This window comes from Podarcis gaigeae, assembly GCF_964106915.1.
Source record: "Podarcis gaigeae genome assembly, chromosome: 15".
Classification (NCBI taxonomy): Eukaryota; Metazoa; Chordata; class Lepidosauria; order Squamata; family Lacertidae; genus Podarcis; species Podarcis gaigeae.
Window position 1 is genome coordinate 33,016,302 of NC_139692.1, and position 127,255 is coordinate 33,143,556.

General features: G+C 46.0%; 2 protein-coding genes and 1 long non-coding RNA gene across 6 annotated transcripts; 2 read left to right on the forward strand and 1 right to left on the reverse strand.

Annotated features, from left to right (window-relative positions):
- The first annotated feature begins 320 nt into the window (after nt 1-320).
- COL26A1 (collagen type XXVI alpha 1 chain) lies at nt 321-97,879 on the forward strand. Of its 4 annotated transcripts, none has more exons than XM_083714706.1 (14): nt 321-872; nt 19,845-19,967; nt 23,345-23,448; nt 78,149-78,210; nt 80,652-80,805; nt 82,062-82,151; nt 84,243-84,395; nt 87,877-87,969; nt 89,910-89,971; nt 90,364-90,426; nt 91,858-91,902; nt 93,185-93,269; nt 94,190-94,330; nt 95,177-97,879. In XM_083714706.1, exons 1-13 carry the CDS (start codon nt 715-717, stop codon nt 94,321-94,323), a joined length of 1,326 nt encoding a protein of 441 aa, XP_083570832.1. In that variant the 5' UTR covers nt 321-714; the 3' UTR covers nt 94,324-94,330; nt 95,177-97,879. The 4 variants fall into 4 exon arrangements, with proteins under 4 accessions (XP_083570832.1, XP_083570830.1, XP_083570833.1 ...); XM_083714704.1 differs by having other exon boundaries at nt 322-872; nt 94,166-94,330; XM_083714707.1 differs by having other exon boundaries at nt 323-872; nt 23,351-23,448.
- PFN4 (profilin family member 4) lies at nt 28,160-28,829 on the reverse strand. Its single transcript, XM_083714901.1, has one exon. The coding sequence runs from the start codon at nt 28,812-28,814 to the stop codon at nt 28,335-28,337; it is 480 nt and encodes a 159-aa protein (XP_083571027.1). The 5' UTR covers nt 28,815-28,829; the 3' UTR covers nt 28,160-28,334.
- A 1,042-nt stretch (nt 97,880-98,921) lies between the features above and the next one.
- Nucleotides 98,922-99,728, forward strand: LOC310832772. Its single transcript, XR_014558426.1, has 2 exons — nt 98,922-99,075; nt 99,359-99,728. It is a non-coding gene; the product is annotated as an uncharacterized lncRNA (long non-coding RNA).
- Nucleotides 99,729-127,255: the final 27,527 nt, after the last annotated feature.

Below are 127,255 nucleotides of genomic sequence, written 5' to 3' on the forward strand. Positions count from 1 at the left end.
AATCATATAAAAAGGTTCTGCTCCTTGTGGACATCTCAAAATATGTGCAATTTCAAGGCACTATATTAACGGATCTGTTTTGCACTTGGGGGACATATTATTAATGATTGACTGTCAGCTACTTTGAGGTTACTGAGTGGCAGAAGAACAGCATTTACATACAGGCGAGAGGGGGAAAGGCCACCCTCCCCTAAAGGAGCAAGAGACTTGACTTGCGCCTTCAGGCAAGGTTCATTCCAAAGTTTCCCGGAGCTGCTGTGCCGCCTCGCCACTCCTGGCTTGTTCCAAGACAGCTGCTGCTGGAGCAGCCGCGACGACGACGCCCTTGAAGGGTTAATCCGAAGCCCCCCCACTCACGTCCCCACCTCCCGCCCCTTTCGGAGAGAGCCGCTGCGAAGCAACCTCGCTCTGGTTTGAAAACGCACCCGCAGGCTGCTTGTGCGCCCAGGGCGCACGGAGCTCGCGCTTTGGCCACTGGGAAGCCTCCGTCTCTTCTCCGGCTGCTCCCCCAAACAACCAAGAGCCCCCGACGGCAAATCCCTCTCCTGTCTCTGGTCTCTTTCTCTCTCAGCCCAGTTCCCGCGCGGGGCCCTCCGCAGCCTGGGGACGATGCGCCTCTGAGTGGCTCGGTTTTGGGAGACCCCCTCGCCACTTTTGCGCGCCCAGGTTGCAGCCGTCCAAAGCGCTTCTCCAAGCCGAGAGGTCCTTCCCAAAATGCCGCTGGCGTTCTTTTGGTGCTGCTTCTGCTTCTCCTTTTGGGGATGTACCCTCGGGACGGGATTCCTCTACCAGTTCCCAGCGTCGGCCTTGCAGCACAACTACCCGGAGCCGAGTTCCGGAGGGCCGTCGGGCAATGGCTTTGCCAATCGCCGGTGAGTGACTCAAACTTCCCTTCCCAGCAAATCCCAGGGTGGTCTGTAGGAGCGAGGAAAGGCGAAGTTCAGGAGCACCGCTGGGGATGGGAGGCTGCTATTCTAGTTTACCGAGGAGTAAGCTCCAGAACTCCATTGAAGTGCGACTTTCTTCTGAGCAGACACACACACACACACACACACACACACACACACATATATATATATATATATATATATATTCTCATGGTGACTTTTCTTTTGATGATGAAGAGACAGCCTGGGGGGGGCGCGTTGTTTTGAAAACTAGCAAAACCATGAGAATAAAAACTTTTGCAGAAAAAACCCATGTATATGGTCAGTTGGACAAGCCTGCAGTAGATAAACTGAGCTGCATTGTTGTTGTTAATTATCCAGCGGTTCTCTCCATTTTAATTCTTGCAACAACCCTTTGAGGTAGACTGGACTGAGAGGCACTGATAGGCCCAAGATCACCCAGTGAGCTTTCTGGCTTTGAGAGAAAGCAGGATACGAATTCTCCTCTCCCAGCGTTCCTAGTCTGTCTGGCACTCTAACCACTACACCACGCTGTCTCTCAATAAACCTGAAGGGGGTTGTGTTGTGAATCTTATCCTCAATTCAAATAGATCATAAAGAAGGCTTTGCTCCTAAACTGCTCAATCCAGGATGGGGATGCTGTTGTTGCTTTGTGAGTCTCTGTATTGAACCACCACCAGTGTCCATCTTTGTCAAGAGCAAAGGCGTCCAGGTCTTACCTACATGATAATTTGACCCCCTCCACTCATTCATTTCAATTCCTGGAGGAAATAGTGGGGAGTTCCAGGCACAGGGAGTGACAAAGGAGAATGGGCGGGGTTTTTATAGGAGCAGGTGACCTTCGATTGGCTGAGAGCAGTAGAGGTGGAGTTATTTTTGTGCTGTAAAAAGTGTGAATGAAGCCATGTTTTAAGGGTCTGGTCATTATTTATTAGGGATGGGTGGCTATGTCTATTTTTGATTATCTCAGTTTCTCTGTTTCCCAGTCCTAAATTCAAGTCCTTTCCATTTCTGCATCAGTCTGTGATTATTATTTTTGAAGTCCTCATAAAGAATTCATCAGTGTGTTAGTATTAATTTCTCCCAACACACACATTTTTAGATACAATTTTGCCTAAAATGTGAGTATTTTCACAGAACAATTTCCCCTTATATAATCACAGAATCATAGCACTGTAGAGTTGGAAGGGACCTCAAGGGACATCTAGTCCAACCCCCCTGCAATGCAGGAATCCAATGGATTTTAAAATGTTATTTACACAAATGTATGTACAGTGGTACCTCGGGTTACATATGCTTCAGGTTACATATACTTCAGGTTACAGACTCCGCTAACCCAGAAATATTACCTCGGGTTAAGAACCTTGCTTCAGGATGAGGACAGAAATCGTGCTCCAGAGGAGCGGCGGCAGCAGGAGGCCCCATTAGCTAAAGTGATGCTTCAGGTTAAGAACAGTTTCAGGTTAAGAATGGACCTCCAGAACAAATTAAGTACTTAAACCGAGGTACCAATGTACAGTATTTTTGTACACACTGTTTCATGGTATATACATGTTTGACTGGAGAAGCATGAATTTTGGAGGATGGCTGGGTTTTGGTTCGCATAACCTTTTGGAAATGGCAGATTAAATAGATTCTCCTTGAAATCTTGAGATGGGTCAAGTTTCTCCTCCATCCCTATCCCCATTTTGGAAAGTGGTCTGTCTGCTCATCTGCTCTCTGTGCAGTTCAAGGCCTCTTGAAATATCACCCCCAAACTTGGCCCAACAGTGCTTGAGATGGGGGAGCCAGTTTTTGTCTTAACTTTGGATTTCATTGGGCACCATTTTGAATCAAGATGGTGGACCATACCATTCCAAATTGTGCTGCTCAGGAGGTTTCTGAAAATAGATAGAGGAGTGGGTTTTGTCCTATGTTTGGATATCATCGGGTGCTGTGCTAGATCAATATGGTGGACGAAACTGTTCCAACCTGTGCGGTTTGGGACACCTCTGAAGATACTGCTACTCAGTTTGGCGTGACAGTTCCTGAGACAGAGGAGCAGGTTGTGGGCTAGGATACCGTCAAACACCATTTTGATTTTAAGCAGATATGGCAGCAAATGAAAAGGGTTGTGCACTGGATTCAGCCCAAGCCTGATTCCCAAAACAAAATGGGTCAAGTGGATCCAGGCTCTGACCAAGTGGGGTCAAGACAGCCCCAGATTATTCCTGGTCAGGTGCCAAGAGGACTTTCAAACAACCCTGCACTGTACTTTGGCTGTGCATGCCTGTTCCCAGCAGGGAAACACATGTGCACAGTCAAACTGAGCAGGATGGAATCTTGCTGGTTGCAGACATATGCTTTGTCTGTGCATTGTCTCAGTCCAGTATACCTGAAGGAGCGTCTCCACCCCCATCGTTCTGCCCGGACACTGAGGTCCACCTCCGAGAGCCTTCTGGTGGTTCCCTCACTGCAAGAAGTGAGGTTACAGGGAACCAGGCAGAGGGCCTTCTCGGTAGTGGTGCCCGCCCTGTGGAATGCCCTCCCATCAGATGTCAAGGAAATAAACAACTATCTGACTTTTAGAAGACATCTGAAGGCAGTCCTGTTTAAGGAGGTTTTTAATGTTTGATGTTTTATCGTGTTTTTAATATTCTGTTGGGAGCTGCCCAGAGTAGCTGGGGAAACCCAGCCAGATGGGTGGGGTATGTATAAATAAATAAATAAATAAATACATACATACATATAATAATAGTTATCCACGTGTTTGTTTGCTATGCATTTGAACACTTTGTGGTGCCTATTTTGGTGTGGCATTTCCCGAGTTGGAGGAACTGGTTTTCATCTATGTTTGGTTACCAATGGGGGCCCTTCTGAATCAAAATGGCTTACTGAACCATTTCAAACAGCACTAATTTGGACACCTCTGAAGGTATGGTTGCCCAATTGGGCATGATGGTCCCCAAGATCACGTGATTCTTGCCCTACATTTGGAAACCATTGGAGGCCATTTTGAATCAAGATGGGGCACCAAATTGTGCTGGCTTGGACACCTGAATAGACCACCCCCAAATTTGGCATGGTGGTTTCTGAGGTTGAAGATGAGGGATATGTTTTTTATTTGAATATACTGTAATTGGTTGTTCGGGGTAGTGGCAGCAGGCAGAAAAACTAATAATTATGTTATCTGTTTACAAATACTGTATCAGTATCTTTTGACTTCCTAGCTACATCAAGAACTGCCAGCCAAGTGCCTTATATATACCCGGCTGGGTCACTGTGTTCTGCAGGCAAGTTTCTCCTTCCAAGTCCCTAAAATGCGTGAAGAAACTCTTGGCCACAGGCTATTTTTGGCCTTCTGACATCCCCCCACTCTGCTCCTTCTTCTCCCTCTGACCACTCATTGTTGTCCCACCACCAGTTCCTTTGGGGGTTCCCCAGCTGCCCCCCCCTGCATCCAGCCGCTCCATGACACCTTATGAAGGATGGTTGAGGGAGCCAGGTATGTTTAGCCTGGTGAAAAGAAGACTGATAGGTTATATGAGATAGGGTTGCCAAATTTCAAAAAGTAAAAACCAGGACACCCCAAAAGTTGTTGAGCTTTTTAAAGGAAGACCACAAAATTGTTCAGCTTTTTAAAGGGAAACCCAAAAGTTGTTGAGTTGTTGTTGTTTTTTAACAAATATGCCTGAACCACTGAATTCAGGTTACAAGGATATTCCGACTAAACATTATGAAGAATTTTCTGATGCTAAGAAGAAGAGGAGAAGAAGTGTTTGGATTTGATATCCCGTTTTATCACTACCCTGAGGAGTCTCAAAGCGGCTCACAATCTCCTTTCCCTTCCTCCCCCACAACAAACACTCTGTGAGGTGAGTGGGGCTGAGAGACTTCAAAGAAGTGTGACTGGCCCAAGGTCACCCAGCAGCTGCATGTGGAGGAGCGGAGACACGAACCCAGTTCCCCAGATTAGGAGACTACCGCTCTTAACCACTATACCACACTGGCTCTCAATGGCTCCCAATGGCAGAACAGACTCCCTCGGAAGGTAGTGGGTTCTCCTTCATTGTAGGTTTTTAAGCAGAGGTTAAAAGCATTGGGGTCCATTCCAAATCTATGATTCTATGATTTTATGATTAAGGCAACAGACCAATAAAAGTTGATACACACAGTAGGGTATGTTGAGTTTTTGAGCTTGCAGCTTCCAAAAATGAGGGGTGCTAAGAAGTTGTAACATGACTTAGGAATTCAAAAGATATTTTGGTTATAGTTTTCCTTGGTAAGTAAAACATCTGTAAAATTACATAGAAATCATTAAAAATGATTGCCAAGTACTTACAGTTATATATTAATATTATTTTTATTGTTTATTATTATTATTTAGCATTACCTGACATTTTCAGAAGGTAAAATTCTTTGGTTTTCCAAAAGCAGTCTATGTGCATCTTCATGAAATGTAGTCTTACCAAGCTAAATGTTGTCCCAAGCTAACTGTTGTCCATTCACAAAAAATAATAGCATATTTGAAATCCTCACACCCAAAAAAACAAATTATTAAGACCCCTCATCAAAGAAATTTGCAAAAATGAAATTTCACCCACTAAAATAACATGCCCTAATGCACAGGGTCATTAATTTAATAAATATACACAGTGGTACCTCGGGTTACAGATGCTTCAGGTTACATACGCTTCAGGTTACAGACTCTGCTAACCCAGAAATAGTGCTTCAGGTTAAGAACTTTGCTTCAGGGTAAGAACAGAAATAGTGCTTTGGCAACGTGGCGGCAGCAGGAGGCCCCATTAGCTAAAGTGGTGCTTCAGGTTAAGATCAGTTTCAGGTTAAGAACGGACCCCCAGAACGAATTAAGTACTTAACCCGAGGTACCACTGTATATATAAATTGATATGAAATACATTTGTGTCACCACCTGCTTTTTAAAGGAGAATAAAAATGTAAAAAAACGAACTTTAAAACTCTCAGCTAGGAGGGACAGAGGAGGTTAGTAATGGCATTGTTCCTGGCCTATTAGTGCCAAGCATGGGGGCAGCTTCTGTTTTAAAACACAGGGAATCAATCAGCCAGACCCACCGATAACAGTTCTGCATACAGGTTCTTTCCTTTAGATCAGTGACTTTCAATCTGTTAGGGCAGCCTTTGCCAAGCTGGTGCCCTCCAGGTATTTTGGGACTGATGGGAGTTGTAGTCCAAAACAGCTGAAGGGCAACACATTGACGAAGACTGTCATTTATATATTTATAAGTATTATATTTATACAGATTTATATACTACTCACACATTTGGGTCCCTTCCAACTCCACAATTATATATGATTGATTACTCAGTCACTCACTCAAATATTTCTTTCTATGTTTCCCAGTGTGCCATTGTCCCAAGGCATTATGGGAATTTTAAAATGGTGGCTTATAGCCATCTGCTGGATGGTGGGCATTTTCAATACTGATGGGCCTTTGTGAGGTGCATTCGGGGGTGCTGGGTGTTGTCACCGGCCTGAATGTGAGCTAGAAAGAGTTTCTCCAAGGTGGAAAATGTGGACCTCGCTGTAGTGGAAGTCACAAGCCTGGAATATAATTTCTTCCAGTAGAGGGAGCACCTCTAATTTCCAGAACAAGCATTACCAACATTTTGGAGAACAGCTGTGAATCTGGACCCCATACTTTGCTTCTGAAGAGATCTAAGTTCCCCAGCCTAAATGAACCAGCCTAAAGTTGTCAATGACCTGGAGCTGAGGAAGCCCCGTAGAAATCAGTCCTAAGGCTGACCCACGTTGGGAGGAAAAGACGAGAATCGAAAGTACAGACTGGTTGTACAAACGTATGAATTTTCCACCTTTAAATCTTTAAATGCAAATGTGGCCTGTATCACCGGAGGGAAGGGAGAAGCTGGCGAGCGCATGCCAAGGATTTTGTGCCATTGTCCACATCAGAACCACACATTTACATCACTCTTCCACCCACTTTAAACAGTCATGGCTTCCCCCAAAGAATTCTGGGAGCTGTCGTTTGTCGAGGGTGCTGAGAGTTGCGCAGAGACCCCCTATTCCCCTCCCAAAGCTATCATTCCTGGAGCAGTTTAAGCAGTCAATCCCTCTTCACAGGGAATTCTGGGAATTGGAACCCTATGAGGAGAATAGGGTTTTTTCCTAAGAACTCCCCTAAAAATAAAGAAAACCACTTGACTATCCCGGTGGGGGAAATGGTCCCTGCCAGAAATCTCATAACCAAAAGGTCTAGAAACATTATACTTTTTGACAAAAAGTTAGCGTGTGTCTGTGTGTGAGAGACCCACTTACCCAATTCAGAGCTCTTATTATATGCTGGCACAGGACGGCTTGGCTCCTGTTCAGGTCTGGCTCCAGAATAAATAAACGTAAAGCTCGCCTTGTTTCCTTCTCCCCCCATCTGCGCCTGCCAGACTTGAAGGCTTGCGGGGTGGTGGGCCTGGGGGAGAGACCTGCTGTTTCTTTTCTTTTCTCCCCCCCTCCCCGCCTTCCCTCCTTTCCTTCCCAGTTCCTTGATGTGGTTTCTCCCTTCTGGGAGTCAGTCTTTGCATTTGACCTTTCCACAGTTGGCTTGAGTTAGTGGGTCAAGCTGAGCATGTCAGGAGATGGAGAGGGAGGTCGGGGCGGGGGCAGCGAGGGAAACATTAGGAGCTGCCGCTTTGGGGGGCGGCTCTGTCTGAACGGGCGCGGTGGCTGCGCGGACCTGATGGAAAGCAGTGGCCCGGCTTCCTGGGCGGCTTTATCCTGGGAATTTGTCGTGTCGGGGTTCTGCCAATCTGCTGATTTTCCTGCATCCCTCTCAAGTCATTAACGCAATAGGAAAACACTATAAAATGCAAACTCTCCAAATATCTCTATTTTCAGGGGACAGTCCCGGATTTACGAAGGCCACCCCAGTTTCTGAATTGATCCCAGAATGTCTTGCTTTCCCTTAGGTAAAGGTAAAGGTACCCCTGCCCGTACGGGCGAGTCTTGCCAGACTCTGGGGTTGTGCGCCCATCTCACTCAAGAGGCCAGGGGCCAGCGCTGTCCGAAGACACTTCCGGGTCACATGGCCAGCGTGACATCGCTGCTCTGGCGAGCCAGAGCTGCACACGGAAACGCCGTTTACCTTCCCGCTAGAAAGCGGTCCCTATTTATCTACTTGCACCCGAGGGTGCTTTCGAACTGCTAGGTTGGCAGGCGCTGGGACCGAGCAACGGGAGCGCACCCCGCCGTGGGGATTCGAACCGCCGACCTTTCGATCGGCAAGCCCTAAGCGCTGAGGCTTTTACCCACAGCGCCACCCGCGTCCCTGCTTTCCCTTAGGATGCCCCTATTTTCATCAGAGAAATGTTGGAGGGTATGGAAGATGAGCCCTGCTGGATCAGGCCCATTTTAGCCCAGTGTCCTGTTCTCCAAGTGGCCAACCCACAAGTGGGAGAGCCCTCTACTTTCCCATGGTTTCCTGCAAGAAGTGTTTCTGCCTCTGGGGTTGCCAGGTCAGGAACATACCAGACCCTCAGATTTCAGGGCCCAAACCTGAGATGAGCCCTGATGATGCCACAGGGGTGGCCCCTGTGATTCTTCCCCTTCCCAGCCCCTGAGCCTTGGAGATGGGGGTTAATTGGGAGGAGGGAGCAGAGGAAAGCAGACCTTCTAAGGAGCCTATGCAAAAGTCTGCAGCCAGCTTCTGCCGGGCTGAAGCTTGCAAGCTGCACGTATAGTCTCCTTCATTAAAATGTGAATTAATTAAAGGCATTCTTGCTCACCTGGAGAGTCAAGCCCTCCCCCTGCCACCTGGAGGGGGCCAGGCGATGCTGGATATTTCAGCTCAGTCCTGCTGGTTTGGCAACCCTAACTGCCTCCAGGCACACAACATTCTGTATTAAAAGTAAATTACGTTAAATTAAAAGTAAAGTATATTTTTAAAAAATATATAAAGAGATCCAGTGTGGTGTAATGGTTGAGGTGTTGGACTAAGACCTGAGAAACCAGGGTTCTAGTTCCCCTTAAATTATGCAGCTCACTCAGTGTCCTTGGACCCCCCCCCCCCCCGCTGTCTCTCATCCCAGCATACAACACCTCACAAGGTTGTTGTGATGACAAAATGGGAAGGGGAGAACCATGTAGATTGCTTTAAGCTTCTTGGAGGAAATCTGAGATATAAATGCACCAAACAAACAAACAAACAAACAAACAAACAATGCATTCAATATTAAATGCCCCATTAGTAATACAGCCGTGTCCTAAAGAGGGTGAAAACATAGCCTTTAGATAATGCTTTTGAGCATCCAGAACTCTTTTCAAGTACAGCTTTGTTTTCACTTTTACAAACGCTGTTCAAGATAGACTAGTATTGCCATCTCCATATTTCAGAGACCTATGTGTAGCTGAGGCATAAGGAGAGCATAAGATGTGGGCCATAAGGTGTGGACCACACTCTGCCCAACTTTTTTTGGGCAGTGTGCGCGTGTGATGTCATGCGCACGGCACACACATTTGATGTCCTGCATTAGGAGGAGGTCTGGCAGGGCCTGCCACAGCTACGGGTAGGCCCGGCAAGGCCTGGCACACCTGCGGGGCAGCCTGCCGCAGGCCACAGAATATGGAGGAGGCCTGGCCCTCTCCTTGAATTTTGTTGGGGGGTCTTTAGCTCCTCCCCCCCAATGGCACCCCTGGTGTAGGCCTTTTATTCTGTTAACTGGGAGTTTTTCTTTTAAGAAGTTTGTCCTGAGTGGGACTCAGTAGATGGGAGAAGCAGAGCAGAATAGGCAGATGCGGTTTTAACCCAAGCGCTTAACCTCAGAGATGCCATGAACTTGTGAACCAAATCACCTCATAACTCAGCAGCATGAAGAAATACAGGATGGGAACTTGCTTTTACACAAGCCAGTGCCTCTCACTTCACATTTACAGAGATAAGCTGCTCTTGATTGCCCGTAAGCTCCAAGCAAACCTTTCTTTCTTTTTCTTTAAAAAATGCATTTATTACATAGTGCAGAAATGTGGGCTGGACAGCATTTGAGTAAGCCAGGCCAAGAAGAAAAAGCGAGGGGAGCAACTGTTTGAAGAAATACAGCACCTTCCCTGCGACACCCTGGGATTCATTTATTATTATTTTTTACAAAAAAGAGCTGCATGGAAACACACTTTCAACCGGACCGTGAGCCAAGTTAAATGGATCAGTTGCTCAGGCTGAGCCAAAAAGCAAATTATCGGAAGGGCAGCATACAAACGAACTTGGCTTCTGAATCCGTCCAGCTTTAGGAGTTGGGAACTCCTGGGCACTGTGAAGGAATGCTGTTTCCTGGTTCTGTATAAAATGTCCTGAAAAACAGAAATCACTGTGGAATCCTATACATTCCTGCTTAGAAGTCCTTGCTTAGAGTTTGGTGGTGCTTACTCCCAGCTAAGCAGGCATCAGAGCCAGATGGCAGGGTCTTCACCAAATAGAGAACCAGGAATATAAAATAGCACTTTAACAAAAAGTCTCATCGTATTTGATCCAAACATCTCTTATGTTTTGCAGTCCATTCCTGGTAAAATCACAGTCTCCTTCAGAAAGTGCTGTATCTCCTCTTTTTTCCTTTACAACTATAAACAGCTGCTAGGAGACCCTGATTTTTGTCAGGACTGCAGGGAATGGGAAAGAGGTTTCCCTCCACAAGAAACCTGGGGGATGATTTTGGTGCTCCCCTGCTGTTGCTATGCAGCACACAGTATTCAGAGGTACAGTGCCTCAGACTATGGAGGTTTCATTTCACTACTGGTGCTGGCTTGATAGATCTGTCCTCTCCCACGAACATGTCAAATCCTCTTTGAAAGCCAGTATTATCTGCTTGTTTGATTTCTGTCCCACCTTCCTAACAATGAACTCACCTCAAAAAGGGTATTGAAGAATTGGAAAAAGTTTCAAAAAAGGGCAACCAAAATTGTCAAGGGGACGGAGCCACTCCCCCTGGAGGAAAAGTTGCAGATTTGGGGGCTTTTTAGCTTAGTGAGTAAGAAGTGATATGATAGAAGCTTATCCAGTTTTGCATGGCACGGAGGAAGTGGGCAGATAAAAGTTTCTCTTTCTTCCTCTTAATACTAAGAACACGTGGACGTCTCATGAAGCTGAATGTTGGAAGATTCAGGACAGAGAAATGAAAGTACTTCTTCACGCAGCGTATAACTAAACTATGGAACTCCCTCCCACAGGAAGCAGCAATGGCCATCAGTTTGGATGGCTTTGAAAGAGGATTGGGCAAATTTATGGAGGGCAAGGTTTCCCAATGGCTACTATTAGCCACAATGGTGACAGTCTTTCTCTGGTGTTGGACCGGAGGCAGAATTGTTTCTGAATGGCTTTCCTCTCTGGCCCTATTTCATGCTCGTCACAGGTGTCTACGGCCATACTGTTCTGAATGCTCCTGCTCTTGTCAGATCTCGGAAGCTAAGCAGAGTCACGCTTGGTTAGTACTTGGATGGGAGACCGCCTGGGAATATGGGGCTTGCAACAACCCTGTGAGATATTTCCATCTGATAAATTGTGATTGGCTGCAACGTCACAGGGTGTGTTTCATGGCTGAGCAAGGATTTCAAACTGGGTCTCCCCACTCTGAGTCGGACACTCTAACCACTACACCACATCTAGTCTGGGTAGTAAAAAGAACTCCCAGAGCTTTCCCCTTGCCTCTCTTAAATCTACTTCTAATGGATTTAAGTGCATGATCCCAAGTTCTTGGAGACAGATAGGCAATATTGTACCCCCCCTCCCAGATGTTGTTGGTCTCCCAGCTCCAGCCAGCCTCTGCCAACACGACCAGCATTCAAGCATGATGGGAGTTGGAATCCATAAGTCCCTAAGATGAGTCTGCTGGATCAGGCTAATGGCCCACCTAGTCCAGCATCCTGTTCTCACTTTAGCTAACCAAATGCCTGGAGGAAACCCATAAGCATCATTTAAGCTCCTGAGGTTTCCAGCAACTGGTATTCAGAAGCTTTGCTGCCTCCAATTCAGCGATATCTGGGAGCATCCACCCTGGCTATGCCTGGCTTAGTGTTTGGAAAGGGAAGGCGAAAATATCCCTCTTCCCCACAATGCCTGATTATTATTTTTTTGGACTAAACAAATTTGGCAGATTTTTCTTCCTAAACTAAAACAGGTATCCACTCCCCCTGCCCACCTGATATTTTTGATTGCCTCTTTCTGCCCTTTTTCCCAGCTCTAAGATCTTTTCTTTATTATTATTATTACCTTTCTCCAGCTCTAGGGCCTTTTTGAGAGGCTGTAACTTCTCCCATACACTCACACACACCTTCACTAGCACTCGGTGTCTGAAATAAAACACTTGCTTTTAGCACAAGTGCTGCATTCCCTGGTGTGTCTCGGATATTGCGAGAAACAATTGTGGGGCCTGCCATCCCTCCCTCCTCACTTTGGCAAGAACCGCTGCTTTTTGGCAAGGGTTCTTCTTCCTATGATGCCTGTCTGTATGTGTGTTTGTGGGTGCATTCCAGTGTGTTGTGCTAGTGTGTGGCATGCTTTTCCATTCGGCCTTATTCCTCTTTGTTACCTTGTGGTGAGTGTGAAGGGGAGTGTGGTCATGCCTTGTGACCAGGGATTTTAAAAGAATAATGGGCTCTCTTGGTTGTTTCAGCAGGATAGCAATAGCCACTGGCTTAGATGGTTTGTTTGTTTATTTAAAGTAGTGGTCCCCAAACTTTTCTGGGCCACTGCTCCTTTGGTTCCATAAACTCATATCCAATGTCTCTGCATTCTCTAGCAATATCTACCCTATCCTATGAAAAGCATTATCCAGGAAGCGATTTGCACCACCCATTTTAAGGAAGATAGTAATAAAATTCAGAACAGGAACAATTAATTGCACATTTATATAAAGTCCGATTCAATTTGTTTGAATTAATTCAACAAAATCAATGAATGTGATCCGGTGATACCAGTTTTCAATGCTTTTTTTTCTGGGGAGACGCAGGGGCACGCATACCCCTAAACATGTTGTGAATCTCAGTTTGGCCAGCGTGGTGTAGTGGTTAAGAGCGGTGGACTCGTAACCTGGTGAACCGGGTTCGCGTCTCCGCTCCTCCACATGCAGCTGCTGGGTGACCTTGGGCTAGTCACACTTCTCTGAAGTCTCTCAGCCTCACTCACCTCACAGGGTGTTTGTTGTGGGGGAGGAAGGGTGCTTGTTGTGGGGGAGGAAGGGATTGTTAGCCACTTTGAGACTCCTTAGGGTAGTGATAAAGCGGGATATCAAATCCAAACTACTACTACTCTCCTCCTTCTCCTCCTCCTCCTCCTCCTCCTCCTCCTCTTCTTCTTCTTCTGGCAGTATTTCAATATGAGTAGGAAAATGGGAGTACTCCTAGACAAAAAAAGCACTGCCAGTTTTTCAAAGTCTGATAGTCACCTAAACCTCCAGCGCCACCTAGGTAATCCCACCATTCCCAGGAGGCAGTACCACTCACTGAGAACCACTGCTGGGGAAATATACAAGTTGTGGGGAGGGAGGGGGGTCACAACTCGGCAGAGTCAAAGGGAATGTATGGTGTTATTACAATTTGTTGGAAAAGAATATGTAAGGAAAACAATAAAAATTTACTTTTTTTAAAAAAGAGAACTACTGCTAGGTGTGTGTGTGTGGTTTGCACAGATTTTTCGTCCAGCAAGATAGTTCAAGTGCAATATCACTGCAAGAGCTCTCATCTTTTACACCAATCTGTATCCTCCTATCTATCTGCACACCCAACTACTGCCACAATTTAAGAAAGGGCGAAAAGACTGCTGTACTTAACTTTCTTGCATTTAAAGGACCAAGGATATTAAGCTGGGTGTAGTGCAAGCCTGTTGAGCTGCACAATCTGTGATCCCACCACTAGCTCCATATTCCCATTCCCCCCCCCCCTGCATTTTTAAAGCAAAAGTTCAAAACGTCTTTGTTGAATTCAGCCAGCCCCCTTTCCCCTCTCAGAAGCAATGACCTTTGAGTTTTTATTGAAATTCCTCTCCCCTCTTGAAGAGAAATGAGATCTCTCTGGAATGAAACACTATGGAGAAGCTTGGGTGTGGTTGGGGGGGGGGAGACCCTCTCCTTATCAAAACACTCCCACTATTTTCTGTGCCCTCAGAGCTGATCTCCATTAAATATCGCACAGAGACCTTTCCTTCTTAGGAAAACAAGGAGATAATTCGGTGCAGTTGTTTGAGCTGATAACAAAAGCTTTAAAGGCAGCCCACAGCTCTGAGATCCATTCCAGCCATGCAGAGGCACAGAACTGTATTTCTTTGAGCAACAGATCCTGATATTATTTGTCTTTCCATTTATTTCAAGGATCTTTACCTTGCTTGGATGGAGTGGTCCTGCATCCCCATCACTCTATCTGCTTGATGGAACAGACCTGTTCTCATTGTACCGTTTACAGACCCAATTCTGGACCCAACGCGCTCTGCAACTGAGGCCCAGAATCTCTGTGTGCCCCCTCCACGGGAGGTCTGGAGGGTGGCAATATGAGAACAGGCCTTTTCGGTGGTGGCCCCCTGCTTGTGGTATGCTGTCCCCCATCCCCATCACTCCATACCTTTAACTGGCCAGCTAAGGCCATTACTTAACAAAGGAATTGGTCTGACTGATTCACCAGCTTCCTCTTGTAGATCCTATCCTGTGTTACAGGGTCACAGGTTTGGAAGGGACACACGATATCATCCAGACGACCTCCCACCATCCCTATAACAGTATATCACTCTTGTTCTGAATTGCTTTGGGTCTTTTCCTTTTGCAGGAAGTGGCTCATATGTCTGCTTCTCACACAAATGCTCTCTACCAGTGATTTACCACATGATTTAACAATAAAAACAGCAATAACAATGCATTTAATTGTAATAATGCTTTACCCTAGTGTAAGCATTTCAGTGCACATTGCTTGATCGGAGAACTGCATTGTAAAATTTGGAAAAGGGGTGAATTTTGGCCATGCTTTGGTTGGTGAATTGTTTCTGGAAAAGTAAATGAGGCAGATTCTCCTTTAAATGTGAACTGGACTGAATTCCTTCCCCTGCTCCTGCAGTGGCCCAGGTGAAGCAGAGAACCCCCAGGGGGGTATGGTACTGAGAACCCCCCCCAAAAAAAACCCTGGCAGCCCTCCTACTTATACTAAAGTAGCCCAGTCCATAAATATAAACACTGAGCAGAGAGTGAACCCTGTAAGGCATTTTTTTGTAAAGCTTTTGTTAAATCAGTTGCTGATGGACATAGTTTTGAAAGACACAGCAGGCTTGTGCACTTGGGGAGTTGAAATCTGAGCTGTTACATTTTGCTCAGCGTATCTGTTGCTATCCTGGGCTGGGGCCAGCTGCGTTCCTAACTTTCTTGCACCAGTACATCTGTATGCAATAGAGTTGACGGGGGTGGGGGGGCATCTATAATCTCTAAAACCTAAGATGGAGGTCTTTTCATTACCGTTTCGTCTTAGGGCTTTGGAACGCTTTTGCACATCAGTGGGGCTGTTTTAAGATATTGGTTTAAAGGAAAGGAGAATTCCCGCCCCCCCCCCCAACTCACAGACGTCAACCAGTATCTTGCCTGTACCACTTCAGACTGTGTAGCTCATGTGGTTGTGAACTGCACCATTCCTCCCACTCCAGAAAAAAAAAAGATTCCTTGCATATAGAAAGCTAGCTGCCACTGAGAACTCGAACCCTTCTCCCTTCCCTTACAACTAGGTATCTTTCGGATGGGCTGTAAGCAGGATTATTCAGATGTATAGCTGCATCATCTTGACCCGAAGTCCATTACAGTGGTACCTCAGGTTAAGTACTTAATTCGTTCCGGAGGTCCGTTCTTAACCTGAAACTGTTCTTAACCTGAAGCACCACTTTAGCTAATGGGGCCTCCTGCTGCCGCCGCACCTCTGGAGCATGATTTCTGTTCTCATCCTGAAGCAAAGTTCTTAACCTGAAGCACTATTTCTGGGTTAGTGGAGTCTGTAACCTGAAGCGTATGTAACCTGAAGCGTATGTAACCTGAGGTACCACTGTATAAGAACATAGGAAGAGCCTGCTAGGTCAGGCCAGTGGTCCATATCGTCCGCCATTCTGTTCTCACAGATGCCTGTGGGAAACATGCAAGCAGGATTCAAGCTAAAGAGCACTCTCTGGCCCCCCGTGGTTTCCAGCTGCTGGTATTCAGAAGCATTATTGCCTCCAACTGTGGAGGTTAGAGCATAGCCATCAGGGCTAAGAGCCGCCAGTAGCCTTATCCTCCATGAATCTGTCTAATCTGGCTTTTAAAACCATTCAAGTTGGTGACCATCCCTGTCTCCTGTGGGAGGGAGTTCCATAGTTTAACTATGTGCTGCATGAAGAAATCCTTTTTTTTTTTTTAAACTTGTCCCGAATCATTCTAACTTCTTTGGATGTCCACAAGTCCTTGTGATGACCTGGGACTTGGGCTCGGACTCGGAACCAGAGGAGACGCAGACCGCGTCAGGCATCATCTGAACCAAGTCTGGGGCCTGATCCTGAAGAGTCCCTGTCTGCACAGGTTCCCCTGCAACAAATGCCAGTTGGGCCAAGTTAGGGTCCTGAGCCTGCCCTGGCTCCAGATGTGGGGATTACCTTGTGGCCTTCAGCTTGGCCACCTCTTACACCTGCTCCACTACAGGTTGGGTCAGGGGAGGCTAAGTGGCCCCTAGGTCTAGTAACCCACCGAATTCTCCTGAGCTGCAGAGACTAAGGTCTGAGAGAAGGAGAGACCTGAGTACTCACAGAAGGAGTGCTTGCCTTCGGGCGAAACAGGGAGGTGAGTCACTGGGGGATCAGGACAGGACACTACTCCGACAAAGATAGAAGGCTGTAGGACCCCACCCCAGGGAACAACATTGCTGTATGCTAGATCCTGCCTGAGATCCTATCCTTGCCTGGTTTCCTGCCTCGTGTCCTGCCTTGGCCCTGTCGGACTGACTCCCAGTGGAACCTTCGGATTCTGGACTGGACCTGGACCATGTTTCATGGGTTACCTCCGGGCCCAGCACAGTCCTAGTGTTATGAGAGAAGGAGAAACATTTTCTCTATCCACTTTCTCCATGCCATACATCATTTTATAAACTTTTATCATGTCATCTCTTTCTTGTCTTTTCTCTAAACTAAGAAGTCGTCGACACCTGCAATCTTTCCTCATAGGACTGTCACTTCATTCCCTTTATCTTTTGAGCTGCTCTTTTCTCAACCTTTTTGAACTCTTCAATATCCTTTTTGAGGTGAGGTGACACAACAAAGATTTGAGTAGCTCTTAGCTGAATTAAACAGTCTCATTTTCTCTACCCAGTGCCAGTCTCCCTGTTGTTGTTTTGTCGGGTATGCCAGAATCACGAGTGCATGAAGAATACTTGCTTATAATGCGTTAAGTCTACACTGCTCATGATAGTACGACTGTGAGTTGTGTCCTACTATGCAAAGGACAAATTCTCTCTGTGAAGGGGATTTCTGTAAGGCTGTCTGGTTTAAAGAACCCCAAGAAGGTATGCCAAGCACACTCCAGATATTGAAAAACAATACAGGTCCAAAATTGGATGGGCTGCATGTTGAGACTCCACTGTGGAATCCCGCTCTTTCCCTCTTACTTACCAGGATGCAAAAATCAGGCCATAGGTAGGTAGGGAACCATGGTATCATGCACAGACCCTGAGAGTCATGGGAACTTACATATCCATAGCTCCTTGGAATCCTGGACATTGATTAGGGGTGCCTGAACTCCAGGTCTGACCGGAAGCATCCAGGTTTGCGAGTGTGCCTAGATAGGACTCTCAGAATCACACAGGAACATCTGGGGCACACAAAAATCTAACATAAAGGACGCTTCTTCTATGTGTTTTGTGAAAATTCAGCCGACTCCATTATTTACTTGAAAGTTGTTGTTGTTAAAAAAAAAAAAGCCTCTCTCTTAGTCTTAAAATTACAGCTCTGTCTGGTCAAAGCCATGTTACTCCCATAAAGATTAGAGGGTGCATCTGACAGACTGAGAAGAGCTTTTTAATTAGGTGGCTTGCTTTATTGCTAGGAAATCCTTTATCCTGGGATGCAGGCTTTGAAGTGCATTGGGCAATGTAAACAATGCTTGAGTGCTGTCCCCTCCAGCGGTAAATCTTTTCATGGAGTTTAATTCTGCTTAGATGACGTTCCACCTTATTTCCTTTCCTCCAGGTTCATTGGCACAAAAATGATAGCTACCCTCTCAGTAGAGGTAGTGCTAGACGTCGGTTCTGTGGTTTCCTCCCAGTAGCTCTGCGCATTCTCTAGCATCTGAAACAGGGGCTGGCCAACATTATATTTATTTGGATGCTCATCCTGTTTCCAGGGAGAGCTGAAACAAGCTTGTTTCCCAAATGCAGTCTTTGTGGGGCTGCCCTTTGTCCTGGTTCAGAAGCTCCAGCTGGTGCAGAATGTGGCAGCCAGATTGCTGAGGGGGGCTTCAGGATGAGAACATGTGACACCTTTAATAACAACAACAACAGCAACAACAATATTATTTTATTATTTGTACCTGACCCATCTGACTGGGTTGCCCCAGCCACTCTGGGTGGCTTCCAACAGAACACAGTAAAACACCATACATTAAAAACTTCCTGATACAGGGCTCCCTTCAGGTGTCTACAGAAGGTTGTGTAATTTATCTCTTTGATGGGAGGGCATTCCACAGGGTGGGTGCCACTACTGAGAAGGCCCTCTGCCTGGAAAAAGGGAAAAAAAGACCCGCAGTGAGGTAGATGGAAGTCACCTTTAAAAAGTAGAAGACTATCTAATCATGATGTAAAATCCTGGAGACATATGGTGTTGAACCATTAACTATGGGTGTTTCTTCATTATCTCTTTTTTTTTGTATTTTGTGTACCTTGTGTTGTTTTGAAGATGAATGGAATACTTGTAATATCTAATGCGGCAGCTAGACTGGTGACTGGGAGCGGCCCCCAACACCATATAACACTGGTCTTGAAAGACCTGCACTGGCTCCCAGTACGTTTCCGAGCACAATTCAAAGAGTTGGTGCTGACCTTTAAAGCCCTAAACGGCCTCAAAGGCCCAGTATACCTGAAGGAGCATCTCCACCTCCATCGTTCTGCCCGGACACTGAGGTCCAGCGCCGAGGGCCTTCTGGCGGTTCCTTCACTGTGAGAAGCCAAGTTACAGGGAACCAGGCAGAGGGCCTTCTTGATAGTGGCGCCCGCCCTGTGGAACGCCCTCCCACCAGATGTCAAAGAGAAAAATAACTACCAAACTTTTAGAAGACATCTAAAGGCAGCCCTGCTTAGGGAAGCTTTTAATGTTTAATAGGTTATTGTATTTTAGTGTTTTGTTGGAAGCTGCCCAGAGTGACTGGGGGGACCCAGCCAGATGGGCGGGGTATAAATAATAAATTATTATTAGTAGTAGTAGTATGAAACTAATAAAAAGCATTGCAGAGAGAGAAAGAGAGAGAAAGAATGCCCTCTGCTTGCTTCCCCATAACTTCACTTCTTGCAGTGAAAAGCATGGTAAGGTAGCACCTTGGACAGCCCCAAGGGGAACCTACACTGGCCGTGAGACAAGGCAGGCTTGAATGTCATTCTAACAACCAGAAAACCTAGGCAGAGCCTTAAATTGGACCTCCAGCTTCCTTTGAGCACCTAGCTCCTCCCTAATGGGCGGAGCCTCTGCTCTTAAAGGGGCCCAGACTATTTCAGGATCCATGCGTTCTGGCAGTGTGAGGATGGCTGTGGCTTAGCTATGGCCTCTGCGCTGGACTCCTTGGGAGGGCTCTGTCCCAGCAGCAGCCCTAGTGGACCAGCCAGTACTGGAATTTTTAATAATATCTAGTCCCCCTCTGTTCTGTGCTTGTTGTCCCACCTTCTTGATTTGCAGCAGTCAGTGATTTGGCCTTAATCACATCGAGTTTGCCTTCTGTTCCTCTCCGCAGGCACTGGTGTCAACACACGGTCACCCGGACTGTTTCCTGCCAGGTGCAGAATGGCTCAGAGACTGTGATCCAGAGGGTTTATCAAAGCTGCCGGTGGCCGGGACCTTGTGCCAACTTAGTGAGGTAACTGTTGTCTGAATAACTTCTCCTGGCTTGTTTGGAATGCTGGATTTTCTGCTCAGGGTTGTAGGGACAGGCTGCTCGCCGTCAAAGAGAAGGACCCAAGTAGTTGAGAGACTGCCTTGTACGCCCACCAGATCACTGCAGTCTGTGGGAGAGTTTCTCCTGCAAAGATCTCAGAAGCCCTCTCTGCAGGAGCTCAGAGCAGGGCCTTCAGGGTGGCTGCCCCTGTCCTGTGGAATCGCATCCCTGTCGAGATATGGTAGTCGTTCCCTAGCTGCACGTTCTGGAAACGGTTGGAGACTTTGTTGTTTTGACGGTCTTTCCCAACTGGATAAAGGCATCTTTACTACAAGTGTCCACTTGTTAAGGTTTTAGTTTTTGTTTTCAATGTATTGGTTGACCCCCCCCCCCTATTTTTGATTATCTTATACGCAAATTGCCTTGAGATGGTGGTTTGGAAGGCAATTAATAAATTAATTATAGTAGTAATAAAAAAAAAGTGGTTCTGAAGGGAGTGAAGAAGTTAAGAGTGTATAAAAACACCTAGGGCTTGCCAATCAGAAGGTCAGCACTTCGAATCCCCGCGACAGGGTGAGCTCCCATTGCTCGGTCCCTGCTCCTGCCAACCTAGCAATTTGAAAGTAGATAAATAGGTACCACTCTGGCAGGAAGGTAAACGGTGTTTCTGTGCGCTGCTCTGGTTCGCCAGAAGCAGCTTAGTCATGCTGGCCACATGACCCGGAAGCTGTTTGTGGACAAACGCCGGCTACCTCGGCCCGTAAAGCGAGATGAGTGCCGCAACCCCAGAGGCGCCCACAACTGGACCTAACTGTCAGGGGTACCTTTACCTTTAGTTCAGACCAAGGGCCATTCTCACACTGGAAGCCCACAAGTAGCAGCGCTCTCTCCATTTATGAAACCCGGCAGAATACAGAGTTAACTGCACTGACAACGGAGCCCCACGTCTTTCATTCTGACCAGTGTCTGACTCCAGCCCTGACGGTACCCACTGACAGGCACAGATTTGTCTGATCTTTTAAAGCCATTCAAGATGGTGGGTGGGTCCTCGCCCCATCCTGTGGGAATGAATGCCGCAGTTTACCTGTGCGCTGTGGAAGTGGATAAGAAAGCAGGCCCGACATGGCATGTTGAGTGCACATGCCGCATCATAGAATCACAGAACTGTAGAGTTGGAAAGGACCTCAGGAGTCATCTAGTCTTAATGCCCTGCAATGCAGGGATTGCAGCTAAAGATTGAGATTCAGGGATGGTGGGAGGAGGCATCCGAAACATCTGGAGGCAGCAGGCAAGGAAAGAATGACACAGAGTTAAAAAGGAGAAGGTGCAGGCAGGGCAAACACAATGGGTCAAGCAGAGGAAATGATCAAGAGGCCACACAATGGCCACCTTTAAATATCCTGAGGGGCTGTCAAATAGACGATGGAGCAAATTTTCTTTCTTTTCCTCCAGAATCCAAATTGCAAGGAAGGGCATTTCAGTTGGGCATTTGGAAGAGCTTTTAAGGACGGTGCACGATCTTGAATAGGCTGTATCGGAAGTGGGCGGGCTTAGGCTAGATGACTTTTGAGGCCACTTCAAACTCTCATGAGTCTATGATTTTTTAAAAAATATATATTAAGGAACTGATCCATCTTTCTGATAAAGGGAGGATGAAACACTTGGGGCTTTTTTGTCGTGAAACAGAAGACGACTTAAAGGGAAGGATAAAGGATAAACTCTGTTTCACCCAGTGGAACTGTTTGGCAATCGGTTTACTGGACTGACAGAAGGAAGTGCTTTTTCAGGCAACAGATAATTAACTCTGCAAATTTCACTGGCCACACAATGCGGGGATGACGGGTTTAGATGACTTTATAAGAGGGTATTAGGCAAGCTAGTGTCAGGATCAGCCTCCAGCTTTTACCAAGGTGTGCCAAAGTGGTTGTTGGGGATGGTATGTGCAAGCTTGGATCAGATTATGATTTCTTCTTTTTCTGTGAGGGGGGGGCAGTGTTCTTTTCTGTCTGCCCTCCCAACATGTTAAAAAGCAGAATCATAGAATTGGAAGAGACCCAAAGGGTCATCTAGTACAACCCTTTGCAATGCAGGAATCACAGCTAAAATCCATTTTCCAGTTCTCATAGAGGCTAACCAGATAGCTATAGGTTAGCATCTAGCAACTCATACTGATTTTAACAAGGCATTTTAACAAGGCAAAGGTAAGGGCAAGGAATCACCAGGGACCAAGAAATCGAAACTGTCACTGGTAAATAGTCACGGCTGGAATGTTTGAACTTCACTTTTTTGGGGGCGGGGAGAGTTGTTTGTTTTAAGAGGATTTCAAGCATGCAACGATTCCAAATGCAGAACATCAGATTCCACATTTGGCACCAAAGGCTAATTCTTCAGAAACAAGTACACTTTCAAGACCGGAAACTGGTCAGGACAATATTTTTTTTGGGGGGGGGGATTGGGGAGGGGTAGAGATATGGCTTATAGCATCCTGGGACCCAAATGGAGTACACAGGAAATGTCTTCCTCCTGTGTGTTTAAAGCATTTGCCCTGCAATGCATATCAGTTTTGCAAAGAAGCCATTTGAGTACACAATTGGCTTGTAGACTGGGATCCAACTTGCAAGTCTCCTTTCTCGATTGTGCCGGCAGAAAGTTGACAGGCTCATCTGGGGCGCTTTTGAGTCCATTTGTGTGTGTTGACAGTTGAGGGAATTAGGCAGGTTTAGCTTGGAGGAGAGAAGACTGAGAGGCGATAGGATAGCCATCTTCAAATATCTAGAGGGCTGTCACATGGAAGAGGGAGCAAGCAGGGCCTTGTACAATAGGAGGGTCTTATGTTCCCATGAAACTGCAGTGAGGCTGCACCTGTACTCGCTTACCTGGGAGTCTGTACCCTTCTTAGAGTTCACCCACACTTCCTCTTGTCCCAAACTTCCACTTTCCCCTTGGGGAAAACTGTTTTTTAGCACACAGTCTGTCAGAATAAACAGCAGTGGTGTGCAGTCGGTGGATTAGACTGTCCACTAAATGTTCAGAGTATTATTAAGTACTAATACTCTGAACAATATTAAGAGTATTGAAGCCTGACCCTCCTCCCCAAAGCCTGGGAAGCTTCTGCTCTTATTTAGCACTAAAGAGTGGATTTTCCCTGGGAAAGGAGCAGGACAAGTAGGAAACTGCATGGACCCATGCTTCCTAGGCCCAGGACCAGTGGGAAGTGTGGGTGAGTGTTTTGTGTTTTGTGCTGTGTCAGCCTTGCATTAAAGCATACCTGAGCTTACTTGCAAACGTGCAGCTTTTGATATTTGCAAGGTTGGCAGGTTTGGGGCAGAGCCGTCTGCGTGACCTCTTGCTTGTGTTAGTTACAGGACTCTCATCAGACCCATGTACAAGATCTCCTACAGAACACTGACTGCCCTGGAATGGCGATGCTGTCCTGGCTTCACGGGAAGGAACTGCGAGGAAGGTAAGCATCTGTGAATGAAAGTGTGTAGAGCTTCCTTCCCGTCCCCCCCATACCCTGAGTTTACAGGATCTTCCAGTTGCACTGTTCAAATATGGAAATACAGATCTGTGGGAGTTCCTTTCCCAACCTTCTCTTGAAATGAAATCTTCTCTCTCTCCCCATCCCTGGAAGACTCTTGCATTCTACGAGAGGGTTTCAACCATTGTTGAAACTTGCTACGGAGTATAACAGAACGTCTTGACCCTTTGCTAATAGGTTCAGGTTTCTGGAAGAGAAAAAAAAAGGAACCACTTAACCATCACCAGCTGGCGGGCACCTCCTTAGTGCTGATGGCTACAGATTGTTTAAATTAGAATTATCTGAGGAATTTTAACTCTTAACCAGGCAGCCGACGAGGAAGGTCTCCAGCCTGCGAGGAAGTCTTGCTGGCAGCTAGCTAAACTCCGCTGTGCAATATTGCGGGCTTTAAATCTTCGCTTTTAGATTTTATCTTTTGGAAGAAAACGGCTTGCCTTCTTCACGGGCTGCCTGTCATTTGATATGCACCATGGCTGTGTTTACGTGGGGAATTTGGAGACCGTTTGTGCTCCCCGGGAAGCACCCTCTGGGATCCTCGCATCCGAACTGCAGGCTTCCCTGCACGAGATGTAATGCTTCTGCTATGTTCTGAGTGGAATTATTTATGATTTATTATTGGGTCCCAGGGCAGGTTATGACATTAAAGCACAACCATGCAACTAAATATTAAAAACAGTTTAAAACGTCTTTCAATTAGAGAAATAGGGCAAGTCCTAAAAATACACACCTCAAGCGTTGAAAGGGTAGGGCGAACTGAGGCGTCTCTTCAGAATTTGCCAGAAGCTGTATAATGAAGGTGGCATGGGAGTTTCACAACTGAGGGGCTGCCACAGAGAAGGCCCTTTCCCAGGCCACCCTCACCAGGCCCTGCTTCACACCTTCCTTGGCTGGAATGTGTCCTTGAACTTTGAACACTTGCTCACCTGATATGGTCCAACATCAAGGGTTGGCCCTGAACTCCCTAAGCTGGGCTGCAACTCTCAGGTGCAGCAGAGGGCTCTATGCCATCACCAGAGTTGCTGCAAGATTCAGTTGCCAGTGCAGCCGCTCTCTGGTGGGGACACCATCTTCATCCCGGGCAGCAGAATGTCTTGTGCAGGCCCCAAGCAGTGATTAAATCACTAATTTGGGTCTGGCTACTGCAAACTTCCAAGTGTTCCTATTTTCTGGGGACAGTCCCAGAATTACAGAAGCTGTACTGGTTTCTGATTTGATCCTGGAATGTCCTTAGAACGTCCCCATTTCCATCAGAGAAATGTTGGAGCGTATGTAGTTATGCGACCCCTGAGCCAAGGATGTAAGTAACTCCACAACCTTTAGAAGACATCTGAAGGCAGGCCTGAACAGGGAAGTTTTTTTAAATGTGTAATGTTTTGTTATGTTTTTATATATGTTGGAAGTAGCCCAGAATGACTGGGGCAACCCAGTCAGATGGGCAGGGTGATACTAATGCTAATACAGTCATACCTTGGATTACAGATGCTTCAGGTTGTATTTTTTTGGGTTACAGACCCACCGAAACCCGGAAGGACCGGAACAGGTTAGTTCCAGGTTTTGGCGGTTGTACATGTGCAGAAGGCGCATGCGCAGAAGCACTGAATCTCAACCCCCGCATGCGTAGACGTGCCGCTGCGGGTTGCAAACACTTCGGGTTGCGAACATGCATCCTGCACGGATCACGTTCACAACCCGAGTGTCCACTGTACTAATACTAATAATACTAATACTAATAGAATCGGTTGTCACTGTTTTCATTGGAGAGGAGAAATGTTGGAGGGTATGCTTCTGTTCTGAGGCCTCCAGTGCTTTCTGGTTTTATTCCTATGTCTCCCTAGGCCCAAAGAAGTCTCAGGTAAACCCCAAGTGATGGAACATGTCAGATTCCCTGACATTTGGAGTGAGTCTTAAGTTAATTCCTGCCTTGTTTGGGCTTCTCTCTGCATCTAGCTAAGTTGATAAGATAACAAAGAACTTAATCGGAGCTGTTGCTTCAGCTTTGGAGGGACTTTAGTCAAACAGTTCTGCTGGACGATCAGTCTCGCTTTGCTTTGTTTTCTTTCTCTCTTTTTGGAGCGAGGGGGATTTTTTTAGCTGCAGCAGGAAATGAGCCACCCAGCCTGCGGAATCATGATATAAAGACCATATGGAAAGGGGCAGCGCAGAGGTGATGTGGGCTAGTTATTGCAATCATGCATCAGTCTGATTGATTTCAATCCAAGATGATGCTGGCACCTCCAACTAGCCTCTTTCCCCTCCTCTCATACGCTTCAAAGTTCAAAGCCCAGGGACCCTCTCCTGGGAGGCAAATGTGTGTCCCCCACCAACCCGGGAAACTTGGCGCCAATTTGAGGGCAGCCAGAAAATGACAACCTTGTTTTACTTTTGCTAATATCAGACGTCATCTCTCTCTTCTCCCGTCTTTAGACCCAAGTTTTCTTTTCTTCAGATGGAACAGTGCAAATCCAGGAAACAAAACTACCCCCTCCGCCTGGCTGATAACAGGAAGGGCAGTTTGCATGCTGTGATTCTGTGGCAGTGTAGAAACTCTGTTCCTACGACTCACATTGTTTTAAAAAAAGTGTCTCGTGTCCTTATGGTTGTGTAATGCATTCTGTTTTAGGCACATAGGAATCGTCCTTAGACCAAGGCAGACCACTGAGCTTTCCATCTCAGTATTGTTAACACTGGCTGGCTGGCAGCAGCTTTCTAGGGTTGTAGGCAGTGGCATGCAATGAATTTTTTTTTGTAGGGGAACTGTTAGCGCCTGGGGTGACAGGTGGGCTTCTGGACCCATCAGAGCATCGTGCCAGCTGATTGAATCCAGCTGACTGAGTTGTGTTTTCCCTAACTTCCGATAAGTTCTGAATTTCATCTACAGTGGTACCTCGGGTTAAGTACTTAATTCGTTCCGGAGGTCTGTTCTTAACCTGAAACTGTTCTTAACCTGAAGCACCACTTTAGCTAATGGGGCCTCCTGCTGCCGCTGTGCCACCGGAGCATGATTTCTTTTCTCATCCTGAAGTAAAGTTCTTAACCTGAAGCACTATTTCTGGGTTAGTGGAGTCTGTAACCTGAAGCGTATGTAACCCGAGGTACCACTGTATCTCTTTTTTTAAACACCATACACATGCACAGCTGTACATTTTGGAGAAATAAGCCATATGGGTACAAGGAAGGAAAAGTGGTGAAATGCTTCTTTTCCAGAGAGATGATCGCTAGATGACCTATTTATGACATAAGATAGAACCCTTAAAAAACTACAGATTTGTCCCAGTCATTGTTGCCAGAAGCACCAAGCCCATCATCATTATTGACGGACTTCCATCATTATTACTTTTTATTTTGATGTTTTGATCTGTTTTGTAATCCGCTTAGAGTTTTGGTTTTTAAAAAAAAATATAAGCAGTATATAAATTGTAGAAATAATAAATAACAGTAAGTATAAATTAGATCAGCTTGCTTTTAAAGGAGAGCTGAATCAAATTATATATACCTTGCCATTGCAGCAATCTCTTACACAGAATGTTTTAGAACAGAGGGGTAAATATTTAGCCCTGAGGGCCACAATCCCTTATGGGGAATCTTTTGGGGTTCACATGCCAGTGGTGGGCATCAGAGTCAAAAGTGGGTGGGCTCAGAGATAAAGATTGGTGGAGCAATGGATATGATGACTCTTACCTTTGTTCTGTAGTACACCTTCCAGTCTACCCCAAATTTCTGTGCCCACACCAGTGTCAGAAACTCGGATATATGAGCTAATCATCAAATGGTACCTTAAACCTGGGTTACGGTTGCCACAATGGGAATGTCTAGGTGCCATTCCCCCCCCCCCCCATCCGATGAAATTGATGGTGATGATTTTCATTTCTATACCTCTTTATCTTTTAAAGGGGAAAAAAATCTCAAAGCGGTTTACAACACATTAAAACATCAAATTAAACAACCCAGAATAAATCACATTCAGGCTTCAAGGGAAATAGTTCAGATTCTTCTCCAAGTAACATTTTGCTTTCCGCATATTTATTTACCTGCTTAATTTATAGAGCTGCCCCATAGCAGAAGGACTCTAGGAAGTGTGGTGTAGTGGTTAGAGTGCTGGACTAGGACCTGGGAGATCAGGGTTCAAATCCCCACTCAGTCAGGAAGCTCACTTGGTGACCTTGGAATCACTCACAGCCTCCTAACCTACCTCACAGGGTCATTGTAGGATTTAACCGAGGAGTGAACCATGTACTCCTTGAAGAAAAAGGTTGGATATAAGCTCTTTTGCTTACCTACTTAAGAAAGCTGGAGGCCATCCAGTTGTCAGTCGCCAACACATTGAGAGAGCTCCATGTGGTCACAACTAGACTCCCGCCAGTCACAAAATGTACCTGGCACCTGGGGAATTTCTAACACTGTCTACACCCCTCCACCCAGGAAAGCAAGAACCACTATCCCAACACTTGAGAGAGGGTCGGGAGCAGGGCTGCTGGTGGTTGTGTCCTGGGGTGAAGGCATGGCCTGGAGTGTGGAAAGTCTTGAGGGCCAGGCAGAGAGGGCCACAACTTCCCCAGCCAGGAATTGCAGCCAATCAAGGCTTCAGGCCAGGGAGAACCTGAAACTATACACATATATTAATCAAGCATCAAGATTTTACTTCTCGTGCATTTAATTTTTCTCCCCTCCAACCCCACAAGTAGGATGTTTGTGAAAAGGATTTGTGGTCCTTGCATCAGCTGCCCTCTCTTGCCGATAGCGATCCGTTCTCTTGCTGGGCTGGGCTGCGCTGGGTCTCCGAGTAAAATGGCTCCATCTCCACAGCCTTTTCAGTTTCCCTTTGCTCTGAAGTAGTCTGCCAGCTTCTCCACGGCTTCCACACACACGCTGGGGTACATGCCTTGGGCGTAAGTGCCGACCACGATGAAGGTCCCAGTTTTGGCTAGAATCACCCCGTTGTCTTTCCCTTTGAGGTAGATGGAGTGGTCATCTGCTCTGACACACTTGTAGTACCGGTCTTTGAAGTAAAGCCCGTCCCTTCTGACTTGGAGCAGCTCCTTAAAAAAGGCTTGGAGGAAGACCAGGGCTTGGCTTTGGATGTTGAAGCCCGGAGTCGTTGCCAGGATGTTGCCGTCCACTATTCTGATGAGAGCGGCGTTGGCAACATGCTTGGTCTGAGTGAGGCCGTCTATCAGCATACTTTGTGTCTGGTTCATTTTTGTCTCTCCCCGGCTCTCTGCTGTGAAGGATTTGTCTGCTTCCTTGGTTACACAAAACAGCTTCAACTGCCGTGGCTTCTCCCAAAGCATTCTGGGAATTGTAGTTTGTTTGGTTCCCCACCAAAGGAGGTGAGATGAGACTCCTGGCTCCTGAAACGAACTAGGCCTTCTCTCTGAATTTTTCAGCTCTTCTTTCTTTTTAGAAAGCCTTATTTAAAAAACAACACCACAGAGATACAAGTCAAAGGGTGCAAGCTATATGGGAAAGGGAGCTGGTTCTGGTCTGGGATCAAGTAGCCCCTTGCTGACCATGCCGATTCTCACATTCATTCATTTCCTTTCTTTTTCATTACTTTGTCAGTAATGACAAGCTGAGAATGTGCATTTGGCAGGAATTCCAAGGAGGTTTACCTCATTTTTTTTCCTTGTTCCCCCTTTGTTTGTTTCTTTAAGGCATTTAAATCCCACCATTTAGGCAAAAGGGCTCTCAGAATGCCTTCAGAAATTCAGTATTTCTGTGTACAATTGGGAGGGGAGGGAGTTTTCTCAGGTGTAGGGGGAGCGGTGCTAAAGTTAGGGTAGCCGCTTATCTTTATTTATCTTGTTTAGCGTATATATGACCTGCTTTTCACCAAAAGTCCCAGGGCAGTTTACCTCATTATAAACAACAAAAAATAAAATTGATAATAAACAATGAAAACAACTATCAACCCTTTGTGTCGAAGACACAGATTTGCATGTGATTTTCATATTTTAATGTGTTAATGCAAATTTAGAAAAAAGAATGGCGGATTTGAATAGAAGCTCAATCCATCACATCATAGTGAGAACATGGGAACAGAGGTAGCTGCTTTATACTGAGTTAGGCTATTGGTGTTGGTTTGTTTCATTAGTTTGAAATGGACTTGGATCATTGCTGGTCAAACAGGCCTTGCAGGTTTTGCGATGTTTCAAAAAACCTGAAGAACCCGTTTGATTTCGAGGCAAAGAAAATGCCTTAAAGAAAGCAATACATCTGAAAAAGCCACTTCAAAAATCTCCTATAGCTTTACTATAATTTCTTTTAATGTTTCCTTTTACTGGTTCTTAAAGGCATCGTCTATCAAATGGACCATTCTCTGCGTTTTGCTCTTAAATAAAACCATTTACATCTCCAGGCTACCCCTGGCATTCCCCCTCCCCTCCTCAAACCCACAAAGAGCAGTCCGCTTGGGAAGACTGAGCTGAACAACACCAGATTTATTTCTGCAAGAGGCCCTGAATGCATTTGGTAATCCAGCTCCCCAAGAGATGGGCTTCCTTTGTCTGTACAACTTCCAAAAATGATCCAGGAGTTTTCCCTTTATATTGGAGCAAGATCTGGTTTCTCAAATGCTGTGTTTTTAGCCAAAAGCACACAATTGCTCTCTGCTTAGGACTACCAAGAGATTGGTGTGGGGGTGGGGCAGGGACTGTAGGAAGAAGAGAAATACGCTGTATTTCTCAAGCTCAAAAAAAGAAGCAGCATTTTATGGGGGTGAAATCTTAAGAAACGGCAGCATCTCATAGGTTTATCCAGGTGTCCCTACTCCAGGCTAAATTTACTTTTGTTATATGCACATCATACATTTAAAGCAGAATGCTACTCTCCCCACAAAAGAATACTGGACAATGTAGTTTATTCCACACAAAACTACAATTCCCAGCACTCTTAGAAAACTACAGTGCACAGGATTATTGGGGTGGGGAGAGCCATCTGTTTTAAACATATGGTATGGATATCTAAGTTAGTCGCAGTAGGAAGTATTTGTTCTTGTAAGTTATTATAGCAGAATCATAGCATAGCACTGTAGGGTTGGAAGGGACCCTGAGGATCATCTAGTCCAACCCCCTGCAATCCAGGAATATGCAGCTGGTCCATACAGGGATTGAACCTGCAACCTTGGCATTGTCAGCACCATGGTCTAACCAACTGAGCTATCCAGGCTCAAGTTAATGGCAGTGGGAAATGTTTGTTTGTTTGTTTGTTTCCCATCCTCTACCCTAAGGTCCCAGGGTGTGTTACAACATTAAAGCGCAATGTTAAAAGCAGCTTAAAACAATTTAAAATTATCAAAATAAGATGGTTCCTATAGAATTGCACTGCATGTGCCAGAAACTGAGGTAAAGGGGTGAGTCTTCAGCATTTTCCAGAAGCTGTGCAATGAAGGTGCCAGGCATACCTCTGTGGGGAGGGAGCTGCACAACTTAGGGGCAACCACAGGCAAGGCCCTGTCTGTGCCCCCCCCCAGCCTCTGAAGGCCAGTTCTGCCAATTTCAGCACCCAAAAGAGTCTGTAGGGAAGGAAGGAGGTGGCTTTTCAGGTATTCAAATATCAAAATGTGGCACTGGAAGAATGGGGATGGAGGTGTAAGACACCTTAGGTGTATATGTTTAAAAAGGCAGATAGTGTCACAAATTATACAGGCCTTATTCAAGATCTACCATCTAACAACTTTCTGACTTTTAGAAGATACCTGAAGGCAGCCCCGTTTAGGGAAGTTTTTAATGTTTGATGTTTTAGTGTGTTTTTAATTTTTTGTTGGGAGCTTCCCAGAGTGGCTGGGGAAACCCAGCCAGATGGGTGGGCTATAAATAAATGATGATGATGATGGCTGAAGGGCATTACGATATAAGTGCAAAACACTAATGTGTAAACAAACAAACAAACAAACAAACAAACAAGGGGGGGAGCTAAAGGATCATCAAACCAATAAGTTGGGAATAAAAAGGTAAATGTAAAGGGACCCCTGACCATTAGATCCAGTCATGGCCGACTCTGGGGTTGCGGCGCTCATCTCGCTTTATTGGCCGAGGGAGCCGGCGTACAGCTTCCAGGTCATGTGGCTAGCATGACTAAGCCACTTCTGGTGAACCAGAGCAGCTCACAGAAACGCCATTTACCTTCCCACCAGAATTTACCTATTTATCTACTTGCACTTTGACATGCTTTTGAACTGCTAGGTTGGCAGGAGCAGGGACCAAGCAACGGGAGCTCACCTCGTCACGGGGATTCGAACCGCCGACCTTCTGATCGGCAAGTCCTAGGCTCTGTGGTTTGACCCACCACGTCCCTTGCGCCACCCACGTCCCTTAAGTGAATTCAAATCAACAGGATTTAAAATATTCAAGCTACCCTAACTTTTAGCACTTGCACAGTTCAGAAAGGCTTATCCTACCTTTTCTGCAGGAAACACATGACGCTACCCTATGGCTGATATACTTACCTGCATCATCCAGCAGCTACATGATCTTAAAATCATCTGGTTGGCCTGGTGAGGAAGGGCTGAAAGGGAAGGTTAAACTCTATCTTAACTGCAGGTTTCTCGGGATTAGCTTACAGGGACAGGAAACCATTGGCCATGCTGGCTAGAGCCGATGGGATTTGGAGTCTGTCAACATCTGGAGGAGAGCTACAGATCTTCCCACCTCTGGCTTACAGTCATGTGCTTTACTAAAGAGAACGTGTCCTCGCTCCCATCATACATTGAGGAGCAAGCAGTACATTATATTAACTCCCCCCCCCCCACACTTTTAAAGCCACCTAACTACTCTTATTTTGAATGAAATGCAGCTGTGTGGGCCCCTGATTTCCTGCCCACCTCCCAACTGCTATTTGACCCCTAAATATGCTTTCTACTGCGCCTTTGGGGGCAGCGGGGGGTGATTTTTTGGCAGGAAACCCAACGCTGGACCCTGCTCTTGATTGGAAGGCTGATATAGAGCCTGGCCAGCTGTTTTTCCTTCAAAATAAAAATGGCCTGCATAATCATGCATGCGCATCTCACCCATGTACACATGTTTCCTGTAGCACGTAGTTTGCGCCTGAGATTTAACTTCTGCAAACCCTCTGAGGTTAGGAACTGAACCTGGAAGGCTATCAGCTGGTATGACTCAATTTTTAAAAGTTTGAAATCCTTCAAAGGTAACAGTGGGCACAAATTAGATACAGTATGGGTGCATCGTACATGCATTTCGCTTGCACGATTTCAACCATATGAGCTTGGAGGCCACTGGTTGAAATCCTGCAAGTTAATTGCAAGTAAGGCAAAGAGTTCAAAAGATTTTTTTTCGTGCTGGGAATGCACAGCAGAAAAAGAGTCTTTAAGCTCTTTCCCTTGCTGAGGGTGGCGAGTTGGGGCAAGAAAACCTCTGCATTCCGCCTCCAGAAGCCTTGAGATGTTTGTGGAGAGGTGACTCCAAGAGTTTTGAGTATATCCAAGGTTTTCCCCCCCAGCCAGAACTCGCTGGAACTCAGTTCTGGCACCTCTCAGGTGGGCATCATTGCAATTAAAGGAGAACAAGGGAGGCGTTGAAGGTGAGTTCTGGCACCTCTTTTTCTAGAAAAACAGCACTGAGCAAATGCATTTTTGTGTATACAGTCGTACCTTGGGAGTTGAACAGAATCTGTTCCAGAAGTCCGTCCGACTTCCAAAACGTTCGGAAACCAAAGCGCAGCTTCTGATTGGCTGCAGGAAGCTCCTGCAGCCAATCGGAAGCTGCGGAAGCCCTGCTGGGCGTTTGGCTTCCAAAAGAACATTCGAAAACTGAAACAGTCACTTCCGGGTTTCAATCGTTCGGGAGCCAAAATGTTCAAGAACTAGGCTCTTCAAAAACCAAGGTACGACTATATGTGGAATCCTTGGAACCGACCCCACGCACAAGATGTGATTGAACTTTTATAGCAGTTGTCCTTTATAAGAGGGTTGTGCATTTAATAGAAGGAGCCTTTTGCTCAAGTCCCACAGCAGCTCCACAAACTGTTTTGCAAAGGAATCAAGAGTCTTGCCTTTCAGCCTTCACCCATGCGAGTAGATCCTGGCTGCCAACCAGGCATACACCACAGCTGGTTTCCCTTCATGGCTTTAATAGGAACTGTTCACACCGAAACCATTTGCGAATCAGAGATTATCTGCGGTATGTGTCGTTCTCCCGCACTCTCCCTTTTGCTTCCCTGCAAGGGATAGAGGTTCAGTGTGGAGTCTTGAGCATTGTTAGGGCTCCGTCTCCTTGGCAGAAAACAACAGGCTATAAAAACCGCTCTCCAGAACAGCTGCGGAGAGAAAGGCCTTTGTGATATTCCTCCTCTGCTCCTCCACCACCGCCACTGCCCCCCTCCGCTTCCCAGCCCACTAATCGCCCCTTTTGCTGACCTGAACGAAGGCAATTATACATCCTGGTTATTGTAAATGGACCACAGAACACCAGGCATACCTTAAAATGATGTCATGTCTAGACGAGCCATTCAGGTATAAATTATTGAGAGAGAAGGGAGGGGAGTAGCTTGTTCAGTGGTTAGAATTGTAAAAAAAAAAGTTAACGAGATATTTTTGTGTTTCTCTTGTGTGTCGTCTCTCGAACGCCGTACCGTGCCTTTGGACTGGGAGAATTCTCAGCTGCCTCTTGGTTTGACAATGAGGGTTGACTTTGTGAAATTGGAGAGTTCTTCCTCCGTTTTTTTTCCTCCTCCCTGCCGAAAGAACCCTGTCTCATTTCCTGTTAGTACAGAGTTTTGGTGTGGGGTGGGGGCATGAGACACCTGTGTATATGAAGGTGGGCTGAATCTTCTTTAAGCCGGAAGGAAGTGGCCTAATAATAATAATAATAATAATTTTTTATTTGTACCCCGCCCATCTGGCTGGGTCTCCCCAGCCACTCTGGTCGGCTTCCAACAAAGATTAAAAATACAATAAAATGTCACAAATTAAAAACTTCCCTAAACAGGGCTGCCTTCAGATGTCTTCTAATTGTCAGATAGTTGTTTATCTCTTTGACATCTGATGGGAGGGTGTTCCACAGGGCGGGTGCCACCACCAAGAAGGCCCTCTGCCTGGTTCCCTGTTGCTTTACTTCAGAAGACAGTCCTCTACCAGCACTTCCCTTTGGGGCAGGGCACTGCCCCTTTGGTTTCATAAACTCACCCCCAGTGCCCCCCCTACCCTATAAAAAACATCACCCACTGCATAATCCACTAAGGAAGATAACAACACAATAAAATCCAAAGTGATAACAATTGCACATATATTCAAAATCCAGTTACAGCTCTTTAGTTTAATTATTTCAACAAAATCTGTGAACTCGATCCAGTGATACCAGCTTTCCAAAGTCTGATCTTCATTTTCAGATCCAGTGTCTTCCTGCTGCCCCCCCCCCCCCGCCCCAGGGATGGTACCACCCACCTTGAGAAATACTGCCCTAAACAATTTAGATCCCCGAGCAACAACATCACCCTCGCAGCCTCCTCAGCTTTTATTGGCGCTCTTATTTGGGTATTATTACTATTACAATTATTATTATTATTATTACCATCTTAAATGCACTTGCTGCAAAAGGGACCTAGTCAGTTCTACCACCACAGTTCATCCTCCAGTTTCCTACATACATTTTTAGCTATCTGCTGGTATCCTTCTAGGAGAACTCTGAGGAAAGGAGTGTGGGAAGGAGATTGCATTGCAGGATGGACCAGTGGCCCCCAAGAAGGAATTTAATACCTTTTCCATCTGTGTTTTCATTTTTATTTTTAGAGCTTTTGTGCTTTAGGGACTAATGCTTCTGTTTCCAGATGCAAAATAAGCGCTGGTTGTTTTTAAAGCATGGGTCGGCAAACTAAGGCCCGGGGGCCGGATCCAGCCCAATTGCCTTCTGGATCCAGCCCGCAGACAGTCTGAAAATCGCTGCATGGATTGGCGTGGGGATTCTGATGGTTTGGGCTGTGCCATTTCCCCCCTCTCCCTCCCTGACACACACCGCGTCGGCGCCTCCTCCCTCCCTCCCTCCCTCCCTCCTCCTGGCTTCTCCCTGCCATGCCTAGAGGAGGAAGGGGGCTGGGCTTTGTTGAGCCACAGTTGGCTGAGCACCATTTTAGGCAGCCCCTGTCTGGAGCCAGCCCTTTCACGACGCTCATCATCCCACCACTGCCACCAGCCCCAGCTGCTCTCAAGGCACAGGTAAGCAGCCACTGGGGCTCGTCCTGTGCTGTGGAGAAGGGAGAGGAAAGTTGGGGGGATTCCCCCCCCCCAAAAAAATATAGTCCAGCCCCCCACAAGGTCTGAGGGACAATGGACCGGCCCCCTGCGGAAAAAGTTTGTTGACCCCTGTTCTAAAGCCTGATTCGTTAACTCTGTCAGAGAGTCTGAAGGGTACTTGGGGGGTACAGATGGACTATTTGCCTTGGGATGCTCTGCACAGGGGATTCTGCCAATTTGCTGTGTATGTCCCATCCCCAAAAGTTGTCGGGAGAAGGCATAGAATGAGGCAACTGAATTGAAAAGAGTTGAGGCACCAGCACAGGAAAGCTACAAGTTTTGCCCTGTGGCCTATCAGTTTAGACGCCAGAAGGGCACTCAATCTCCTGCGCTTTCACAGCGTTTGGTTTCCTTGGAATAAAAAAAAAAAAAAAAGAGGAGACTACGGTTATGATACATGGTTTTGTTTACCCATATATACAACATCAGTATAAGATAGAGGTGCTCACCTCTAGCTTTAACACCCCAATAGATCTTGCTTCCCCGTTGGGTTTCCAGGGAAGCTGTAAACCACAGCTCTTGGTTTCAGCACAGAGGAAGCCATGTCTCTGTGTCTCCAGCTTCTAGCATCCAGCAATACTCACCCCTTCTTGGTCTGTTGGTCTCCATCCTCCAGCCAACCGGGTAAGGTGGGAAAAGGCCCACCCATTTAACTCTGTGGCAACCTCTTTGGACATGTAAATGACAGTATTTCAGAAAAGCATGGCTGCCCTGAAATAGGTTATCAACTGAAATATATATATATACATACATATACATATATATATATATGTATATTCAGTTGATATATATATGTATATATATCCCCAGCTGAAGTGTTGGTAGATAGATACTAGATAGATAGATGATAGATAGATAGATGATAGATCAGCAGTTGTGGCGCCTTAGGGTTCAAGTACCTGCATTTTCACACTAAATATATGTTGACTTGCCCATTCTAACATTTCATTTCAGTGCAAAATATGTCTCACCAGCTGCAAAATATACAGTAAACACACACAGAATTGGCAAGCTGTGTACCTTGTGTTCATGCACACACATTTGCATTTATGTGTACTAAAGATGTGTAGACTCACTCACACTGAGATTTAATTTGAGTTTTATATATCTATATACACCCTCTATGAGGTCTACTTTCTAAAAACTAAAATTCTAAAATTCCCAGAGTGGTTTAACAACCAATTTCTTTTCCCAGGAAACTATGAGAATTATAGCTTTGTGAAAAGAATGGATTTCCTAACAATTCTCAGCACCTACATGTTCCAGGGTTCTTTGAGGGACGCCATGACTGGTTAAAGGGGCATGACACTGCTTTAAATGTATAATGCAGATGGTTTCTAAGTCTGAGCAAAGGTCCATCACCCTAGCACCCTGTTTCCCATCATAGCTGCCTGTTAAGCTTTAGAATTTTACCTCCACATTTTGCTTTCTAACTTTCTTTGTCTGATTGACACTTAAGGTTCCTAGAAACTGGCATTCAGAGATGTACTGTCTCTGACGGTGGAGGCAGAGCATAGCCATCATGGCTCAGTGAGGGAAATAGGGGTCTCCCAACAACTCTCAGCACCCTTTACAAATCATACTTCCCAGGATTATGAGAAGCCACGATTGCTTAACGTGGTGTGCTTTAAATCTATAGTGCAGATGGGGCCGTATTAGAGCTCTTCTTAAGATTTTGCTGCTTAAGAGGGACAGTGGTTTTCCTAACAATCCTTTCCCAGGAAGACTGAAATGGGTGACAGGCAGGCAAAATGCCTTGGACTACAATCTTAGACTTGATTGCTTCTCCCTCTCCTAATTTTCCCCTCGCAACCTCCCTGGTGCTTAACAGCTAACAAGTAAGGGTAGCACAAGAGAATCAGCTCACTGTCAGAAAATTTCAGAATTAATGGGATAGTGTCCGATTCCAAAAAGCCCGCATAAATTACATCCTGGAATCCATTATGTCTTGCTCTTGTTCGACAGGAGGAAACACGGTCTATATAGTGAAATAAAAGACATCCTGGAACCTATTATACTCTCTGAGAAAAAGACAAAAGGAACACAGGGAAGGATGTTATAGGATCGACGGGTCTAATAAATGAAGTGTTGGCATCCTTCTTCCACCAAGACGTGGATTAACAACAGATGTATTACACTAATGTCTATTTATACGTTAATCTAAAACAACTGCATTGCTGTTACGGACAAGAATTCTGTATATTCAACTCCCTCCAACTTCACTCCTCACCCCCCCCAATATTGATTCTGCTTCTAGGACAGCCTTCCACAACATTGTACCCCCACATATGTTCTGGACTACAACTCCCATCATCCACGGCTATGCAAGCAGTGGCTGATGGGCATTGTAGTCCATAATGCCCAAATGGACTGGGCATTATGTTGGGGGAGGTTGCCAAAGTTGGGGACATGAAGTCAGATGGAGGGTGGGGATGGAAGGATTGATCAATTTAATCCTCTCCATTTCTCCTTTTTCCAGTCTTAAATTCAGGTCTCCACATTTCTGCAACCATTTTGCATTAAAAAAAATCCTCATGGAAATTCTCCAGCATTGAATTTATCCTAATAAACACATTTTTGTATGCAGTTTTGAGGAATGTACATACTTTTCTCAAGCAGTATCTCCTAACATAACACAGTTGTGTATGTTATTTTCTCTAATGTATTAATTTATATGCAAGCTTTCCCCTAATATATGCATTTCTGCAAACATTGTTCGGTTGAAGAAATGTAGAATTCAGACTATAACCTTTAAAGGATGGCTGTGATTCGGTTTTCCTATGTTTTTGGAAACCGCAGGTTTTTAGAGTTCCCTTCAAATGCAAACCAAATCCAATTCTGCCCATCCCCAGTTGCGGCAGAGGACATAAGGCACCCCAAAGTTAGATGCATAAGAGGAGAATTATGAATTTGTACCTGTCATTTAACCAGCACTGTTGCTTCAACACTTCGTTTCATAACTGAGAGTCAGACGATGTTCCCTGAGTCAACAACACATATCACCAATAGCTTAGACAGCCCACACCTAGTTCAGTGGTGTATTCCGATTTCAAGAGATGTCAAATAAATCTGGAAATACCTGGTAGTTTCTCTGGGTCTAGCCCATTGAGGACATCCACCTGAACACTTGTAATAAGAGCAATTATAACATATCTGGACTGTGTTGGACTCCTCTGAAGGAATAGGTATGCCATCTAGGGATGCCATTGGCATCCGTCCATCTTGGGAGACAATGGGGGAGTGTGCCTTTGAGGTTGAAGTCAAACTGTTGGATGGTTGCAGCGCCTGCAGTGACTATAGAGACCGAATTGGGAGAGACATGTTTTGCTGCAGCTGAGCAGATGAAGGTGTCCTGTTGTGCTTCTTCCAGCAGTCATCTCTCCTCCGGTCACTGCTGTGAATGCACAGATTGACTGTCTGTCTCCAGGCACTGCGGTTGTCTGTAAGGGATTCCCACATGGGAAGGGTCAATGTTGCCAACCTTCATGTCACGTCTTACAAACAGCAGTACAGTGGTACCTCAGGTTAAGTACTTAATTCGTTCCAGAGGTCTGTTCTTAACCTGAAACTGTTCTTAATCTGAAGCACCACCCCAGCTAATGGGGCCTCCTGCTGCCGTTGCGCCGCCGCTGCACGATTTCTGTTCTCATCCTGAAGCAAAGTTCTTAACCTGAGGTACTATTTCTGGGTTAGTGGAGTCTGTAACCTGAAGCGTATGTAACCCGAGGTACCACTGTACTAGGGGCTGCCACCCCTGTTCACTGTGGGAATGTTCAGGGTGGCAGGAGAGGATATATTGTTTATTCATATCCTTCCTAACTTGCACTAGCAAGTTCCTTTACTTAGCAGAGTGCATTCCCCTTTACACAGCAGAAAATTAGTTGCCAACCCGTGTGAGTTTCTTAATACAATACGCAATTCAACCTGGCTTGTCCAGATTGAAATGTGTTCTAATATTTTCCTGGTAAGACCCCTTGAATCCCCCCTAAAAGAATAAAGACACCACAGTCTTAGTCATAAGTAATAAAAAGAAAGTTTACTCACAATCAAGCAGAGTGCAGTGTGATCCCTGAAGGCAGGCTTTTAGGCTTAAAGTTACAAACTTGTACTAACAGGTTTACCCTATAAGGGAGATGACCTCAGGGACCGCTTGGCTGGCAACCAGCAGTTCATTCCAGGAAGTTTGCAGGACGAAAAGAAGATGGAGAAGAGAAGAGTGGCAGCATGCCTTGTCCTTTTACCAGGTCTGGAAAGGTCATGCCCACCTACTAGTCACATGCAAGGAAGGATGTTCCAGACCAGGAGGAACAGGAAGTTTCGACTGGCTGGAATCAAACATTCCCTTGCATGTCCACTCTAGGAAAACAAGGAATGTTGTATTTGACTGCTCCCAGTGGATTACACCCCACATTCACTCCATGCACCAAACCTGCCTACCTGACAACTTCTTTGGTGGCTCCCTGTCCTTCACACCTAGCTAACTGCTCCTCTCTTTACATCTGACCAGACCCTCCACACGCTTTACAGCTGCCCCATGCCCTTGCCTATCCTTTCACAGTTGTCTCCAAGCTTGTTCCCCTTTTAAAGGAGGTTGGGAGGAGCTTTGGAGAGCACTTTGACAAACTGCTTTCTATAGCACCTCCTCTCCATCGTTAAACATCTTGCCTGGGCTGCCTGCCACCCGCGCTGCTTGCTCGCTTGCCTGCCTGCCTGCCATTCTGTCATCGGTCCTGACCATTGCCCATGATGGCTGCCACGCATAGAGGGAGACAGCCAGTGTGGTGTAGTGGTTAGAGTGTTGGACTAGAACTTGGGAGACCGGGGTTCGCATCCCCACCAAGCCATGAAGCTCACTTTGTGTGACCCTGGGCCAGTTGCTGCTTCTCAGTTTAACCTACCTCACAGGGTTGTGGTGGGAAGTCAGTGAGGAGAGGGACAACCATGTATGCTAGGGGTCAGCAAACGTTTTCAGCAGGGGGCTGGTCCACTGTCCCTCAGAACTTGTGGGGAGCCGGACTACATTTTGAAGGGGGGGGGGAATGAACAAATTCCTATGCTCCACAAATAACCCAGAGATGCATTTTAAATAAAAGCACACATTCTACTCATGTAAAAACACCAGGCAAGCCCACAAATAACCCAGAGATACATTTTAAATAAAAGGACACATTCTACTCATGTAAAAACACGCTGATTCCCGGACCGTCCACAGGCCAGATTTGAAGGCAATTGGGCTGGATCCGGCCCCCGGGTCTTAGTTTGCTTACCCATGATGTATGCCCATCTTGAACTCCTTGGAGAAACAAGGTAGGATGTGAATTTAATAAATAAATAGTTCGACAACATCTGGAAGGTACTACACTGTCTACCTCCCTCTCCCCGTTTTAAAGAAAAAAAATATAAATGTATCATGTAAAGGGGCCCAACAGTTTATTGATTCTGTTCTAGAAACATCTGACAGATTTATAGCCGTCTCGCCTCTTCCTCCCGATTTGTACAACCTTTATTCCTTTTGCTTCCCCTGCCTTTTCATCTTGAAGGGAGCTGCATAATGCAACTTAATTTACCTCACGCTGTTACTCTTCCTTCTCCACCTGCTGGGTGTGGGTTCAAGCCATCGGGGAGTACTGAGGGGCAGGCAGGAAGAAAAGAACTGATGGGAAAACAGGGTTGGATGTTAAGCAACCCCCTCCACCCCATTTTGCGGCTTTTTATTTGTTAATAAGAGTTTAAAGCCTCAACCCCACCCACTCCCTCTGTTCCTCCTCTTTAAAGTTGCAACTTCAGCCGACAACCCGAAAAACTTTTTACATTTGATCTCTCAATGGAGTTCGTGAACTGGTTGCTAACGGTTACTATGATGTTAGACATCTGGGAATAGCCCTAATCAAATAAACTGCTGACTCAGGCTGGATAAACCCAGACTAGTGAATTATTAGGTTTGACATAATGTTATATTTATTTTTTCCTTGTGTTCAGATGTCTCTGGCGAACAGGCCCTGTCTGAAAGAAGGATATACAGGGTTTTTTAGTTGTTGGGTTGTTGTTTTTTAGTTGAGGCAGATAACGGCGCTATATCCCTGACATAAAAGGCTTCTGCTCGATCAGTGCGTGTTCATCTGGCCAGCGTTTTGGAGAATTTGCCAACTAAAGAAGCCACAGAGACTTTTCGTTGCTAAGTTAACTATGAAGACATATGTGTCTGCATACGAGAGAGAGAGAAGGGTGTCTGGTGTTGCTTGGGAAATCTAAGAAACAAGTGCAGTCTTATAATCAGTACAGTTCTGAACGCTTTGGTCCGCCATCTTGATTCCAAATGGCTTCTGATGGTCTGAAAACATAGAAGAAACCCTTTTCTTCCATCCTCAGGCACTGTCATGCCAAATTAGGCGATGATATCCCAAGAGTCATCCAAATGCATAGAGAACAGATGGACAGACAAACCACTTTCCTAAACGCGCGCACGCACATACACACACACAGTGCTCATGCTTTCGCCATCATTTTATGGGGATTAGGGGTGCAATGTAAAAACACCCCCCCCCCCGTTCAGATCAGGAGCAGCCATCTTCCCCCCCTTAAGATGTAGCATTTTAAAAAAATTAAAAAGGTGAGGGGAAACCCTAGCAACCTCATGTTAAGATAAGAAGACATAGGAACATAGGAAACTGCCTTACAAAATGTCATACAGTTGGCCCACCGAGTTCTGCTTACACTGGCTGGCAGTGGGCTTTGATGGCCCCTCAGAAATAATTTTAGGATGCAATCCAAACTTCCTATGTGCAAGGCAGGTGGGGGGGGGATTGTTGGTTAGAATGGCAAAGCTGCCCCTTCACCCAGCCCTGGTGGCCTCTGCCTGCTCATTTACTCAGATGCTGCCTGCCTGTGTCTGGTGTGTGTGTGTGTGTGTGTGTGTGTGTGTGTGTGTAATGTAGCTAGAAAGCAAACAGAAGAATGAATCACACCGTTCTGTGTAATGTATAGTTTGAACCTCAGACAGAAGACCTTTTCCACGCATGCCAAATTTGTTTCCCATCATCTGCCATTGAGTGTGCAAAACTTTGCTCGGCAATTAAAAGGATTTAAAGACTCAGAACTAGGAGACTGGTGTGACGCATTGCCCTGGCACCAGTTTGTTACTTGGCTTAATAGTTTAGAAGTGAGTTAATCTCTGAGCTTAATTGAATTGAAGGTGTCATGTCAAAAGATAAACAGTGTACGCACAACCTCGGTTAAAGGCTCTGGCACCAGTTCTTCTGTAGAAATGGAAATGTTTCCTTTTGCGGAGGGGAGCCTGTATATAAAATGGGAGGCTGAGTAGCGTAATTAGATCACAGGGTGGTTTAATTTTTTGTTTATTGTTTCGTGAGGAATTGATTGTGGTTTCTATTTACCTTGACTTCTTGGGCAGGTGGTGCTTGATGGTCGTTTCTGACAATAAAATAAAAATATGTTCAGGGACAGCCAAAATGATCAGGGGCCTGGAAACCAAGCTTTCTAAGGAACAGTTGAGGGAGCTGGGTATGTTCAACCTAGAGAAGAGAAGAATGAGAGGTGGAATGAGAACCAGCTTCAAATATCTGAAGGTCTGCTGCATGGAAGATGGAGCAAGGAAGCTTCTCAGCTGCTCCAGATTGCAGAACCTGAACCAATGGATTGATAGAATCATAGAGTCAGAAGGGACCCCATGGTTCATCTACCATGCAGGAGCGATGCACCCATACAGGGATCAAGCCTTGGCCTTATCAGCACCATGCTGTAACCACCTGAGCTGATGCAAATAACAATAAAGGAGATTTTGACTGAACCTTAGGGAGAACATTCAGGCAGTTAGCAGCCGCTCAATGATGGAACAGGCTGCCTCAGAAGACTCTTGCGTTGGAGGTTTTTAGAAGGCCACCTGTCCAGGATTCTTTTGATGTGAATTTGAGAGGATGGGCTGTGGCAGGGAGTACCAAGATTTGAGGTGAAGCTGGCACAAAAAAAAGATGTGGGAAAGTGGATGCAGCACCTCTGGGTGACACGAGGAGGATCTGGCGCAGTGTACCCACATCAAGATTTGGCTCCTCTCCTGTAACACCCTCCTCCCCCAGTGCCCCAACATAGCGTATTCCTCCCCAGAGTTGTCAATGGGCAGTTCCTCCAGTCCCCTGCCAGACTGCCAGACTTCCCCAATGTGGTGCTTTCCTAATAATAATAATAATAATAATAATAATAATAATAATAATAAATATAATTTGGACCCCGCCCATCAAACATTAAAAACTTCCCTAAACAGGGCTGCCTTCAGATGTCTTCTAAAAGTCAGATAGTGATTTATTTCCTTGGCAACTGATTGGAGGGCATTCCACAGGGTGGGTGCCACTAACAGGAAGGCCTTTGTTCCCTGTAACATTAGTTGTTGCAGTGAGGGAACCACCAGAAGGCCCTTGGAGCTGGACCTCAGTGTCCAGGCAGAACGATAGGGGTGGAGACGCTTCTTCAGGTATACTGGGCCGAGGCCATTTTAGGGCTTTAAAAGTTAGCACCAACACATTGAATTGTGCTCGGAAACGTACTGGGAGCCAATGTAGGTCTTTCAGGACCGGTGTTATATGGTCTCAGCAGCCACTCCAAGTCACCAGTCTAGCTGCTGCGTTCTGGATTAGTTGTAGTTTCCGAGTCACCTTCAAAGGTAGAGCGTATTGCAGTAATCCAAGCGGGAGATAACCAGAGCATGCACCACTATGGCAAGACAGTCTGCAGCCACAGGGCTGGCCATAGTATTGGGAAAAGCAAGGTGATGGTCTCACGCCTTTGCCTCTGACCAGTGGCTGCTCTCCAAGGTCTCTCAGGCTGCAATCCAACTGGAGTTGCTAAGGATTGAGCCTAGGACCTTTTATTATTTTTTGCATGTGGGGCACATTCTCTATCTGGCAAGCTATAACTTCCCCACTGGCTTTGCTCTTCCATCAGACATCATTAGCTGTGCTCATGGACCCTATGACTGTCTATATGCCCAGGCACCTTGTGATGGGGTTGAGTTAATTGGCTTAAACATTAATGTTTAGCTTTTTGGTATGTAACCTGTTGGCAGCTGGTGCTGGTGCCAAAACGCAGCGGAGAGTGAAATTCGAATAATACCTTTTATTTCCATTTGACTGCGCAGTGGTAAAAATAGGTTGGCGGGGGCAGAAAGTGAAAGGTAGCTGGCAATTGCTATCCTTCCTTTTTGATTAAAATGGATGGCTTGTTAGATATTGAGCACAACAATGTCTTTCTACAGGACCTCTGTGCTTCTGTTACAGCAATAAAGCCTATTCTGCTTTTGTGCAGCTACAACAACCACCTTTTAGTGCAGCAGCACCCAAACTATGGAACTGCATGCCTTTTTAAAATTTCAAACTATTTATATTTATTTTTATTTTCTGTACTAAAAAAGAAACCTATTCACATAGAGGAACGCGCTTGTTCAGTAAAAGCAACAGGTACGCTTTCGTTAGGTAAAGGTAAAGGTCCAGTCGTGACTGACTCTGGGGTTGCGGCGCTCATCTCGCTTTATTGGCCGAGGGAGCCGGCGTACAGCTTCTGGGTCATGTGGCCAGCATGACTAAGTCGCTTCTGGCGAACCAGAGCAGCGCACGGAAATGCCATTTACCTTCCCGCCAGAGCGGTACCTATTTATCTACTTGCACTTTGATGTGCTTTCGAACTGCTAGGTTGGCAAGAGCTGAGACCGAGCAACGGGAGCTCACCCCGTCGTGGGGATTCGAACCGCCGACCTTCTGATCGGCAAGTTCCAGGCTCTGTGGTTTAACCCGCAGCACCACCCTCTTCCCTTCCACGTTTTCTTTACAGTAACTTAATTCCGCCGTTGAAAATTTAAAAGACAACAGCAAATAGGCAACTGCTCCCCACCTCCAGAAACTAATAATCTTGATGGTTCCAAGTATTATAGTCTTTGTCATATTACACAGCAGCAGAAAAACAGGCCAAGGAAGTAGTTAACAGTTAATAGAATTAATTTATAAATAATCCAATACAATACAATACAATCCAGTACAATACAATACAATACAATACAATACAATACAATACAATACAATACAATACAACACAACACAACACAACAATACAATACAATACAATACAATACAATACAATACAATACAATACAATACAATACAGGAGAAGGAAAACTCCAGTCCTAAAGCTCCGCTGCCTTGCAGGATATCTTCAAGAGAAGAAAAGGCTAAGGAGTAAACCCTAGGCAGTGTTACCTCGGGTTAAGAACTTAATTCGTTCCAGAGGTCCATTCGTAACCTAAAACTGTTCCTAACCTGAGGTACCACATTAGCTAATGGGGCCTCCTGCTGCTGCCGCGTGATTTCTGTTCTCATCCTGAAGCAAAGTTCTTAACCTGAGGTACTATTTTTGGGTTAGCGGAGTCTGAAGCGTCTGTAACCTGAGCATCTGTAACCCGAGGTACCACTGTACAAATCCGGAGTAGAGTCCCTAAGACGGTTGGAAGGCGCTTTGTACGCCTCCTTCTGGCAACTTCTTCAACCAAGCTGGTGCCAAACGTATTGCTCTGCTTTCCTTTAGACCACATCCACAAGGCCAAGGGGGGCGGTTGTGGTCTGAGCAGCCCTGGACCTCCTTACACCATCCCACCTTTGCTTGGAAACCTCCATGGAAGGAGAGTCCACCACCTCCTGAGGGAGTCCGTTCTGCTGTTGAACAGCTCTTCCTGTCAGAAAGTTCTTCCCGATGTTTAGCCAGAATCTCCTTTTTTAATAGTTTGAATCCATTGGTTCGAGTCCTCCCTGCTGGAGCAGCAGAAAGCAAGCTTCCTCCCTCTTCCATTTTTGCAGCCCTTCAGGTATGTGAAGCCTAGAATTGCATTCAGAATGGGCAACAGGCCTGTTCCTTAAAATGCAAATTCTGCGCTCTCTCTCTTTCTTTCTCTAGCCTTTTTATAGTGTAAAGCTTCGTTAAGTTCTCCAGAAAGCCTCTTTGGTAATTTAAGCCCTCCCTGGGAGTAATTCAATGTGTGGTTTAATCATCGTTACTAACGGTAGATTAAATAGTCATAGGAAAACAGAAAAATACTTGCAGTGCCATAGCAACTGCTGCGTGACTCAGGACACAGGCAATTGCGACCCCTTTCCTCGCTTCCAAAGCAACTCTCTTGGCTCCCTGTGATATCAGAAACGTAGCAGCAGCTGTGGAAATATGTCAGGATGATCCTCAGTTTGCAGGACAGGGCAATTTGCCCTCCGTCAAATGGCAAATAAAATGGTGGGCAGGGACATATTTCACTTGGATACAAACAGGGAATTTACTCATCCTACAACCAGGCTCTTGAGAGTCCCATGGACTGCAAGAAGATCAAACCTCTCCATTCTGAAGGAAATCAGCCCTGAGTGCTCACTGGAAGGACAGATCCTGAAGCTGAGACTCCAATACTTTGGCCACCTCATGAGAAGAGAAGACTCCCTGGAAAAGACTCTGATGTTGGGAAAGATGGAGGGCACAAGGAGAAGGGGACGAAAGAGGACGAGATGGTTGGACAGTGTTCTGGAAGCTACGAACATGAGTTTGACCAAACTGTGGGAGGCAGTGGAAGACAGGAGTACCTGGCATGCTCTGGTCCATGGGGTCACGAAGAGTCGGACACGACTAAACAACAACAACACAACCAGGCTCAGACAGGGTTGCCATTTTTTTCTCCCTCTTTCTCAGCCAAAGTTAGGAGAAATTTCTGATCTGTTTGTGAGTCGGACTGCCTGCTGCCTCACCCTTGCTGGAGGTGTTTAAGGAAGGACTAGGTGTGCCATTTGTCAAGAATGCTGTAGGGTCATGCTAAAGTCCATAAGACTTCATGATAATCACAGCCACCCTGCATCCCCTAAGATTATACCACCTTCCTTGATTAGACAACAATTTTATAATTTGCACTCTTACAGGTGCCACCTAATATCCATTCCGTGTTTGCAAGAAAGTGACCTTTTGGTGTGGCAGCACATATCCTTTGGAACTCCCTGCTGATGGATAGTAGGCCGGTGCCTTCACTGCGGTCTTTCCGGCACCTGTTTAAAACCCAGATGTTTAGAAAGCTGACGCAAGTTTTAATCTGTTTTTAGCCTTTTGTTAATTCAGCTTTTTGAAAGGCTTAGATTATTTCTCTTAGTGCTAATTTTACTCTTTTATCTTTTTTGTAAACCACTTTGAGGGTTGTTTTGTTTTGGTTTGCAACCGAGTGGTGTATAAATGTTACGAAATAAATAAATGAAATAATTATACAATAATAATGACGATGATAATAATTAGGAATGCATTTCAACAATGAAGGCAGATCTGCACGTGTTGCATGCCATTCTCTTGAAACAGAAGCTTCTTGTGTTTTCAGTGCTCCCAAATTATTTATTGCCATTATTATTATTATTATTATTATTATTATTATTATTTGTACACTGCCCTTCAGCTGAAGATCCCAGGGCAGTTCATAACAGAAAAAAAATACAAAATGAAAGTACAGAATACGTAATAAAAGAAAAAGCAAAACAAACCAATAACCCCCCTCCCACAAGCACATTTAATTGCTTACCTTTGGAACAAACAGATGTTCTTCCCGTGTGCCTTCTTCAGAGTGACCCTGGAAGCCACTCATCAGTGGCTGATTCACACCCTTACACTCTGCTTGGCTCCAATCAGCACAAAGGATGTGAAGACCTTCTTAGTAGCTACATTGGTGTGTGTGTGTGTGTGCATGTGCATGCTGTTGCGCACTGTTACATGCTTGATGTGCGACACCCGCTTCTGACGATGCACAACGTGTGCGTGACTGTGGCATTGGGAGATTGATAGCGAGAGGAGGTCATTCCCCACCGCATGGCACGGCATGGCGTTGAGCTCAGCTCCTGGCTCGCCAGCCCTGCAGAGGAAGTGAGTTTGGTGAAGGGTGTGGAGGCATGATGGGACACATAGTCCCTACTCACCCTGCCCTGGAGGCTGGGCTGGGAAGCGCAGCAGAGACGGCGGCCCATTGGGAGACAGCGCAACGGCTTGGCCGTGAAGTCCTTTTGCCGCTACTCCAGATGACCTTGTGGGACCCCCACAGTGAAATGCCCCCGGGACCCTCCAGACCAGTGGCTCTCAACCTGTGGGTCCCCAGATGTTGTTGGACTACAACTCCCATCATCCCTGAGCTCTGGCCTTGCTAGCTAGGGGTGATGGGAGTTGTGTTGTTGTTTAGTTGTTTAGTCGTGTCCGACTCTTTGTGACCTCATGGACCAGAGCACGCCAGGCACTCCTGTCTTCCCCTGCCTCCCGCAGTTTGGTCAAACTCATGCTGGTAGCTTTGAGAACACTGTCCAACCATCTCGTCCTCTGTCGTCCCTTCTCCTTGTGCCCTCCATCTTTCCCAACATCAGGGTCTTTTCCAGGGAGTCTTCTCTTCTCATGAGGTGGCCAAAGTATTGGAGCCTCAGCTTCAGGATCTGTCCAGTGAGAGCTGGACGATAAAGAAGGTTCATCGCCGAAGAATTGATGCTTTTGAATTCTGGTGCTGGAGGAGACTCTTGAGAGTCCCATGGACTGCAAGAAGATCAAACCTATCCATTCTTAAGGAAATCAGCCCTGAGTGCTCACTGGAAGCAACATCTGGGGACCCACAGGTTGAGAAAGGCTGCTCCAGACAGTCCTGGTCACTCCATCGTGAGAACAGCATTGGTTGAAGGAGGCCGACCATCTGGCTCCGTGTTTGGTCTCCTCTGCCCCCTCAATATTGGGTGGTTCAGCCCCATCCCAACAGACATTGTGGGGGCTGGAGACACTGTAGCCCTATAGAGTTGGCAGTGATGCTTCCATTTCCATGTTCATGGGGCAACTCCAGGACTCTGGAGACAGGAAGCCCTTTGAGACCCTGCTGCAGAAATATTAATGGGCCTTCAATCGGCCGCTGCTCTGAAACACTACACCATTGATCACATCCTGTACTGCAGAACCTAGAGTGGGCAGATCACCTTCCAGGTGTGACCGTGGCGATTCTATGTGGCTCCATCCTAACTCACCTGCAAACGACCAGCCTTCATGTCCTTTGCTTGGGAACTGTTCCTCTCACCCCCGCTTCCCGCACCTGGAAGGACAAAGGCACTTTTGTGCAATCTGAAGTGTCAGCTTGGCCAGAGATCAGTGGAAACGAGATTCTGATCCTGTGTCAACTCGGTGGCCAAGGAAGGGAGCCCACTTCCCCTCCAGCTACACCCTGGCTGATTCATGGGGTGTTTCCCCTTCTGATCCTCTCTGGCAGCTCATGAATTTATCGCCAAACCAGAATAATAAAAACATCAGCAAAGTTGTATCTGTTCCATGGCTCTGCTGATGTGGGAGAGGTGTGAGGAAAGGGCGTTTTGTTCCATGCTCCTGACACTCCATAGCTTTGGGTGGGTAGACAGTGGACCTGTTCTTCTCGAGGTGAACAGGTCCAGAGCTTTGACATGTGTTGCTGAGCTACTCAGATCCACCCACAGAACTGGGGCTGCAGTGTTCAGTTCATTCGTGGGTTAGGTTTTTAATGAGGAATTATTTTCAATAAATCTGATTATATATACGAGGGGCTGCTGCCCCTGCTTGCACAGCTGGCCAACCCCACCCCCTCCCAACCCTTCCCCTATCTTGACAACCCTTTACAACTCACCCACCCCCTCATCCCCTCGCAACTCTGTCAAGCCCCTCATATCTTCACAGCTCTATTGAGCCCCCATATCTGTACAGCTCATCCCTGCTTCGTTCAAATCTTTGCTGTTGTTAAGAGCTGCTTTCTGACATCATTAAAATCCAGGATTGTTATGTAGCACTACAAACGTTCAAATGTGGACTGTGTGATGACAGACTTGTGTTTTTATGTGTATACGAAGATATATAACCGAGCCAAAATTTCTCAAAGACATGCCCTTCCAGAAACATCTTCTCACCTTTTTTTTGGAGGCGGGGGCACCTGCTATCTCCCCTGATATAAATGCTAACTTCTCTGCTAATAAGCTTTAACACAAGCTATGAAAAAGTTTGATGAGTTTCAGATGTCCATTCTATCTATTATCTTTGATAATTTTTCTCAATTTCTGAGGTTTCCCTTTCTTTTCTGCTTTTTTAAATCCTTTGCTAACTTATCTGAAAATCGATAAAAAATACTTTAAAAAAAAAGAATTACAAGACCATAAATGATCTGACCTTCTTAGAAGTTATATTCCTGTCTTAGAAGAGACGTTCCCCCTTCACTCCCACAAAGGGTCACATCATTGGAAGTACAGTCGTAGCTTAGTTCTTTAACGCCTTGGTACTCATACGTTTTGGCTCCCAAATGCTGAAAACCTGGAACTAAGTGTTCTGGTTTTCGAACGTTCTTTGGAACTCGATGTCCAACGCGGCTTCCGATTGAGTGCAGGAAGTTCCTGCAGCCAATCGGAAGCCGTGCTTTGGTTTTCGAACATTTTCGGAAGTCAAACGGCCTTCCGGAACGGATTATGTTCGAGAACCAAGGTACCACTGTTTTACCTGCAGCGACATCTGCATGTGTTAAGAATTCTCCCCTGCCCCCCGGGTTAAGTAGCATTGCTGAATTGCCAACATACGCAGATGTAATTGGACAACTTAAACAGGTACGACTGATCCACTCGACTATAAAAATATAAAACAGGTACGGTTGATCAACTGACTATAAAAAGAAAGCAAGCTGAGAATTTTATGCAGTAGCTGTGTCATGGAGTGGGGGGGGGTTCTTGAGAGCAGTAAAGGAGAAAGGTGACAATATATTTTCATGTGACATTTCTTGTTCTTTTATGGGCATCATTCACCAAAGTGGTTGCACATGGAACTTTTGGCCCAGGTACCATTTGACGTAATGCTTCCTCCATGCTTCATGCTTGAGGTGGGTCAAGCACGCTGGCTGAGGGCACCCATGGATCTCATGTCCTTTTTCGGCCTGTTTGTATTTTTATTTTTGCTGCTGAAACGTTGCAAACATATTGCAAGCACATGTTCTTGGCAGGGGTATTTTTAACACCCTCCACCCCTAAATTCCAAATCCTGCTATGCATAACAAGGAAACCTAAAAGCTGAAAACCACATTAGAAAATGATGTGTGGGGCGAGATTGTGTGTGTGTGTGAGGTTACTCTTTCGCTAATGGTTCAGAGCTTTCATTGTTGTTGTTTTGTTTAAAGAGGTGGAAGAAGGCATTCTGGCCACTAGCCAGAGAACAGGCATGCTCTTAATAACACAAATGTATAACTTTTTCCAGCACCCTCAGAGCAATGCAATTCAACCCAGGGACATAGGAAAATGGCTTGAGTTAGACCATTAGTCCACCTAGCTCATTATTGGCTGCACTCAGTGTTTCTCAAACTATCTGATGTGGCCGTTCCACCCGCTCCCCCATTTGCCAGGAGTTTTGCTCTGCCCCCACAGTCGCCGGAAACCACAGGAGAGGAGAGGTCTCCTGTCCTCAAATCTTGCCTGCGTGCTTTATTATTTATTGTGATTATTTTTAAAATTTCGAGAGCGCCCTTCATCTAAAGATCGCAGGAAGGTTTACAGTGTAAAAGCACAAAAATACACACCAAAATAACAAACAAAAACAACTCCCTGGCCGCAGTTTTGAAAGGTCATAGGTGATTTAATGAGCCAAAAGCCTGGGTGAAGAGGACTGTTTTTGCCTGGTGCCTAAAGATGTGCAGGGAAGGCGCCAGGCGAGTCTCCCTGGGGAGAGCATTCCACAAGCGGGGAAGCCACCACAGAAAAGGCCTGTTCTCAAGGAGGAGTCACATGACGAAGGGCCTCACATGATGATTGCAGGGTTCAGGTCAGTTCATGTGGGGAGAGGCTGTCCTTCAGGTATTGCAGTCCTGACAGTGGAACAGCCTCCCTTGGGAGGTGGTGGACTCTCCTTCCTTGGAGGTTTTTAAGCAGAGGTTGGACGGCCATCTGCCATGGATGCTTTGGTTGAGATGCCTGCATTGGAGGTGGTTGGACTAGATGACCCTCAGGGTCCCTTCCAACTCTACAATTCTGTGATTCTAAGCATGAACTCTGCCACTGAGCAGTAGCTCCTTCCCATAAATCTTCAGGTCCCTTATTTTTGCACCATTCTTGGGGAATCCCTCCCATGGGTTAATGAATGCCAACCAACTAGACCTAGAACCACGATCATTCCTCACTACGCTTCAAATAACTCTCTTCCACCAGCGTCTGTTTCTTCTGTCCACTTTGAGGTTTACATCTCACGGCCTCTGAATTGTTTAGCAGTCTTGATTTAACGGGGTTGGCTTTTCAGCTCTCTGCTGTGACGGACCTCAGCAAACAATATTTTACAGAAAGGAGACGAATGCTGGATCCGGCAGTTTGGAGGGCCTTCCTCCTCCCTAAATCAAAGCTCTTTTATTGGGATATGCTGGAAGGAGTGTGGGACTTATGGAAGCCTGGCTGGCCTGTGTTCATGCTCTCATCTGGATCTGATTCTCTCTGCTTTGGGTAAATGAAAAGTGGTTTCTCTGCCGTTTGGCATGGCGTTCTATGCAGAGAAGTCAAGATGAACCAGAATGCTAAGGAGAGAGAACTGTGTGTTATGTAGCAAAGAACAAGCCATGGCTGTATCGCCTGCATAGGAGGCAACTCCTAGGGCCTGAGGTCCTTTCTGGCCCCCCAATAAAATTTTGAGGGGGCCAGACTCCCCCAAAGTTAGCCAGGTAAGCCCCGACCTCCATAACCGATCACATGGCATGGTGCATGCACACCATTTGAATGGTAATACCCATCATCTTTGTGGGGGTCCCTCAAATATTTTATTGGGGGGGTCTGAAGACTCCTCGGCCCCTGGGAGTTGGCTCCTATGAAACAGTCCAAGCAAATGTCAGCCTAATTGCATTCGGGGGAGAAGAATCACACCCAGAGGAGCATATGTAGCTCTTTGCAAACAAAACAAAAAATGTGCACTGTGACTAGTACGGTCAGCTTCAGAGCATGGAATAAGGGTCTTCTCTTTCGCCTCAGGCGGCAAAATATCTTGGGCAGGCCCTGCTTCACAAAATCCTGGAGCGAAAGACTGAATGCACTTAAAGAATATCCAGCTGCCTCTTCCTGATGGTTCCCTCCCATCCCCTTGCTTCCCACCCCACACCCCCCTCTGGAGCGCTCTTGACATGTCTCCAGAATGCAGAGCCCTGGATCCAGGTGTCTGAAATGAATGCAGACTTTGTGCAAGTCGGACCAGGGAGGAGGGTTATGGTATTGCTGTTTCCCCCTTTCCTTAATGCTTTCAAGACAAGAGAATGCGGATGGCAGATCACCCCAGATGTCTGGACAGTATATCAACCCCGGGTTCACGCTTGACGTTGACTCAGCGTGTTTGAGAGGAATCTTTGACCTCTGTCTGGTTCAGAAGGAAGAAGCCATAACTTTCCAATCCCAGCTGCTTCGGGAAGGGACGTCACTTTCGAATGGCCATCCCAGCTGTGTGCAAGGATACATCTGCACCTGGGGATAGACAAATCTGTCAATTTGGGTTTCTCATTTTTCCAGTCTCGAGCTGATTTCCGTATCAGTTTGCAGTTTTGTTTTGTTTTTTTAAGGTCCACGGAGAAAATTCCCCAGAATTTTAGTCTCCATTTCTCTGAATATACACCTTCTTTTTGCAGTTACAGATAGGTAGCCGTGTTGGTCTGCCATAGTCAAAACAAAAAAGGTATCTGAAGAAGTGTGCATGCACACGAAAGCTCATACCAAGAACTAACTTAGTTGGTCTTTAAGGTGCTAGTGGAAGGAATTTTTTTGGTTTCTTCTTTTTGCATGCAGTGTTGCCTGATAGACACATTTTTCAAGCAAGCTTCCTCCATGTTGTGCATTAATGTACATTATTTTCGTGAACAAATGCATTCTTCTATACACTTCCTCCTAATGTGCACACACATTGGAAAATTGCACGTGAAGAAGTGCAAATATCCCTGCATTGCAGGGGGTTTGACTAGATGACCCTTGAGGTCCCTTCCAAACAGAGCTGTCAACTTTCCCCTTTTCTTGTGAGGAATCCTATTTAGAATAAGGGAATTTCCCTTAAAAAATGGAAGAGTTGACAGCTATGCTTCCAACTCTAGGACTATGATTCTAAGATGCAATTGCACTGAATAATCAAATGAGGAGAAGAGGCACCTGACCAAAAAAAGAGAAAAGAACCTTTTATTTTTTAACTCTATTTTATTTATTTTTTAAGAAAAGAAGCCATTGGTTTCAAAATAGCATCTGATTCCCTCTCCGATGACCCCCAGAAACCATTGCCATCATTACAACAATTTGCTGAATCAAGCTCTTTGCATTGGGATAATATGCTACTAAGTGCTTCTCACATGTATTGCTTTTGGGATGGAAACTGGAGCGAGCTCCCAGAGGTCTGTTTAGAATTTGCTCTTCTGTAATTTCCATGTTATGTTTCCTTGTTCGGCGGTCAGACTTGGAAATGTTTGTTGGCATTCCGTGTGTGTCGAGATTTGGTGTGTTGCATGTAGGAGAGGTTCTGCTCCAAGCCAGCGCACCATGGGAACCACCATGCCAAAATCAATTCACTACATATTTTTTATGGCCTGCTGGGGGTCGATCGACTCCTTTTGCTTTTTTTCAGCCCCGGGCAGATAGCAAAGGAACAAGTTCATTAAAGTCCTGGGTGGGCCAAGAGATGCCCGATTAGCCAAGAGCATGAACTCCCATCTCTAAACCTGGAAGGGAGCCTTAGAAGACACTGCTTTAGAACCTGGTGGTACAACCCGACATCTTTTAAGAGCATAATAACACAGGAGAAGCCTGTTGGATCAGACCAATGGCCTATCTTGCCCAGCATCCTGTTCTCACAGTGGCCAAGCAGATGCCTGAGGGAAACCAACAGCAGGATTCAAGCGCAAGGAGCCCTCTCCCCTCCACGTTGGTGCTCATAGTTTTAACTATGCACTGTGTGAAGAAGCTCCTTTATCCCGAACCTTCCAACATTCAGCTTCATTGGAGGGATACAAGTTCTACTAGCATCATATTGGTTCCCATCACAGCCTCCTGTGGCAGTGAGTTCCACAGTTTAACTATGCCCTGTGTGAAGAAACTCCTTTATCCTGAATCTTCCAACATTCAGCTTTGTCGGATGGCCACAAGTTCTAGCATCCCAAGAGAGGGAGAAAACCCTTTCTCTCTCCACGCCAAGCATACCGTATTTTGCGTTCCATTAGACGCACTTTTTTCCTCCTAAAAAGTAAGGGGAAATGTGAGTGTGTCTTATGGAGTGAATGGCGCTGCGCAGAGAGGTAGAGCTGCGCAGTGCCCCTTCAGTGAAGCGGGAGGAGGAAGGGAAGGGTCTCCTTCTGTTCCTGTTAAGTTGTGGGCGAACATATCAGACGACACAGCAATTCTTCCAAAGCAGCTCTTTATTTGTAAGCTGGAACAGAACTGAACTGAGGAGCTCAGCCAGCCTGCTTATATAGAGCTCCAGAACAATGTAACTGTTGCCATTTTCTAAAACTATCCAATCACTGAACGTCACTTTCGATCCTTCATTTGCATAACTATCTACTGTATCCCCCTGCTGGCCCAGGGTGAGAACTTCAGTACATAACACCTCCTTCTCCAGCTTCACTGAAGGGGTGCTTCGCCTTCTCCCTCTCTGCGCAGCGCCTCTCCTGTGAAGGAGAGGGGCTGCGCAGAGAGGGAGAACTGCGCAGCGCTCCTTCAGCGACACGCCGTCCTGGCTTTTGCCTTAGCCGTGCACAGCCTCTTCGGGCAGGGGGAGCCTTCATTTCACTGCCCTGAAGAGGCTTGGCGCGGTTATCCCAGAAGCCAGAACAGCCACATGGTATCCCAGAAGCCAGATCTCTCTTGCTGTTCTGGCTTCTGGGATTCAGAATAATTTTTTCTTGTTTTCCTCCTCCCAAAACTAAGTGCGCCTTATGGTCTGGTGCATCTTTTGGAGTGAAAAATATGGTAATTTTATCAATTTCTATCACATTGTCTCTCACGCGCCATTTCTCTAAGCTGATAAACTCCACAAACGCTGCAACTTTTCCTCAGAGGGAAGTTGTGCCATTCCCTCAATCATTTTGGTTGCTCCTCTCTGAGAGAGACTGAAATGGACAGGCTTTCCTATCTCTATCCACAGTCCTACAAGGTTGTCTGCATCCACAATGGAAACTTGGTCGAGATTTCCACAGTAACCGCAGGTAACCTTAGCCATAACGGCCCCTCCCGGCTTTGCTGCCCTCAACATTTGGTCATCACCCAGCTCACCCGCTAACCATGACATAAGTCCAAAACATCTCAGCTGACACCCATGGATTCTTGGGTTTTGCCGCATTTCTCATGACTTTGAGAAACATGTACAGTGGTACCTCGGGTTAAGTACTTAATTCGTTCCAGAGGTCCGTACTTAACCTGAAACCGTTCTTAACCTGAAGCACCACTCTAGCTAATGGGGCCTCCAGCTCCTGATGCACCGCTGAAGCATGGTTTCTGTTCTCATCCTGAAGCAAAGTTCTTAACCTGAAGCACCATTTCTGGGTTAGCGGAGTCTGTAACCTGAAACGCATGTAACCTGAAGCGTATGTAACCCGAGGTACCGCTGTATCTGCTGTCATGAGAGATGGATGTCTAGCTGGATTCCTTGAAATATGTAGAACGGTTATGTCTTGAACATGCTATCAGGAGTGCAAAATATCAGGATGGGAGCATGCACAGCCTTGCTTACAGCCTGCATGCAGAATTTTGTTTGCCTGCATCCTGCAAAGGGCCACCTCTGCCTCCCACTTCCTCTTCCCAGAGGTGAAGAAATTTATCCGTACTCAAGGACAAGAAAATGTATTTTTCAAGTGTGCTTGAGGCCATTGTACATCTACTCTTAGAATGCACTGAATGCATTCTACAGGAATCCACAGGTATAATAGGGGGGTATTTTAGGGACGCGGGTGGCGCTGTGGGTTAAACCACAGAGCCTAGGACTTGCTGATCAGAAGGTCAGCAGTTCGAATCCCCGTGACGGGGTGAGCTCCCATTGCTCAGTCCCTGCTCCTGCCAACCTAGCAGTTCGAAAGCACTTCAAAGTGCAAGTAGATAAATAGGTACCACTCCGGTGGGAAGGTAAATGGCATTTCCGTGCGCTGCTCTGGTTTGCCAGAAGCGGCTTAGTCCTGCTGGCCACATGACCCGGAAGCTGTACGCCAGCTCCCTCGGCAAATAAAGCGAGATGAGCGCCGCAACCCCAGAGTCAGCCACGACTGGACCTAATGGCCAGAAGTCCCTTTACCTTTACCTATTTTTAGTTAGGGGATGGAATTGGGAAACGGGATTGGAAGAAGTGGAAGTACAGCAGAGAGGATTCATAGAAGTGGAGGAGAGGGATGGGGAAATAGGGGTTTGAGAGAGGCAGCAGGGTGTAGTGGTTAGAGTTTTGGGAGGTGCTTTGTGATAAAACTGCATCATCCCAGATTTATGGGGAAACGAGGCAGAATGGCACTTTGGAAAGACACAGATAGGAAATATTTATTCATTCATTCCTTCTATTTATAGACCACCTTTTCCTACAAAGAAGCTCAAGGTGACGTTAGTGGTTCTCTCCCTAATCCCCACAACAACCCATTGAGGTAGGTTAGGCTGAGAGGCAGTGACAGGCCCTCTAAGGTCACCCAGTGAGTTTTGTGGCTGACTGGGGATTTGAACCTTGGTTTCCCAGGTCGTAGTTTGACACTCTAACCACTAAACCACACTGCCTCTGACCTGATCTGTCTATCCCTAAAAGACGAGACATCTTACAGTGGATGATGAGAGGTCGAATGGTTATTGTTCCATTGTTATTCTTACCATATACTTCAAATGTGTTGGGATACAACATGAGTCCGGGAGGGGGAGAGGGGGCATTCACTGAGACAAAACAGATACACCCAGATGGTTCATAAGGTCTAGTTCATGGCCCAAGTCATAAACATCTGCTTAAAATAATGTTCTACGGTGGGGAGCATAAAAAGGGAATTAAATCTTTACTTCCTCTTCCATGGCTATATGTTTGTCAGCTGGAAATCCGATACACCAGGCAAATATTATTCCTTGCAGTTGCTGGCTAGAGTATGATTTTGTGTGTTTGAGGTCCGGTGGGTGGGAAAACAATTGGAGTGTGTGTGTGTGTTTTCCCAGATTTTGAAATGGAAAATGTTTCATTAAAATAAAAACCAACCCAGAGGGCACCATCTGTAAAGACAGAGTCTGTCATTTACTGATATTCCTTTAGTGTTATGCCTTGAGTCACATGACCTGGGCAGTTTCTTAGGCTTTTAGATTTGAGTTTTAGCAGAGGGCCTTAGAGTCTCCTCTGAATAAAGCTCTGAATAAACTATTCCTCATTCTTGGTACCTGCTATTGGACCCAGAAACGTTACATGGTGTCAGAAGTGGGGAATGAGGAGCACGGCGCATTAACTGGCTGACCCATTCATTGGGGATGCCAAACATCGGCTTGAAGGTGCATAACGATGCCCTGGATTTTAAACAGCTGTTCAGTTTTTCATTGCTGCCTGGCTTTGCTTGGGTATTCTAAGAAACAAAACAAAACCAGTTTTTGAAAGTAGTGTTTAAAACCAGTGCAGTTGTGAAAGGTTCAATCCACAATCTTGATCCAAAATGGTATTCAATTGTTTCCAAACTTGGGGTGGGGGGTGGGACTGCTCCTTGATCTCAGGAAGTACCATGAGAAATTCAGTTGAAGCCAGTGCAGTTTTGAAAAATATCAGTCTGAATCAAGATGGCATCTATCGAATCACAGATGAAAACCATAATGTAAAATTTGGCTATGATATCTGAAGTGGTGTTCAAATAATATATAGCAGATTGTGCTCCCCCCTATTTTTAACTCCTTTATATTTGGCCGGAAAAGCCAACAGTTTTTAAATGAGCCATGCCCAGTAGATTTAAACACTTAAAGAATATTGAGCCTGCTATGGCAGGGTGAAGTGACTTCCTTCTGACAGGTGTCGGTGGTAGGTAGGAGCAAGAATTTATTTTATTTTATTTTTTTATTTCACAACATTCATATAGTGCTTGATTGTTATAAAACCTCAACATTGTGTGCACACAAAAAGATGCTTGAGACGTTTGTTGGGGCACCATTTGGGCGACTGTTTCAAAGCAAAGGGTAACATTCAACTCTAGTCCTGCTCATAGTAGACCTATTGGAAGTGATGGACATGACTAGGTTAGCTTCATTGATTTTGGTGGGCCTACTCTGAGCAGGATTAGCGTCTGGGGTTATCACTGGCTGTGTTGTGTTCAGATCTGATTCTGTCTCCCATGGGGATCCAGGGTGCTAGTAGTGGTCAGGACCATGGATAGCTCCAAGTGAGCAACTCTAATGAAGGCAGAGAGCCAACTGAGCCTTTGAAAAGTCTCTGCTTGCAGATTACCTTTCCCAGGCTCTGCCCTCTTGTGGATAACTTTAGAGTCCTAAAAGCCCAACCCTGTGGCCTGAAGACAGGCACTCCTCTTCTATCCCATAGCCTGGTATGCTCCCTGTACCACCGGGTGCCTTGGGCGGCATTGGGTTCCCCAGGCTTCAAGGAAGGTGTGTGTTAGGGAAGAACAAGCCTTGCTGACACTGAGTCAGCATGGCTTCAGCGAAGGTGAGCTCTGTCTCACCGACCTATCAAATTTATTTGAGAGTGTCAACAACCAAACAGATAAAGGTGATCCCAGCTCTGCCCCTACAGGCCTGGCGGTATAGGAGATTGCTCTATGGGCTCCTGTCAGCCTTGAGCTCAGGGACCTCTCAAATTCAGCCCCTGAACTTTGTGTGTGTGTGTCTCCTGTTATTCTTTTTTTAAATAACTTTTTTATTCAAAATTAAAACAAAACATATTACGCAGAAACATATCATCCTTATTTCCCTCCCTTTTTCCTCCCTCCCCCCATAGAACCCACCCACCCTCAACTTCCCTCAGTTCCAGTCTTTGATTTCTCTAAAAATGCTGTTTTCTGCAGGTTACACAGTTGTATAGATTCTCAAACTATTTAGCTGATTATTATCAATAAAAAGTTTGTGAATGATTATTCAAAGCCAGCCAAGGTGTCCAGTTTGCTTTGTTGTGTCTTCAAATACTTTGTAAAGGGTTCCCATTCATCTTTAAAGTCACAGTTATCCTTGTCCCGTAGCTTGAATGTCAGTTTTGCCAGTTCTGCATAGTCCATCAATTTTTCTTGCCACGATTCTTTAGTTGGGGTTTCTTCAGTCTTCCATCCTTGTGCTATTAAAACTCTCGCGGCCGTTGTCGCATACATGAAGATGTTTTTCAACTTTTTTGGCAGATCTTTCCCTACAATCCCTAATAAAAATGCTTCAGGTTTTTTAACAAATGTTAAATGGAACATTTTCTTTTTTTAAAAAAATAATATTTATTAAAGTTGTAAGGGTTACAAAAAGCAAAAGTAAAAACACCATATTAAACAAAAGCAAGTCAACTCATCACAATAAGTAGAAAAGAAAAGAAAAAAAGAAGGAAAAAGAGAAGAACAGAAAAATACAAACAATTAAAAAACACAGCAACTCTTCCCATAACTTATCTTTCATTAGCTTGTTTCCTTGACCTCCTCACACTTCCCTTTTTTGTATTCTAGTTCGGTTAGCTATTTCAGCAAATCCTTCCCATCTTTTCCATTTTTTGTCCTGTAATTTATCTTAATATTAATGTAACTTTACTTTCCCTCCTTTCACCAATTAACAGTCTGTTTTTTCCTAAACCTTTATAACATTTCTGCTAAAACCACATAAATTTGTTCCAACATCATTCTAACATTCATTAATTTTACAATGTTTCTGTAAATAGTCTTTAAATTTCTTCCAATCTTCCTCCACCGACTCTTCTCCCTGGTCTCGGATTCTGCCAGTCATTTCCGCCAGTTCCTTAAATGGAACATTTTCTTCAATTTGTTGTATATTCAGCACCAGAACTTGATCTGGATTTATAGCTGGGGATTCTGCTATCTCTCATGCTGAATCTTGGTTGCTGCTAGACTCTGGGGTCGTGACAGGCTGTTTGCCCTCCCAGCGACTGACACGTGAAGAAACAAGGATTATAGACATATAGAGCAGAGATCTTGCACCCACAGGCTGCCAGTTTGTTTCCAGACCTGTTCCAAGTTGCTCACGTTAATGTTTAAAGTCTGAAGCAATTTGGGCCCAAATACCTGAAAGACTGCCTCCTTTCCTACAGGCCTTCTTGGGTGCTAAGATATGCCCGGGGGGTGGCTCTTGGTTGTCCCAGCACCCTTAAAAGCTCCTAAATTGTGGAACTCCCTCCTTGCAAAGGTGTGTCTTGCATCTTCAGCTGTCAGCGAATCCTGAAGATGCACCTCTTTATGTTCTAGCAAAACAACAAATGCAGTAAGTTTATTTTGCCCTTGACAAGCAAAGACACCAGCAGGGAAAACCATTTCTGGGCAACTTGCAAAGTTGAGTTAAAACAGTATCCTGTTGAAAACTGTTCCCGGGGATGGTTCTGCTGCCACAGCTGAGATGTGGAAGTTCAGTCGAAGGAAAATGTGTAACCGTTTTAGCTCCGCTTAAGGGATTGCCATCCTCCCAGAGTTAGCCAGTGGGAATTCTGGGGAATTTTGGCAGAGGAGAAAGATGGCACCCCCTTTCAGATGCCGCCATTGCGGGTGGGAGAGGGGCAGTGGGAGGGAGAAAGGAGATTAACTTCACATATGTTACTCCACTTGGGCTGGTGGTTCTTGTTTCATGCTATTAATCTTCAGTTATCATTTGATACACTGTTCTGATCACGACTGAGACAAAATCACCTGCTGCTCACTGGGAACATTTTCAGCCGTGTCTAAAATCCGCCCCAAGGTTTTCAACGATTGTTTGCTTTCCAGAAGCATTTGCCAGCCTATTTGCATTTCTCTCCCTTCCTTCCTTCCTTCCTTCCTTCCTTCCTTCCTTCCTTCCTTCCTTCCTTTCTCTTTCTCTGTTGACAAAATTCACCTTCATTTATTGGCTATCTAGCACTCACTTGTCGTCCCTGGTTAGCTGGGATCATCCACATAACTAATGAGGAGGCTTTGGATTAATAATAATAATAATAATAATAATAATAATAATAATAAAAATTTACCCCCACCCATCTGGCTGGGTTTCCCCAGCCACTCTGGGCAGCTTCCAACAAAATATTAAAAATATGTTAAAACATCAGTCATTAAAAACTTCCCTAAACAGGGCTGCCTTCAGATGTCTTCTAACCGTTGAAATCTCGGCCGAATTAACTTGCCTTCTGTGATCTCAACCTCCTCACTGTGCCCAACCGCTGCCCCACAAAGAATCACCTCCAGCATTTTTCACCAAGCTGGATTTGAGAAGCACATATAACCTAGGTATGCCAGGGATTCTTTGGGGGTGAGTCCATCATCGCAGGGGGTTGGACTAGATGACCACTGGGGGTCCCATCCTACATTGTGATTCTGTGATTAGAGTGCCGGGCTCTGCGTCGGAGAGAAGGGTTGAACGTGGGCGGAAATGCAGTTGTCCTTCCAAAAACAATGGGAGAGGGGAGTGGGATTTGGGAGCGGGTAGCATCCAGAGCAAATTACAGAGCACATCTTGCGTGTGTTGTTCTTTCCTAGGGTTCACCGACTTTGGAGTTTCCTGTTTGAAGGCTGAGCAATAACACAAAGGTTGTAATTTATCTTAGTCACTCAACGTCAAGGCAGCCCCTCCGCTCCCAAGTCTGCGGCGCGATCCTCCTGAGTGCACTTCCATCCTTTCCTTTTCCTTTCTTGTTGCAAAGGGCAGGCACCTCCTGAGAGAATGTGGCTGTGTGTACTTTGAGCCGAGAGCCACCAGCTCCTCCCGGGATGACATAGTTAAGTGCAAAGCACTTCAGTAACTCCAGCTTGCCCGTAAAAAAGATTATAGGCCCTGGGAAGGGAAGTGGGGGACTCGGGCATCCGTAAAAGTTTAAAGCAAACGGCGGGTTGTGCTGTGGAAGCCCTAGACAGTCTTTCGTTTTATTTTTAGAAAGCAATCTTGGCTACTTTCCCCTGGGGACAATGTGAAACCTAAGAGCTCTACTTTTGCAGATACAGTACAGTGGTACCAGGGGTTACATACGCTTCAGGTTACATACGCTTCGGGTTACATACGCTTCAGGTTACAGACTCCGCTAACCCAGAAATAGTACTTCAGTTTAAGAACTTTGCTTCAGGATGAGAACAGAAATCGTGCTCCGGCGGTGCAGTGGTAACGGGAGGCCCCATTAGCTAAAGTGGTGCTTCAGGTTAAGAACAGTTTCAGGTTAAGAATGGACCTCCGGAATGAATTAAGTACTTAACCCAAAGTACTATTGTACTCACCATTGCCTACATTCAATGGCAGTGGCTTTCCAGGGCTTCAGATAAAGAATTTCACCCAGCCCTATGTGGAAACATCAGGGATTTAATCTAGGACCGTCTACATCAGGCTTCCTCAACCTCGGCCCCCCCAAATGTTTTGAGACTACAATTCCCATCATCCCTGACCACTGGTCCTGCTAGCTAGTGATCATGGGAGTTGTAGTCCAAAAACATCTGGAGGGCCGAGTTTGCCTATGCCTGGTATAGCCAACACTGAGCTAGAAGACCAATGATCTGAGGGGTAAGGCAGATTTCTGCCTCCTATTTAAAGGTAACACCCTCCTCCTTTATTTCTTTAATCCAGTTCACCATTTTACACTCTCGTAATTTTCTGCTGATGTGTTTTGGCTGCAGGCCAGGACCCGAGACTCTGTGCTCATATGGTTTCAATAAAACAACAACAACCCCCGAAAGCAGACAATACGTCTTCTTGAACATGGCTTCCTGTAAGATTGGAGGGTGATAGCGAGCAGCTAATATTTTATCAGAAGCAGATAGACATCTGATGCTGTGGATCTGCATTAGCTAGGAAAGCATCATGGGCACAGCAGTTTGTGGAACAAGCCCATCAGTCTTTCGGACAAAGAAGCGAGCGGACAACGTTTTATTTTGCAGAGATTCTTAGATTTAGCCGCGTTACTTAAGAAGATAATAATAATAATAATTTAAGAAGATAAGAAGAGGTGTTTGGCAATGGGAGATTAGATTAGACAGCATCCGGCTGGCATTTGATTCCTATCTTTGTGCATCTTTTCTCAAGGATTTGGCTAAGGCTTATCTAGCTGCCTCTTGCAGGCTTGTTAGCCTGCTAGGAGTGATGCAGGCTGACAGCAGGATCCGAACTGGCAGCCGCACAGAAGCAAAAAGAGAGATAAGTTGTCTGAGTGAAGATTATAAGGCAACTCCCAATGACTAAAGCGGAGGAAGGCGATATTCTGGTTTTGTTTTGTTTTTTAAATTAGAAAACCCACTTGTGCTAGCATTGCATCTCACCTCTGTGCGTAGCTGCCAACTTTTCCCTTTTCTTGCGAGGAATCCTATTCGGAATAAGGGAATTTCCCTTAAAAAAAAGAGGAAAGTTGATAGCTATGCGTCTGTGTGCTTAGTAGCAAGAGGAGCCCATTAAGAACCGCCTGGCCAGATCAAACTGAATCTCTAGTCTAGTATTCTGTTTCCAGCAATAGACGGGATAATCCATGGGGTGCAAAAAAGTTCAGGGTTTTTTTTAATAGAATATTTATTAAGGTTTTTTAAAGTATTACAATAAAAATGAAAACAAAAAATAACAAAAATACAAAATAAAAATAGTTAAAAACACACAGATTTTCCATTGCTAATTTTCCTTTAGCTTATTTCCCAGACCTCCTCATACCTCCCTTTTTTGTATTCCACTTCAAATTGTTGGTTCAGCAAATCCTTACCATTAAATTTTTACCTGTTTATATCCCTTTTTTTCATATTCTCTTAAAGCATTACAGCTGGAAACCACTTAATTTCTATCCAACATCATTCTAACATTCATTAATTTTACAATATTTCTGTAGATAGTCTTTAAATTTCTTCCAATCTTCTTCCACCGACTCTTCTCCCTGGTCTCGGATTCTGCCAGTCATTTCTGCCAATCCCATATAGGCCATCACCTTCGTCTGCCATTCTTCCAAAGTGGGTAGATCTTGTGTCTTCCAATACTTTGCAACGAGTATTCTTGCTGCTGTTGTAGCATACATAAAAAAAGTTCTGTCTGGTTTCTCTTCAGATCGTATAAATCTTTCGCCTTTTACAAAAAAAGTTCAGGTTTGTTCCAAACATAGGAGCCAATTGCTAGAGGGTTCTACCAGAGCGGGCAGGTTGAACAGGCAGCAACAAGGAGAAATAGGAGAGGCTGCAGAAAGGCCAGCAGGCAGCAAGGTTTGGCCAAACCAGGGGCCCCAGCAGGAACCCAATGGAGCCAACCTCTCATAGACCTGAAGATGCAACCTATATGGCTACATAGAACTGAATTTTCATTTTATTTATTTGCACTTGTTTTGGAGTTGTTGTTTTTTTGCAAATGCCTCCAGACTCGAGTAAGGGGTTGCAAATGTGGAATTGGGTTTGGGAACCTGCATCTATGCTGGGGAAGGGTTTGGGTTTTTAAATATATATATATATATATATAAAATCTACGAAAGCAAATATATATATATATATATATATATATATATTTCATTGCAGCGAATCAAACAAATTGATGCAATAAAAATAAGGGAGGTACAAAAAAGCAGTGCAGTATATCCAGAAAAAAACCTTAATATTAGGTTGGTAGAGAACTTAAGACCACGAGGAACGCCAAATGTCATGTTCTGCTGTACAGAGGGAGTCCTGTGGGTCTGCATTTGTTGTATATAAAACAAAACCCTACCAAAAAAGCGTATAATTTTTCAGGGTATTCCAAACTTTAGGCAACACATAATTTACAAGTTGTTGTCCCTCCCCCCCCCCCCAGCCAATGCTAAACTCCACATTAAAAAAAAATACAAAAGTGAAAGTTTGAAGTTCTGTAAGGTTTTCCATTTTGGGGCAATTTTGAGGTTCTGGCAACCACCGCCGTCCCCGTCAAGAGTTCCCGAGAGCTGAAACCTTTCAGCTGATTGTCCCATAGATTTAGTAAACAAAGCTGTTGTGAAATTGGAACAGGATGTTTGGGTAATCTCTTGACAAATCATTGTTCAGAATGGAAGGATCTATACTCAGAAGGTGCTCTGGCTGCCAGTGTGGTACAGTGGTTACTGTTTTGGACTAGGACTGGGAGACCAGGTTTCAAATCTCGCACTCAGCCATGAGGCTCACTGGGTGATCTTGGAGGCCCATCACTGCCTCTCAGCCCAAACTCACAAGATGGCTGTTCTGGGGGTTATATGAAGAGGGGGAGAACTATGTCCGCCACCTTGAGCTCCTTGGGGTGGGGTGTAAATGCAAGAAACAAGCAAGAAGGCACAGACTGTGGTGTCATCAATTCAGTCCTTATAATGAGTGGAAACCTCTATTAACCACTGTGGTGTAGAGTTTTAGTGGATGGAGCATTGGGCTAAGACTTTGTTCTGCCACGAAACTTACTGGGTGAGAGTGGGCCATAGCTGTCCACTTTTCCCTTTTCCTGCAAGGAATCCTAATCGGAATAAGGGAATTTCCTTTTAAAAAAGGGAAACATTGACAGGTATGGACTGAGCCAGTTACAAACTCTCAACCCTAACCCACCTCACAGGGTTGCACACCCTCTAACATTTATCCATTTAAAATAGGGACGTCCTTTTTAATAATAATAATGATAATAATGATAATAATGATAATAATGATAATAATAATAATAATAATAATAATAATAATAATAATAATACCTCACCAATCTGACTGGATTGCCATGGCCAATCTTGGCAACTTCCAACATATATAAAAACATAATAAACCATTTAACATTTTTTTAAAAAAACCTTTCCTATACGGGGCTGCCTTCAGATGTATTCTAAAGCTTGGCTTGGGGAAGATACCCTCCAACATTTATCTGATGAAAATAGGGGTGTCCTAAGGGAAAGAGTGGCAGGTGGCGCTGTGGGTTAAACCACAGAGCCTAGGACTTGCCAATCAGAAGGTCGGTGGTTTGAATCCCCACGACGGGGTGAGCTCCCGTTGCTCAGTCCCTGCTCCTGCCAACCCAGCAGTTCGAAAGCATGTCAGAGTGCAAGTAGATAAATAGGTACCACTCTGGTGGGAAGGTAAACGGCATTTCCGTGTGCTGCTCTGGTTCGCCAGAAGCAGCTTAGTCATGCTGGCCACATGACCCGGAAGCTGTATGCCGTCTCCCTTGGCCAATAAAGCGAGATGAGCGCCGCAACCCCAGAGTCGGTCACGACTGGACCTAATGGTCAGGGGTCCCTTTACTAAGGAAAAGTGGAACATTCTGGGATCAAATCAGAAACCAGGATAGCTCCTGTAAATCCAGAAAATAGGGACCTTTGGAAGTTCTGGGGGTTGTTGTGTGGATTAAACGAGGAGAGGGAGAATTGTGCACCCCACCTTGAGCTCCTTAGCCAGGAGGAAGATGGCTAGAAATGCAGTCGCAAAATAAATAAATGAACTGCCTGCCTAACAGGGCAGCTGTGAGCGGATACGGGAACAGAGCCATGTACCCCACCTTGAATTCCTTGGAGGGAATAGTGGGGTCATTTGCGAGGTTAAAATGGGGATAACGCCCAATATGTTACCCCTGAGCAACATGGACAGATAGAAAAATAAACGGATAAATATTGCTATCCTTCTCCGGCCCCGAGATCTACTCCCTGGAAGCAGCTCTGCATGAATCCTTCAGGTTAAATTAGATCAACCTGCATTAATTGTCTGCCTCTAAATATATTGTATTTGGCCCAGAAAGTCATATAAATCAAGGATTTAAAAAGTCCTCGTCCCAAGCAGGTGGAACCTCTGTTTCCATGTAAAAACATATTTCTACTTTGGCACTCGCCCTACAGGATTCTCTCATAATCCAAGGCTCTTTCTTTTTCTTTTTTTTAAAAAGGAAATATTTATGAAACGTATAAAACATAAGTCCTTATTTCCAACCAGCTTTCTAGATTCCTTGCCAAGCGTAGTTTTCTCTGAGCCATAGGAAGCTGGACAGAGAGGGTTTTTTGGTTTTTTTACAGGAATCTTTGCAGAAATGTCCTCCTTGCGGAATACACATTGCTTACATTACAGCACAGTCCCCAATGGGGAGAGTAAGAACTCTTTGCTGCTCTTTTTCAGCTCAGGGGCCATGTTCCCTTCTGGGCAGGCTTACAGGGGCCACATGAGAAAAGTAAAAATGTCAATGTAAAAAAAAAGGGAAGGGAGCCAATGGCAGAGGAGTATATTCCAGAACAAGTCATCACAATTAAAATACAGTGGTATCTCGGGTTAAGTACTTGTTCCGGAGGTCCATTCTTGACCTGAAACTGTTCTTAACCTGAAGCATCACTTTAGCTAATGGGGCCTCCTGCTGCCGCCACGCCGCCGGAGCACGTTTCTGTTCTCATCCTGAAGCAAAGTTCTTAACCCGAGGTACTATTTCTGGGTTAGCGGAGTCTGTAACCTGAAGCGTATGTAACCCGAGGTACCACTGTAACTTGGGACCAGTTTAACAACTTGGGACCAGTTTTCCTGCAAGAAAACAGCAGAGGAGGGCAACCAAGATGATCAAGGATCGGGAAACTAAGCCTTAGGAGGAGCGCTTGAAGGAGCTGAGTCTGTTTAGCCTGGAAAAGAGAAGACTGAGAGGAGATATGAGAGCCTTCCTCAAATATCTCAAGGTCTGTCACATGGAAGAGGGAACATGCTTGTTTTCTCCTTCTCTGGATGGGAGAACTTGAACCAATGGCTTCAAGTTACAAGAAAGGAGATTCTGACTAAACATTTGGTAAAAACATTCTGACAGTGAGAGCTGTTTGGCAACGGAGAAGTCTCCCTCCAGAGGTTGTGGACTCTCCTTCCTTGGAGGCTTTTAAGCAGAGGTTGGGTGGTCATCTGTCATGGATGCTTCAGCTGAGATTCCTGCATTGCAGGGGGTTGGACTAGAGGACCCTGGGGTCCCTTCCAACTCTATGGTTCTATGATTCTATGATCACCTTACCCTAGATAAGCACACTCGGTCGCTTTCATCTGTAGAACTGGCACAGTTAACAGGCGCCACATAATACCCACAATACCCATTTAATCTGTCAGAACACACACTTTGAAACTCCCTGCCTATTGACAACACTGCACTCTTTTTGCTGCCTGCTGAAAATACAGTGATACCTCTGGTTGCGAACGGAATCCGTTCCGGAGGCCCGTTCGCAACATGAAAAGAGTGCAACCCACACCGGCGCGTCTGCGATTCGGCGCTTCTGCGCATGCGTGTGACATCATTTTGCACTTCTGCACATGCGCAAGCGGCAAAACCCGGAAGTAATCTGAAATAACATAACATGAAGCAAACGTAACATGAGGTATGACTGTATTTCTGTTTCAAGCCTACCTAGATAGGTAGAACGTTGGCACGTTGTCAGGAGTGGGCCAGCAATAAATCACAAGGAGTAAGTCAAGTTAACTGTTTATTAGAAGAAACCAGGCCTGCTCAGGAGTTGCAGGCCTATTGAGCACAGCAACTCTTAATCACGGTAGATCTGCCCTCTATGGGGCAGCTGTGGAGACTGAGGGTCCCTGACTTCCTACAGCTGCCCCACTGGCACTGGCTGTCGTTCTCCTTCCTAGCAGCTACAGTGGTACCTTGGTTCTCAAATGTTTTGGTACTCAAACAACTTGGAACCCAAACACTGCAAACCTAGAAGTAAGTGTTCCGGTTTGTGAATTTTTTTGGAAGCCGAATGTGCTCCGTTTTGAGTGTTACACTTCCATTTCGAGTTCCATACTTCCGTTTTGAGTGTTACCCTGAGGTCTGTCTGTTTTTGCTATTTATTTTGCGTTTTTGTTTTTGCGGCACTTTTTGTTTTTGCGACTGTTTGGAACCCTGTTCAGCTACTGCTTGGTTGATTGTGTGACTGCAGTACATTGTTTACTGCTTTTATTTTATATCAATGGTCTCATTAGATAGTAAAATTCATGTTAAATTGCTGCTTTAGGGGTTGTTTTTAAAAGCCTGGAACAGATTAATCCATTTTGCATTACTTTCTATGGGAAAGCGCACCTTGGTTTTGGAACGCTTTGGTTTTGGAACGGACTTCCAGAACGGATGAAGTTTGAGAACCTGTATCACTGTACATTAGGAAAGACCTACCAGCTAAGGTCATTCTCTCACAAAGAAACATGTCTGGCTAGATCAGCAGCCTCTTCCTCCTCCCTTAGAATCTAACTCCAGGACACCAAGAATTGAAAGGGACTCTGTTACAAAATCTGCTTTTTTCCCTTAGCAGGCTTCCTCAACCTCGGCCCTCCAGATGTTTCTGGCCTACCACTCCCATGATCCCTAGCTAGCAGGACCAGTGGTCAGGGATGATGGGAACTGCAGTCTCAAAACATCTGGAGGGCTGAGGTTGAGGAAGCCTGCCTTATCGGGTATCCAAGAGCCCGTATAGAGTCCTTAAGTCGGTTCCCTATTGGTAGGAGAAAATAACCAGAGGCCAACCAGAGAATATTGAGAAGCAACACAGCTCGTAAGTCTAATCTATATTGTTGTTGAATCACCTTGTTGGGCAGAGTGAGCTATTTGAAGATTCTGTGTTTAGTGAGATAGGCAGTTCTAGTATTTTTTTCTAAATTTGCACCCGTACCTACAAATTTGTTGTTGCTTAGTCGTTTAGTCATGTCCGACTCTTCATGACCCCACGGACCAGAGCACGCCAGGCACTTCTGTCTTCCACTGCCTCCCGCAGTTTGGTCAAACTCATGCTGGTAGCTTCGCGAACACTATCCAACCATCTCGTCCTCTGTCGTCCCCTTCTCCTTGTGCCCTCCATCCTTCCCAACATCAGGGTCTTTTCCAGGGAGTCTTCATTTCTCATGAGGTGGCCAAAGTCTTGGAGTCTCAGCTTCAGGATCTGTCCTTCCAGTGAGCACTCAGAGCTGATTTCCTTCAGAATACATAGGTTTGATCTTCTTGCAGTCCATGGGACTCTCAAGAGTCTCCTCCAGCACCATAATTCAAAAGCATCAATTCTTTGGCGATCAGCCTTCTTTATGGTCCAACTCTCACATACATCACTACTGGGAAAACCATAGCTTTAACTATACAAACCTTTGTTGGCAAGGTGATGTCTCTGCTTTTTATATTTGAGACCTTTAATCATGAGTAGGCAAACTAAGGACCGGGGGCCAGATCCGGCCCACGCCTTCTAAATCCGGCCCGCGGACGGTCCTGGAATCAGCCTGTTTTTACATGAGTAGAATGTGTGCTTTTATTTAAAATGCATCTCTGGGTTATTTGTGGGGCATAGTAATTCGTTCATATATTTCCCCCCCCAAAATATAGTCCGGCCCCCCATAAGGTCTGAGGGACAGTGGACCGGCCCCCTGCTGAAAAAGTTTGCTGACCCCTGCCTTAAATTCTCATAACACCGCCAACCCATATTACCAAAGCCGTAGCATTCTGTTCCTCCTCCTTCTGGACTGTGAAACACTTGCTTTTCCCAGGCTGGTAAATGCATGCAGCTGGAAATTGCTTTGGTGTGTGCACACTAAAAAAAAGAAAGAAAAAAGAGAAGAATCTGAGCTCAGATTTGAAAATAGATTTCAGGTCTCCTGCGAAGGCTAATCAGGAACCTCCGGGGATTTCCAGAGGAGGTAAAAGGTTGCTTAGGAAGCAGCTTTGTGCCTCGATTAACATCTGCAGATTTGTTGTAAGGGAAAGCCTTGGGAGCTCTGGGAGCCGCACATCTGCTCAGCAGATGAGCTACCTAAAAGCGCACAACAAGAGGGGCTTTTGTGATGGCAGCAAGGCACATCTGGGGAGAGGGAACTTTGGATGCCTGCCTTTTGCCACCCTTGAAAAAAAAAAGCAGGGAAAGGGGATAAAGCAGGTTTGGAAGGAACTGAAGTCCCCCTGTGGTGTGCACACATGCCATTTACTCCAGAGGAGTCCCACAGCAGCAGATGGGATGCAGTGCTGAAGGAAAGTGGAGGTTCAAGGCCTGGGCTCCTTAGGATGGACCTGCCTCCACAACGAAGATACAGTGGTACCTTGAATCTCAAACGCCTTGGTACTCAAATGCCTTGGTTCTCAAACACCGAAAACCCAGGAGTAAGTGTTCCGGTTTTTGAATGCTTTTCAGAATCTGAATGTCTGATGCGGCAGTCAGCTATTGTTTCTGGGGTGCCTGCACCATTCGGAAGCTGTGCCTTGATTTTCAAACATTTCGGAAGTCAAGCGGACTTCCGGAACGGATTAGGTTTGGCGCTTTTGTTTTTGCTGTTGCGTTTTTGTTTCTGAGGCTTTTTCGGTTAATTTGTTTTTGTGACTGTGTAGAACCCAGTTCAGCTACTGATAGATTGATTGTGTGACTGCAAAAAAATTTAAAATTTTGATTTTTATCATCTACAATACTGTCTTATTTATTTTATAGTACAGTACATTGATTATTGCTTTTGTTTTATGGATCGATGGTCTCGTTAGAAAGTAAAATTCATGTTAAATTGCTGTTTTAGGGGTTGTTTTTAAAAGTCTGGAACAGATCAATCCATTTTGCATTACTTTCTATGGGAAAGCGCACCTTGGTTTTGGAACACTTTGGTTTTGGGACTGATTTCTGGAATGGATTAAGTTTGAGAACCAAGGTACCACTGTATTTATCTTGAAATGGTAAGCTTATGTGGCTGGGCCTCCTGCAAAATGAGGCCTCTGGGGTCCCATGTGGAAATGGCAACAATGATAGCCGTCACAAAGGAATGGGTAGGCAGAAAGAAACCGTTAATGCTAGATCCTCTAGTTGCTAGATGAACTCCTTGAGGGATGCTGTTGGGGTTTTTGCAAAGGCTGTTAAAGAAAGCACAAAAGGGGAACTCTCTGGTAAGTTCTCTGTCCTGAAATCTGGGCAACACAGATGTAAGAATCAAAGGCACATTGGAATGCCTCCTTTTTTTAAATCCCTGCAAGTAGAAAACCAGTCAAATGACTGGATGAGAAGTTCTCTCCCTGAAGATCGGGTTTTCTACTTGCAGGGAGTCTCTCAGAATCTTTCTGAAATTTGCAATGAAGAGAATTTTGGAAGAACTGTTTTTAAACGTGTAGGGTTGTTGTTTTTTTGGTTTTTTTGAGGGGGTATATGGAATTACCTGACTTTCCAGAGTGAAACCAATGCCTTAGAAACCCTCCATTGGCCCATATTTCTTCAGTTTGCAGTCATAGAAGGTGCTGCGTGGAGGTTTGCCACAGCTTACAGTTCATTCACGTTTTCCTCCCACTGAAGTCCTGATGGGCATGAAACACACCTTGATAAAACACTACAGTAAAAAGAAACTTGGTGTAAAAACACAGCTTGATATCATACAGCCGCTAGCACAGTGTGTTACGATGGCTGCAGCGTTCAGAGAAATCATTAAGTGGTCTGCCAAGACACCAAACAATTTTCAAGTAGTCTGGGGGTTTGGGAGGGTTCTCCTGGTCCTGTGTTACATGACTGATTGCTAGTGAAAAGCCCTGGAAACGAGGGACTTTCAGTCTTGGCAACTGATTTTCGTGAAGTAAGACCACTGGAAATAAGCTGCTCTGCTCATTAGGCCTGACACTCAACCAAATCTGTGGGGTTCGTGCTTTTGCTAATACAGTGGACGCTTAGGTTGCGAACGTGATCCGTGCAGGATGCATGTTCGCAACCCGCAGCAGCGCATCTGCGCACGCACGGATTGTGATCCGGCGCTTCTGCGCATGTGCAAAGCGCAATTTAGCGCTTCCGTACATGCGCGACCGCCGAAACCTGGAAATAACCCGTTCCAGTACTTTTGGGTTTCGGCAGGTAGGTAACCCAAAAAAACACAACCTGAAGCAGCTGTAACCCGAGGTATGACTGTAAAGAGTTCAACTTCGAACAGTGTGGTTACTGACCAGCATGCTCTGGCAACAGTGACAATCCTGTGGGAGGGAGTTCCGTAGATTAACCATGCCCTGCCCTGAAGGAATTCTTTGTTCTAGGTTTGCTGAACCTTCCTCCATTCCTTTTCATTGAATGACCATGAGTTTGGGCATTAATGAGAGAGAACGATTTGTTGCTGCCGTTTAAAATATTGCTGCCATAGGAGGCTCACCTTAACCCCGTCCTCTTTTTCTTTTCTGGTAAATTCTCCTCCAACCTCTTGTCCTACCCCCACCCCTTTGCACTACAATTCCCATCAGCCTCAAGCCAGCACAGGGTGGAGAAGGATGGCCTACACTGTGGCCATAGCTTTGCCAATGCTGCCATCTAGTGGCTTGATATATAGCATCGTTGCTATTGCCTTGGTCCAAGCGGCTAATTTCATGAAATGTGTGAGTCCACAAGCAGTGGCCCTTACTGTGGGATGGATGAAACTTTGTGCAGTCGGTATTTATTTGTGTTCATGCATAATTCCGTTCCATCCTGTTTCTCCCTTTGTCTGCAAATGATTTTTTAAAAACAACTTTGCATGAAAATTCATATTTGAACGCAAATTTAATTGCATATCAAAAATGTCCTTAAAACACACTCTTATATCCAGTATGATTCTTAGATAGAGAACTGCACTGCTAAATTTGGAGAAGTGTGAAAACAGAAGGATTATCAGTCGATAAGAGCATGAGACGCTTAATCTTAGGGTCGTGAATTTGAGCCCCATGTTGCGCAAAATATTCCTGCATTTCATTGGGTTGAACTAGATGACCCTTGGGGTCCCTTCCGACTCTGCAATTCCATGATTCTATGATCCATGCATGAGCCCAGGAGCTGCAGATCAGAGAAGTTGGCATTGGGATTCACAGAAATAAAACCCCTCTAGCATCCCTGCTCACATGGCTACCGGTGTCTGAGAAGCATCCAGAGCCCAACTAGAAACCCCTTGAATAACAAAATTGGTGTCAGCTTGGAAACAAAAGTGGGGCTGTCATGAGAAAGATGAGAAGTTGTTGCATACCTGGGGGAATCCCAAGAAGATACAGAAGTACATTCCTATTACATTCCTAGGGGACTTCTGGGGGGAAATTGTTTTCTCTCCCGCTGCCCTGGCCTGTTTGCTAGCAAGTGCCACCAGCTTCACTAGCAGGTTTGGCCCAATTTTGCCCCCCTCCCCTCCTGAAAATGTTAAATTTGCTAAACTTTTTTTTTACAAATAGATGCCTTTTCTTCTACAGGTGCAATCACGAATTCTCCATGAATTTGCCCAATCCTCTCTCTTTTTTTCTTCATATAATTTTTTATTAAATGTTCTGTTTTACAATTTAAAGTACTCATTTTTACATCCTTAAGATACCAATGACTTCCCTTCTTCTCTTTCCATGGTTCATTTTACATATCATAAATCCCTGCGTGTTTTACAAAAGCCATACCATTCAGTATTCCGTTATTACATCCGTCAAAACTTATTTACACTGTCGAACAATACTCTGCGAGCGTTTTCAGCTGTACACAGTTATTTCCCATATTTTCAATAAACGTTTCCCAATCTTCTCTAAACGTATGTTCTTCTTGTTCTCTTATTCTATATGTTAAGTCTGCAAGCTGCACATGCTCTGTCAACTTAAGTTGCCATTTTTCTTTGGTTGGGACCTTGCTCGTTTTCCATTTTTGGGCTAACAGAACACAGACCACAGTAGTGGCATACATAAATCACCTTTTTGGACACCTGGGAATTTCAGTCTGAATTATCCTCAACAGGAAGGACTCTGGTTTGTCCTATCCTCTTTTAAAGCCATCCAAGTTAGTGACCATCACTGCCTCTTGAGGAGTGAGTTCAATAGTTTCAATTATGTCCTGAATCTCCCAAAATTCAGTTTCATTGGATGTGTCCACGAATTCTAGTGTTTTGAAAGAGGGAGACAAACTTTATCCAGCTACTTTCTCCATGCCATGCATCATTTTCATAGACTTCTCTCGTGTCACCTCTTACTGGCCTTTTTATGAATGAAAAGGTCCCCATCACAGCAAGCTTTCCTCATAAGAGAGTCCCATAATGGATGCCCATTACTGAACCTGGAGGGCGGCAGGCTGCTCTCAGTCGGTCCTGCAATTTACAAGAATGGCCACTAGCAACAAATGTCACTAAGAGAATTCTGCTCCACATTTCCAAGCTATGCTCTTGGGTATTGATTGATTGATTGATTGATTGATTGATTGATTGATTGACTGATCGATAGATCAATCAATCTGAGAGAGAGATCTGTGCACCGACTTATTAATAAATGATCCAACTTTACAGAAGGTCAGAAAAATTAGCTTTCTTGCCTGATTGCTGCAAATGTGTTTGAAAAGAGTTATTTGCTAAAACTGCTGAGAATCTTGCGAATCATCTGTAATGAAAGAAAACGATGTTCCTTGGTTTGGAGATCAATATGCACCATGAAGGATCATGTTGTGTATTTTTTGCTTCTTTATATAAATATTTGTCCCTAGAGGAGATTTCATTAATCTATAGTTGATCTAATAAAATAGTTCACTGAATGATGGGAATTGGGAGTGGAGATGTTTCCCCCCCAAAATGACTTTCTTCTTAACCAATACCTGCTGAAAAAGTATGGCTGACAGACCCCAGATACACTGGTGGTTCTTTGCAACTCTCATTGTGATTTGACAACCAACCTCCTAACAAGTCTCAGCATCCTTAACAAACTACAGCTCCCAGAATTCTTTGGGGGAAGTCATGCCTGTTTAAAGTTGTGTCATAGTGCTTTAAATTTATGGTGCAAATGTAGCCTTAAAGACATTCTGTTGCTGTCAGGGGGAACTGTATAGAGAAGAAACATGGCAGCCCCATGTAAACACTGGAGGCAGCCATGTTTCTCCCCTCCCCCTTACAATTCCCCCTGAGGGGAAGGCAATGGCATCTTGAAGCCAACTGCTTATTTATTTTCATATTCGACCTAGGAAAGAGGGTATTTCTTGACATTTAGTTGTGCCAAATACAAATAACTTGTTAGAATCTGCCACTCAGAAAGTCTTTTTTGGCTGAACAGCGAAGCAGAAGTGAACAATAAATGTTAAAGTTACAGGTAGGTAGCCGTGTTGGTCTGCTGTAGTCGAAACAAAATAAAAAAAAATCCCTTCCAGTAGCACCTTAGAGACCAGCTAAGTTTGTTACTGGTATGAGCTTATCTGAAGAAGTGTGCAATCACACGAGAGCTCATACCTATAACAAACTTAGTTGGTCTCTAAGGTGCTACTGGAAGGAGTTTTTTTATTTTGTTAATAAATGTTAATACATACATGAAAATGAAAATAGTGGCAAATATTTCCAAATGTTGTTGATTTGTTTTTAACTGTGTTTCTCCTGTCCCCCCCTTTTAGAATGTATGAATTGCACGAGACTCACAGATATGACTGAGAGGCTGAACACCCTTGAAGCCAAGGTAAAGTATTATTCTTATTCCTTTTACTATCTGCTACCTATCCTTCACCCCAAGGTCCCAGGGTGGGCTACAATTAAAACACATTAATATTAAAATACAACATTACACTATATTTGAAACAGTTTAAAACAATAAGCTTCTCAAGGAAGAGTTGGATAGGCTAAGGGCTCTTATGCCCATGAATCATAGAATCTTAGAATTGGAAGGGACCCCAGGGGTCATCTAGTCCAACCCCTGCAATGATGGAGTCATAGCCCAAGAATGGCCATCCAACCCCTGTTTAGAAATCTCCAGTGAAGGAGAGTCCACCACCTCCCAAGGGACTCCATTCCATTATCAAACAGCTCTTGTTGTCAGAAAGTTCTTCCTAATGTTTAGTCGGAATCTCCTTTCTTCTCACTTGAAGCCATCGGTTCATTCCTCCCCTCTGGAGAAGGATAAAATAAGCTTGCTCTCTCTTCCATGTGACAGCTCTGTAGATATCTGAAGCTGGCTATCATACCTCCTCTTAGTCTCCTCTTTTGCAGGCTAAACATTCAAAGCTTGCTCCATACAGCCAGCAAGATTTTGTTCGATGGGAGACTGTGGGGTGGGCTTCCTAATTTTTTAGACCAGCTTCCCCTAAAACCTGGTAGCTTTCCAGACGTTGTTGGACTACAACTTCCATCCTCCCTCCCTGGTGACACTATGTCAGGTGAGGCTGATGGGCATTGGGGGAGTCCATCATCATCTGGAGGGCTGCAGGCAATCCCCATCCCTTCTGTACAGTGTCTGCCCAGAGGCCCAGTTTCTGGGGAACACGAGGCAAAGGCTATTGGACTCGGGTCCTGCTTGTAGGATCCCCAGAATCACCTTGCTGGGCAGGGTGAGCTAAGATATTTGAAGATTCTGTGTTTAGTGAGATAGGCAGTTCTAGTATTTTTTTTCTAAATTTGCACCCGTACCTTCAAATTAGCATCTGTGATGCATCTCCTCTGTTTTTGGACAAGATGCGTCCTGAGCTGCCCTGCACCTGATCCATCCTTCTCCGTGGCTTTGCATGCAGATGGCGAGTGTCATTCATCTGCCTATGAGGACAGCCCTGCTCCACACACACTCTTTGAAGCCCAATTTAATGACTAGATTCCTCGCACGACCACATTCCCTAGCCTGTTATTGTGAAACCCGCCCACATTTTTAACAAAAACCCTCCGGAGTGCGAATTAAATGTCTGATATAAATCCCAGCTTCCCGGCACTCTGTCTCAAACCTTCCAGTATTTGACCTGAGCTGGTGTCCCCCAGTCCAGTGGAAGAAGCAGGCCAGGATGATCGGAACGTCACAAAATAACACGACACAAATCATAGATATGATTGATTCCTCATGGGATTGATAGAATGACCCACATCATTTCTGCGTGGCTGCAGTTTCCTATAATGCGGTCTCGCTTTTCCAATGGGAAAAAAGGAATTATTTTCTTCCTATATACATACAAATGTAAGGCCGTCATCACACAGCCCTTATTGGAGGATTGGCTCATCACAGTCCTTGATTTGCATGAAGACAGGCATAGGCAACAACTCCTAAAGCAAAGGCACTTTGGGGCCTTCCAATTTTTTTTTTTTTTTAATGAGGGGGCCGCCATCCCCATTATTCAGAGGGTGGAAGAGGGCAAACACAGAGCCAAGTGCGGATTGGCTTCGGTGGCTGGTGGATTCTGCTGCTGCAGCCACCACTGGCCAATGGTAACTTGGCTGCTGGCCTCTGGGGCCATGCTGCCACTGTGTTCGGGTCCACGCCTGGCTCCTCATGATGTCGTGAAGGAGCGTCTCCACCCACATCGTTCTGCCCGGACACTGAGGTCCAGCTCCGAGGGCCTTCTGGTGGTTCCCCCACTGTGAGGTTACAGGGAACCAGGCAGAGGGCCTTCTCGGTGGTGGCACCCGCCCTGTGGAATACCCTCCCATCAGATGTCAAGGAAATAAACCACTATGTGACTTTTAGAAGACATCTGAAAGCAGCCCTATTTAGGGAAGTTTTTAATGTTTGATGTTTTATCGTATTTTTCATCTTCTGTGGGGAGCCGCCCAGAGTGGCTGGGGAAGCCAGGCCAGATGGGTGGGGTATAAGTATATGATGATGATGATGATGTCAGGACGTTGCGTCGGGCTCCTGCAATCTTTTTCAGAAGTTGGCGCTTCTGAAGTCGGGAGCAAAAAAGAGAAGGCAGGTTTTTCAATGGTGGTTTTAAACAAGAGCAGGGGTTTGAATAAAGTAGTGATAGGGCTGCTGTGAGGAGCTGAAGGGTTTGGCTGAACGAGTATCATGTGGCCCCTGTAACAGTCCCAGTTCTGCAGGTCAAATTGGTTGGAGTGGGCATTTGCAATGTAAGATGACTTCACGGTTAAACTGGTCTCTCAAGCTGTTTGGGGCTCCGGTTGATTGTTGTGACTTGAATCCAGATCCTTCTGCTTGAGGCTGCAGAGCAGGCTCCGCCGTCAGAAAACGACCTGCCGATGGCAAAGACGACGGTCCCCACGTGGTACGACGACTTGGTGCCAGATGCCATTCCCCTGGCCAATCCAGGGACCATCAGGAAAGCCACAGGACCCATCGGTGAGCAAACTGCAGAGAATCCTTTCCCTGCCCATCATGCTGTGCGAAGGAGGAGCCGGTCAGACTGCAGCCTGATCTGTGTCGCTTTTGCATGCGATTATCTGTAATTTTATTTATTTACTTGCAGCCCAAGTCCGTTCCATCCCACTTCTGAATTACAGGGCTTTATTTCATTTATTCACTTGCAGCATTTATACCCGGCTGTTTTGCAATAGCTGCTCTTAGTCCAATAAATTAATTTAATTGGTTAACATTTTTCCCATAGGGTTGTCACCCAAGTTAGACCACAGGGAAAGCTCTGATAAATCAACAGAGGGCCATTGAGTCCAGTAAATTGTTTACCGTAGTAGCGGACCAGGAAGTTAAAAAGGCAACAAACAGCCTTTGGCTGAATCTAAACAGATAGAAAAAAACACTGTGAAAATTGTTTTTTTTAAATAAAAGTTGTAAAATATATAGTAAACCAAAACAGGTTGTAACCCGAGGCGTGCTTTCACCAATGGGGCCTCCCCCCCAAAAATTGTTCGTAATCCCCCCCCCAAAAGGGGTTGTAATCCAAGAAAAGGTTGCAAACCGGGACACGTACTTCTGAGTTTGATGTATTTGTAATCCAAAATGTATGCAAACCAAGGTACCACTGTATATGGAATTTGCCATTAACTCATCAGCACCATCTGGTGTTACATTTGTATAATGCACTTAAAACGTTCTATTTGCAGCTGTATAGCTGAGTCCCTGGTATGGCTAGCATTGGAGATCACCTTCCTTCTCCAGAGACAGGAGAGAGCCCCTTCCCATTCTTGATGGTGTTTGATGACATTTTCAGACCTGTGCCCCACGGAGGACCTTAAGGTCCATAAATAGCAACACCCTAGAGGTCCCGGGCCCTAAGGAAGTTAGATTAGACTCAACCAGAGCCAGTGCCTTCTCAACACTGGCTCTGGCCTGGTGGAACGCTCTGTCTCATGAGACCAGGGCCCTGCAGGATCTGATCTCTTTCCGCAGGGCCTGTAAGGCATTTTCTTGCAGAGTCTGCCAGTGTATGTTTGTGTGTGTTTTCATTTTGAATCCTACTGGCTCATCTCTCCACCCAAGCCCACCGCTTGGGTTGACCTGAGTGAATTGCACTCTGCTCTTGCTCAAGGTGCTTTCTTCCATGTTACATATTTATTTTCAGCTTTACACTTACATCTCTGCAAAGGGGTGCGGCTTCTTGTCTTTTCTGCCAAACTTGTTTGTTCCCTCAATGTTTGCAGGATTACCGGGGCCAGCTGGGAAACCAGGACCGCAAGGCCCGAAAGGTGAAAAGGGAGAGACTGGTGAGAGGGGTCCGTCTGGACCACCAGGTGAGTCTCGGGAGGAAGGGCCACAGCTCGGTAGTAGAGTGTCTTCCTTGCAAGCAGAATATCCCAGGTTCAAACCCCAGCATCTCCAGGCAGGGATGTAGTTTCCCCCTCACAGACCTCTAGGTGGCTGTCTACCAGCTCCATCTGGTACGCCAGCTGAGACCCTACCTGCCTGTGCACTGTCTCACCAGAGTGGTACAAGCCCTGGTTATCTCCCGCTTGGACTACTGCAATGCGCTCTATTGTGGGGCTACCCTTGAAGGTGACTTGGAAACTACAACTAATCCAGAACACAACTGTCACACTGGTGTCTGGGAGTGGCTGTTGGGACCATATCACACCAGTCCTGAAAGATCTACATTGGCTCCCAGTACATTTCCGAGCACAATTCAAAGTGTCGGTGCTGTCAGGATGCTGTCAGCGGCCCCCGGCTGGTTGCCCAGGAAAGTATAAAGACAAGGAAACGTTTCTTGCGGTCCTTTTTTATTTCAAACTTTACAGAGAGAGGCTATAGAACCCAGCCTCTTGGATAATGGCATTGTCCCGAGTGAATCTCCATCCCCTTCTCTCCTGCTTCCTCATTTGTCATCATCATCACCTCCTCTACATGTGACACCTTCTGTCTCCAAGTCCCTCTCTAATCTAGACCCATATGAAAAGATACAATCAGGTTTCCTTAGATCACTCCTGCAAACACCTAAATGCGTCCCAAACGCCGCCCTACGACTGGAAGCGGGTTTATACAGCATGAAAGCCAAAGTATGGATAAGAACCTTATGCACTTGGCTAAGACTTAACAACTCGCCGGTTGGACTACTTTCCCTGATGCTTCTTGACAAATTCCAATCTAGTTGGTTGAAGGGCACTCTCAGAAAATTGGCCACATATGGTCTCTCCCCAGAGTATTTATTAAGTTTAGAAAGGGGAAGGACCAAGAACATAAAGAAAGACTCAGGGACATTGAAGCCCAAAATGACTTTAATCAACTTCCGATAACTTATAAACTCCTATACAATTCCCAAAGGCCCCATCTAGCAAACTATCTCAAAGTTCTAGACAACGCTAAACACCGATGGGCATTTTCCAGGGCCCGCTTTAACGCTCTCCCTTCAGCTCTTCTAGAGGGAAGATACAACAAAATACTGATCAAACAAAGATTATGTCCCTGTAACAGCAACAAAATCGAAACCATCAGGCATGTCATCTTATACTGCCCATAATATCGAGACTCAAGAAAAGAGCTGATCGAGCTGATTCTGAGGAAAATACCTCGTAGTACAGACGACACGTATATCAGACACCTCTTAGCTGACAAAGAGCCCGAAATCAACAGGCCTGTGGCAAAGTACTGTTACATTGCAACAAGAATAAGACGAGCAATGATGTCAGCACACTGTGGAACGCCCTCCCATCAGATGTCAAGGAGATAAAGAACCATTCAACTTTTAGAAGACATCTGAAGGCAACCCTGTATCGGGAAGTTTTTTTAATGTGCAATGCTCTGTTGTGTCTTTGTATATTTTGTTGGAAGCCGCTCAAGAGTGGCTGGGGCAAGCCAGTCAAATGGGTGGGGTAGAAATCATCATCATCATCAACAACAACAACCATTCCCAAGAACCCTTAACAAATGACAGCTTCCCCGGATTCTTTGGTAGAAACCATGTGCTTTCAATGTGTGTTGGATGTGTTTTAAATTTATGGTGTGGCTGGCTGGTCTTGACTTCTGGCTTCATAGTCACTGTTCCTGGTCTCCAGCTCAACTCGGACTCCTGTCCGAGGCTCAAAGCTGACACACGGAGGATCTCTTGCTCCTTGATCCGCCATGACTGCCTCCTGGAACATCTGGAACTTGCATGTAAACACATGGTGCTTGATGTTCCAGCTGTGGTGCGGCTGTGACTTGGCGATGGAACAGCAGCGCATGTCCAGCCAGGCTTTAGTGCTGGGGGAGAGGCTCTCAATCAGTGCTCCTCGTGTTCCAGGGTGACGCCTTGGCACCCGAAACAGGACCTTGCTATCTCAAGTGCATGCAGTGCTAGCATTCTCCAAATGCCTGGGTAATCCCTGACTTCTCTTTGTTCTGGTTCGCAGGGCTGCTTGGACCTCCGGGACCCAGGGGATATCCAGGTGAAACCGGCATTCCTGGCCCTCCGGGACCCCCAGGACCCCCAGCATCTCCTGGCTTCCCATTAACCTTCCAGCAAGGAGTTCTGTACTCGCTGCAGCCCAACGCTGAGAAAGAAAGTAGGTCTCCTTCCATTTCGAAGAGGAGCCAATCATCTGCTTCACCCAGTGGCCCTCAAACCTTTTTCTCTGGGACACACTTTCAGAATACAAATCTGCTCATGCCTTGTATTGCTAGGAAATACATTAGCAAACCTTTCTGAAATTGTGATATGTAAGGCCTTCTTAGGGACGCAGGTGGCGCTGTGGTCTAAACCACAGAGCCTAGGGCTTGCCGATCAGAAGGTCAGCGGTTCGAATCCCCACGACAGGGTGAGCTCCCGTTGCTCGGTCCCTGCTCCTGCCAACCTAGCAGTTCGAAAGCACGTCAAAGTGCAAGTAGATAAATAGGTACAGCTCCGACGGGAAGGTAAATGGCTTTTCCAAGCGCTGCTCTGGTTCGCCAGAAGCAGCTTAGTCATGCTGGCCACATGACCCGGAAGCCGTACGCCGGCTCCCTTGGCCAATAAAGCGAGATGAGTGCGCAACCCCAGAGTCGTCCGCGACTGGACCTAATGGTCAAGGGTACCTTTACCTTTAAGGCCTTCTTAAACCAAACGTGAAGGGAAGAGTCTGACATATTTCTCCATCCTTGGGCAGCGGTCAATCTGGCTGCATCCAGATGTTTTAGGACAACGTGCTTGGCCACTGGTCATGCTGGCTGGAACTGATCATCCCCGAAAGGTTCTCAGAGTGGTTTACAACGATCGGTGAGAAGACCCTGCGAGGTCTCCTGTTCTCAGGCTCACAAATCTAAGAGGCACAACCCTGTTGTGGAGTTGTGGAGAGGGGGAAAGCACGCTCAGGCACTAATTCTTAGCTTGGTGTTTGGTGACAATATGATTGGGACTTGGCACGGGGATAGCAATATAGTTCAGCAGTGTGTGATGTTTGGGCTTGCTAGCTGCCTTGGGTTTCTTTTGAGAATTCGGGAATGTGCATTTTTAGAATAAATATATAAAGCAAGTGTGACGCATCAAGCAGCCTCTACATAGCTTGCTGTCATCAGAACTTAGGAGCCTGCTAGATCAGGCCAATGGCCAATGACCGGTCCAGCATCCTGTTCTCACTGTGGCCAACCAGATGACCCCATGGCAAACACTCAAGCAGGATTTGAACACAAGAGTCCTCTCCCTTCCTGTGGTATTCAGAAGCGTTGCTGCCTCCAGCCATGGATGAGATATCTTTGAGATGAGATATCTTTGAATTTTACTTGCTGGAACACCAGCAATGTGGAGAAATGCTGTTGTCCTCACGTCCTGCTCATGCGCTTCACAATAAGTACCGTATTTTTCGCTCTATAGGACACACTTCCCCCCTCCAAAAATTAAGGGGAAATGTATGTGCGTCCTATGGAGTGAATGCAGGCTCCTTGGCTTCAGCGATAGCAACGCGAAGCCTCCGAAGCGCAGAGGGGGCGCTCCCGCCGCACTCCAGAGGCTTTGCGTTGCTTTCGCTGAAGCCTGGACAGCGAGAGGGGTCGGTGCGCACTGACCTCTCTCGCTCTCCAGGCTTCAGGGATAGCCGCCTGAAGCCTTTGGAGCGCAGCAGGAACTCGCGCTGCGCTCCAGAGGCTTCGGGTTCCTTTTGCTGAAGCCGGGAGGGCAAGACTCTCCTGGCTTCAGCAGAGAGGGAGAGCTGCGCAGCGCCCCTTCAGCCAAGCGGGAGGAGAAATGGAAGGGGCTCCGGTTCTCCTGCCGCTTTGCTGAAGGGGCGCTGAACAGAGAGGGGGATTTTTTCTTCTTCTTGTTCTCCCCCTCTAAAACAAGGTGCATCCTACGGTCGGGTGCATCCTATAGAGCGAAAAATACAGTATCTGTTTGGCCACCTTGGGGAAGAGGATGTTGGACTAGATCAGGGTTTCCCAAACGTGGGTCTCCAGCTGTTTTTGGACTACAATTCCCATCATCCCTGACCACTGGTCTTGCTAGATAATGGGAGTTGTAGTCCAAAACTGCAGGAGACCCGAATTCGGGAAACACTGGACTAGATGGTCCTTGGTTCAGATCCTGCAGGGATCTATACTGCCTTGTATCAAAGTTGGCCTTGCACTTGCAAACATTGGAGCTTGGCTAGTTTTGTTTATTGGCTTTTGCGCAAGTTCCCTTCCCTTGAGGCTGGCTGGAAACGCCGGTTCTTCAAGCTGTGGAGACCTAATGCATAAAAGATTCCTTTGCATAATGCAGCACACCCAAAAACTGATGACATGGGATTCCAAACTGCCAACAGCAGAGGGAAGTAGAGCCCTGCTTACAGACGACACACACTCCCAAAACAATTATGGGAAGAACAGACCTATCTGGGGTATTTTTGGGTGTGGGTGTGCCTGAATGTGACAATCCAGCATGCTTTCAATGCACCAGAGCTTCCTGCTGCCAGCAATTGCCTGTCACTTTTTCATCCATCCGTGGTAAAGAAAGCAGGCTCCATTCTGGAGCAAGCTGCAACTATGATCTCTTAGCCTCACATGGCTCCAAATGATGGACCTTCCAGAAAAAGGGTGGGGAATCATCCATACATGCTGATTACTGAAGCAGTTAGATTAAGTCCCACTTTTAAATAGTGCTGTACTGTTTTTAATCTATCTTTGTTTTAACAGACCTGATTTTGTATATTACTTTCCAGCTAGTATTATTATTAGCCTTCTGTACAGTGGTACCTTGGTTCTCAAACTTAATCCGTTCCGGAAGTCCGTTCCAAAACCAAAGTATTCCAAAACCAAGGCCTGCTTTCCGATAGAAAGTAATGCAAAATGAATTAATCTGTTCCAGACTTTTAAAAACAACCCCTAAAACAGCAATTTAACATTGATTTTACTATCTAACGGGACCATTGATTCATAAAATGAAAGCAATAAACAATGTACTGCAGTCACACAATCGAATCAATCAGTAGCTGAACTGGGTTCCACACAGTCACAAAAACAAAACAAAAAGAGCCACAAAAATGCAAAATAAATAGCAAAAACAGACAGACCTCGGCGTAACACTCAAAACGGAAGTATGCCACTCAAATTGGAGGTGTAACACTCAAAACGGAGCACGTTCGGCTTCTGAAAAAAGTTCCTAAACCGGAACACTTACTTCCGGGTTTGCTGTGTTTGAGTTTCAAGTTGTTTGAGTACCAAGGCATTTGAGAATCAAGGTACCAGTGTAATAATTTTTCACTGACTTGCTCAAGGCAGCTACCAAAGGGTTAGTTCCGCTCTTGTTCCGCTGCTTTCCCCAGGGGGGAAGCCTCTATTTAGCGCTCAGTTGGAGCAAATGGCAATTCGAGGGTTTTCCTGCAGAATGCTGTTTGTTCCGATTTATCGCTAAAGGCCAGGTTTTTCCTAGGAAAGGAACGAGACATGGCAAAAACTGCTGGAACCCCTCCATGGGGCTAGTGGAAGCGGGGACGAGTTCCAAATCACTACGATGTCACCAAACGATGGGAAACATTCACCAAATTCCTGCGCTCCTCAATTACAGCAGTTTCCTCTCCTTGATTTTCTCTAACGCAGATGGGGAGCCACAGCTGGCATCCACCGTGATTGACACCATCCTGGCTGGTTTGCCTGGGCCTCGTGGCGCACCTGGGCCCGTTGGACTGCCAGGTAAATAGATCTGGTTGAAGAGGTGGGCTCAGGGAGTGGGAAACTACAGGGACAGCAGCCGGAACCACGAAACCAGGCGCTGCCATGGATTCTTTAGCCGAGATTCCTGCTTTGTAAGAACTTGGACTAGATTACTTCATGGGATTCCTTCCAACTCTACAATTCTACAAAGAATCCCAGCTATTAGACTTGAGCGTGCACTTCCATTTTTTTTTAAAAAAATGTTGATTTAAAGAAGAAGGAAAAAGTCTTAAGTGGTTTTGCATGAGAGGCACTCAGAAATGACCTCCCGTCAAGAGCGCAAGAGGGCCCCCAGTCCCCCCCCCCCGTTCTTATTACCACATTCATCCATTTAGACTTCATTTCATTTCATCCCTGACTTTGATATATGAGGGCTGCATTAATTATGGAGGCTGATTCAATTGCCCTGGTGGGTGCCTGATGCTTGTGGGGGTCTCATCCGAAACAATTAAAAGCTGAGTTTGGAAGGAGTCCTCATCCATCCCCCCCACCCTCTCCCCGATGAACTGCAAGTGTAATTAATAGTCGGCGTCTGGAAGAAATTATAATCCCCCCACCCACACACTCCCTAAGTGGGATAAAGCCATTAGGAGACATCTCCTTAACAATGCCGCATAACAAGTAGATATGTTCAAATGAGTGTTCTCATTCTGCCAAGCACTTCAGCTCCATGCCAGGAAGACGCTCTTAAAAAAAATAAAATGCTTCCTTGTTAGAAAAAAAAAAGACACACAGAGAGAATCTCTCGCCCAGAGTTGCAAACTTCCGATTCTGGAGCTGGGAAAGGTCAAAGGCCAAAGCAAAAATAAAATAAAATTGGTGGGTTGTGCAGATTTCCAGAGATGAATGCGAGAGGGTTAGCCGGGTGTTGCTGTCCATGTGTAAAGTATTATCCAGGAAGTATCCAGGAAGCCGGCTTTCTTCAATGGCTACTAGTCGTGATGGCTATGTTCTGACTTCACAGCTGGTCACTGTGAGAACAGGATGCTGGGCTAGATAGGCCATTGGCTATTCTCCTCTACTTAGAGTGTTTTGGGTTCTATCCAACTACAGTGGTACCTCGGGTTAAGAACTTAATTCGTTCCGGAGGTCTGTTCTTAACCTGAGACCTTTCTTAACCTGAGGTACCACTTTAGCTAATGGGGCCTCCTGCTGTCACCGTGTGATTTCTGTTCTCATCCTGAGGTAAAATTCTTAACCCAAGGTACTACTGATCTTTTATTCCCCTTCCTTTCCTCCACCTCCCCTTTTTATGAAGATTACCCGCTGTGGGATCCCACAGCTAATTTTCCCCTGGTCTCCTCGCTGGCCCAGATAGGACTAATTTAGCCAGCTAGCCCTGGTGATCATCTAATGTTTATTGGATGAATTTCCCCCCTAAATTGATTTTGGAATTCTGAATTTATTGTTATTCACATTTTATACGGTTATGCTGTTTTTTTGTTGCATCAATTGTTTTAAATTTGTTGTTAGCCACCCTGAGCCCGGTTTTTTGAACCAGGAAGGGCGGGGTATCAAAAAAAATATTATTATTATTATTATTACTTCTGGGTTAGCGGAGTTTGTAACCTGAAGTGTTTGTAACCCGAGGTGTTTGTAACTCGAGATACCACTGTATGTTCCATTCAGAGTAGATTTCATTCACTGAGATTAATAGACCTAGGATAGTTGTACCCATCGATTTCAGTGGGTCTGCTCTGGGTACGACTAGCATTGGCTATAACCCAATGTCTTTTAAGAACAAAAGGAGAGCCATGCCATACCAAAATAGAATTTATCTTTTTTGCTTTGGCCTCTAAGGACTCTTAATCCGAATGCCAGTTGTTCAAGTAAGGCCATATCCTATACTTTCTTGTGCTGATAATCCAGACTAGCTCCTAATATTCTCAGCTGATGATCTATTTTCTCCCCCCAACTAGGGCCACCTGGATCTTCAGGTCCCAAAGGGGCCCTGGGACCTATTGGCGCACCTGGGCTGCAGGTAGGCAAATCAGCTCTCTCACAGATGAAAACGGTGGCAATCTTCTAACCGCCTTATTTATTTCTCCTGCCTCAACCCTACTCACACCTTCCCCCATTCCCAAAGGCCCAAGGTCTTATCTCAGGAGTTGGGAACCTCCAGCCCATGGTTCTCTCCCCTCCTTTGGCTCACCAGGCTGAACCATGCCCACCTGCCCCTCGTTGATTTCCCACGTGATATCAGATGTGGGGCAAGTCTGCCTAATAAACAGAAGATGCCTTTCAAGGGAGGGCTGCTTTTTCTGAAGTTCTACCTGCTCCCAGATCAAGGTCTTGTTCCACCGCACAAGATATTGTACAGAAGCAAAGCATTCCTACACTCGCCAGCTACCCCCTTCTCTTTCTTCCCTGCAGGGCATGCCTGGTTCTCCTGGACAGCCCGGGTCCAAGGGCTCCAAAGGAGATCGAGGAGAAAGGGTGAGTTCACCTTCAAGTCCATGCATGGCAAATCACCTGGTGCCTCCTTCATTCATGTATTTGGGTGGCCTTGCTTGGCAACCGCAAGGAAATCAGGGGTGGGGAACTTTGGGCCCCCCAGTTGTCGTTCCCATCAGCCCCAGCCAGCATGACCAATGATCAGGGATGATAAGAACCTAAGAAGATCCCTGCTGGATCAGACCAGTCCTTCTTTGACCGCAGATATTTTAAACAAATTAAGCCATTCAGTAATCCATTGTTACACCATCAAAACTTATTTACACTGTTCAATTTATGCTACCAGCATTTTTAAATGCACACAATTTTCACCCATATAACCAGTAAACATTTTCCAGTCTTCTTTAAACGTATATTCTTCTTCTCTTATGCTATATGTTAAATCTGCAAGCTGCGTTTGTTCCATTAGTTGAAGTTGCCATTCTTCTTTGGTTGGGACTTCACTCGTATTCCATTTCTGAGCTAGCAAAACACGGGCCGCAGTAGTAGCATACAAAAATAGTCTTTTTTGACACCTGGGAATTTCCTTCTGAATTATCCCCAACGAAAAGGACTCTGTGGTTTTTTTTGAAAGGTACTTTTAAACATTTTTTTCAATTCATTATATATCATTTCCTAATACACTTTTACCCTTTACAAGTCTACCACATATGATAAAACGTACCCTCTACCTCACTATATCTCCAACATATTTCTAATATCTTCTAACCATGGAGGCAGAGCATAGCCATCCTGGCTAGTAGCCACAGATAGCCTTATCCCCCACCCTCCACCTCAGAATTTGTCCAGTCCATCCAAGTTGCTGGTCATCACTGCCTCCTGGGGGAGCAAGTTAGTATCAGCTATCCCTGTGCAAAATCTGCCGCCCACAACCATTTGCTCCAAAGAAAGTTCTATGAAAGTCAAGGGGTTCCCTTGTTTGGATTTGATATCCCGCCTTTCACTCCCTTTAAGGAGTCTCAAAGCGGCTAACATTCTCCTTTCCCTTCCTCCCCCACAACAAACACTCTGTGAGGTGAGTGGGGCTGAGAGACTTCCAAGAAGTGTGACTGGCCCAAGGTCACCCAGCAGCTGCATGTGGAGGAACGGAGATGCGAACCTGGTTCACCAGATTACAAGACTACCGCTCTTAACCACTACACCACACTGGCTCTTGTGGCAACGCATGTAAACTATCACTATTTCCCAGTGGGATCCAGTTGCAATGAAAGCTGGTTTGGGATAACGGGATAACTTGCTAGCCTCCCCACCAACAAATCAAAGTAAAAACTCAGCCAAGCAGCCAACGCCATCAGTTCCCCTTGCAAACAAATCAGGCTCAATGTTCAGTAAACAGATTGTTTGAAACACCCCTAGTTAGCGATTCTTCTGCTTCTTTTCCTCATACTTTCCTGGTGTTCTTTGTTTTTTTAGGGGGAACCTGGTAAAAAAGGTGACGAAGGAGATAAAGGTGCAGATGTAAGAGCACAACCAGTTCTTTATTGTTGCTACACTCTTCCCCCCTTCCCTTGCTAGTAGGTATTTAAGATCTGCCTTCGCCAGCCTGATGCTCTCCAGAGGTTGTGGACTACAACTTCCATCAGGCTGTGCAACTGCGCTGTTGCTGGCTGTCGCCAATGGGAGCCAACCTCCAGAGGGCACCACGTTGACGAAGGCTCCTTAATATCGTAGGATTTGCCTTGTGGTTCTTCATGTATTGTGTCTGCAAAGTCCCCGCGAAGTGCCTTGCAGCTAAAATAGATCTCAGAAGAGATACGTTTTAATGGCCGAAAACATAAGAATCTAGAATGGCCAGGCAACACTAATTCTCTGAAAATGGCAATGTTAAAAAACAACAACCACCCAATAATCTGCTGTATATTTTGGAAGGTTGCTTGTTCTCTATGCATTTGGATGCTTCTTAAGATATCATGGGGACGTCGGTGGCGCTGTGGGTTAAACCACAGAGCCTAGGACTTGCCGATCAGAAGGTCGGTGGTTCGAATCCCCGCGACGGAGTGAGCTCCCGTTGCTCGGTCCCTGCTCCTGCCCACCTAGCAGTTCGAAAGCACGTCAAAGTGCAAGTAGATAAATAGGTACCGCTCTGGCGGGAAGGTAAACGGCATTTCTGTGCGCTGCTCTGTTTCGCCAGAAGCAGCTTAGTCATGCTGGCCACATGACCCGGAAGCTGTACGCCAGTTCCTTCGGCCAATAAAGTGAGATGAGCGCCGCAACCCCAGAGTCGGCCACCACTGGACCTAATGGTCAGGGGTCCCTTTACCTTTACCTAAGATATCATGACCAAATTTTGGACCATGGGTGAACAGGTTTTCACCCATGCTTGGACGCATTTGAGTGCCATTTTGAGTCAAGGTGACAGTCGGAACCTTTCAAAACTGCAATTTCCATGCAATGCCAGGTTTCAGGCTGCTAGTTGTTAATTAACCATTGTTAACTGAGAGATGTGCAGACGGGAATGAGTGAGTCCTAAGGACATATTCTAGAGACCTATACCGAAGGCAGCCTTCCCTTCTCCCTAGTGTGCATGGATATATAGATTATCAACCATCTATATATATTCTACCACGTGACGCCCCCCCCCCCTGTCTGCAGTGGTACAGTCCAGATATAAGTTGGCTGTTTTAGTAAGGATGGAAGAAGCCTAAGCAGGGTGGTTGCAATTTCCCTAAGGAACGGGTGTCCATTGAATGCATGAACCAATGCCTTGCCTCCAGCAACCCAGATCTCTTCTCCTTTGTAGGGCGAAGGTGTCCAACAGCTTCGGGAGGCCCTGAAGATTTTAGCAGAGAGGGTGTTAATTTTAGAGCATATGATTGGAATCCATGGTGAGTGATGGGGAAATGTTCTGCTCAGCTTTGCCTTATGGGGAGAGAGGAGGCGCCTTTGACTGAATAATATTTATGCAGCTCTTCCATCAGAAAAGGCTTACAGATCACGGTAAGCCAGACTTCTCGGTGGCCGCTCCCAGACTCTGCAACTCCCTCCCTAGAGACGCCAGACAGGCTCCCTCCTTATTCTTCCACCGACAAGTGAAGACTGTTTTATTCCGACATGCTTTGGTAGTAGACTGTTTTTTTAAGGAAAGGGCTTTCTTTCAATAGTGCTGTGCTGTTTTTGTTATCTGTATTTTCATAGATTTGTTTTTCTATTGTTTTAATCCTGTTACAGCTTAACCACGTTTTTAAGCATGATATTTGATATGTTTTTTAGCTTTCTGCCTTGTTTTAATTTGCATAAGCTGTCTTGAGTCCCAGGCCAGGAAAAAAGAAGGCGATATAAATAAATAAATACAAACACATTGGGTGAAGGGTAGTATAGAAATGTAATTGATAAATAGTAATGATAAATAATAATAAGAATATTTCCCTTGCTGGGGGGTGGGGAAAACTGCATGCAGAGGGTGGGCAGGGCTAGAAGTAAAAGTGGATGATATGCAAAGGCTATGATGCTTACCTTCAGTACAGTAAGCTTCTGCAACTGTGCAAAAGAGGTTTCTTTCTCCCAGTTCCTGCCACATCACATCTCTCTCCATCGAGGCATTGCCACAGTTCAGAGATGCATTCCAGCCAGGCATTAGCGCCTGTGGAAGGGATAGATTGGGGCCAGTGAGGGGGGTGGCCCCGGGGAGAATCCCCAGGGCCGCATCGAGAGATCCTGAGGGCCACATCTGGCCCCCAGGCCTGACTGCCTCTCCCTGTCCCTGGCTTTCCTTTGTTTTCAGATTCTTTGTCTTCCGTTGAACCAGGCTCGGGGCAAGACGTGATCCTGGGCGCCCCTCTCCGCGCAAACGTGAAAACCAAGCGGCATCACTCCAACCAGATTCTTTCCTCGCTTTTGGACGGCAGCGAGAGCAAAGGGAAAAGGAGCCGAAGGAAATAGGACACCAGTAAGGGCCCTGATCCATTGTGTCTAACCACAATGACAAATTGCATGCAGAGGCTGTGCTGGGGAAGGGCTTGTAGCTCAGGGGCTGAGCGCCTGATTTGCCTTGCAGAAGGCCGCAGGTTCAGTCCTCAGTGGCGCCACTGGGAAAGACCGCGACGTTTCCATTGCCAGGCTATAAGGGAGCTGAGTTGCGTCATGTGCTCATTGAGCTTTGGCTGGCCATGCCTTGACCACATTGAAATCAAGGGGACAAGTTGGTCATGCCTTAACTCCCGTTGTTTTATATGCAGAGCATCCCAGGCTCAAACCCCAGCAGCTCCAGTGAGGGCTGGGAAGGACTCTGTCCTGGATCCCTGGAGATCTGCTGCTAGATCAGGGTGGACCCTGCTAGTTTAAAGCTTCCGTTTATTCAAACCCTTTTCCTCCAGGGTACTTGATCTTGTGGGTCTGCTTTGCATAGAAGGCTTTCTTTGCACTGATTGGATCAGTACAGCTTCCATCACCATTTTGCTTCAAATGACATCCACCCATCTGACTGGGTTGCCCCAACCACTCTGGGCGGCTTCCAGCATATACAAAAAGTCAAATAGTTCTACAGGGCAGGTGCCACCACCAAGAAGGCCCTGTGCCTGGTTCCCTGTCACTTCACTTCTCGCAGGGAGGGAACTGCCAGAAGGCCCTCAGAGGTGGATTTCGGTGTCCAGGCTGAACGAAACAATCTCAAGGAGGAAAGTTTCCTCTTTGGAAATAAAATTGTGCAGGGGCCGAGGTCAGACAAAATTGCAACATGTGTATTTTTTTCCGCATCTGGGAGGCGTCCCACTGTAATGAGCCCTTTTATTGATAGGTCCAACAGCGAGGGCTGGAGATCTTCCAGAGATTTAGGCACAGAGGTCCCTGCAGGACAGGAGGATGGATCAACCCGTCGGAATAGGAAGGCATTCCTTGAACTCTCTTTGATCTTTAAAATGTATACTTCACAGTTACTACATTGCCCTATCTCTGCCCCTGTGTCAGTGTCCATCTCAGATGACCACCGTCATGCCCAGAAACCCCAAAGGCCACGTGTGATAAAGACACTTCTTAGAGGGTGCTATTGATGCAAGAGCTGCCCAAATTTTCCACCTTCATGGAAGTCTTTGCATCGACCCCTGCTTGCCGAGGTACCCTTTTGTGTCTGCAGTGGAATCCGCCTGCATTCTGGAATATTCCAAATATTTAGCTGTGATTCTGTGAATTCATGCTGGATGTGGCTATTGTACCAATTTAATTTTTAGGTGGGTCTTTCATTAGGTACCAAAACGTTTGATCGGGGAACTAGTACAAGACAGACCTGACAGACTTCAGAACAAATCACAGATCTAGCAGGAAGTTTGTTTGAAAGGCAGACCAACAAGCTTCCTGCAAACTCGAAAGGGGAAAAAATGAAACACAGCCATGTAAGTATATGAAGAAACAAAGGAAGGAGACATTTCAGCTTTTCCAGGAGAGCAGTGGTGGTGATTGGAGTCCCAGATCCCTCATTTCACATATGAGCAAGGGTACAGTCCCAGAGAATTCATGCACACCAAACAGACTGCTCTATTCCTTCTTGCACAATTCTTTCTCTCTCCATTCAGGATGGGGGAAGAAATTGCAAACAGAATTTATCGACGTCGCACAGCATGAGAAGCGAAACACAACCATCCTACGAAATTCACACGTATCCATACTCTGCAGGGCAGTTCTCTCATCCACCAGTGTTTACAAAAAATAAATAAATGCATCTATTGGGAGAAAGCGCACCTACAAACACATGCACTAGTGAAAAGAGCCTACCAGGGGAATTCTGGTTCATCGGTTTCAGCTAGGCTTATCAACCAACAGTATTTACTAGTCCACAACCAATAAAAGTGATTGCAGGCAGTTGGAGTGACTGACCCTCTGGGACCCTCCCAAGGCTACAATTCTATGATCCTAAGTGCATTCTCTCAGGATGCAAAGGCAGTAAGGAACTGGTTCTGCCAGAGTTTACCCACACCCTGTTAAAAGACTGACTACCCCTCTTAGTAATGCGGTTATTTTAAACATTCGGGTCCTTTCTTTGAGCTGAGAACTCAAAGCCGCATTCCAACCCGTAAGATAAGTCCCAGGGCAGGGGTTAAAAAGCCTGATCTCTGCTATAAATCAGAAATCCTCCCCCATCTCATGCCACTTTGTAGGAGAGAAGTAATAACTGGGGATTCCTACACTCTTCTTTGCCTCTGCAAGTACGTATATAGGCTTGCTTCCAGCGTGCAAGAAGAAGATAAGTAAAGCCATTTTAAGGATTTAATCCTCTTTCAAAGCCGTCCAAGATGGCGGCCATCTCATCTCTTGTGGCTGTCAATACCATTCTTTATGTTTATGCCTGTCCTAAGACTTACATTTGTTGCATTCAGATCCTAGCTGGTTCTCCAGGAGCTCAAGATGGTGTACATGGTTCTCCCTCTCATATAATCCCCACCCACTGTAAGATAGTTTGGGCTGAGAGGCAGTGACTGGTCCTAGGTCCCAGCCAGTGAACTACATGGGTGAGTGGAAATTTGAACCCGGCTCTCCCATGTTCAACGAACTAAACACTTCACTGCACTAATACCTCTCCACACCATGTATATTTTTAAAAACATCTCTATAACCTCACTTCGTACTCCCCTTTCCCCCTAAACTAAAAGTCATAAATAAAGTGAGCTTTCCTCATATCGGGGAGTTGTTCCGGCCCTTTGGTCATTTTGCTCAACATTTTCACAAACGTTTTCCTCTCTGCAATATCCTTTTTGACGGAGCGGACAGCCACCTGCCCGTTCTGCTTTAGTGTTTACAGGGATGTCCACAAAACCCGCCGTTTGCTGTGGAATCAAACGAACAGGAAAGGTGCTATTAATTTCCGCAAAGCTCGTTCTGAGCTGTTTTGAGCTATGCAAGACGGTTTAGGCCGGATCTCTGTGTGGTTTTAAATGTTCGCAAATATCTCGTCTTGTTATAAACTCCTTGCCTTTGCAACTGGTTGTGTGGTCTTGCTGATGTTCAGCTACCAAGGTTCATCGAGCTTTCGCCCTGTTTCATGAGCTCTATTGGTTTATCAGGCTATAGAGCAGCGATCTCCGGTTAGGCAGCTAGATTTCAGGCAGACACTGAAGCCAGCTTGGGTCTCTCCATTGCAAAGCAGCCTGCTTTCAAAAGTTCGTGTTGCAGCTTCCTGCAGATCTCGCTTTGGGTCTGAGATGTGGAAACCTGATGTGGGCAGGGCAGTTTTGAAACCTGGTTCAGCCTGGAGGCTTCCATTTGCTGACCCCTAAAGGGAAATAGTTCCCCTAAAGGGAAAAGAAAGCTTTTGCCTACAGATCGTGCATCATTACTGTTCAGACCTGCCAGCTGTTAATTGTATCTTCTCCCACCCTCCCAATTTGCTATGGGTTTCATTACTGCGTATGAAATGTTTTGTACTATTGGAGACACTATTAAAGAACCCATAGATACCAAAACTTTCTTATTTAATGCACTGAGAAATAAAACATACTGTAAGCGAAAAGTGGAGCCCTCTGTCCTTTATTTCTCTATTAGGCCCAGCTTTCTGGCCAAAAGTTGCACCACAAAATATAACTACACAATGTGGGGGTTTCTTAGCACAGAGTCGTGCTGGATCAAACCAGGAAGCACTATACTGCTTTGAGGTTTGTTACGATCAAGAGGCATATGAATTTTATGAAATAGTAAATAAATACTGATCCCGGACATTGTTCATCAAGCTTAGTATTGCCAACACTGACCTGCAGTTGCTCTCCAGGGTTGCAGTCAAGGAACGTTCCAAGCCCAGCTTGCGGATACTGGAGGTTGAACCCAGATCATTCCCCCTTGTCATGGACTGGTTGGACACAGGGGAATATAGGGAAATTTTAAAATGTTTAATGTTTTATTATGTTTTTATATACAGGGTATGTTGCTAGCCACCCAGAGTGGCTGGGGCAACTCAATCAAATGGGCAGGGTATAAATACTAGAATTATTATTATTATTATGAAATGTTGTTGTTGTTGTTTAGTTGTTTAGTCGTGTCCGACTCTTTGTGACCCCATGGACCAGAGCACGCCAGGCCCTCCTGTCTTCCACTGCCTCCTGTAGTTTGGTCAAACTCATGCTGGTAGCTTTGAGAACACTGTCCAGCCATCTCATCCTCTGTTGTCCCCTTCTCCTTATGCCCTCAATCTTTCCCAGCATCAGGGTCTTTTCCAGAGAGTCTTCTCTTCTCATGAGGTGGCCAAAGTATTGGAGCCTCAGCTTCAGGATCTGTCCTTCCAGTGAGCACTCAGGGCTGATTTCCTTAAGAATGGATAGGCTTGATCTTCTTCTCAAGTCCCATTATGGAATAGGGTGTCCCTATTTTTACTGGAGAAATGTTGGAAGGCATGGAACTGTAGTATTGGGAAGGATCCCGAGGATCATCTAGCCCTTAGCAGGATTCACCCTGTGCGCCAGATTTGACAAGTGACCTAGAATTCAGCCCCACTCATCAGCTGACATCACAATGGTGTCAGCTGATTGACAGAGGGTCATGGCTTGGGGGAAATGGCCTTGTGGGCCAAACTTGGGGGACAAGATGGGCCTGCAGTCTGGAGGTTCCCCCCTCCCAGTCTAGTGAGTGCCATGAAAACCTGAGTTCACTGAATTGGACATCAGTATAATTGACAATGCACCCATTGTATGATATTAACCCCACATCCCAGGTAGAGTTTTCCCACATGTTCCATATTGAATCTGGTCTAACTGGGGGTATTATGGGACCTATTGTGCGATAGGGGAGAACATTGCCAAAAAAGAAAAAAGACATGCACAGTTGGTTGACACTTGTGACATTCAGTAGATGGGAAGAAGATATTTCCACAAATAAAGAGAACTTAGCTTGGTAGATCTTGAAGTAAAAAATGGTTTTCCAAACCAGTGTTCCCTCATTCTCCTGCAACCCCTCCAATCTTGCCCTCTTCCCTCCCTTTTAATTCCCTTTTTCAACAAAGAGGTCTGACACTGACAACACTTGATTCACCCTCAGCCAGGGCAATGGGAACAGGGAGAGCGCTAATGTCTCAGCAGCCGATGATAAGGGAGGGAAGAAAAAGTCTCTGTCAAGCTCAGTCCCCTTGGAGATGTCCTCTGCCTCGATGCCTTCTGACAACACCGCTCTGATCTCATTTGCTTTCCTCGGCCTGTAATTGTTTTGAAAAGCAAAGCACATCATGGCAGCCGCAAGCTTCGCAGGGCTTGTGGAGAACTGGTCGTGATCCCAGAAGCTTGGAGGAAAAGCAGGGAGGTTCTTAACGCTGTTCCTTCTGAAGCAGAGTCATGGTCACATCCAGCGTTGCTGTCAAGAGGTTTGAGATCCTCTGACTCTAATGATGTATCTGACTCTAATGAGGTATCTGAAGAAGTGTGCATGCACACGAAAGCTCATACCAAGAACTGACTTAGTTGGTCTTTAAGGTGCTACTGGAAGGAATTTTTTTTGTTTTGACTATGGCAGACCAGCACGGCTACCTATCTGTAACTGGATCTAATGATGTAGTTCACTTTTTTGCAAGGGTGTGTATGAGTTGGCCCAAACTGCCCTTTTATGCTCCTCACTGCTCTGATCATCAAGATAGCAACGTGTCTCTTTCCACCTGGAAGTCTAGAACAGGGGTAGGGAAACTAAGGCCTGGGGGCCGGATGCGGCCCAATCGCCTTCTCAATCCGGCCTGCGGATGGTCCATGAGTCAGCGTGTTTTAACGTGAGTAGAATGGTCATTTAAGGTTTATGATTTCTCTATTTCCTTCTGAGGAAACTGAATAGTTCAGTGAAATGAGGTTTGTAGCCGGCATCCTGTTAAGGCTTTGTTCAATTCTAGGTTTTTCTCATTTTTTCCCGTAAGCTTTTTGATGTTTGTTATTTAGTTTAATTTTATAAGATAATATCTCCAGTCGATTACTTCTCGTTTCAGGGATTTTCACGGTATTTCATTTGTTTGGTGTTTTTACATGAGCAGAATGTGTGCTTTTATTTAAAATGCATCTCTGGGTTATTTGTGGGGCATAGGAATTCGTTCATTATTATTTTTTTCAAAATATAGTCCGGCCCCCTACATAGTCTGAGGGACGGTGGACCAGTCCACGGCTGAAAAAGGTTGCTGACCCCTGGTCTAGAAGGCCTGGCTCTCACGCCAATGGACATTTTTCGAAGGAAAGAAAAGCACAGACACCGGCAGATACCGTTGAAGCTCCCTGAACTTTGGGAATTTTCAGCTTTGTGCTGTCAGAAACCAAAACCCGGGAACCACTAGATGGCACTAACAAGCCCACTTGAACTACAACAGACTCCACAGCCCCTCAGCATTTCATAAACCCAAATGGGTTGTGTTTGGCGTTCCGTTACAATTCTTGCACCAAGAACCACAGCTTTCTCTGTTATGCACTGCTGGTACCTTCTGCTTGCTTCTCTTTTTGCAAATGTATTTTTTTGTTTTAGGTAAGTATGAGAAGGGACGCAGGTGGCGCTGTGGGTTAAAGCCTCAGCACCTAGGACTTGCCGATCGAAAGGTCGGCGGTTCGAATCCCTGCGGCGGGGTGCGCTCCCGCTGCTCGGTCCCAGCGCCTGCCAACCTAGCAGTTCGAAAGCACCTCCGGGTGCAAGTAGATAAATAGGGACCGCTTACCAGCGGGAAGGTAAACGGCGTTTCCGTGTGTGGCTCTGGCTCGCCAGAGCAGCGATGTCACACTGGCCACGTGACCCGGAAGTGTCTCCGGACAGCGCTGGCCCCTGGCCTCTTAAGTGAGATGGGCGCACAACCCCAGAGTCTGTCAAGACTGGCCCGTACGGGCAGGGGTACCTTTACCTTTACCTTTACCTAAGTATGAGAAAAACAAATACAAAACCGGAGTACAACGGTTGTTAATTACTCAAAGCAAAGTGTGCAAATACATTACAACCTTTGTATTCTGAAATTGCTGAGAGTAAATATTTGAAAGACATTTAGTTCACAACATCTTATTTATTTTATTGCCTTGCATTTCTATCCCCCCTTTCTTCCCCCCAAAAGCTCAAGATGGCGTATGCTGCTCTCCCCCCTCCTCATTTAATCTGCACAACAACCTTGTGGGGTAGGGTAGGCTGAGAGACAGTGAATGGCCCAAGATCGCTGTCAGGAGCCAGAGTCAGGTGTAGATCAGCAATAAGCAAACAGTGTTTGCTGAAGTTAACTCCTTATTCAAAGAAACCAAAACAGCACAGGCCTAGTGATCACAGCAATTCTTCTCAGTAGGTCTTGCTCTAATGAGGCAGTTGTGGGGACTGAAAGTTCCTGCCTTCCCAGAGATGCCTAAGTTCTCTTCAGGGTTTTCCCCCCAAGCAACCAGAGACTGCCATCTGCATGCAACCAATCTCTCCTCTGCTCTTTTCACTTCTCCGCGTGTTCTGGGGGACCAGAGGGGAGGGGAGCTGGCTTCCTCAGCAGCCTGCCTCTCCTCTGTCTCTTGGCCCTTCTCTACTGCTGCCTCTGAGTCTGCACTGCTCTCTGCCACAGACTCTTCCTGCTCACTAAACCCTGTTGCCTCTTCAGCTTCAGACACCTCCTCCTCCCAGTCTGCTCCCTCTTCTCCTTCTGACCGCTCATCATCATCCCATACCCCTGGTTCTGAGCTTTCTTCCCCTGGGGGTTCCCTTTGGGGTTCCCCAGCTGGCGCCTCCCACCTCTCCTCTGCATCCAGCCAATCCATGACAGTTGTTCCCAGTGAGCTTCATGGCCAAGTGGGGATTTGAACCCTTGTCTCTCAGGTTCTAGTCTGACACCCTAACCATTGTACCAGACTGGCCTTCTTACAGAACCTCTCAGTAAGGGGTTGAGTGATTGGGGGTGGGAGGGATGATAGCATTGATATAAGATAGCAAAAAGGGACACGGGTGGCGCTGTGGGTTAAACCACAGAGCCTAGGACTTGCTGATAAGAAGGTCAGCGGTTTGAATCCCTGCGACGGGGTGAGCTCCCGTTGCTCTGTCCCAGCTCCTGCCAACCTAGCAGTACAAAAGCACGTCAAAGTGCAAGTAGATAAATAGGTACCGCTCCGGCGGGAAGGTAAACGGCGTTTCCGTGTGCTGCTCTGGTTTGCCAGAAGCGGCTTAGTCATGCTGGCCACATGACCTGGAAGCTGTACGCCGGCTCCCTCAGCCAATAAAGCGAGATGAGCGCTGCAACCCCAGAGTCAGCCACGACTGGACCTAATGGTCGGGGGTCCCTTTACCTTTAAAAGAGCAAAGGGAACCACACAAAATTGAAGTTACCGTATTTTTCGCCCTATAGGACGCACCGTCCCATAAGGCGCACCTAGTCTTTTGGGGGGGAAATAAAGGGGAAAAAATTATTTTCCCCCCTAGGCGCGGGGCTGGTGCGGGGGAAGCCCGAGCTTCCCCCGACCCCAGCCCCCAGAACAGGCAACTCTCCATAAGCCGTGGGAGCCCGGAGCCCGCGCGGGCTCCCATGGCTTGTGGAGAGCTGCGCGAAGCCTGGAGAGCGAGAGGGGTCAGTGCGCACCGACCCCTCTCGCTCTCCAGGCTTCAGCAAAAGCCTGCATTCGCCCCATAGGACGCACACACATTTCCCCTTCATTTTTGGAGGGGAAAAAGTGCGTCCTATAGGGTGAAAAATACGGTATCTCTTTTCAATACCCTTAGGATTACTCTGCTGCATTATTATTATTTTTAGCTAAAGCAAGTTCTCAGATTCCAGCTGTATACCTCTCCGGAGAGTGGTTCTCTACAGTTTTCCATTGGGATTTCCATGCAATGTCAGCTTTATGAAAGGTATACAGATAATTGAAGAAAAAAACCACACTAGCTAAGCTAATCTTATCCAGGAAAGGGTGTAATTGTTGTACCAACCAAAGTTGGTACTGGGCACTCTGAGCCACAGAGGGGGTCACTTGGGCTTCATACGACAAAAATAGTCCCAGGAACTCCTCCAGGTTACTTAATTGTTCCTTCAGGAATCATGAATTGTGCAGGCTGTTTATGTTAGCCAGATTTAATATGTTTCCCTCAATGATAGTGAGAGGAAGCTATTTAGCTCTCCCAGAATCAGAACATCTCTGCAAATGTAGTAAACAGGAACCTGATACTTTGGAGCATATTTTCTTTTCTTGTGATTTTGGCATTTATGCCAGAAGACAATTATTAGAGGCCTTACAACTCAATAGGCTGATTTTTATGATACCAACACTTCAGGACCTGCTTTCGGACAGGAATGATCAAATTACTTAAATAGTGGCTGAATTTTTGAGTGCTGTCCATGTAGAAAGACTGGGCCATTATAAAGAGATTTAGTGGATCAGTGATGTGGTAGTGTTGTATTGTATTATTTATGCAAATTGATTTTCTCTGGAGTTAAAGATCTGATTGGGACAAACCTTGTTACAGTATGTTGAGCTTGTATTTTGCACAATTTGTATACGGTGTCTGTTCGATAATGTGTGGTTTGCTATGCCTAATAAAGGATATTTGATATCAAATGTTCCTTCAGATTGAATGCAACCCTCTTCAGAACAGGCAATTGCAAACTACTCGCCTACAAGGTCTTGGCTTGAGAACTGCCCTCTCCTGGGAGAAATTGTGACAGTCTTATCAAAATTCATCTTCCTGCCCTCAAGCAGGAACCCACAAATTGCCTTTAGTGTGATTCAATATTTTTTTGTCCAAATTTGTACTGATTGCTGAAACAATAGGTATGTCTTCCTTTACAACACATTCCTGCAAGCAACCATTTTTCGGCATGTGTCGCACACTTTGAGAAGCAGGCCAAGTGCACTGCAGCAGCTCATCCTACAATACCGAACTTGCCCACCTGCTAATTTCTTCAAGATGGGTGGTAACAGGAAGCATTAGATGTAATCTCCGGGAACAATGGATGTGCCTGGATTTAACAGGGCTGCTTTCTCCCCACCCAGGCAGGCTCCAACTCAATCCAAACGGCAACACCTTCTAATTATATTGACTTTGCTCCTTTAACTGCAGCTACTGCCTAAAGGACGAAGGAAAGAAACAATTATTTCACACTCTGGTATTAAGCAGGGAACCTAAATCAGGAGTGGCTTCTGGTGTTTCTATAGTTAATCTTCTAAAGAGCGACACTCTTCTACGTTTTTCATGGTGGTTCTTGAAAATGACAATTAAAAACGACTGTAAAAGGAAAGGAAATTTTTTCTCAAGTTTTTCACATATTGCTCAAGCAATTATTATCACTCAAGCAATAGCATGAAACACAAACCTGTATATAACACTGTTAGTAATTTGAAGAGGCAGCGATGCGTGTTGATATAGACACTAGGGCTGGTCGATATATCAATATAACAACCAAAACCGGTTTGAAGTCCATTTCGTGATATCAGTGTAGTAGTTTTTGATTCGGCAGTATATCGTGAATCATGGTTTCTGTTGGGGCTGAGTGATATATATCGTCCAAAGCCAGTTTCAAGTCCATCAATATATTGCAAATCATGATGTGTGTGTGTATGTGTGCGAAGCAAAAATCACAATGTGGGGAAAACTGTGAAGCCAGCCAATGCCTCTACATAGCTCCATCCTTAATTCAGACACTGTGATATTGTGATGTTTAGCTGATGATGTATCACAAAGTTGAAAACCAGGTATTGCCCAGCCCTGATGGACACCTCCCAAATCATCTTGACTATGGGTTACTCAGTATAAGAGGTGTCTTAGCAACAGGTTTCTGGGGGTCTGGGGCAGTGTAATCCAACACATGCCCCTCAAGGCCATTTTGGCAGCCCTTGGTAACATTTGATGCCCTGACCCCTGCTGCCTTCCCAAAGCTGGGCTTTGGGAAAGAGGCATGAGGGCTCTGACAGGATCTGAGAGTCCTACATCCTCTACCCCAAAGCCTAGTTTTCTCTTTCCCAGTATTGGGAAGGAGATGGGAGGGCTCTAGGACCCTGCCAGAGACTCGTGGCTTCTTCCCAAAGCCCAATGCCCACTTTGGGAGGCAGCATGAGAGCTGGGGACTGGGGGGCAGCAAATTTTGGCCTGCAAGTTGCGTGTCAAAGTACTCTCGCAGCCCTTTCCACCCAAGAAGCCATAAGTCTTCCTGCTGGGGATACTGGACAGTGAAATTCCAAAGAAAGCTTTAACTGTATTTATGTGTGGAACCACAATGGCAAGGAATATCTATGCACAGAAGCGGAAGGAGGGAAGAATATCCTCAAAGCAAGAATGGGGTGGTGAAGGTAACGGAATATGCAGAGATCGCAAAACTGATGGTGCTGATAAGAGACACAAATTTAGAAACTTTCAAGGAGGACTGGAAACTTTTTCGAATTTATTTAAGAAATCATTTCCTATGCGCGAAGTCCACAGCGGGGTTTGAAGTTCAAGAAAAAATAGCAGCACATCTCAAGAAACCCGTTAAAGAGGATGAAATTGGGTATGATGGGCTTTGAAGATGCGATTGTATGTAATTGTGATCATAAAAACATTGAGGATGGGTGAGCAGGAAGTTGTTAGTATTGTAGAGTAAGGATGATAACTGTTGAGTGTTAAAATGTAACTTCGAATCTTAAAAGAAAAAGAAATCTGAAAAAAGTACTATTGCGGACAACTTGGTATGAGAAGTTGGACTATCCTGGACTGGGGTTTTTTGCACTTCTCTTCTGCCCAACTAGAAGACATAGGAAAGGGTCCCAGGTAAGTATTCACTGAAAAAGGATCCAAACTTATCCACCAGATTCCACAGGGGTAGGAGACTAGTGTTGAGTCACAAGGGGGCAGGAATATGCCCCGACCAATGCTTAGTACAGTGGTACCTCGGGTTAAGTACTTAATTTGTTCCGGAGGTCCGTTCTTAACCTGAAACTGTTCTTAACCTGAAGCACCACTTTAGCTAATGGGGCCTCCCACTGCCGCTGCGCCGCTGTAGCACGATTTCTGTTCTCATCCTAAAGCAAAGTTCTTAACCTGAGGTACTATTTCTGGGTTAGAGGAGTCTGTAACCTGAAGCGTATGTAACCTGATGTGTATGTAACCTGAGGTACCACTGTACAGGCATAGGCAAACTCGGCCCTCCAGATGTTTTGGGACTACATCTCCCATCATCCCTAGCTAGCAGGACCAGTGGTCAGGGATGATGGGAGTTGTAGTCCCCCAAAAAAACATGGAGGGCCGAGTTTGCCTATGCCTGGCTTGGTACAATGAAGTCAGGGTCCACAACTGCTAGCACCAAGGCCAAGGAGAGAAGGAATATGTTGATACAGAAGTAAACCTAACAACAACAATAACTTATAGCCCATGTTAATCAGTGACACATTCTTATACATTTAGTTCTACCATATATTTGGAGATATCTATGACTCTGTAGACCAGTGTTTCCCAACCTTGGGCCTCCAGCTGTTTTTGAACTACAATTCCCATCATCCCTGACCACTGGTTTTGCTAGCTAGGGATGATGGGAGTTGTAGTCCAAAAACAGCTGGAGGCCCAGGGTTGGGAAACACTGCGTAGACCACAGGCCACAAATCTGCCACTGGCTCTGGTTGCACGTATCTGCTCATCTAACTAGACCCCCCTGTTTCCTTTCTGCACCTGGATGAACACAATTGTATTTAATGCATTGTGACATCAATTAAATTGCCATTAAGAAAAGAAACCCAAACACTTTTAACTACAAAATTGGCCGCTTTGTATCCTTGGGGTATCGTATCCAAAGTTAATAAAAGCGCAAATGTCTCCCCACCAAAAGTCATTAACCCGTCAAAATATTTCTTACTAGACATGGGCTCGGTGAATAATACATCCCCACAACCATTCATTGGCACAACACGCCTAAAATAAGCCATTACTAAAAACACCGGGGATTTAAAATGGCACCTTAATTATGAAAGGAGTTAAAAGCCTGAACATTTTGCCTTGCCACCCTCCTCGTGTTGTGGGTGCGAATGTGTTAGCGTGGAATATTTGACTCGGGAATAGAAAGAATGGAAAGGTCTTGCATATAACGGCACACTTTAAATATTTGTGTGTCACTGCAAGTCAGTGAAAGATTTACTATAGAAACACCAGGTCACCGAGAAATGCCAGGAAAGATTTGGGCCACAGCTGCACCATACATTTTAAGCAGTGCTGTGCCACTTTAAACATTTTAAACTGCTTCCCCCAAAGAATCCTGGGATGTTTGAATTGAATTGAATTTTATTACAATGGTCACAGACCAGTTCTGGCTCACTTACAGTGAAGCCTTATTTACCTAGGGATCCATCAGCCTCGCCATCCCCGGACCTTGGAGGGAACAAAAGTACCAGGAAAGCAAAATCTTCTTTGGAGAAAAAGAGTTTATTGAAATCTGTGCACAGAGATAATCTGTGCACAGAGACAACCAGCAGGATAGCTCCTGAAAACTGGCTGTAAAGCAATACACTTCAGCAAGCCTTCTTATACCTTTTGAGCATTTCCCCCCCTCCCATTCCTTCTCCAAACCTTCCCAATCAGCTGGCAAATGTTCAACTTATTCCCTTATATGGCACATCTATATTGCTTGCTAAACATTCCTCATACGTGTCTTTCTGCTAGCTAAGCACTTCCCTTTTGCTTATACACGTATTTCTTATCTTTGCCTTACTAAGGCAGGAAAAGCCAGGCAGGAAACGGACTCTTGACCTGCCTGAGTTAGCAAACAGCCACTGGTTGCTAACTGCCTGACCACAACTGCAAAAACAGGATTAGCACAGGAATTTACTGCAGATAATATTTGAGAGCAACCCTTCTTAGGTACAAGGTACAAGGTACAAGGTACAGAGAATATTGAGAGAAACCTTTCCCATCTCCCTTCAACAGTATCAGGAAAATCATAAAATAGAATAGGAATACATTTCTTAAGGGTGCTGAGAATTCTTAAGATACCCGTATATCTCCCAATTGCAGAGCTACAATTGCCAGAGTTCTATGGGAAAGAGGGATTGGTTGTTGAACCTCTCTGGAATTGTAGCTCTGTGAGGGGAATGGATAAACCTTGCAAAAAAGAGCTTTTAAGCTCTCTGCCATACTTGGGAAGCAAAGCTCTCTCCATGCTCCAGAAGTCTCAGGTTGCTTGTGGAGGGGCAGTTCCAAGGGTTTGAATATACACATTTTTGAGTATATGTGGATCCCTTGGAACCGAACCACTGGATAAGATGCGATTGTATTGTATTATTATTTTCTTAAAGTCTTCCTTCATCATTTTGGTGTGAATACACACGTTTTGATGAAATTTTGCCAGATGCAAAGCAATTTTTGCAAGGCAATTTCCCTTGATATAATGGCATTTAGCATGTTGTTTTCACCAATATTGATGTGCTCACCTGACATCATTAGAGTGCGCATTACTCAGCTGTAGAACTGCATTGCAAAATTCAGGAAAGTCTGGCTTTCAAAAGTGGGCTCTGTTTCAATTCTATTGTTTAATGCTGTATTGTGTTTTTAATATTCGATTGGGAGCCGCCCAGAGTGGCTGGGGAAACCCAGCCAGATGGGCGGGGTATAAATAAAAAATTGTTGTTGTTGTTGTTGTTGTTGTTGAAAGTGAAGGAGTTCACCATTGAAAGCAAAGTGAACTGAATTTCTTCCTCATCTCTAACCACATGCAGGTCTTCGTCTCTCTCTCTCTCTCTCTGCTGATTCATTTTGGAAGCTTCGGTGCGTAATTTATACTTAATCATTCTAACCATATAGCGTGTTCATTGTGGTTGGGTTTTATTGTATGGCTGTCAATTTGTGCGGATGGCATTCACAGCTTAGTCATCAGGAGAGCACTGCTCCCCGGAGGGCTTGTTTGCTTCATGCTATGATTTCATGCTGCTATAATATCGTTGTGGGTCAGCCTGGATGCTGCCCTGAGTTGCTTCTAACTCTTAGGGTCTGGTACCCAGTGAGGGCTAGAATCTAAGAGAGGAGGAGGTTGCTGAACGGGTCAGAGGACTTGCTTTGCAAGGCAGTGACCTGAGCTGGCCACTTAAGTGTCCTCATCAGCACTCCAAAAGAACGAGCCAGGTTGCAACAAAGTGAGGGTGCCCCCTGCGCTCATGGGCGGGCCTTTCCTCCACCCTCACACCTAGCTGCTAGAAAGGAGAGCAATAGCCTGTGGTGTGTTAGCAAGCTGAGCTGGAAGCAGCCTGGGAGCCGGAGACACAGAGACCTGCTTGCTTTGTGCTGGATCCAAAACTGTGACTAATGGAGAAGCAAGATCTGTTGGGGAGTTTAGGGAAGCTTTTAATGTTTGATGTATTACTGTATTTTAATATTTGGTAGGAAGCTGCCCAGAGTGGCTGGGGAAGCCCAGCCAGATGGGCGGGGTATAAATAATTTATTATTATTATTATTATTATTATTATTATTATTATTATTATTATTTGATGCTGTGAGCCCCTCCATCCTATGCTCAGGTTGTAAGGTAAAGGTAAAGGTACCCCTGCCCGTACGGGCCAGTCTTGACAGACTCTGGGGTTGTGCGCCCATCTCACTTAAGAGGCCAGGGGCCAGCGCTGTCCAGAGACACTTCCGGGTCACGTGGCCAGCGTGACATCGCTGCTCTGGCAAGCCAGAGCCGCACACGGAAACGCCGTTTACCTTCCCGCTGGTAAGCGGTCCCTATTTATCTACTTGCACCCGGAGGTGCTTTCAAACTGCTAGGTTGGCAGGCGCTGGGACTGAGCAGCGGGAGCGCACCCCGCCGCAGGGATTCGAACCACCGACCTTTCGATCGGCAAGTCCTAGGCGCTGAGGCTTTAACCCACAGCGCCACCTGCTTCCCGTGCTCAGGTTGTAGATATGTGTAAATGAAGCCATATATCCTTCATATACTACAGTCTCCACTGACCTTCATCCCAAGGGAACTAAACCCTGGGTAAGTGCCTGGAACTCCTGAAGTCTCCACTTGGAGATTGGGGCAGTGTCTAACACGATAGCTGTCAACTTACAGATTTGAAAATAAGGGACCAGCAGCCTCAAAAATAAGGGATCAGCAGCCAAAATAAGGGATTTTCCGAGCACAGGTATGTTGAACTTCTAAGCCCCTCCGAGCCAAAGCCAGAAAGCCCAGCCAGCAGCCAAAGGAAGCCTCAAGTGGTGGTTCCCACAGCGCAGCAACCCGGCAAAGGGGATGCAGCAAAGAAAAACACCGTCACCTCTCCGCTGGGAAGCACTGAGCAAAGGCGAGTCCCCAGGCAACGCGGCCGATTTGATCAGCACAAGGCATGCAGGCTCCAAGCCTCAGTCGTTCTTAGACTCCTTATTGGGTGAGCACCGCAGCCAAGCAACACAGTTGGACCCTCCCTCCTCCCTAGCCGGCAGGGAGGGAGGGAGAGGAGCTGCTTCCTTTGAAATCCGGGAAATTTAAAGGACATCATCAATAAGGGACAGCAGCGGGATACGGCACTGGGATAAGGGACTTTCCCGCCAAATAAGGGACGGTTGACAGCTATGGTCTAACACTAGCAACAATTTGGGGTGCTGCCAGTGGCATTTTACTCCACTGCTGCCCCTCTTATCCTGTTAACTCTCACATCATCATCAAAATCCACCCTCCTCTCCCATATTAGTCATAGCCAGTGCTTTTTTTCAAGGAAAATAGGCGCAGGAACTCACCAGGAAGTTGTCACAGCAAGTTACCAGGCGACTCAGGGCAGCCCAGATTTCGGTTGGACAACAGCTGCATTCACCGCCTGCGGAGGGAAAACTATAGCAAGCTGCCTCCCTATCTGGTTTGGGGGTTGCCCCTAGTTCTGGTATAGATCAAATAAACACACCTCTGCCTTCCTCGTTCTCTTAGATCCAGGCAGGTGGCTAGGGCAGCTTGGAAGAGCCCTTGGATAAATGTTCATGCGTGGAACAGTAGAGACCTGGCTGGGAAGCTTAAAGGCCGCCATCGCTATATGGGGAGATGGATTGAAGAAAAGGAGTATTGGCCCCACTCCGGAGCTTGAACAATCATGGCTAGGAGCTAGGTGGAGTCATAGATCTTTTTTTAAAAAGTGTAGACTTGCACACACTGGCCAACTTCCATTTTGACTCAAAATGTTTGTTTTGGACTTCTCAGAAGTACGTAGAGGCAGGAAGCGGGCAAGGGGAGTGCTGGCCCACAATTGCGCCCACCTGAGAGGTGCCAGAACTGTGCTGCGGTACGCTCAAGCTGAAAACACACACAATATTAGAAGAAATTCCGACGAAAGAAGAATGGCAGGAAGGATTCGAAACCTGCGGGACCAGAGATTTACAGAAGATTGGAAGAAGTATATGAACTATTTGAAAAGCAATTGTAACCAACAAATTATGCTAGTAGGACTACAAGAAGTTTTGTAAGGAGGAATATATGAAGTGCTACAAAGTAGATAAAGAATTGAGATATTGGTTATGAGTTTTAAATGTAACAGGGAAAATAAGAAAGGTGTGCTAAGAGATTAGATTGGAAAATTATCAGACAGGACTGATGGAAGTCAAAAAAATTGAATAAGATGTGAAAATATGTTTAATTACTGTTGAAAATGGTATGTTAAAAAAACTAATAAAAATTTATATATATATATAAAAGAAAAGACACACAATATTAGTCTTGCTCATAGTAGATCCCTGGAAATTGATGGACCTAACTAACATGGGCCCATTCATCTGAGGGGGTTTAAGAACATGATAATTGCTTGTTGGATTGGGCCAGGTTGCAGCGTGTCGGATATGTGAAGGTAGCGCTCCAAGACAGAAGTAGGGATGCAATGTGGAAACTGGGGGAAAGCTCAGTTTTCTAGAGGCACCGGAATGGTCACTGTAAGAACAGGATGCAGGCCTGATCCAGCAGTTCTTACGTTCTTATTCAGAATGTGATTCTTGTCTTACTCAATATGCGTTTTTCTGGTGATGGGAGGAAGTGGGGCATGAGGACATAATCTGACTTTGAATTAAACACCTCTTATTCCTCCCCCAACCAATTCCTGAAGTTTTTTTTTTTTTACTACTGTGCCAAGGAACCTCTGATTTAATCCCCATTGACTCCTTGCCATTCCTGGCAGTTACGCCAAAGACCCCAGGCGTTAAGTACAGAGCATCAAAAGGAATATTAACATCTTCTATCAGCAATTACAGGAAATTATGTAGATATAAATCTTGTTTTATACCTTCTCCTCTGTGTTTTTGTCAATCTTTCCCCTTTGATTTCCCCCCTCTTCTCTTTCTGGAAAAATAAAAAAAAAGCTTTTAAGATCCCTGCTGTAAAAAACCAGTCCCGTAATTAGTGAAATGTTACACCTGGCATTTTATTCAGCTGGAGAATAACAGTTTCTTTAGCTTTCTTCTTTTTCGTACACCCCAATATAAGCCCTCACGGTACTCAGATAATCTTCTCTTTTTCTCTCTTATCTAACTTCTAATGGGGTGTGTCTGTGAGGAACAATAAATAAATATAATGCACAGGTTTAAATCTATCCCAATGCACACACACACACCCTTGGTCTCTGTGTGCTCCATCATTTAACTGATGGAAATAAAGACACTTAAATATATATATATATATATATATATATATATATATATATATAGTATAGCAGTTACAGAAAAAGTTTGGATAGAAGAATATAGTCCTATCAAAATTTGCACAGTTTCAAACCCTCCAAGACATCAGCGGCAAAATCTGGGACATAATCTGGGACGCCATTTCCCCATGTTTCTTGAGCGAAATCATGACAGCCATTCTGGACACTATTACCTCATGCAATTCTCCCTCAAAAAAGCATTTTTTTCAGGGACGGCACCTCAAAACATCTATTTTGGTGCCCCGCACAAGATCGAGGCCCCGAAATAAGCTTTTGGGGAAAGGAAATTGCAGTGTGAAATGCCGTGAGATCATGGTGTCCAAAATGGTCGCCATTCTCTCATGAGAAGAAACAGGATGTCCCATGTTTTCTGGGACACTTGTGGGGTATGTAGTTTGCAAAAAAGGTAAAGGTACCCCTGCCCATACGGGCCAGTCGTGTCTGACTCTAGGGTTGTGTGCTCATCTCACTTAAGAGGCCGGGAGGCAGCGCTGTCCGGAGACACTTCCGGGTCACGTGGCCAGTGTGACGAAGCTGCTCTGGTGAGCCAGCACCAGCGCAACACACGGAAACGCCATTTACCTTCCCGCTATAAAGCGGTACCTATTTATCTACTTGCACTTAGGGGTGCTTTCGAACTGCTAGGTGGGCAGGAGCTGGGACCGAAAGACGGGCAAGTCCATACGATCGGCAAGTCCTAGGCACTGAGGTTTTACCCGCAGCGCCACCCGCATCCCATGTAGTTTGTATTCATCGTTAAAAATAGCCCTCCGGAGTATTTGAGTGCAACTCTCTGGACTTGTGATTCTCTGCAACTGCTGTTCAAAGTCCTCTGAAACTGAAGGCAGAAGAAAGCCATTGTGACTAGTCGCTGGTGATGCCCTCCATGAATTTGTCCAATTACCTCCCCTCCGCTCTGAAGCGGTGCAAATGGCTACCTTCAATTGTCTAATGGGGCCTCCTGCTGCCGCTGCAGTGTGCCTTGGTTTTCGAACGTTTCGGAAGTCGAACGGACTTCTGGAATGGATTACATGGAATGTAAATGACAAAGCTCTGGGCAATGTCCCTCCCCTTCTCCCACTCCAATTACAGTGCACCTTCTGTAGTTGCAGTTGCTAGTCTGGGAGGGATTTAGTTGAGAGGCGCCTGCAGCTGGGACTGACAATGGGAGCTTCTCTTGCTGTTGGAAGTACGTGTGGCCAGTGGACTTTGCAACCAACACACACACACACACACACACACACACACACGTTGCAGAAGTAGCCAGAGAATGCAAATCTCAGTTTCCTCTTTTTGTTTGGAACATTGAGGTGCCAGGATTTCTTCTGCCCCTTTGCTGCTATCCCTGTGCACACATGTTGTGGTTGTTGTTGTTGCTGCTGCTGCTTATTGAATTTATATACAATTTATATAGTTCCAATTGCAAGGGCAGTAAGAAATGATGCCAGAGGTTTTTGTCCAATCCCAGCAACCCTTTTACAAGTTCCTTTACAGGGCCTGCTGGCAAATGAAGTCCAAACATGGAAAAGAAAGGAAGGCAGCAACACCCATCCGTTTGGGAGGGAGCCCAGCCCCCTCAAAAAAATATATTGGGCCCCCCGAAGTGACCTGGGGCCCCTAGGAGTTCGCACCCTATGATAGTGTGTTTGTGAGAGAGTGAGAGGTGAGCTAGAAACAGGCTGGGAGCTGGAGACACAGAGACCTGTGACTAATGGAGAAGCAAGATCAGTTGGGATGCTGATGCTGTGAGCCCCTTCGTCTTATGCTCAGGTTCCATATATGTGTAAATCAAACCATACATACTAAAGACACCACAGTCTCTGCTGATCATCGTTCCAAGAAAAACAAACCTGGCTAAGCGCTCAGAACCCCTGAGGTCTATTCCCACTAAGAGATTGGGGTGGTGTTTAACAACAGGAACTGTCCTTGGTAAAGAGGTGGAGTGTTTTATTCCTGCTGATCTGACCAATCCTGGCTGCTTCTGGGCCCAGGAACCTGCCCCCTTTTCGTTAAACGTCTTTCTCTTGGCCTCCATCACGAAGCTGTGCTTGTAGCCTAATTGTAGCACGATAACATCAAACAGTCGTCCTGGATTCAGTACCTTGGCAGGCAGCCATTCTTATCTCAGACAGATCTGACAGCTCTAATGATTGATCAGATAATTAGCTGGTAATATAGGTGTGTTGCTCAGCAAGTGCCAAAATACTTGATGTGGCTCCTGTTTCCTTGACTAGGACCTGGGTTTCAAGGAACTTTTTTAGGGTGGGTGGGTGGGTGGGGGGACACTGGCGGCAGGGCGGGAGGGAGAGGGAAGCATCTCGCATGGAAGCCAGCTGGAAGAGCTGTTACTCCTAATTTCATTTGCTCCGTAGCACACAGCTAAACCATGGAACTTGCTCCCACAGGAGGCCACCAACTTAGACGACTTCAAAAGAGGATTAGACACATTCATGGAGGAGGAGAAGGCTTTTGATGGCTGCTAGCCATGATGGCTGCCTCCACAGTTGGAGGCGGCAACGGGTCTGAATACCAGTTGCTGGAAACTACAGGAGGGAATAAATGCTCTTGTGCTTGGAGAATTTCCTGCGGGAGCTGTGAGAATAGGATGCTGGACTAGACAGGCCGTAGGTTTTTCTTAGGTTCAGCTTAAAGCTTAATGCTACTTCTTGGTTATAGCAAAAAATTCTCCCTATGGGTCACCTAAGACCAAATTCCTCTGCTGAAAGGATCCTGCATCAGGGCAGGGGGAGGGGAAGAATATGCCTTGGGTATTTTATTTAAGGCTACCAAGACGATCAAAGGGACGCGGGTGGTGCTGTGGGTTAAACCACTGAGCCTAGGGCTTGCCGATCAGAAGGTCGGCGGTTCGAATCCCCGCGACGGGGTGAGCTCCCGTTGCTCGGTCCCTGCTCCTGCCAACCTAGCAGTTCGAAAGCACGTCAAAGTGCAAGTAGATAAATAGGTACCACTCCAGCGGGAAGGTAAATGGCATTTCTGTGTGCTGCTCTGGTTCGCCAGAAGCGGCTTAGTCATGCTGGCCACATGACCCGGAAGCTGCACGCCGGCTCCCTCAGCCAATAAAGCGAGATGAGTGCCGCAACCCCAGAGTCGGCCACGACTGGACCTAATGGTCAGGGGTCCCTTTACCTTTACCTTACCAAGATGATCAACGTGTTGGCGTGACTCCCCTGTGAATGAAGCTTGCCGTCCAGGGTGGGGGGTGGGGACTTTATAAGTTTAGAGAGAAAAGGCATGTAAGGATAGATGACAGGATAGAAATTTACAAAACTACATACGGCATGGGTAAAGTGGATAGAGAAATGTTGAACTTGCTCCCACAGGCAGCAGCGATGGTAACCAAATTGGAGAGCTTTAAAATGGGATCGGACACATTTGTGGAAGGTGGAAATCTGCCCTTAAGGACACGGTTACCTATCTGGTCTGAGGCTATAAACGTGTGAGTCATTTGACAGGTACAACACTGAGCAGACTTCAGAGCTCAAGGTTCTTGCCTCTCAGCCTTGCTCCTGGGGAGTAATAATAATCCAATATGGCCACTGGCCAGTAGGCCTCAAACCCTGATTGTGAGATGCTCTTTTAATCAGCCCCCACATCACTCCTGTGCGCTTCTAATTTGTTTGAATTGTACCATCAATGCCAAATCACACAGGTTATAGAGCTTGCCGCAGATTACAAGATATGGCAAATGGGAAGGGGAGATTGCCTTAGGACTGTGCATAGGCTGGCCAGGTAAACCCAGTGTCCGCCTGAAATCTTTGCGCTCAAGCTGCATGCATGTAGGAGTCCTATATCCGACGGGCGTTACTTCCATTCTCGATAGACTTAACGCAATGGCCAAAGCTGATGCCATTCAATCCCTTGGTGCAATTCAGTCTTCCACCACCAGGGGGAGGCAGCAGTTCATTCTTCGGAGCAGGGGAACTCTTCAAGCAACGTTGCTCAATTGCTTGCACCTGATAGGCTGGCCATGGTGTTTGATCTAAGGTGCTAATTCACCATTGCCGCACTTCTGTTCTGCTCCGTGATCACCAGCTTAGGGCGCTATGCATGCGGAAACTAAACACTGGATCAATGGGCAGTTTCAAAGATGGCTGACACTTTTCAATAAACATGGCACATCTATTGGGTACCCAAGCTCTGAGTTTGGGGTGGGAAAAGGTCAATCCATGCGCTAGTAAATCTCCAGACTAGGCTGCTGCGATGAGCTCTGTATGGCGCCGCCTACAGAAACAGCCGTTGTTGGTACAGAATATGGCAGCTGATCTACTAACCGGCATTATGATAATAAATTATCTTCTGGCCCAAATGGAAGATGTTAATCTTGACTTTTGGGGGCCCTGAACTACCTAGGCCCCAAACATCCAAAACAATGCCTCCCCCCTCTTGCCAATCTGCTCGGGTTTTAAAATCTACATTTAAAGCACCATGGTTCCACTTTAAACTAGGGCTGCCACGTGTCTGCATTTTCGCTGACAGTGCTGGGATTTGGCTGTCGAAAATGACATCCGGGCGGAAGTTTCGGAAAGCGGCCAGAATGTCCAGGAAAACCCGGGCATATGGCAGCCCATATCGGAAGTGTTGTTTTTGAGGCGATTTCCCTAAAAAAAAAAAAAAAAGGTTAAAAATGGGAAAGAGAAATACTCTACAACTTTGTGTCTGGATTGTCACTTTTTGAAATCTGGCAACCTTACTTTAAACAGTCACCCCCCCCCCGAATTCTCTCCAGGATTTGCTCCCGGGCGAGTCACAAGACCCATATCTTGCCTTTGCCCTGAGAAAAGCAATTTTTTGGAGCAAGATCTTGTGCTGTGCCCCCAAAAACACACGTTTTGGGGGGCTGCACAAGACTGAGAGCACAGTTTAAGATTGCGGCACAGAAAATGGCTGCTGCAATCTCATACCCGATGTCTTGTTTTCCCCAGGGGCACTTGGTAGATGTGACAGTGCAGCTAGGCCAGAAGGGTAGGGTTGCCAGACCTCCAAGTCTGACCTGAAGTAACAACACAACAACAATAATAATGATAATATAAAACTATTAAGAAGACTGTGAGTGCAGCTTGCAAGCTTCCGCCTCCCAGGAGCTGACTGCAAATTATAGCATAGAAATTCTGGGTGGGAGTCTGCCCTCCTTCACCCCCTCTCCTAATTAACCTCCGTCTCCAGGCCCCGCCTCCATGAAATCTCCAGGGGCTGCCCCACGTCTTCAATTTGGGCCCTGAAGACTCTGGAGCTGGGATGCTGCTGGCCTGGCAACCCTAAGTATGAGGATCCATCTGTTTTGCTTAAATTAAGGTGAGGTGCAAAAATGGCCTTCAGATAGCTGAAGGGATGTCACCCAGACAATGGAGCAGAGTTGCTCTCTGTGGCTTCAGAAGGCTCCAAGACTAGAGCCAGTGGGTGGAATTTGCATGGGGGAAGATTTCAGCGAAGCCTCGGGAGGAACTTCACAATGGGGAGAGATGTACGATAGCAGAAGAGGCTGCCTCAGGTGGTGTTGGACTCTGCTTTCGCTGGAGGAAGTGTCTTGAGTGGCCATGTGCCAAGGATGCTGTAGGTGAGGGATTTCTGCATTTAGTCAGCAGCCAGACTAAATTCCAACTTTTTAAAACAAACAAACAATCAAAATGTACTATTCTCCTGAGCACGGCACAAAAATCCTTTCCGACACATGTGCACACAAGAACCTGGAAAAGGCAGGTCCTCTCAACAAGGTTACACCATCGTTGGTTTTACAGTTGCTGCTGTACATATTTTATGATGCTGCCATCACTTTCAACTTGCCGTGACGCTCCGGAGGCTTGGGAAGAACAAGGGGAGCTATTCAAGAATTGTGCCGTTCCTGCAGAGTCTTTTCCAGGCGTTACCCGCATGGAAAAACAGGGCAGCTGCCCAAGCAGAGCCTTGTAAAACCATTTGATGAGTGGATGTTTGGATAAGCGCAAATCATTCTCAGCGACGTTTTGGTCCAATGCTCAGAGGGGGGTTGGTGGAGATGTTGGCAGACAGTGTGCGTAAATCGATAATGAATGCAATCCGTAAGGGGGTCAGGCGAACCCTGCTGGATTGAGCCAATGGCCCATCCACTCCAACATCCTGCTTCTCACAAGGCAAGGTTTCCCAAACTTGGGTCTGCAGCAGTTTTGGGACGGCAATTCCCACCTTCCCTGACCATTGGTCCTGCTAGCTAGGGATCATAGGTGCCAACTCCCTGGGGCCCTGGGTGCCCAAGTACCCACTAAATTCCCCATGAAGGGGGCAGGCACTCACACATTTTGGTGCCAGGGCACCCACAGTTGTGGGGCCAAGTTGGCACTCCTGCTAGGGATGATGGTAGTTGTAGTCCAAAAACAGCTGGAGACCAAAGTTTGGGAAACCAAATAAACTTTTATTTATTTGCGAAACCCTGGACTGGGGCCTCATTCACACCGTACACTGAAAGCACTGTGATACCACTTTAAGCAGCCATGCCTTCCTGCAAAGAATTCTGGGAGCTGTGGTTCGTTATGGGTCCTGAGAGTTGTGTGAGGAGACCCCTGTTCCCCTCAGAGAGCTACAATTCCCAGAGTTCCCTGCGAAGAGGAATTGATTGTTAAACCACTCTGGCAAATGCAGCTCAGTCGCGGTTCCTGCCTGAATGCCTGGAGTTCTGTTGGCAATCAGCATAGACAACCTTGAGCTAGATCGATGCTTTGATTTGGAATAAAGCAGCGTCTCCTCTTCCTAGTGCCAGTTTGTGGGGTGCAACGATAGCATGCGAAGGCTGGGCCGGGGGGCGAGGGGAAGGCCAAACGGAAAGGAGGAGGGCCGGGAAGGGAATACAGCGAGGGGGTGGAGATGAGGAACCTGACAAGAAGCAAACAGGTTTTCCAGAGTTGTGGTTTGGTACTTGGCTGATTTGCCTGGTGCTTAAAAATGATTAAAGCCTCACTTCCCTCAACGCCCATTCGCTAGCAGGCAGGTAACTCAAGGCCAAATGAGCTCCAACTTCTCTGTCTCCGACGGGAGCCAGACAGGTTTTTTCAGGTTCTCTGGCGTCACTGCAGACTCTGCCATGAGATAAGGTGGCATTTATGTCTGCGGGGTTAGTGGGAGCGTGGGGGAAGGCAGAGGGCCAATAACTCTGCAGCCTTGGAGATACGATGGATATGAACGGTACATTTTGTCTAGGGTGGTTTCTCAATAGGCTACCAAGCACTGATCCGGAGTTAATTCATTATCACACGCTCACACTCAAATACAAACATATATGAAGAATGCATGCAGGTCTATCGATGACTTTGCTCTGTCTCCACAGCTGGAGCCAGCAGTGCATCTGAATACCAGTTGTTTGGAAACCACAGGAGGGGAGAGGGCTCTTGTGCTTGGATCCTGCTTGCAAGGTTTCCCAAGGCATCTGGCTGGTCACTGTGAGACGAGGATGCTGGACTAGGTGGGCCATTGGCCTGATCCAGCAAACTCTTCTTCTGTTCTTATTCCTGCCTCAGGAGTCCTCAGAACCACAGGTGTTCTCTTGTTCCCAGAGACTTCCCCTCTGAGTGAAGACGCTACTCAAAATGTTTGGTTAGCTTCTTTCATCACGGGACATCACATTTGATTTGTTTTATTTCGTGGCTTTCCCCTAGAAGTAGTTTGTAAGTTACATTTTTTTAAAAAAATAAAAGTTGGGTTCGTCTCCTCTTTTTTAGAGTCCGCTTACAATAGCAAAAGACTGCTCACCTCCCTGAATCAGAATCTGAAAGTTCAGGTGTTGGGGCTTGCAAAATCTAATGGGCAGCTCCCAACTTAAGGAGAATCCTGCAGGATCAGACCAAGGGTCTAGCCAGAAGCATCCTGTTCCCAATGGCTAGCCTGATATTTTCAGGAAGCCCAAGAGCAGGACAGGAAGTTCCTCACACCTTCCTACCCATATTCCAACTATTGATATTCAAAGATATCAGGTGAAGTGGGTGAGTGTGGAGGTTGCATCTTAACTACCACGGTCCCTTGAGAGATCCACGAAACCATGTCTATGCTTCTAAGGGACTGGCTGGACAAAGAGGAATGCTGGGAGGCACCAGCAGGAGAACCGCTCCCCCCCCCCCCCAGAGGAGGAAGCCTCAGAGCCAAGGGATTGGTGGTGGGACACTGAGGAGAGATCAGAGGGAGAAGATTGGGAGGAGGGGCTGGATGCTGAAGGGGCAGCAGGGCTTAGTGAGCAGGGTAAGCAGGGACAGACTCTGAGGCTGAAGCAGAGGGGAGGGTGCAAAGGCTGCTGAAGAACCCAGGGAATCTCCCTCTCCTGCTGCTGAGACAAGCTCCTCTCCCCCCAGTCCCCAAGAACGCAGGGAATAATGAGGAGGGCAGAGGAGAAACCAGCGGTGTGCAGATGCAGTTTGAGACTGCTGGGAAACATCTGGAAGAGGAGGAGCCTGAAAAAGTGTGGAAGGCAGTGACCTTCATTCCTGGGGCAAGACCTGATGGGAAGTGTTGCTGTGTTGTATTCCATTTCCTTGAACAGAGTTAACTTCACTGTCGACGGAGCCCTGCATCTTTCGCACTGACCTGCGTTGACTCCAGCCCTGAAGATGCTGCTGGTGGCTGTCTTTGGTGATAATGGTGTTCCCCTCAATGCATACCAAGAGAGCTATGCTTGGTGTTACCCCATCCGTGGAAGAGCAACACAAGAGCACTTTCACCCTGCCTGGGACTCTGCATCAGGATTGCATCTCGGGCAATCTTAATTAAATATCAAAGGCGAGCAAAGAGAATTGGTTATAGCTTCTGAGAAGAGTTAACTGGAGGGGGAGATCTCATCTTTCACTATTCACACCTTGTGTTTTGTGTAAGCCTCCGCTTAATTGCTGGTGCATAATTACAGAGACGTCGTTGGCATTTGCCCGATGGAAAAAATGATCACAGCTTGGCAGGATTTTGCAACCATCCTGGGACTGGTTGGTCTTCCACAGCCACCAAACAACAGCTTATTGCTCAAGGTGGATTTTATTTATTGGCTGATTTGTTATGCTTCATAACCCGCTTTTCAGCCAAGTTTGGATCCCAGAGCAGCTTCCAGTTCAAAGTCACAAAAAGTCGTAATTTGTGAAAGCAATGTTTGCATAGCGAATTATTCTGGGCCCTGGCAATTGGTGAAACAGTCTAGGTTCCAGTATGTTGGCCATGTGTCCTACATTACAGAGGGCAGCTCTTTATTTGAAGTGTCAAAGGAGAACTTCTATCTGAAGTTGGGTTGCCAGGTCAGGAGCATCCCAGCCTCTGAGATTTCAGGGCCCAAACCTGAGACCCAGGGACAGTCCCTGGTGATTCTTCTTCTGCGCTCCCATCACTAAGACCTGGAGATGGAGGTTAATTGGGAGACGGGAGGAGAGAGCAGTTCTATGCAATAATATACAGCTAGCTCCTTCTGGGCTGAAGGCTGCAAGCTGCCTGCATAGCCTTCTTAATTTTTTAAAGGCAGTTTTGTCAAGGTGGAAATTCTGAGGTGAGCCAGGCAACCTTAGAGCCTTCAAGTCAGCCCTGGAGGTCTGGCAACCCTAATCCGAAGGGCTGTCCAGTCCAAGTCAGGTTTCGAGATAAAGAACCATCAAAAGAGATAGCAAGAGACACCCTGAAGCCCATCCACACTTAGCATGTGAACTGTAGGCTCACAGTCTTCCCTGCAGTGTGAAGGGGGAAAGGGCCATAGGTCAGTGGTAGAGCTTCTTGCATGCAGAAGGCCTCAGGTTCAATCCCCAATGGTATATCCGGGAGACATTCCCTGTCTGGAGCATTGCAGGGGGTTGGACTGGATGACCCTTGGGGTCCCTTCCAATTCTGTGAAGCCCAGGTGAGGGGTCCTCCCAGCCTCACCTGGAGATGTTGGAGGTTGGACTTGAGACCTTCTGCACCCAAATAAGACCTTCTGCCACTGAGCTACGACCACCTCTAGATCTGTCACTGCATTAAAAGCAAAGAATTTCATCAAAAGCAATGAAGCAAGAGCCCCTGGAATGATAACGTTAACACAGCAGTGAGAGGGGTGCTTTTTAAAAAATAAAAATGCACTCATTCCTACACACCAGTTCAGAAGCGGCAGGCCCCACCTGCCTGGCGCAGGCTACCCTACAGCCACACTGGGAGGCTACCCCCCGATTCTGCTTCTCGAAGGCCTCTTGGATGATTAGGGTCGGAAAAGCCAGCTGGAGAAAAGTCCTTTCCCTGGGACTCCTCTGGCAGCCCTTCCCTCCCTGAGGTTCGTCTCGCGCTGATCAAGTTTGCACAGGCTCAGTAATTCCCCCTAAATTTTTACAAGCTTATTCATGTTTGCTGTCAAATGCATTAGTTACTTTTCTCCGGGCGATTCCAAGAGACAAACTATTAATTATGGCACTAAACGTCTCTTCTTGAGAGACGTATTTCAAAACATTTTCGACAATTACACGGCAGTGTCGGTAAACCAGGGAGCAGCCACTCTCCAATCCAACAATTTTCAAATTGAAGAAGGAAAGGGGGGGGGGGGAAACAAACCAGCGAGCTATTTCCCCAAAGGCTGGAATTTCACCAGGGCGCCATTGGTTAAGTGGGGTTCACCCCTTTCCTCCCAAATACCAGAACACAAGAAGCTGCCTTATACAGAGTCAGACCATTGGTCCACCTGGCCCAAGGTTGTCCACACTGACTAGCTGCAGCTCTCCAGGGTTTCAGGCAGGGAATATTTCTCATTCCTATCTGGAGGTGCTGGAAACTGAATCTGGCATCTTATGCATGCAAAACAGATATTCTTCCCTTGAGCTGCAGCCTGTCCCCTGTAGCTACCAGGACTAATAACTTCATTTATTACACTGGGGTCACATGAAGAGAAACTCATATAGAGGGAAACTGTTAAACCTGGCAGTGGCGTAGTGTGGGTTGTCAGCACCCGGGCAAGGCAAGTAATTTGCGCCCCCTAACCCTAACCCCCAGGTGTTGCGCCCGGTGCGGCCAGCCCCCCCTGCACCCCCCACGCTACACCACTGGAACCTGGCATCCTGCGCGTTCTCGGTCCCAGACGGACTTACAGCTGCTCTTCGAAAATTTTAAACTAGACCTAGTGATTGCAATGATGCAATTAACATAAAGCATTGCAGGGAGGGGGACGACGACTAAATGAGCCTGGGGTCCCTTCCAGCTCTGCAGTTCTGTGATTCTATGTCTAGCTTGGATCTAAGATAGGCTTAAATAAAGTCCCTGCAGGCAGACTTTCTGCACTAGCTGAAGATTCTGAACAATGTTCAAGGGCAGTCTCACAAAGGATGCATTGCAGTAATCAAAGCAGGAGGTAACCGGACTACTGGAAGAGGATACTGATTGGGAACACAAATGTGTGAACCAGCCCCGGAGGTTCAGTAATCAGATGAATCAACATCATGGATTACTTAGCAGAGGCCCTGATGTCGGCAGTCTCGCTCTCTCTGAAAGCTCTTTCCTATGTGATTTCCATTATGGTGAACAAATTCTATGCCATCTATAATTTCTTGGCACCACACTCTTTCCCACCCCACATACATGCACCTCTTTGTTCGAGGTCATTAATAAATACATTACAAGTGAACTGTTCCCATGGTGGGCCCCTTGGGGGCGCTGTTGCAAGATGGACACTGGCACCTGGATGAATAAGTAAAGAGCATTCACAGCAGAACACGAAGTTCCCATTTTGCAAAATCAATAATGCACATACCTTTAAAAGCTTCGGATCTGGGCTCTCTGTGGGACACATCCATTTAGGGGCACCTCACAGCTCCGGTCTCTGAGAGCTGGCGCTCTGTGTTCTTGCACATCCACCCAACATTTTGCAGGGGGAAACAGGGACATTTGCATACCTGAAACATCCCCAATCACACATCAACTGATCTGCACTGAGCCCTCCTGTGTTGCTAAAAAAAAAAAGGTTAAAGATTCTCCCCTTCTTGCAATCTTCTACATTCACTTCCTTTGCAATAACCTGTCCCTGCTGATTTAAAAATTGAGAGCAAGCTTGCTCTTTAGGTTAAAACATTTACTTCTTTTAAAAACACCCAAACTAATAATAATGCCCCTATTTTTGCATCTTGAACAACAAGAGATTCCAAGAGTGCCTGTGCTTATATCAGGGCTTTGGTTTCCTTAAAATGAAGGTTGGTGGAGACCGTGGTGTCCTTAGGATCGATGGTTTCACTGACACATATTTACAACTTGAGCATAGGATGGAAGGGGCTCGAATCATCACCATTCTGATAGATCTTGCGTTCTATTGTGTTCCAGGGAAGCTCCAGGCTCACAGCTCTTGGGTGTCAGGGACTGGGCAGAGGAGAAATGGTGGAGGCCGCCTCCCAAGCCTGACCATTCCAGAGAAGAGGAAGACAGTTCAGAATTACAACAGGTGTTGCTCAGAGGCAGATGAGGGGAAAGTTGGGAAATAATGGGAGAGGAGGAGGAGGAGGAGGAAGAGGAAGAGGAAGAAGCAGGGGGGACAGCTGCTGGACACAATGTCTTTAGAAAGCATTCCAGATCCCCCTCTCCCAGAACCTGGCAAACCTTGAAAGTAGGAGAACAAAGAGCTCAAAGGCAGAGGGCACTTTTCAGCACATGTAGAGGAGGTGGCGAAGATGATGAATGAGGAAACGGGAGAGACGGGAGTGGAGATTCACTCGAGACAACACCATTACCCAAGAGGCTGGGTTCTATAGCCTCTCTCTGTAAATACTGAATAAAAAGCGGATGGTATGAACATTCCATGTCTTTGTATGTTCCTGGGCAACCGGCTGTGAGAGTTGCAGGCAGCAGCCTGACAATGGGTCCGGCACTGAGCAAGACCAGCTTCTGTGTCTCCAGCATCAGCCAAAACTCATGTACAGTCGTACCTCGGGTTACATACGCTTCAGGTTACAGACTCTTTAGGTTACAGACTCCGCTAACCCAGAAATAGTACCTTGGGTTAAGAACTTTGCTTCAGGATGAGAACAGACATCATGCTCTGGCGGCGCGGTGGCAGCAGGAGGCCCCATTAGCTAAAGTGGTGCTTCAGGTTAAGAACAGTTTCAGGTTAGGAACAGACCTCCAGAACGAATTAAGTACCTGAGGTACCATATTTTCTGTTTTCCTTCATCCTAGATGAAGCGGCATCCAGCCAGGTGAAGCGGGAAGAGCGAAAAGACCCATCTCTTTGCTTGTGTAGTTAACAGAGCTCACTCATTCTGTGGGAAACCTGCAAGCAAGACTCAAGCAACAAGAGCAAGAGCACTCTCACCTCCTGAGATTTCCAGCAACTGGTACCCAGAGCATAGACATCATGGCTAGGAGACCAGCTATGGCCTGCCTTTGGGTAGACCAGGTATGTGCCTCCTTTGGAAGAGACATGAAGCCATGGGGAGGGGGAGTGCTTGTCCCTCACTCCCACCTGCCATGCTTTGCCATGACAGAGGAACACCAGCCAGAGCCCCTGATATTGATCTCAGCATTTGGACTGGTTCATCAGGGAGAAGCCCATTCTGAAAGCACCCAGTCCTTACGCACTGTGCGGTGCAATCCTGTGAACATCTACTGGGAAGGAAGTCTCACTGTGGTTCCATAGGGTGTGTTGCAAAGGGGTGCATCTCCGTCAGTTTACAGGAGGGACATTCCTAAAACACATTGCCAGGAACTTTCATTAGGCGAAATTGTGCTATTCCAGCAAAGAGATGATGATGATGATGATGATGATGACGATGATGATGATGATGATAATTTATTTATACCCCGGCCTCCCCAGTCAAGACCAGGCTCAGGGTGGTTAACACCAGATATAAAACAATTGATTGAAATACAACTTAAAAAAGAAGATTAAAATACAACATTAAAATGCAGCCTCATTTCAGCAGAAACACAAAAACTTTTTTGGGGATGAAAACGTCAAGTCTTCACCAAGGCTAACTATCCAGCCTGATCCTACATGGGCCAGAAAAAAGCCAGGGAAGTCCCCAAGTAGGAGTTCCATCACAGAAGGAAAAAGGAAAAAAAGAAAGAGGGGGAGGGGATAAAGTTAATTCCAAGCCAAAAGCCAGGCTGAACAACTCTGTCTTACAGGCCCTGCGGAAAGAAATCAGATCCTGCAGGGCCCTGGTCTCATGAGGCAGAGCGTTCCACCAGTGTTGAAATGAACATGTGCATGAACAGGCCCAAACTGCCCCTGGTATCAGCTGGACAGCTCAGTTGGTTAGAGCGCAGTGCTGATAACGCCAAGGTTGCAGGTTCGATCCCCGTAAGAGACAGCTGCATATTCCTGCATTTCAGGGGGTTGGACTAGATGATCCTCAGGGTCCCTTCCAACTCTGTGATTCTATTCT

Bases quoted from the DNA above. Each gene is read 5' to 3' on its own strand.
- COL26A1 (XM_083714704.1), top strand. From the start codon at position 715: ATGCCGCTGGCGTTCTTTTGGTGCTGCTTCTGCTTCTCCTTTTGGGGA. The intron at 873-19,844 runs GTGAGTGACTCA...TCCTCTCCGCAG, and splicing joins AATGGCTTTGCCAATCGCCG to GCACTGGTGTCAACACACGG. The intron at 82,152-84,242 runs GTGAGTCTCGGG...TCTGGTTCGCAG, and splicing joins GGGTCCGTCTGGACCACCAG to GGCTGCTTGGACCTCCGGGA.
- PFN4 (XM_083714901.1), bottom strand. From the start codon at position 28,814: ATGCTTTGGGAGAAGCCACGGCAGTTGAAGCTGTTTTGTGTAACCAAG.